Source organism: Solea solea, chromosome 11, assembly GCF_958295425.1.
Source record: "Solea solea chromosome 11, fSolSol10.1, whole genome shotgun sequence".
NCBI lineage: Eukaryota > Metazoa > Chordata > Actinopteri > Pleuronectiformes > Soleidae > Solea > Solea solea.
Genome location: NC_081144.1, coordinates 20,439,018 through 20,555,370, shown reverse-complemented (window position 1 = coordinate 20,555,370; position 116,353 = coordinate 20,439,018). Strand labels below are relative to the sequence as shown.

Sequence of the window (116,353 nt, the reverse complement as noted above, 5' to 3'; positions counted from 1 at the left end):
TTATTATTGGCTGCCCTGCCATGTTAAAGGCATCAGCTATGATCAACATTAGTGGGATAGTTACAGTGGCTTGTTTGGGAAGAAATGATTTTTGAAGATTCTTTAGACTTAGATCTACAGAAAATAATGTGTTTGTAAGAATTAACCTCCAGTTATCAAAAATAGGGAATGCAGCAATAGGTGTCAAAAGCCAATCTTTAAGTTTCAACAAATAATTACTTAATTTGAACTTCTTGATTGATAGAACCATTGCTAGTGCTGCTAGTGCTTCAATAATGCCACTGCAAAAATATGAAACCAGGCGAATGAGACAACATTTAATCTGATTGATAGAAAACTCTCGAAAGCCAAACCCAGAGTGAATCCAATAGCAGTGACACTGCTCAGACACACTGTCCCAGCCAAAGTTAGGGCCTTTCCCATCGCTGCTTCACCGTTTACTTTAATCACCAGAGCATATGTTGAAAAACCAATGAAGATTCCTATAGGTAATGAAATGATTGAGGAAAACAAGCCAAACAATAGTGCGAACAGGGATATGTGAATGTAGGTTTTTGACTGCAAATGTTCATTTTCTTGCTTTGACAAAAAGTTTATAGAGTTTAGATCATGCATGTAGTTTTCTAACTGGTCCATGAGCAGCCAGAAGATCCAGGGACTGAAGCTCCAGGGACTGAACCACAACAACTGCTGTTGTTCCCAGCAGCAGACCTCCTGCTGCTCCATAAAACAGCCCGATGAAAAAGGTGGCAACAGCTGATGCAAACGCTGAGGATGAACGAAAGTATACAAGGTTAAAATATGTAACATGTCAGTGCCTCCATATGCGCATTGTTGCATATTGTCTATTCCATTCAAACACCCATAATGCCACATGAGTCAGCACAGCACTGATTTAGCCTCTCAGCTCCACTAGACTCATACAGTGACATTCCCATGCTGCACACAGGAAGTGATTTAGTTTAGGCAACAGCAACAGCAACAGTGCACTTGTAAAACGAGGCAAATGCAAACAGTTTGGAGTATGGCTGGACACCCACCCGCCTGCCTCTGCTCTGTTGCTGCATACCCACAAACGCTCCCTCAGTCAAATCGAATATGTTTTTCAGATTAAGTATGCAGTATACACATAATGTCACAATGTTATGGTCAAAAAGACCAAATAGAGGCAGACAAATTACATAAACAACAATAGAAATCATCAAAAGCACTACATATTTTATAATAATCTCTCACCAAATACAATGTCACACAATCAAAAATGATTCTAACCCGAGTCCACTCTTCATGACGTCCACGTGCAGGGACTGTCTGGTTTTTGATGTGCTAAAACAGTGACGGACATTCTATGTTTTTTAAAGCACAAAAACTATGACGTTGTTGTTCTATTACTGCTTTAGATCGCAGGACGAGTCAATATTGTTTGTTAAGGACATAAAAGACATTGTTCAGGACTTGACTTTTACCTAGTTTGTGTTAACAAAGCCCAAACAGTGTGTATTATAATGTTATGTAGGTATGTACACTTTACTTACTTGAGGAGGCACAGGAGGGCAGTGAGACATTTCTGCAATAAAACATTGTGTTCAGTTATTAATATTAAATGTTAAACACATTTTTAACCCTTATTGCTCACACTGTGTGGACCTGTGCCGCAGGTGCACCCTTGGTGAAATGTCGTGGGGATAACACACAACTCCTCATACGGACATCCTGGGGGTGTGTGTTCATAGGTCACATATTCAGGCTTTAAAAAATTAGTTTCACACCTGGAAATGATGATGTTGTCAAATGTCTTGTTTTGTCCACACACCAAAATGATTAACTTTTAATGATTTCTTTGTTATCCACAACAAAGAAATTTAGAAAATACTCACATTTAAGAAGCTTATACAATCGGAAATCTTGTTTTAATCATGAAAAAATCTTCGAACCGATTAATCGATTATCAAAATAGTTGTCGATTAATATAGTAATCGATTAATAATCCATTCATTGTTTCAGCTCTAACCGTTAGGATTCATTTTGTATCCCATTCTTAGTGGTGATCTAAAGTAGCAATTATTGTGCAGAAGTCACTAAATTGACTACATTTTTATTTTATTATTGCTCATAAAAACGAGCCATGCCAACTTTGAACTGTGACATGTTTCCAAATTTCACAAATTCCATCCAATCTGAAAAAAAATGGTACTTTTTGCTCAGGTGTTCTTATAAAGTTGGTGAAAATGAAAATAACAATTTTAATTTCCTCAGATTGTCTAGGTTGTGCTGAAAAAAGGATCTAAGGCACTCTATCTCACACATTCTTATCACCTCTGTATTTACATTTTAACATTGAAATGGGAAAAAAAAGCTTTAATGCTCTGTGTTCTCCGGGTTAAAAAAGGGACACATACTAAAGTGTGTAAGATTTACTTTTATACTATGTCCTGAGAATCACTTGGTCACTATTCCTCACCTGTTATCCTCACCATGGTCCTCTTCAACAGGTGGTGTATTTTGGATCAGTGCAAGTGAAGAAGAGAAATTGACAAATCAAAATATGCCATAATCCATGATCTATACAAAACCCCGGTTAGATACAAAATGTCCAAGTTAAAAGTGAATGTTCTGGTACATTTCCAGTTAAAGTGAATCTGCTCAAACTTACACAGATTTACACAGATACATGCAGCAGTTTATATTATTTACTGTACACCCTATACACACAAGGACAAGATTTTTAAAGGGTTAATACATCCCAAGAAATAACTACTACTCATATACTACCAGAGGAAAAAGGAAAATAAACTTTATAGTAAGTTATAACTCACCTGCTTCAGATGGGTTCATTTTTTTTTTTTCACACAGAGGACAGACTCTGGCTTATCAGTTGGTCCGTGGACAACACAGTCGACACACAATGCTCCTTTTCCCTTGTGCCTGCCAGATAATCTGATTGGAACAAGCCTGGTGCCCAAACGGTTCCTCAACAGTGATCAACTGGAAGAAATGTTAACGATGGACAAAAACAACCATAGCAATTTAGATTATCAAAACATTTCGCATAACGCATAATTACTTGTTTGTTGGTGACGCTGATATTAAATGTCAATTGTGCACAAAGGCTGCACAAGTACTGGACCATTACAGCAACAGTGGTTAAGCAGATGTTGACTTGAATAAGTAGTGTCATGTGGAATAGGGGTGACTCATGTTGTAGTATTTTACCATAGTAAGTTTTCTATGATCAGGACAATTTTGTGCAAGTAATAGTCGTAGTTTATTGCAAACACACATTTACATACATATATATATATATATATACATATATATATACACACATATATATACACATATATGTATATATATACACATTTATATATAAATATGTATATGTATATATTTGTATATGTAATACATAAATGAAATAAGCAACAACAAAAACAATAATGCTAAAGTGGTTATCTTTCTATATATTTATTTTATTTTCCAGCAGTGAACACCTGCTGATAGTCAAAAATCCTCATCCCTACATCTTCCTTGATCGAATATTCAAATGATCAAGTAAATATTTTTGAACACGTTTATTTTGTCAGTATCACTATTATATCATATTGAACATTATGCCAGTAACTTCCACCGGCCTTCCACTCGCCTTGGCACAGCATGACATGGCACGATTTCGGTTGCATCTTTACTACAAAAAAAGTCAGCAGTATCCATCTGCATCCCCGGAGAACACCACCCTGGCGTGACGGAAGTTACCTCAGAATTCTACTACTAATTTTTTAAACTTTATTTTGACAAAGAAACTTACAGCAGTGATAACCGTTCAAACAATAATAATAATAAAAAACCATCTTAATTGTAAAGTTATGACATGTCAGTAACCATTGTTTAAGATGTTGAAGGTTCTGTATAGCTTAAAGTTATAATAAAATGATCTTTATTGTAATTAAACTCTTTCAAAGGTCGCAGGCTGGGCGTCATGAGTGTTGTACGCTATGGCTATATGGCTAATATCTACTATTGTATATGAACTGGTTGATGTTATGCTTCAAACTGATCTACAGTTCGGCACTGTTCGGCTTGATTTATGTGTCGTACGTCTCTTCCTGTGATGGCAGTCTGACCAAACATGCATAGTACCTACTTAGCGCGCTTGGGCGAGTAGAGCCGGTGCAAACACGCCATAAAAGGCAGCTGAGGTGACAGCAGATCGGCACAAGTGATATTCCCACTTACTGTCTACTGAAGAAGAAAGGAATGCTGGTCTTCCGGGTCTGCTAGATGTTCAATATCTTCATTACTGCGGCCGCACCAAACACGCGAGAGACATTTGAGCATTTTAGGCGGAGACAACTTAAATTAGTTATCCACAACTTCAGAACGCGCTCAACTTTGAGATCTGAAGTCAGTCACGATTGGTCGAAATTGTTGTCAATCTTGAAGCAGTGGAACAAGCCATCCTGTGCAACGTCTTTGCGCAGACGCGCAGGACCAGACAACATCCCTGGCCGTGCACTCAGAGCATGTGCTAACGAGCTGGCTGATGTCTTCACATCCATATTCAACCTCTCCCTAAACCAGAGCACCGTTCCCTCCTGCTTCAAAACAACAACCATCGTCCCCCTCCCCAAGAAGAGCCCACCCACTTGCCTGAATGACTACAGACCAGTAGCACTCACTCCTATCATAATGAAGTGTTTCGAGAGAGTGGTGCTGGCGCACATTCAGAGCAGCATCCCGGATTCACTGGACCCCCTGCAGTACGCCTACCGACCCAACAGGTCCACCACCGACGCCATCACAGCTGTCCTCCACCACTCCCTGTCCCACCTGGAAAACAAGGAGTCCTACATCAGGATACTCTTTGTAGACTACAGCTCCGCCTTCAACACGGTCATCCCCTACAAACTCACCCACAAGCTGTCCACCCTTGGCATTCACCCCACCCTCTGCGACTGGCTCCTTGACTTCCTGACTGGCAGACCCCAGACTGTCAGGATTGGCAATAAAACATCAGCCAGCATTATCACAAACATTGGCACTCCACAAGGATGTCTCCTCAGCCCCATCCTCTACACCCTGTTCACACATGACTGTGTCGCCTCCCATAAAGACAACATCATCCTGAAGTTTGCTGACGACACTGCAGTGATAGGATGCATCACTGCGGCGGACGAAGCGGCCTACAGGACGGAGGTGGACAGTCTGGTTTCTTGGTGCGAGGACAACAACCTCACCCTAAACACAGACAAGACGAAGGAGATGATAGTGGACATGAGGAAGGAGAGGAGACCTCACCAACCACTGTTTATCCGGGATCTTGAAGTGGAACGGGTGAGCAGCTTTAAGTACCTCGGGGTCCACATCACTGAGGACTTCACATGGACCACCAACACAACACAGCTGCTCAAGAAAGCACAGCAACGGTTGTATTTTCTGAGGAGGCTGAGGAAGTTTGGCATGTCGACAAAGATCCTCAGCAACTTCTACAGCTGTGTCGTGGAGAGCAGTCTGACCAACTGCATCAGCGCGTGGTACGGCAGCACTACAGCCATGGACCGCAAACGCCTGCAGAGAGTGGTAAAGACAGCTGAGAGGATCACCAGGTCCCCACTGCCCTCACTGCACAGCATCTACCACCGCAGAGTCCACAGGAGAGCTGCCACCATCATCAAAGACAGCACCCACCCACAACATGGACTGTTTACACTCCTGCCCTCAGGACGGAGGTACAGGAGTGCCAAATGCAGGACAACCCGTCTAAAGAACTCTTTTTACCCCACTGCCATCAGAATCCTCAACAGCTGAACGGGACTACAATAATCCTGTCACCTGGTTACACTGTCACTTTAATCTGTTACCGTCACTTTAAAACCTGAAACATTGTCACTTTAAATCTGTGTGTCACTTTAAATCTGTGTTCACTTTATGTACAGTTCATATTTTTACACTTATTTTATGCATATATGTTATTTTAGTCTCTTGTAATATTTATATTTTTCTTATGTATATTTATACTTTTTTTACAAAAGCATCTCTTTTTTACTTTTTTTACTTTTTACTTTATGCTGGTGTTTTTTGAGTGGACAGCAAAGTAAGAATTTCATTGTACAGGGAAACGTGTTTCTTTACTGTGCATATGACAATAAACACTTTGAATCTTGAATCTTGAATCTACACACATGTAGGCTTCATATGAACGCAGGCGCGCGCGCTCAGGAAGGCACTGAAATGAAACAGAAATGATGATAGGCCGTGGAATTAAGCATGAAATTGTTTTGGGGTGTGTGTGCGCATCTTCCCTAAATAGTGTCTGGGGAAATTGTAGGCTTAAAGTGTGCAGATGCTCAACATAGGAAAGGAAAATTACAGGACTCATTTTATTCAAATAATTTATAAACAAGCATAATAATAGTAACCTATAGAGTTATGTACACAACAAATGCCTTTACAGCCTTTGTTTTCAAATAATGCTATGAGTAGACTTGGTGTCCAACTTACAGTGTTATTTTAGCTATAAAATATATAAAGTTATAGTTTACTCGCTCTCTCTTTTTCATACTTTAAGGTTCCACTTTGAGAAGTTCTTTATTTGACATGGATGTATGGACTTACTGTAGGCCCAACTGTCTTATTTGTATTTGTATAAACAGTATCTTTCATTAAAAAGACATCTCTAGCAGTGTTTCTTTGACAACCACTTTCACTTCAAGATGGGAATTGTGGCGCTGTGGCCATCTCTCCCAAGATGAACGTCTCTGTGAGTAGTGAAAGAGCCTCTTCCATGTAGGCTACTGTGCTTTATTTAAATTTATTTAAACAACACAATGTGTGGATTTATCCTCTGGTTTTGTCGTGTGCCTCCACATAACATGTAAACAATCATGGTCCAGCCCTGGTCTCAGGTCTTTTGGAAGTGATGTTCCCATTTAGTGAGAAATTGATGATGAAATGCAGCACATATGAGTGCAGACCACTTTGAGTGACGCCCCTCACTGTTGTCAAATTATGTTTTTATATATATATACATATAAATATTTTTATTTTATTTTTTTCATTTATGCCCTACATTAATCAGGTCAACTCAAAGTATGTAATTTCTGCCACTAGGGGTCTCTCTACCAACAACAATAACATAAGATCCAGTTCAATGACATAGTGCTGTGAGGGATCATCGGAATTGTCGTGCCATTTGCTTCAAGGCAGTTTACTGTAAAGATTATTGTAGGTTTAAATTGAGTGCCTCACAATGGGCTTGCGTTAATAATGGTTTTCTTTTGCAGACAGGTGCTGTGGGCTCGCCATGTGGGAGCTTTATTACACCGGTGGTGGTGTTTCTTCACAGTGCTCCGTTTTCATTAAGGTGGTGTTTGAGTTTGTAACAATGACCACTTTGGTTATTTTCTACACTGCATCTGCTAAGACCTGCAGTCATTTTAAAATGTTTTTCTATTTTTCAACAAATGTACTGAGTGTGTTTCAGACTGGTGTGCTCTTTTCATCCTTTCATCAACATTTGGCTGAAGCGAAGGCTGGAGTAAACTTCTCCCTTTTCCGCTGAAACGTGTTGCTCTATGTGTGCGACTGAAGCAGAAATGTGCACCATGAGGAGTTAACATTGGTTATCCTTATTCCTCACGGTTGAGGGATGTCCCTCTTTCAGAATAAGGAAGTTCCTGTTTTTGATAAAAACAGCTCTGTGGTATCCAAAAACCGCTTCAATGGATGGACTTTCATGGTTGTTGCATACGTTTTTATGACCTTTACTGTTACTTATGTGGGCTGCATTAGAAACCATGGGCAGTTCAGACACTGGTGCGCTTCCTTTAAGTCTTATATATTATACAGATCTAAAGTTCAGTCAGTAATGCATGTGACTCAGTGTTTTTTCCTGACTTTGCACTAACTGCCATAGTAGCACATTTTCTACATAATAATTTCATTTTCTTTCCTCTCTTTTTTTGAGCTGGTGAGATGAGGCGGGAGAGTCCAACTGTCACTGAAGACAGCAACGAGATCAGCAGGTGAACTGAAAACATAGCTTTATTGCATTACACACGCTTATATATGCTGCATATTTATTTTATATGTTGTTTTATTGAAATTGCAGTGCTCATTTTAGGTCATTTTGACAGATTTGATCATTATTTTTGACTACATATCTGTCATTTCATGAATGTGTTGATTTTTTGTTTTTCAGTTTCCAAAATCTGTGTATTACTCGTTTTTATGTCACGATAGCATCACCTGGAAAGACTTTGCTGTTGATTTGTTTGGAAAGTGCCATGAAATTAAAGGTTGGTTGATTTGTGTGTGTGTGTGTGTGTGTGTGTGTGTATGTATTTGACAGATGTCTGCGACTACACCCCTGTTTCTCCTCCTGTAAGTCTACACACACACGCATATATATATATATATATATATATATATATATATATATATATATATATATATATAAATATATAAAAAATCCACAATTAAGTGCTTTGAAAAGCATAACTTAAATAACTGTAATAATATAACGGTAAGGCCTTCTTGGCCGATCAGAGGAGACACAGGCAAAGCGTCACTTTCTGTTGCAGTGGTCAGACAACAATGTCACCCTGCGGGAAATGAGATTAGTTGGTTTGGACAGATAAAGAGATTGAACTATTCCTGCTCCACATCACACTGGAATACAAATGATGACGTCGCACACAGACCTCAAATAGAAGAGATGCTGCTGCGCAGTGTGAAGTTACAAGCGAAAAACACCTCTGTCTCGTCGCCGTTTACATGTATACACTCAGTACATTTACTGTATGTGCGTGGATTAGCCGAGCAACAGTTAAAGCACTAGTGCGTGGATTTGCCTCCGCCTAGCATGTCAATCATCACTGTGAATCTTCCCACTGTCCACGCACTTGAAAATATTCAATACTTGAAGACGACAGAGAACGAAGTACAGCCTAGATTTTGCATCTTTGTCTGCGTCTACTATTATTTCCAGGTCAAAGCAAAAGGGGGTGGAGCTTTGACACATACACAGTCAGTTGGCGTCCAACTGAATGTATTCATGCCGAGGAATTCGACTCCTAATCGCATTATCTGAGTGTGTTAGTCCAACATGACCATGTGTAGTTTGAAAGTCCAGTTTTAGTTGAACTACTGCTGTAATTCTGTAAGACTTGTCCTTCTATCCTCAGGGTCACTGTCAGCTGTTGCCGTCTTTTGCATGGGGCTGATGTCTGGGGCTGGAGGAGGTCTGCTGCTGGGAGTGACAGCAGTCGTTGCGGTTCAGGCCCTGGAGCTCCTGGCTGACAACACGCTGCTCATGGACCGGTTGGAGAACTACATGATGGGTTTCCATACGTCAGAGGCAAATGAAGGCAAATTGATAAAGAGCAGTGACGGCAATGTCTTTAACACTTACTTATCTATATTAGTGAAGGATTTTGGTGTGTTTTCCTTTATCGTGTCATTACCTGTGGAAATATACATTGGTTTATCGACATATGCTTTGGTGATTTCAAAATGCGGTGATGCGGCGGTAGGAAAGGCCCTTGCGTTGGCTGGACCAGTGTGTCTAATGAGTGTCACTGCTATTGGATTAATTCTGGGTTTCGCTCTAAAAGCTTTTCTGTCTGTTATGTCCAGTGTTAACGCACCCATGTGGTTTTCTATTTCACTTTCATTAATGTTACTACTACTATTATTATTTTTGTCCTTTGTGGTTTTGCTTTCGCCCACCTTTTCTCGCATTATCAGGTACACTAATTATATAACCCCATTTATAGTTTCTCTTTTATCACCAATGGCAGTGGACAGTACTATGGCATTGAATTTACATTTCAAAACAAAGTTGTATATAATGGTTTCTTTGATTCCATTGATTTTCGGGGGAAGTCTAAGCAAAATCCCGTGTGAGCTAAATGCTGCATCTGTTCCACTGATGTTAATTATAACAGATATATTTAACATGGCAGGGCAGCCAATAATAACCTTACAGTCACCAGCATCCACAAATTCAAGCAGTGCTGTACCTGAGGCCATCTTTATTGGCATTCTAACTTCTCAGCTGTTGACCGTGACTGTAGGAATGTCATTATTTTTGTCGTGGCACAGGAGTGGAGCGGGTAGAATCTGTGCTACTGCAGCTGGTTCTGGTGCTGCAGTTTTAAGTATTATAAAGTGGGCTCTACCTGCTCTGGGTCCAGGTCCCTCTATAGGAGCAGTGATGGGGGTGACAGGAGCAGTAGGGGTGTCACTTTCTGCAGCAGCAACAGCAACAGATCGCTATGGTAAATTAATAGATAGATATGGATTGGTAGGAAAGCTGGGAGTGGCAGTGGGAGCAGGTGTAGGAGCTTTTCTAACCTCATGTGCCCACAGTGGGCTGTCGGGAGTGTTCATGGGACTGTGTGCCACTATGATTCCTGTTGGACTCTATCTTAAACAGGGCCTTTTGTTGCTTCTGCGGAATGTTCGGCATTATAGCTGCTTATTTGTAATAGCTCTTGTTTCGCTGTTATACTTTGGTGGCAGCTTTCTCTGCATTGCTCTCTACAGCCATAATCAACTAAAGTCCAGTCCCACTCGAACTACAATTAATTTAAATGATATCAAATAATGAATAGCTCACACATAGGTCCTCTGTGCAGGCAGATTTTTATAACAATTGTATGTTATCTATCCGTCTGTCTGTGCTATGGCTGTGGGTGGAAATATTTGGTGGACCGGTGTTTGTTGTTACTATGGCAACATACAGTATGTCCAGGACGCCTTCTGTTGGTATACTTTTTGAGATCATGATTTAAGGGTTTTTCAGTGTTAATGTTTGGTTCTGAAAGCTTGGAAAAGCTAGCAATAACAGGCTTCACTTAGGAAAAAAAAAAAAAAATGCAACCGATATGTTCTTCTCTCTTCTCCCACCGGCCCTGTTGTCAAAGCTCCACCCACAAAACACTGCCTCTAAGTGGTGTCTTCCTCTCTGTGTTAAAATCTCACACATAGAGCTGTGTCTCAATAGTCAAGGCTGCAGGTGTGCAAGCGCAGAGCTCCCTATACGCAGAGTATGCAGAGTATGTAGGGCCCCAAGTACCTGGTGGGGGCCCCAAAAATTAAGGTTGATAAAAAATGTCATGATAATCATTACATTATTACATGAAAAAATATATATAAATTGGTTATGAACAGGCCCACCGTTGTTTTTTTAAATGTACCATACCCTATCCCTCAGTTTGGGCAAATTAGATGTAGTAATAATGCCAAGTAAGAGATTCAAAAAGTAAGAAGAGAAAACTGCGAGATGACGGCCGTGCACGGCTGACCGAAGCTCAGCGCGCAGGTCATGCAGCAGCCGCAGCCCGGCTCGCGGACTCTCTCGGCGCAATCTTTGGGCAAAGGTTTGCACAAAACGCGGCGTCTTGGAGCATATGGTGTCAAAGAGAGGAAAGCACTGTGGTGACTTTTCTCTGGGCAGCTTCTCTCTCATTTACTTAAAGCCACTGGCCAAAACATCTCAATATTCTGTTACTTAATATGTACATTTTCAGACCAACTATGCTTAGGGCCACCAAAAGCTTAGCAGCGGCCCTGTGCAAGTGTGCAGTGGCCCTTTCGGCCACACACTTGAAGGAGACTGAAGTCAAACGCTGTAAGAAATGAGATGGTCTAGTCCAGTGCTGTAAGAAGGGAAACATCTAAAACATGCAGGGCAGGTGTTCCCAAGGACCAGGATTGGGAAAAACTGAGTCCACATAACTCATGGGGTTTCCCTTCTTCCCTTAACAGAATCCAGCAGACTGAGCAGCAAGAGGTTAAATGTCGCCCTCCATAGTTCAAAGGGGTGAATTACAGTTCTTCTTGCCCCTTGAAACTGAATTGTTGGTTTTACCTTTAATCAGCAAAAACATGCTGAATAAGATACATTTAAATACGTCTGATATAAATGAACTATATCTAAAATACAGAATGTAGAACTATTTATTTATTATCCACAAATGTAAATTCTTCAGAACTAAACTTAATGTGAAATACACTTAACTTGAAATAATATAAAGTTGAAATGACTTAGTCCCCGGCAATATTAAATGATTAAATTATTATTATATAATTATTTTATATAATAATTAAAGGTAGGCTGGAAGATCTCTTTGTGGAGCATTTTTTTTACTGAGTAGCTTAAAATCCTCTTCCTATTGTAACCAATAAATGAATGCATTGTCACAAAAATGAAAATGTAAGTCACCTGTGGAACAGGCAGGCCTTTAAAATAAACATCTAAATCATATTAAATGGCCCAAATGAATTAATTGGCTCGTGATGCATGAATCAAACTGCCATCATTGAAAGTTCTCGCAAAGGGAAGTCTGAAGGAAGGGGCTTTTTGAATCCAAACGTAGCCTACATGAGCTGTTTTTCAAGGACCTCCCACCCTACCTTTAAATCAATAAATACATCCCCAAAAGAATTCATCAAAATCTGCTGCTAGGCATTTTCAGTGATGCTGCTCACAGGCTCAACAGACTTGAGGGACAACAACCTTAATGGTCAGTCGCTTTGGAGAACTACAGGACCTGGATTATACCATGATGCAGTCAAATCCAGTTCATGCCCTGCAACAAATACTCACACAATCACTGTTCATAACAGATCGACTGAAATTGTTAACAAAGAGGTTACAAAAGAAAATGACTGTAGTCTCATCTGACAGCCCTGACTCACGTGTTTATATCGCAAATCCATTTTATTTGTGCATCTGTACATGCCACATTGTAAATCCAGAAATGTCCGTGTGTGTGTGTGTGTGTGTGTGTGTGTGTGTGTGTGTATATAAGCTCCACATGTGATAACATTCTCCCATTTCTCATGGTGGAAATATTTATGCTTAGTCCTCATTTGAGCGTGCAGTTCAAACAGACAGGGTCCAGTGTTCTTTCCTCCTTTTCCAGACGCACTCAGCCTCCGGGGGGCCTTCTCGTACAAAACGAATCATTGTGAGCGAGACCCTCGCCTCGCTTCCCCCTCTGCCCCCAATATATGTGTGTGTGTTTATATCAAAACCTGATATCCATTTTCCATCACTCCTCCAGCTTGGAGGTGTTTATTTTTAGCAAGCAAGGGAAAGTTTCAAGGGAGCCGTGATATGTAAATACTTCTGATCCATCACAGGTTTCCCCATCGCCTGATGATGTTTAAAGAGAAGATGATGGCAGCAGGGTGTGCGCCGAGTATTTTTGGACACTGATTTTTCACAACAATTCATAGCATTGTACAGCGGGATTGTTCCAGTAAATCTGGCTCTTTTTTTGTGTAAATATCATTCAATAGGAGACTGATTGTGTATATAAGAATTAGATCACTGCATGACCACTTGCCATACGCTTTTGTCATACAATGTTTGAGAATATGTTACTCATACTCCCTGCTGCCGCACCTTCTAAGATTTCCCAAATAATTTCAGCCGCAATAAATGGTATGCTTTGTTTTAATAATAAACGTGGAGCTCCTCTCAAAGAGGTTGGTTTACATCACTTTGACCCACCTTTAGTTACGGATATCTGCCCTATACGTCAACCACTTTCTTCTGATAAACCAATTGCACTCGTGTCCAATGTTTGCCATCAACACAGTGGAGCTTAAATAAAAGGAAAAAAATACATCATTTTACAATGTTGCTTTTCTTCACCTATTCGTTGATTATAAGACATTATGGAGACTAAGACTTGGCAGATTTATTCTACTTTTGCTTTTCGTTTTATCATAAAAATCCTAGTATAAGTGAAGCTTATACTGTCAAGCTATTCCATTGCAGTGACCCAGCAAGCAAACACCTTGCAGTGGAGGAGATTAAACCCAGGTAACCATGAGGTAGAACACCACATGTGGATACATCATACGTGGATTAATTCAGTGCAAACTACATCAATATTCTGACAGCTTAACTAACACTTTCCTCTCGCGCCGTGTCATGGACATTGTCATATTTTGTCTCGCCTTATGCGATTAGTAACCACTGTCTGTATGTAGATGCTTACATTTCGGGGCCAAAACAACTTCTCTCTGTTGTTTTCTTGCTATAGTTTCTATATCTACACTCTGACCCCCTAAATTGCTCCCAATAAAAGTAAACTCACGGTTGACCAGTGGCATACCACTGTGAGAGACTGCACTGCACATCCAGCTACACCTGCCACATGCCACACAATGTCCACGCCGCAATACATGTCCAGACGGCACAGTTATTTACAATATGTGTATTGAAAAAGACGTGCATCAAAGATGTGTCACTTTCATATAATCCTCTTTTTGCAACCACTGGCCCCTGATGGTGATTCACGGGAATACAGCTTTCAATCACTTCCATCGTTGGCTTCGCTTTTGGACCCAAAGACTTGAAAGCTCATCTGCTTTCAATTCCCATACAATTCAAACACTGTGATAAATACAGGTGTAATTGTTTAAATGAATGCATATCTCTCCTCAGGATGTTGTCCTCTCTTTAAAGGAATACTTCAACGATTAGCATTTAGCTTTGTATTACTAGAATAGGGGAAGTATTTTTGAAAATTGTGCTTCCCAACCTCAGTTTCCCCTGAGTTGAGAAATATCTTCATTCTATTCTTTGTTATGTGCCCACCAGTGACACTTGGTCCGGTTAGAGTAACTATTAACAAAGATGGCGGACACTGTTTACATTCTGGGAATGAGGTCTCGCCCCCCTTTGCGTTGCAGTTTCAAGCCTTGGACCGAGGCTCGGACCAAGTGGGCACGTAACAAAAAAAGAATGAAGATATTTCTAGGATATTTCAAGGGAAACTGAGTTTGGGAAGCAACATTTTTCAAAAAGACTAGCCCTATTCTAGTAATACAAAGCTAAATGCAAATCGGTGAAGTATTCTTTTAACTGACTACAATGAAAATGTCACAGAGGCCACATTCAGTGTTGCTTTGGAGCTCTTGTGTGTTTGAATCAAGCCAAGAGGCAATACAGTAATGTAACACAAGCCCATGATACGAGGATGCAGCAGGTTGATTCTGGAGGAAAAGCTCGAACTCCAGTGTATTACAGGCATAACAAAGAATAAGAGGCCACTCTCTCACTCAATGTCTACCGCATTATCCTCCTCATGAGGGGGTCGCGGTGGCCTGGGTGAACCCAACCAAGTCTGCCAGTGATCTGAACCAATCCCAAACACCTGTGGGACCTTTTGCACTAAAGGCAGGATTAAAGCAATGATGACAGAGAAGCACTGTAGAGCAGCTAGGTCTCGATTTGGCTGTTGTTTCCATTTCAACTGACTTGCTCCACGGAGCAACCTCGGCAAAAGACACCATTACTAGATAGCCATCGCTACTGGGAAACTCCAACAAGCACTGCTGTTGATATGTTTGTCATCACTCTGCATACATCATCCCGATCATTGGTCTGATTGGTTGTAGGTCAGTCCAATTGCATACAAAGGTATTAGCCAGGCTAGGGTCACAGGGGGGGGTGGAGCCAATCCCAGTCAACAGGGTGACAAAGTGTCCAATGAACCACTGCAAGTTTTGGATTGTGGGAGGAAACCCACACACTGGTGACCTACTTGCTGTGAGGCAACAGTGCTGGCCACCATGCCACCGTGGATTTTCAGGGGGAAAATGCCAATACATTTAATGTCCAACAAAAGAAAAGTGAAGGATAACTGTGATGTCAGAGACGTAGAGGTTTCTCACGTCTTGTAATGAAGCCATAATCATGTGGACGCGGTGAAGAGAACGGAGTTCACCAGATCAACAGTTCAAAAACGTTTACTTTTCCATCCTCTTCATCACAGGGACCCGTCTTGTCTCTGAAAAGCAGAGCACTAACAATAGACTCCTCTCTTGTGGAGGAGTGGCGGCCGGCCATGTGACGGACTCGCCCAGAAGTTTGTAGAGTGAGGTTCACGTTTGGACCTGGACCGGAGCTTGTTCTAGAAGTAGCTCAGAGGATGAAAGTAACAAAATGTCCCGCAGGCCTCGGTCTGATTCACAGAGCTCATTCTTGCCTTAATGCTGTGATTAGAGCTCAGTGCTGCAGTGCTGTCTGAACGCCAGCTCTTTCCTCCCTCCAGGTCTATGCTTGGAAACTGCAGCCAAGTCACTGCCAGGAGAATGCAGTGCACCGTTCTTTGTTGTTTCACAAACAACAAGACAACTCCCCGCGTTAGGCCTAATGTCTTCAATATGGCTCGAGTTATTGTGCCACATTATGTATTCTGTGTAAGCGTTTTGCTTTGTACATCCATACAACACAAAATTATTTGTGGTTTGTTTACAAGAGCATTTTAGATTGTGTTATGATACAAGGAGTAAATACTGTCTTTTCCCTCCAAGTATTGTGGATGGAAGACCTGACTCTAAACACTCAACGATATGTCACCAATGTCCTCAACCGTCATTACGCCGTCTGCCTGGAATGTTACATCTTAAAAATGTTATCACATTTCACTATTTCCAAAGCAGAAAGAAGCATCACACGGCAGAAAACTGAGGCTGGACTGTGTCCAACTCCCAAACCAGAAACAAAAACATTTATGGGGCTTCTTTTACAGATTTCCCCCCCCCCTCTTTTCTCTGAAGTATATAGAAAGAGTCGTGGAGCAGGGAGACAGGAAAGAACTGAGAACCAGGCAGTGAGAGGGGGGATGGTAGTGGCTCGGTTTGGAGGAAATCTGGAACCTATAAACTTGGGCAACTTCTATGACGAGAAGCAAACGTCACGGCGGTTCAATTTGGTTGGCTGTGCGATGCACCTTTGTCTCCGCCTCGTCCCTTTGATCAGACCAATTGCTCAAGATTCATTCTTCCTGTTGTCTTAAGCTCAGCTGTCCTAAAAAAAAACCGTCCTGGTGACCAATCAGTGAATGGGATGGGAGGGAGGCTGGAAGTTTCATGGTCCCCTCCTTTTAAAAAGTCAGATTCGTAGTTGCTGCTGTCTCACATGCAGCTACAGGAGCGCGGTGTGAGAACAGTCCAGGCTGCTGTGGTGTAGTGTACACTGACAGAGAGTGGGAAGTGATGACTGGAAGGTGTGGACGAAGAAGCAAAGTTATCAGCCATCCTGGCTTGTCATGCCTGAGTTGTAACAAAGTGTGAAGCTGACGACAGAAGAAACACGATACGTCAGAAGAACACGGAGGGGAACAGGAGGAGTTCCTGAGGACGAACTGTGTGAAAGGAGCAGAGGAGGAGCGGAGCGTAACACTCCCTGAGATACTCAGAGAAGTGACAGATAGAGGATCGAGGAGAGAAGACACAACGTGGCCAAAGCATGAGAGAGGTGGAGCAGTGTAATGACGACCACCCTGAGGGCGGGGTGGTCTCCAGCAAGGAGAACACGGGAAGACCACCTTCTAATGCATGTGCTGTTGTTGTAGCAACGCCGGGGGTCACCATGCGAAAGCGGCAGACTGGCTCAAATTCAGAGGATCACATTTCCACAGCTACACCCGTCACATCAGGAGACGAGGACAAGGTCAAGCCGGGGGACGACGTCCAGCTCTACACCCCGGCTGGAACCAAAAGACTCAAGAAGAGTCCTCAGCACCGGCCACCGTCCTCGGGACCTTCCCTTTCTCCTGTCCCTGGTCCCAGTCCTGGAAGTCTCTCAGCCCTCGAGGACCCACACGCCCAGCGTGTGATTGCCAACATCCGGGAGCGACAACGGACACAATCGCTGAATGACGCCTTTGCGTCATTGCGTAAGATAATCCCCACACTCCCCTCTGACAAACTGAGCAAGATCCAGACCCTTAAGTTGGCATCGCGCTACATCGACTTCCTGTACCAGGTGCTGCAGAGCGACGAGATGGACGCGAAACTGGCTGGATGTAACTACCTCGCACATGAGAGACTGAGCTATGCCTTCTCCGTCTGGAGGATGGAGGGAGCCTGGTCCACCATGTCAGCTGGTCACTAACTCGGCCTGAAAGCAATAAGATTGGTCTGTTGACAGAAACTTAAAAACCTAAAAACATATGACGGACAATTAGTCTCGACGCAGTGCATCTGTTCCCTCCATGGAAAGACCACCTGACACAAGATGAGAATACAGTTTGATATCTTTAATATTGAACTAGATATCAGCTGTAAATACGAAGGCTTGTGATGTCATTGTTTTTGCTTATTATTGCTCGTGTGTGCCAAAGACACATTTCCTTTTAATTTTCTTTAAGATACTTGTATCAGGACAGGCGACAGACACAAACGAGCCTGACTCCACACAACATTCTTTCAGTTCAACAAGCTGATGTTCAGGATGCTCTCTCCTAATGTTGCCTCCACACAGCAGCACAGTGACCCCTCTGACCCCTCTGACCCCTCTGCTCACCCCAGAAAGCAGAAGCTACACCTTCATCCTCATCTCTTCAACCTTGATTTTACCGCCTATAACTGCTGTCAGTCACCATCATCATCATCGTCATCACGATCATCATCATAGGTATGCATACTTTGAGCCATATTTGATGCTTATGTCATATTTTTCTTTATGTCTGACTTGTTATGTTATAAAAAGAGATCAGAGCTAGAGGACAAAATTGGATGTTTCAAGACAGATCCGACCTTTGCCTTTTCCATAGTCTTTCAACGCCAACTTTTCCGAGACTCTGACACATACTCGGGATCCCTGACCACCCCTGAACCCGAGCGACAGTGGAAAAGAAGCTGTGGGCAGCTGTCCTCCTGACTTCACTTTCTCCTCTTCATAACCAAAACCAAGCTCCTTTGTTTTTTCAAGAGCCAAAATAAAAACCTCTCCTCTCGAAATTCCTTCCTCTCATTTTGGCCCAAATTTGCTTGCGTTGCACGAAAGCCCCGATACAGTGAGCTGACGAGGAGGCGTAATGAAAACAAACGGCCTCTAAAAGCCATGAATCACGTGTGTCACCATCAAAGAGGAGGCTGATGTGGCTCCCCCGCTGGGCTTCCATACATAAACCTCTGGGAGTGATAGAGGAGGTGAGAGCTGATTTATACACACACAAATGAGCGTACATGTACTGGCGTAGTCATGCACCCACACCCAAGCGCACAAACCCACTCGTGTTGACTTTAAAAAAAAAAAGAAAAAAGAAAAAGAACCCAAGCGCTGTTCGTTTTCTTTAAAAGTTGACGTCTATAATTACCAAATTATACACATGCACCAAGCATTTTGTATTATTGTAGCTCTGATTTAAGAAGAAGAAGAAAAAAACACACACCACCTGCAAAACGTGGCCTTCCTCTCATATTAAGCCACACTACAAGGTAACAGGAGTTGACACGCTGTGTGTATTCAACACATATGAGAAGCCACTTGGTTCCTTCGTTGCCAGTATGCAGTAGCCTAACATTAGAATGTCCCAGGGAGGCGGCGGCTAATGTTTCCAGCTCTCCTATAGAGACTCATGAGACCTACAATCAGCCGAGGACCAACCTTCACTGACACGTTAGAAGGCACACGACATTCAAAAACAAGTCAGCTGGAAGATACAGAGACAGCTAAACTTTTTTAAAAGCAACTTTTCCTTCAAACCTCATCTACGATGACCTTTCTGCTCCGTGCCACGTTCAGAAGATTCGACCTCTGAATCCAACACAGCTCGCATGATTTTCCTGTCATTTGTGGTAGTGCAGTGGGAGATGAGGTACAATGAGATGTACTTTTATTGACCCTGCATCGTGGAAGCTCAGAAATCGAAGCTGTATGAGCATCTGTGGGCGAGAATGACTCGCTCCTCCATTGTTGTTCGTTTTTGCAGGTCGCTGATGTTGTGGAACATATTGGTGAGAAAAGGGTTAAAGGGTCTTTTAGTCAGAAGAAGTCCAGAAAGATTGTTTACAAATAATTACTCTGGGAGGAGGAAACATAGGCTTTAACAAAAACAAGAAGGTGGCCTCACTCTTGACCTCTCCCTTGAAACCGCCGCCTCAGACGAACTCTGACAGAAAACACGCGTTGAGCAAAACACGGTGCAGCAGCCGATTCATGATGCATCTCAGCCGGCATCAACACTCAGAGGTTGAGTCCGACACGGCCGTCCCTCACATGCGTCACATCTGATCTGATCGGCAATCAGATTTCTTTGTCCACACGGCCCAAGAATCTGATCTAATCTGAGTCACATTAGCGGGAAACATTGGATACGAGTCACTTCCGTCTGGTCTACTGAACAGCCACAGTTCAAGCATGTAAACTGAGGTCAGTTGAAAAATAAATAAGAACAAGGCTGCTTTCTTTCTCCTGATAGAAGTAACTGTGCCTAACACGTGGTTACCACGGTAACATGTCTGCGTTTCTGTCTTTCCAGCTGCCGATGAAAGTGACTGCGATCCTCCTTGTACATCTCAACGTCAGGCAACCTTTTTCCTGCTACTCAATGCAAATGGAAATGATGCAAATGGGAACCTTTAGGTACACCGAAAAAAAAAAAAAAAGAGCGAGAGACAATTTATTAAAATAATTTTTTTTTTGTTGATGAAAATGCAGAATGACTTTGACAATATGTGTCTCTCCTGTTCACACTTAATATGTACATAGGAGCATTTCACTGGAGTAAGACGATAAGACGTCACCCTCAGACGGGGATCAGTGTCTTCATCTCTTCTACATTCGTTTACAGAATGAGGGAGGGGCTTTTTGTTTTCCTTTCTTTGGTTTTTTGAGGAGCATTTACTTGAAGTATATACAGAGCTGGAAAAAAGCCCGACACTCAGCACAGAGTGATGGATTATGAACAGTACGAGCAGAAACAGTGCGTGTGCGATTGTTTGTCTGAAAAATTAAAGTGTCTTCAAACTTCTTCCTGAGGCTCCTGTTGTTTTTGCTTAAATAATGAAGATGGAGAATGGAGATTTACTACTAATGTCACCACACCCGCTTCGTCTCCTGTCTCACTTGTTAAACTGTCTCTCCTGTTTCCTCCTCCTCCTCCTCCTCCTCCTTCTGTCTCTGTCTCTCTTTCCTTCTTTTTTTAATGAGCTCTCTCTGTGCCTTTGCCCGGTCACTCACAAACAGTTAATCCCACCAAAAAGAACACGTTAATGTGCATTTAAGGACTCAGGGATTATTTATAGCTCCGTCTGGACTTAAATTGTAAGTTGTTGTTTTTGTTTTTTCCCCCCCCTCAGTCCATCTTAATGGTTTAAATGTTCCCTTCAGTGAAGGTTAAAGTCTATATATAGAAGTATGGCTGAACTAAAAAAAAATGCTGGCAAGATGAAACGATGGAAAACAATGACATTTTTTTTTGATAATGGACGTCATACAAACTACTGATTTGCACGACTGACCATAGCATAATGAAGTAGTCAGAGCATTAATCTGAGGACACATTTGACACAAACGCCTCAGAACCACGCACGGCTCAAGGGTGGGGAAAGAAGACCGGTGCAGCTTGTTACACTCAGGTGCTTCCACTTTTCCTGTTCTGAACGCTGCAGTTTTTTGTGTGCAAAACACATATTTTTACTTCACTGACCTCCTGTGCTATTTCACACCCAGCCCCAAACACAAAACCTGCGCAGACAGGGCTTTGGAACACAGCTTAGAACATTCTATTTTCCTCTTTTTTTTTTAATGTGTTTCTTATTTCCAAAGCTACATAAATAGATTATACAATTATTTTTCTCTTCTGTTATCATAACTGAAGAGTCTAGTTGTCAATCAAATGGTTTTGCATAGTAGCCCCACTGTTACACTGGGAAAACTAAACAGAGTTTAATTGAGTTTAAAATCCTTCTCCTGATGCGTTCAGTGTGATTACAGCACAATCTACAATTGTCTCTTGCCAAAAACATGCTGCCAAAGCCTCAGTTTTATCTTGTTTGAGTTGGACACAATCACGTGTGCTCATGGGTGAAGTAAAAGTGGGAGTTTTGACAGACCTGAGCGCTTTGCTTGCTTGTTTCTGTGGATCCTGGAGAGGTGATCGCGGGGAGGCTTTCGCAGCTGTGATCAATGCCAAATCATTGATCACATCGGGGGGGGGGGGGAAGATGGGAAGCAGGTTTTTTTCTTCATTCTGAGATAGACTGACAAGTAATTATGGGCCTTTTTCATCACAGACTAGTGTAAATCATCAAAAAAAAAAAAGTTCCATTTATTTTCTTCAGTGTTTAACTAAGCACAGCCATCTTTGTTGTTGTCAGTAGCACTTTTCCACTCAAAGCTGCTTTGCCATCGCATTTTCTGCGCGAGATGTCAGGAGGCAGATTTATTCCCAGTCTGATCATTTGCTCTCTCATCATCCTCCACTGGTATAGAGAAATTAGAACAAGATGGAGATAAGCGAGAGATGAGTTGACTTTAATTATTATTATTTCATTTATTATATATATATTTTTTGTTATTTGTTTCATTTTCTATACACACAGTATTTCTGATTTTCCTCCAAGTACCACCAGAGGAAGCCCGTGTGTACCACAGTTTGACAACGAAGGATGTAGGCTCCACGTGAAGTTCTTTTCTATACAGTATGGAAATGATAACTTGTCACCATCATTAATTGGTTTCCATCATAGACTAATATTCTCCTATTTTTTTTATATAGGACAAGCTTTTCATGCTAAAAGAATCAAATGAGTGTTTAGATCTCCGCCGTTGCAAATGCTTCCATATTTCATATTATAACATGGAAAAGGAATATGTGGAAACTTGGTTCATACTGGAAGTTATTTTTTTTAATCAAGAGGAAAAGACAAAAAATAACAGTAAAAAATAGAGAATCTTTCTATACATACACATGGTAGGAAACTGAAGGGGGAAAACATAACACACAGGTAAATATTAAAAGGATGAAAGCATGAAATAAAGTTTTCAATGTCACGTTTATAGATACACAGAGTTACTGTAAGTCCAGTTAGTTAAGAGTTACCAATACACATGCTGCCGAATGCATCAAGGCACATGTGTGACATGTGTATTTTGGTCTTGGGAGTTTCTATTTACAATTAAGAGCTGAGGCAGCACTGGCCTCTACATAAGTCAACAAAAGAAACAGCTACTTGGGATATAATACAGGAAGGAGAGGTCACTTACAGTATCAGACACACACACTAACATACTCGCAGGTGCATACACAAAACATGGAAGTTTACATATGTACTCATTCTCTCTCTCTCTCACACACACACACACAGGGAGACAGTGACTTCATTGACACCGCATGCACCTGCTGTGTAAGACTGAATGAACACTATGAACAAAAAAACGAAAAGAGTGGCGCACTCTTGGGTCACACTCAGTTATAGAATACCTGTCGGAGCGGTGGTGAAAGAGCAGAGGTTCCACGGAGGGACCTGCTGTTCCTGTGTCTAACGTAAAAAAGCTCTGAGGCTGTCTGTTGGGCAGACTCTGTCGAGGGTCTGACGGTGAGAAAAGTCAAAACTCATCACTACCCCAAACCTGAACACTACTGATGTTCAGGTCCTTGCAGCATGCAGGTGGAATGAACTTGCTGTGCAGACTGCACTGATTTCAGTCCTTGTGTTACACAAGCTGCACTAACTTAAGTCTCTCTCTCTTTATCCAAACTGTCAACAAGAGGTAAAAATTCAACTGTGCTGCTTGGATTAAAAAGTCAAAAGGAAAACTCTAAGCTGTGAAAGCAGTACGAGTAAAATATGAAATTCATGAGTCTTGGTTTCATTAGAATGAACCTTTAGTGTCTAAATGCAGCTTTAGAACTGAAGTATAACAAAGGGATAGAAAATTCTAATTTAATTGATCTATTTAGATGCAGCTATCTGCAGCCATAATTCACAGAGAAACTAAATTGGTCCAACCTAGTGTGCATGAAACTTTGTTTTCCCTACATAATAAACTAAGAGCAGAGCCCTTACATGCCCTCGCGGCAGGGTGCTCACAAAAGTCTTTCAATGTACTGCAAAGACGACCAACACAGCTACTGTAGCCTGATTTGTCGAGCCTGAACGCGACGAGAGGAACGGCTGCATACGAGAGTCACGCATGGGGGAAAAAAAAACAAAAACACTCACAAACAAAATGAATGGACTGTGATTCAACCTGGAACTATTTTTTTTTTAAGACAATGAAGAAAACATTAAACCCAGACAAGGCCACGGTACTCATCATCAAAAAGTCTGCATATACTGTAGGAAATCCACAGGTTCAAAAATAAGCAGAGTCACTGTAAGAGCACTGTTCAGACTGGTCCCTCGTGCTGCTTTGCATATACAGTCCCGTTGCCAAGGTCGGGGGCTGTTTCAAGGCAGTTTTCTTTGGGTGATGTCCATTAAGTGCGTTAACATCATCGCCACCATAGAACAATACAATGGTCCTCAGTGGTGTCCCGGTGGAAGGAATGCTCCTTTAGTCTCAAACATAAACAGTGACGTACAGTATTCATTACGCGCGGTACTTCCATAGTTTGCCCTTGCTTTGTACATGTATGTAAAGGTTTGTGTAAAGTGTGTGTCTGTGTGTGTGTGTGTGTGTGAGTGCAGTAAGACACTTAGGAGGAGTGAAAAAAATATACTTCATAGGAAATACCACTGCACAGTATTTACGTCTCCTTAGAGGCGTCATAAGACATGGGAAATTAGCAAACACCATTTCATCCAGATCTTCAAAAACTATTAAATAACCTAGAGAGAGGAGGTGTGTGTGTGTGTGTGTGTGTGTGTGTGTGTGATGTTTTTTTCCCAGAGATTTGGAATTTCATACGGTTCACATTATGGAATGAACAGTGCAATTAAACAACGAGGACATGAGCCCTTTTCTTTGTGTCTACAAAACCACAGTGGTCCACATTGTGTCTTCATCTTCTCTCCGTCCCTCGCATTCTCTGTCGTCTTCTTTTAGTGGTTAAACTATATGTCGTGACGTCATTTAAAAAAAAAAAAAAAACACCTTTCCATACTCGTTTTGATGTGGCTGCTTCTTCTCAGCTTACTTTTTTTTTTTGCATTTTATCCATTAGTATTGCGAGTACATGGAATATGATTTTCACTCCACATCATACAGTAGGTTCATTCTGTGTCCCACTTGGTGACAGCTGCTTCAACTGAGACATGGGAGGCAATGTGGCACAAGAGAAAATAACTCGTAATCCAACGTCTCATCATCTCCTTCTGGACCCCGACTCTTGGTCCTCATCTTCAGGCAGAGATTAAGGCAACGAAACAGCTGCTGGTATATAGTGCTTCAAGAAAGAACCACAGCTCCGCTTGAATTCAGTTTCTTCCTATAGGTTTTTTATGGTCACAGAGCTGTGGATCTGCACCTCTGAACATACACACACACAATCCAATGTAAGTCAGCACACGTGAATGTTCTTCTTCTTTTTTTTGTTTTTTGTATTGCTCTTTGGTGAGGTTTCAGAAGGTTTCCCAGCTGCAGGTAGTGCTGCTGCTGCTGCTGCTGCTGCTGCTGCTGCTGCTGGCTCCATCTGAGAGGTTACCAGCATTGAGGTGGAATCACATGTCAGGTCTGTAGAGGTTCAGCATTGTGTGTCGGTGAATGTTCTTGCTTGCGTGTGTGTGTGTGTGTGTGTGTGTGTGTGGTGAATAAGGCAGATGGGTGGGGCTCAGGTATTACAAAAGCGTCCCCCGTCGTGGCGATGTGACGATGTGACTGCACAAGGGAGCTGAGGCTACAGGTTTGGACCCCTGTTCCTAAACTCTGTGAGGTGATTGGTCGTCTTCGTCTACATGGAGTCACTGTCGTGCTCCATCGGCTCGTCGGGAAGGCTGAGGAGAAAAAGGGGAAAAAGAGGAGTGAGCAGAGATGGGGACATTGTACACTATGAAAGTGTGGTATGTTGTTTTGTTTCTCTCTTATGTCACAGTTACAAAACTGCTTCAGGGTGTGTGCAGGAATCCTGAAGTTCATTTCAATATCTTTTTTAAGTAATCATGCTCATGGTTGGTTTTAACAAACGCGGGGAGGAAAATAAATACATTCATGCATAATTTTTACAGTCAAACTCCATGGACTAAAATGTAATACCTCAAGAAATGGTGACTTATCAACTTTTAATACTTTTTAAGACCCCGCGAACGCCCTGTGTAAAGTCTGTATGGATCATTTAAATAATAGCATCGGTTGATATTATTCTGAACGTTTTGGAGATAAAGTAAGAGAGTGGAGGTTGAGATGGTTTGGTCACGTGCAGAGGAGCGATAGTGATTATCTTAGACAACAGGATGTTGAAGATGAAGCTGCCGGGCAGGAGGAAAAGAGGAAGACCACAGAGAAGGTTGACGGATGTTGTGAAAAAGTACATGAGGACACAAGGGAGAGGACAAGATGATCCGCTGTGGCGAGGCCAGAAGAAGAAGCAGAAGAAGAGGAGAATGAAAAAGAGGAAGAATCCCATATCGGCCCATGTCTAGTGTGTCTGTGTGTGTGTGTGTGTGTGTTCTACCTCTTGTTGGAGAGAACTCCCACAGAGAGCGAGGCCAGAGCATTGACCGCATCCGTTTCCTCACAGTCTCTCCTCTGAGCGGCCAGGTAGGACAGACCCACTGATCCACTCTGAGCCTTCACACTCTGCCAGTACTGACCTACAACACACACACATACAGGTCACTGGGGTTATCACACAAATGCTGCACTCCTGTGGATCGTGACCTCATATCAGAGAAGCCAGAGGGGGGGAGAATAAAGATGGAAGACAAAGTAACTCACTTTGTCTCTGTATGACAGTCTGCAGTGACTGGACTGCGTTAGCATTGGGCTTCTGAAGTAGCACGTCCTCTGACAGCGGCTCCTGCAGGACAGAGAAGCAGCAGTGATGACACAGTGAAATCAGAAATCACCTGATATTTACATAATTAAGAGTTATACATGATGAGAGCAACAATCCACCAGGACTCAAAGGCTGCAGTGTGCAGTTGGCGATTTTTGTTGTTGACATTATTATTCTGCCTCTGTTTATCTCCATGAACAGCAACAATATCATGTAATTTAATTTGGATGCTGCGTCGTTCACATGAAAACAGACTCCGTCAAGCATTCCTATCAAATTTCACTGAACTGCTTGAGGACTGGGTTTTCTGAGCAGTAGAATTCACGAGTGAAAGCGCTTGTGTTTACGGTCATACTCCAGTCTGTTTGCAGCCGTGTTGCTTTGCTAGTGCGAGCGCCGTCATCTGTCGTGACTTAAAACCAATCACTTACTCTGTGTGTGTGTGTGTGTGTGTGTGTGTGTGTGTGTGTGTGTGAGTGTGTATCTTACCATCGCTATACCAAGAAAACCAGTCATGTGTAGCTGGTTTAAAAAGAATTGTTTGAACTCATCTGATAATAGTTTGAACGTAACAGACATTTGTTTATATTTAAAAGTTGTGCGCTCCACTTTCAAGTCATTTCTGGACGACAAACAAGCATACGGATCCGCAGATCGATGTTCTACACGTGCACACTATTGTTTCTTAATAGCTTTATTCAAAACAACAACAATAAATATTTCAGGGGCTACGTAAAGACAACCCCATTACCCAGCATGCCTCACCTGTATACCCAGAAGAGCACTGACACAGGCTTCAGATGCGTCACAGATAGCCGTCAGGTCGTGACCTCCCTCAAGGGACAAAACCACACGACCGCCTGCCAGAGACATCAGCTGACGGGTCAGGAAGCTGAAACCTGTGGTAAACGAACACACAGAGACAGGTTAATATAAAGTATAACAGTGTCAACCATTTGAAATTTAAGCTCCAGTGTATAACATTTGTGTGACATAACTGCTTCAAAATAAAATAAAAATCATTCATAGCCTTATAGACCCTTTCGAGAGCTACGTCACAGAAATACGCGCGCACAGTTTGGGGTCAGAAAACACACTCGTACCTTTTAACTTGCGTTTGTAGAGCTCACTTCATTTCATGTAAGTTATCATTTACCAGCTCTTTCTGTTAGATTACCATGAAAAGCCAGCAGACAATTGCCGTCGGCTAGTGCTAATTTATTTAGGAATTGTTCGCGGTCCTTAATCAACAGCGAAAGAACATATTCAGAATTATTCGGTGGAGGACCGTGGACATACACGCTCTTCGCTTACCTGTTGTTGACGTTTTCTGACCCTAAAGTAAGCGCGCATTCTCGCTAGGCTTGGAATGTTTGTATACGATGAAAGGGTCTATAGGAAGCTTTTTATCTATTGCTGCCATTTTGTGCCACCAATTTTCTACGGCAGCCTGAATGGACAGCGCAGACAGAGCAATAGGATGAATATGAAATAAGATGGAAATGGAAAAACAACGTTTTCTGGCATGGTAGGGCCACCGTAGTTTCTTGATATGTGTGGAAAAGGAAGTGTTGTTGCAGTCTGCAGTCTCACCATTCGATGTCACTCGTTCTTAGACACTGGGGCTTTAATATAAAGCTTGGTAGTTGAGCTGTAAGACTAACGCACCTTCACTTACTTTAACATCTTTACTCTATTAATGCCTCTGAAGTAACGCTCATCCTTTTGCTGAAAAATGAGACCCTAATGGTGAGGACTTGAGGACGGACAACTACGCTTGCTTACATTTGGCGGAGACCTTGTACCCTCCCAGAGGAGCGGGGTTTCCCTCAGCAGCATCAAATCCGGCCGACACCAGCACGACATCGGGGGAGAACTCCTGGGCGATGGGCATCACTACAGACCTGCGAATACACACACACGGGCTATTGTAATAAAGAGGTTGTGTTTTTATTAGTCCTTTTCTAATCACTCAGCCTGTTTTGCCATATTCAATGCATTAAATGTTACAAAACATTTCTGCAGAGACCAAAATCCAAGTATCTTATTATTCTTATTTGCCTTATTTGTTGTGTGTACATAGGGGCCTTAATTATATTATAATATAACATGTAAATTAGAACAAATGTGTCTTGACAACACAGAGGTAACAGGAGAGGAGAGTTCAGACGCACACCTTAGTAATAAATTAAAAAAGTTTTTTTAAAGTCACTGCTGTAGTGATCTCACCTATGAGACACAAGGTGCTAAAACAACATAGTTCACACGCACACACTCACTCAGAGGTCACAAAGAGCCATGTGAGAACAAGGCATATGAATGGAATTCTCAGTTGTTCATGAAAATTGCTCCTAATATTTAGCAATAAGGAGTCGTTTAACTGGACAATTCCCAAAACTGGACAATCTGTTCCCGAGACGACAAATATTTATGAAAAAAGTCATAAACATGACGAGTGAGACGGACTAATCCCAGACTCAGCAGCTCACACCGAGCTGACAGAGAACTTTTGTTTGCTGAAGAGGCTGCAGAGCCTGTTTGACAGAGTCATATTGTCTTGTCAGGTCTTGAATGCGGCGTTACAAGCAGATGAATATTTCCCTTAATGCTATTATTGTTGCCGCCGTCCCGAGGTGGACCGAGGCTCGACTCCGTGGCTCGACGCTGTCGGCAGAGTTCAAAGTCGCAGTGTGGGAGTCTGTTTCCCATTAGAGGCTTGTCACTCGCCTCACGTCATTGACAACACAGAGAAAAAGAGGAAAAGCAGTCCATCTGGGATCCATTTCACTTCATTATTCTGCCGGGGGGGGGAGACTTTAGACCCCCCCACTCCCTCCCCCTTCACATACATAACCAAACACATACTGCTGTCATGACTGCATGCAGATGGACGACATGAGCTCATGGACAACAAAAATGAACATAAAAGATACGTAAAACACAAACACACACACACACACACACACATAAGTCAAACACGCGAGTGAAAACACTTTTTACAGAGATGTACAGTATGCTACTTAATTAAACAAATAATTACAATCTATAATAATGAAGGCCATAACATTTTACTGTCGTCATGTGGAAATGAAGCAGAGCATGCACACACTCATCCCCGCTGTGCACACACACACACACACATCTAACCACAGAAACCAGCCCCACCTCTCCTGCAGACCCATTAAAGCTGCCGCGCTCCCCCCAGACACTAACTACCGGCAAACTAATGGAAAGACGGAGGGACGTTGGAGGAGGAGAGGAGGGGACGCTTATTAAAGATCAATCAAAAGAGGAGAGGTAATGGTCGTGTATGTGTGTGTATGTATATATACATACATATGTGTGTGTGTGTGTGTATGTAAGGTGGAAAAGCACCGACTCTCCCCCTCTGAAGCTGAAGCAGTCAAACTTAAACCCATAAAACCTATTCCATCAAAAGGCTTATAGGCTTTTTCCACGGACCCTTCAGCACTTACAAACTTTATTAATTACGTGGTGGTGGTGGAGGTGGTCTGGGTGGTGGGGCCTTTTAGATGCCATTATGGCTTAAACTGATTATGTTGTCCTTCAGGCTTTTCATAGTACTTCTTTTTAGAAATTCCCCTGAAGAAATCGTCCTTTTTTTTCCATTTAAAATATCTGTTCTCATTGAGTACAGTGCAGTTGTTTATTTATCCTGCATCTTTGCTCTTTCCAATAAACTGTACTACTTCTCTAGCTTCCTGGTGGCCGCGGTGTCAAAGATACTGACCATGATACTGTAAATTCTTCTCTTCGTGTCCACCTTATGGATTACGTCCCTTTCTCTATCTTTCATGTCAAACTGATTTTAATCTCAATGTGACTTTTTAGTTAGTAGAAAAATGTAGGTTTGGCAGCTTTAAGTTCAAGTGTCACCAGGAATCAATGATTCAACTCACATCACATTAAAACGAGTATTATTCCCTTTCACTCAGAAGCCAGTCGTGCAAGAAGGGCTTGGTTGTGATGACGTCTCATCATGTGGTTCTCCAGTGAAAACTGAAACAAACACGATTAAAACTTCCATCGGGTCCAGATCTGGAGACGAAGCCACACAACTGGTATCGACGTAATACAAATAAAATACATTAAAGCAGGTTTGTCAGCTCTATTGAACTCGCAGAGAACGCATCAATCTCAATTCTGGGAGAGTGGTTCCACTTAATTTAGCTATTTGATTCCTTTGAAAATGTTTTTTCTGGTTTAAATGTGAAAAAGACAATCTCTGTTTTCGCTTCCTCGCATCAAACTGAGGAGCGTAAACACCATCTCTTTGAATATTGTTCTTGGACAATGCGGTTTCTCCCAAACATGCAAAACCCTGAGAAGCTTGTTTCAAATGAAAAGAAAACAATAAAGCCCAGCACAAACATGCTCACTGCACTCAAAGCGTCTTCTGCACAAACAGGAAGAGTAAACCAATACTAGGGCTCTATCAGGACACTTGGGTTTGAATTGTGAGTCTAAAAGTAATGACTTTCATGATTATTGCAATTGACTTTTTCCACCTTAAACCAAATACCCATGATGCATTTCTTGAGATTATAATCCACAGGTCCTATACATCACGTGTGACATTGAGTTTTCTGAGCTCTTTCTTTAAGGAAATGAAACGCAATGCCAAAGAGGCTTTCAGCTGTTTGTGTTCATCAGGAAGATGAAGAAGAAATCTGTGATATTTTTTATTGTGATGTAATCTAAACTAAGATTAGGAATTACTTTGAGTTTCATATCACTGCCGCTGAAGTGACCTGCTCCCCCTGCTCTGTATTACTCAAAGTGGAAGATCAGAGGTCGGGGTCAAGCTGTGACGAGGCAGTCCAGGTGCAGCCTGCTTCGCGTTTAGGAGATTTTTGTTACGTCTTAAACCCTTAAAATATGTCAAATGAGCAATAATTGAATAGATTTTCAGAGCACAGCTCACTATGGAGGCACAATTATTTGCTAAATAATCAAAATCACAAAATGACGAGTTGCAATATTCAAATTGAAAGCAACGGCCACAGATTTGGATGAATGTTTTATTTCTTCTTGAGCACAAATGACACAGACATATCATGCAGCTCGTCAGCCCACCCACCTGATACACATGTGTGTGTGAGAGCTTGTTTAAGCATTTGTGCTTAAGCACTGTATATAAACATGTATACACACACAGGGTCAACCACCCCCCGGTTTTGACTGTGACTTTGCCACCGTTTCCCCTTTTCCAGTAAGCATGTGGTTGGCACAGTTTCCATGGGGCTCGCTGCACCAGACAACCAAAAATCCCACACTATTGAAAATTTTATGTGCCAAACACCCACCGACGACAATTATCCAGCCCACGAGCAGGAAGTAACACGCTGTAGTCTGTCAAACACAAGACCTGGGCGCCATTTGCTGTAAAGCATCTGAGGTTTACTGGAAACAGCCAACGCTAGACACATGCTCTCCAAATGACGAGGATTATTTATTACGCAAGAAAGCACGTCAGAGGCGAAGCGAGGCCGAGCTCCTGAGCCGCTTAGATGTGTTTGTTGTGGCTCAGTGAAGAAGGAAGTGAGAGGAGTTGTTTGATTAAAGCGCACCAAAGTGTCCTCATCCTGATCAATAAAAAGGGGAACACAGCTGGTGGTGGTGGCAAAACTTAACTTAAGCAGGGGTTTTATGGTTTGTTGGATAATCGAGCAGCTTTCACATACGAGATGCAAATTAAAGCCAGAGAAGCAAACTATGTGCATTCCTAACAATGTGGGAAACAATGTCAACAGTAACACTTGTATTCATGCTCATTGTGTCTTCTTTTATCGGGTTCCAGTCTTAATGAAAGTGATACATAAATAAGTGCGTTGTGGGGTACAAACGACAATACAAGCTTTTTTCTTTTCTCACTTGCTGAATTTCGAGAACCGGTATTTTACAAAAGTCTATAAAAGAGTGTTATCTTAAATTCTGTCAGTGATTTCTTCTAAGTAATTAGATTTCTGCTAAATCATAGCAACATATGATATTGTTTAAGGCTGCAGTGCAACAGCCTGTATCAGGAAGCACTGAAGCTCGACTCAAGACACTTGAACAGAAATAATGAACAGAACAGTAAAGGTTCTTCTACCTGAATGCAGCCAGGTACTCAGCATCTCCCATGGGCGGGTCCAGTCCTCCAGTCCACGCCACGTTGACGTTGAAGCCCTCACCTGCTCCAGAACCAACCTAAAAACCAAAAACCACATCGGAACTGATTTTATTCTTGTGGTTCCACAACAGAGCAGCACAGCGGAGTCACGGTCTTCCACGCACCTCAGCAGGCGACCCACTGCCGGGGAAGAAGTTCCCATCGTCGTAGCGATGAAGCGAGATGTAGAGAACGCTGGGGTCGCTGTAGAACACTTCTTGGGTACCGTTACCGTGGTGAACATCCTAACAGCAGGAGGAAGGGAGGACATTTTTTTTATACTGTAAAGTTCAGAGCAAGTATTTCACATGATAAAATAATTGAAATAACAGTAATCATCTTACCCAGTCAACAATGAGGATCTTGCTGACGCTGAGCTTGAGCTGAAGCTGCTTGGCGGCTATTGCCACTGAATTGAAGTAGCAAAAACCCCTGTGGGCACACGCACACAGAGAATAATAAATGTAGAGACATTTCGGACAAAATTGCTTAAAAATTATTACAGTTAGTAATGACAACTTAAAAGGTACAGTGTGTAAAAATGGAGGTGTAATTGTTTTCATTTGTACATTTTAATAACAATAGAGAGATAGATCTAACCTTTTTTTTCTTCTTTCATCTTTTATATTTACAGTATATGAGGAGCCAGGCCAGGCTGGCATTTTGGGCTTTCTAGTTTTACAGTAGCCCACAATGGACAAACTAAATACAGTATCTTTTGATTTCTGATGCTAACTAAAGGCTATTCAGGGATATTCAGCAGCAACATGCGACTTCACTGATTAATGTTAATGTTAATACAAAAGCTCTCCACCTGTTTGGTTATTCTCCATCGTGAGTATTTATTTCAAGATATTTCAAGAAGTTTTATTGTCAATATGAGGACATAATGAAATTTTTGCAGAGACTCCCGGCTTGAGGTACACAATAAAATAAAATAGCAAAAATAACGAAGGACTTAAGACATAACGAAAGGACATTTAAATAAGACACAACAAGAGACTTAACACTTAATGAGACACAACAAAATGTAAGACCCAACAAAATATAAAAATATAAAAGTACAGTGTGTTATAGTATTCATCTTACTTAATTTGTCCCTTTATCTTTATATTTTATAAATATCCTCCCAAGAGAAGCTGCTGAGAGTATAGAACTCACTGTGGTCAGGCTCAGCATGTGACTGGCACTGACACACACACACACACACACTTACATTGGATTGGAGGGGTCTGCGTGATGTCCTGGTGGTCTGACCACAGCAAAGCCGTTCTGTGCAGCAGAAATTAGCAGTCAAATTAGCATTTCACTGGATATGAAGAGCATTACAAAGACTGTCACTAGAAACGTTCCACTTTATTATATAAAAAAAACAAGACCTTTACAGTTTTTACTCTAGATTAAACATACAAATTCCAAGAGCACCGTAAACAGCCTCACACACGGTTTGTTTACACGAGTGCCGCTTGTTTTTACATCCGTTTCATGACCACAGTCTTCAGTTTCACCACTTCACTGTATCCTTTTTGTTACATGAAGTACATTTGAGTCGACTTACTCTTTATTTATTTATCTGAGGGAGTACATTTTAAAGCACACACACACACACACACAAGTTGGTGGGCCTTGTCAAAAGTGTGCACAGTGGCTTTTGTGGCTCATCGTAGGTTGGTGTTTATTGTTTTTCATCCTCCGTCTGTCTGGATCTGTTTTCTTTTAGTGCAAGAAATGTGTGGAATGACGACGCCAGCTAAAAATATGTTGAGCCAGTGGTATTTTTACATGTGATTTCATGTTTCTCGCAGACTTTAAATCATTGTGATGATGAGGACGAGTAGGAGGATTTACGCCTTTATGTGACAGAGAAAAAGTGGCTTCTGAAGGCACAGTGATCTAGGCAAAACGTTTACCCCTCAATAACTTGTACGGAACACAATTGTTTTGTCTCTGTCAAAAATAAACATATCAAATTCTGACAAAATAAATGTTAATTTAAAGGTCCAGTGTGTGACATTTATGGAGGGTTTATTGCAGAAATAAAGGGACTCAGAGTAAGACTGCAGGCTATACTATTGCTTTTTTGAGGGCTAGGGGTGGAAGATTGGTAGAATTTCAAATAAAATGTTTGTTCTGAAATGTAGGTGCCTTGTTGAAATCAAAGTCATGTTTCACACGACTTTTTAACAAATGAACACAAACACGTCTTAAGAAACTCTGTTAGTGAATCCAGGTTGAGTGGCCATGGCAGACCAGGTGGTGGCAGGAAAAGTAGCAGTGAATTTAGATAACTATGACTCTGAGTCACCGTTTCTCCGTCTTTAGTTTTGAGAAGCATTTACTGCAAGTTATACACATAGTTCTGTCATTTACTGTGTGGCATTCACTTCACCCGTTTCTCTTTTGCTCTGAGTCTTCTCTGAAGGACAGGAAAACTCGAAACACAAATTATTTCATAACATGCTCCATTACAGGAACAGCCTGCCCCCTCAGCCCTGGATGATAGGCATGTAATGCACTTTACTATTACGACACGCTGCTGAATACATTTTGATTGACATATGACATTTCTTGCTCGCAATTCATCCATCATTTTCCGTTGTGGGGGACACTTCATGAAACACTTAAACTTGCAGTACATGTTCTCTTTGTTGCAGTTATTGTATATAAACTGTACATAATGTACATTCTACATTAACAATGTTTACATTCTATTTAACAATTTCTGTTTAACAAAGTGTTAATACCTTTATGTTGTATTTTTTTTGGTAATGCAGGTTTAATTTTTATTATCTTTATCTTTACGGTCTTTGCAATGACTATCTTATCTTATCTTAAACATCATGTTGTGTGTTCTGTTGTGTTCAGTTTAGAATTTTGTACAATACTACAAAGTCACAGTGTGACTGGAATTGGACAATGTTTCCTTTGCATCCTAAAAAGGTGCAATATGTAAGAAATGTATTGTATTAAGACATGACTGGGATATATAAAACAAGCAGAGGGTGGGACACTCATGTATATGTATGTTAAAGAGAGAAAAATGCCAGTAGCTTCTTATTGTAAGTCAGTTTTTTGTTGGGGGGGGGGGGGGGGGGGGGGGGGGGAAACGCACTCCTGCATCATTTTGAATTGGGGTAGCAGTAGCTATTTTAAATGCTAAAGAAACTGCAGGGTTTGCTTTCTCACCTTCAGTTCTCCTTTGGCCACTCTGTGGGCCAGCTCAACGACGCTGCCTGCCGCCATGCGTGAAGCCGTGGAGGTGTGCGACTCGTTCCAGATCGTGTCATTGTCAACCTGTCAATCAACAGACGAAGTGATGGAGCCAATTAATTCACAGCATCTATAAGTGTTCCAACAGTTATTTGTTGTACAGCATTTGTTGATAGAATATCTGAATATCCCTATAGCATGGATGACACATCATAGCTGCAACAGCTGTAACTCATAGTAAAAAAAAGAGTAAAAAATGTTTTTTGTTGAAATCAGACTCATATTTGCTACTAATTCTCCTTTGTACTTAGTTTTTTTTCCCCTGCTGTTCACAAAGCAGCGTTACCGTCCCTCTGGCTTGGACAATGAATTCCGAGGCATTTCTTTTATCCCTGGTCATGGACACACTGTTCTTGTTAGTCTGTCCTGTCATGGTCTGACACGGGCTGTCAGGCAAACTTTAGCAATGAGCCGAGCCAACTCTCTTTTCTTCCCTTTCCCTTTAATATCCTGTCTTCTTTTCTATCTTAATTTTCTTTGAAACGGGATCGCGTTTCATCAACGCACGTGATTGTGGTGTATTGTAAAGGCTTTCAACGAGAGCTGCGGAGAGTTGTGAGAAAATATGGAGACAGAGAAGTGTGTGCGTGTGTCTTTTTCTTACTCCTACTCCCCCACATGGCAACATCACAAACATTCTCTGGGAGAGGATTCCTGAGAAGAAGAGGAACAGTAAACATTACTTATGTCATAAAGATATATATTTTTAATTTCAGTATACTTGCTGTATATCAGAGGTGTACACATACCTGCCAGTTTGCGGTTATCCAGCTTGAGTCTGTTGAGTGGGTTGGTGCCGTAGAGCAACACATGGCGCTCAGTATGGACCGACTGTAGCTCCTCCAGCGTTGCTTTACGACCGCGGATACTCTGGAAACAACACGACATTTAATGTGACGCTGCTCAAAGACAACAAACCTAACGTTTTATATAGATACGCAACACATAATAATGTTAATCTGCAATGAATAAATGTCCCTGTAGATGAAAACCTCACCTCACACTGTCCGCGCAGGCCTCTTTCCTGTAGTCGAGACCAGATGCTCTGTATTCTCCCAGCATGCTCGGGGTGACTGCTGTTGTCTCCACATGTGCACTGATGCTTCAGCATTTGGGAGTCATACACCAGACCTGCATATTGACACACACACACACACACACACATCAGAAAGACATTTACAGTTCATTTGTGACTCATCCGTTTCCTCAGGTCACAGACAGAGAGACTGATGAGGGATAAAGAAGCAGTGAAGAATAAAATATCAACATACAGTACTGTTCTCTGTGTCTGTCTTTATGACACCAACTCACTTGTTCCATTAAAGGAACAGTTAAACATTATGGGAAGTACATTATTAGCTCTGTGAATGTCTGTGTACTTATATACCAGAGGGCAAGCAGCTTACCATAAAGACCGAAAGTACCTCCTACAAAGAGGAGATCAGCTTTGTCTCAGCACTTCCATGTTTTACTACTTTATCTGTTACCTTTTTGTTCATGTGTTTACAATAAGAATATATTAATATATTACTGATATTATTATAATAACTCCGATAACTGATGCTAACTAAAGGCTACGGGGATATATAATAACTGTGATATATGTCAAGTTGTCTGCTGCAATAATTATTTAGTGAGAATGGCAACAGTAAATTACTGGTTGCATTACTTTCAGAGCAAATGACAGTGTCATTGATACTGTATATTATATTAAATTACTATATTTTGAAAGCTGTTTACTCTAACTTTAACGCTATGCTATAATACATACTACTGTGATGTAGCAGTTGTATCCAGTGTAAATACTGTGTTTTACTGTAACATAACAGTAGTGATACAGGATATTACTGTGATTTAGCATAATTAAAACATCCCTTTAGAGGGGTTTACTGAGACAGCCAAACCACTATTTTAATTTCACAATTAAACAAACAAATCATATTTGCATTTGCATTATCACTGTTGAATCCTGTGAAAAGGTAATGATTTGTTATGAATTGTACAGTTAAAGCCTGTGAAGTCCTGGAAATAATTTACAGTCTTACCATCAAACTCTAATTTTCTTTTTTTTTGTTTATTATTATTATTATTATTATTATTATTATTATATCTGGGGACAAGTGTGTGGATCATCTGCTGTGGTGACCCCCAGACAGGGAGTCTGTTTGCATACTTACAAGTCTGTCTGACTTACCAGTGGTAAAGTGTAATTTGCTGCTGGTGTCCTGAGGGGGCAAACTCAGCGTCTTCTCAGGCAGAGTGAGAGAGGTCGAGGCCGGGGATGATTGTGTACGCGACAGGGGGCGATGGACGCCCAAGCTGCTGCCCACCCCGCCGCCACCGCTGCGTAGCATGGGCACCGCCAGGGTCTCCATCTGTCGATGCAGCTGCTGCAGCTGCTTCTGCTGTTCCCATAACAGTGACTACAGAACACAAGGTAATATTATTACCATAAAAAAAGACTAAATGAAGTGATCTGACACATACGATTTCTCTAAAATCCCCTTTCTTAATTGATAATAACATTATTAGCAATAAAATCACCCAGATGACTTATAGTTGAAGCCTTTACTTGATTTTGAATGTTAAGCACTTTGTAACATTAAGAAAAGTCCTATATAAATAAATAAGTACATTATTGTTATTGTAATTGAAGCCTGAAAGTCTGAAAGGCAACACATCATCACGCTAAACTGACCACGTAAATGTGATGAGAATGCAGCGTCTATGGCGATCATGCAAGCACAAATATTAGACTGCCATCTACTGGACAACTGGTGTTACTCCATGTGTTCAGAGGTCAACTATAGTTTTCCTACCTGGTTGAGTATGAGTGCATGTTGCAGGTTAATTTGCTCTTCGTGGTTATTGGATGCCGCAGGCTCCGCCTCCCTCAGTGACTCTGCCCTCACTCTGCTCTGATAGGTCGGCTCTGTGGGCGACATCCCACCACCGTCCTCTGAGTCCATGTCCTCAGAGGGGATCTGATGCAGTCTGGGCTTCTCGCTGGACTTGGACATGAGCTGCACGTGCACATTATGGACACATGTAAGTGTGTTTGCATTTGGGTGAAGACGCGGCTGAAACGTCCTTCCGGAAATTGTTATCTATTTAAACAAAAGCAAACAGCCATCACATTTGTTTCCTATATAACTGTATTTGTTTTCACTGATTTCACTGCAGCCACAGCAGAGTCATATTTGCTGTTTTCAACTCATATTTATCATAAATGTGTTTTCCTACCTTGCCGAGGTGAGTTTGATGTTTGAGCCTCTCCAGTAGTTGTGTGTTGTGCTGTTGTTGGAGGAGATGTGTGTGGAGGGTTCTTGGGCTCTGGGGAAGGGGCTCCGAGCGGGTCCTGCTCAAGGGTTTGTGGGGCTGAGAGCCTCCCGGAGACAGGTGGTCCAACTGAGAGGCGAACTGCAACGGGACGGAGTCTAATCCGGGAACTGGTGAGAAACAGAGGAGCAGAAAAGTAGCAGAAAATGACTCTCTGTCGAATTAACATGTTCTCAAACACAAATAAAGACTCAACTAATTACATTAAATCCATCCACTGTGTATACATTGATTGAATCAGTGTTATTTGTGATATATAAACCACAGGTTTTAATGTTTTTAGCCATGACAGTAAGGACGTTACAGAAAAGGAAAGCACAGATGGATGTATTCTAAATGTAACCACTGGGAGGTGCTCTAACATTACAAAAATAGAATTAAAAGACCTTGTGGAGAACAGTGCTTCAAAAGTGTGTGTCCTAGTTGAGTGTATGGCTGTTTGTACATGTATTTTTTTCACCCAAGTCTGAGATGTGAATCAGTAACAAAGTCTTCACGTAAAATACAGTATTTCCTTCATCTGTATTTCAACACCGTTAAAGACTCACCAGTGAGTAGCGGAGTGTGCACCAGGGCAGAGGGCTCCAGGATGATGACAGGCAGGTGAGGGTGTCCAGCCTGATCTTCTCTGCTCAGGGGGAGGAAGACCTGCGAGCCACCCGCCGTGAGCACAGGCACACGGCCGACCTTCAGAGAGGACAGCTCGCCTTCCACCTGCACACACAACGTTAAGCTGCTGTATGAGAACAGAACACATGCCACCTGTACTTGTATTTTGATATAACTGATAAACTTCCTATTTAAAACAGGGTAGTGGGTGAAAAGTTATTTTCTTTCATTGGGATTTTGAAGTCATGGTAAATCGTACCATTTTGCAAAAGTATCTATGAATACTTTAGCCGTCTGTTTCTTTTAGAGCAAGGTTATACATTTTACTCCTGCCTATCTGACTTGTGGTTCTGCTATGGTGTGTGTGTGTGTCGCCTGATATACAGATATGATGTAGTTATTTACATAATATGCGGCAGGTACATAGATCGCGCCACCGACACAACAGTAGACAAAGGGCAACAATGGAGGACAACTGGCACTTTGTGTCCTTTATTTTTGAGACGTAGCTTTTTTATTACAAGTAGAGGGCAAGATGTGTTTGAGAGAAGGCTGCAGGATGTACAGAAACAAAACAAAAACACCGCAGTTACGCAGACGACACACAGTTATACCTAGCCCTGTCTCCAAACCAGTTGGCTCCCCTTGAATCCCTTTACCACTGCCTTAATGAAGTTCAAGACTGGATGACTAAAAACCTGCTTAAACTAAACACAGACAAAACTGAAGTTATTATTTTTGGGGAAAAAGGATCAGAGACTAAAGACTGCCACACTATTGGGAAAGAAAGGTTTTGAGGTGAATCTGTGAAGAACTTTGTTGTCATTATTGACAGCGACCTAAGTTTCAATAGCCACATGAAGGCAGTTTCAAAATTGGCTTTTTATCACTTCAAAAACATTGCGAAGGTTAAAAACTTCTTATCACCAGTAGACCTGGAAAAACGTATTCACACTTTCATCACCAGCAGGGTGGATTACTGTAATGGTCTCTTCACTGGTCTCCCTGAAAAAACAATAAAACCTTTTCAAATGATACAAAACGCAGCAGCAAGGCCATTGACCAGAACGAAAAGAAAACATCATATCACACCAATTTTAAAATCCCTACACTGGCTACTGGTGACCTACAGAATTGATTTTAAAGTCATTTTACTTGCTTTTAATATAGCCGAGATGTTTAAAACATATAGTTCCTCAAGATCACACAGATCAGCAGAAAAACTTTAACTGGTACAACCCAGCGCCCGCACCAAGCAGGGAGAGGCAGCCTTTAGTTGCTATGCAGTCCGTCTTCCCATAGACATCAAGACCTCTCCCACCATCCCCATTTTTAAATCCAGACTAAAAACCAAACTTACCTTCCACTAACCAACTCTTGCACCCGTGTTCTGTTAGCTTTCATGTTTTTATCTGTGCTGTGTTTTGCTATTATTCTTTTGTAATTTATTTTGCTTTTGTCATTTCTGTGCACTATGTTCCCTGTGAATTCCCATGCTTTCATTTTTATTCAAATCATTTTAACTATTTTAATCGATTTGATCTCTTTATGACATGACATTTCAGATATTTTAATATGTGATTGTTATGATTATGTGAAGCTACCGTTCTGTGTATGAAACGGGCTATATCAATAAAACATGACTTGACTTGCACTTTGTCCCAACTGTTGCATGTACTGTAAGTGATGAATGTCTGTCGACCAATCAGCGGACTGTAGTGTGTCTAGCTCCGCCCCTTTAGGAGCTGTACCGCTACCCTCACAGAAGGGTGCCAAAGACTGGGACAGTTACAGATCAGTTATTTTGGTGGTGGTTATTTAGGTGTGACAATGGAAATGCAAGTGACAGCGATGATGTACCGAAAATGAACCGAACTGCAGCGCTTTGTGGAAACAGAGCATGTATCTGGCCCACACACCCCGGAAACGAGGAAACAAAAGCCAGATCAGGGTGAAACCGTTCCAAACCACATCATGGCGAGCTGAAATGCACTGTACCACTTGATAGAAACAAGGCTTATGCGGATAATTATTGTATGAGAGAGAGAGAGAGAGAGCGAGAGAGAGCGAGAGAGAGCGAGAGCGAGAGCGAGAGCGAGAGAGAGAGAGAGAGAGAGAGAGAGAGAGAGAGGTCCACCTTCACCTGCTGGACTCTGTTGCTTCTAATGAAACCTTATCAACCAGTTTTTTTTCTTTCCCCTGACAACAACTGTGTGCTCACTGTGTGAACTGCTCTCTTTCTCTCTATAAAAAAGGTTGTGTTGGGACCTTGAGATCATTTCTGTTGAGATGAGAATTTGGTGTTTACCCTTGCATTGGCTGGTAGTCCCAGTGTGATGGTGGGGAGAGTGGAGGGGCTGTGGATGGTGAAGTTTGCCAGAGTGCCATCTCTGAGCAGCAGCTTCTGGGCCTGGAAATGAATATAAACACAGTATTTTTAATTCAAAAACAGTACTTTTATACTCACGTCTGAGGAGCTGTCTCTGATCCCCGCTCCAGTTTTATAACGTGCCTTTGCTAAATGCTTTTAATATTTGATACTGCCATGACCAAATGTCACATGAAGAGTAACCTAAACCAGAAACATCTAATTAAACCTCCGCTTGTGTTGTGTCCCGAGCTGTCGGCTGCGGGATCATGAATGAGACATCCAAAGCAGGTGTGACAGAGGCTGCTGTGCTCTGACTCAGTGATTAAATAAATTATGCATAAACAGTCGACACACGCTCATTGTTCCTGCACTCTTGTGTCGTTGCTTTAAACATGTCATTACTCGGGGTACAGGCACAGCTCATGGATATAAAACAACAACTTTGTAAACTTTGAAGCTCAATGTTCTTGCTTGTTTGAACAGCTCACAGGTGTTTGGTGCTTTTTAACTTTTCTCTTTATCGATTACACTTTATCTGTAAAAAAACAACATGATTTTCTGAACATTTCTTTGGAAACTGTTGTTTTAGTTCGTTTCACTTAATTAGCATTCTGATAATTTGTCAGTTAACGTGTGTGCGTGTGTTCCACTGCTTACCTCATGCGAGAGGCCGCCTGCAGAGGGCACCAGCCCATTCTCATTGGGCAGGCTGTCATTTGGTGAACTGCAGCCAGAGACCGGAGTGCTACTGCTGCTGGGGGACGAGTCTAGTGAGAGAGAAGCAGAGTAAACATGTTTATGCGTCTGGATCATATTTTAATGACATCTGTGAATTTGTTTATGAATTCCTTTGTTTGAGGTGATGAAGCGCTGACATTAAAACAACAATGCATTCACACATATGAAGTTACCCAGGGTGTCAGGCACTCGGTGTTTGACAGTGGGCGGGGCACTCTCTTTTCTGGTGAGAGGGCTCTTGCGGGTGTTGAGGTGTTTCTTCAGCTTATGTTTCACCTTCAGATTGGGCTCAGACGCTGAGAAAAAAAAAAAATCAATCAACAGGAGACGTTACTACTCCAAGTGTAATATCCCAACAATGATTCAACTCATTTCCCGTCAACACAAGCTTTTTCATTTACTGGTAACAGGAGATATTTTGACTCACAGATCTAAGAAAAAAAAAAAACCTATGTCAAGTGAACCAGCATGAGCAAAACAATCCAATACAGTGTCTTTGAGTGTCGAGAAAAGCGCTATATAAATGTGACGTATTATTATTATTATTATTATTATTATTTACACACAAATAAGCAGTAGAGCAAAAACAAGCAGTAGAATTATGATACAAAGGGAGATTTAAATGAGCTATTTTGAAAGATGCTGGCAAAGCTAACCCACTAATCGGAGTAGGTTTAAGATGACAAATACAAATTCTCCTCTTGGCTATTTACACTGGGTGTCTGAATAGCAGTTCATTTATGTATACATTCAGAATTTATTCAAGCTAATATAATGAGCAGACATATGAGAGCCTGGAAAATCCAGATGCTCCCTGGCTAGTTTGCAGAACTTTAAACCATGACAGATAAGATGATTGCATCATAAAAAAGGAAAAATCTATTTATTAAAAAGAAACAAAAAAAACCATCTATGCTGACTTAAGTGTCCTTGGTGTACATTTTTATATGCATCTGTTACGTGTGCTTATTTTGCTGCAAATGAAAATGGTGCAAACATACAGACAAACATGGTGCTTGTTCACCCAGTAAAAGTGAATCCTCTATACAGAAGCATTCCGTCTTTCTACTTGACAAATCGACTTTTGTAATAGCAATCCACTATTACAGAGAACAAGAGAGAACAATGATAAATTTATGGCGCATCACGCCCCCAAATCCCACCCATGATTAATTAACAAACAAAGTACGATCCCTTGCAACACATTTTTTCTGCTGTTAAACTGTGGATCCGAACACACCCTACATGCACTTTGATCGTTAAAATAGAGCCTTAAGTATAATTGTGGATGCCAGATGATTGATTTACCGGCTCTGCGTAGCGGCGTCCCTTCTGAACCCTCGGGCGAAGGCTGGGACGGTGATGGGACCAAGGGCTGGGAGGATACACTTGGGTCTGGGCCCAAATTTCTGAGAGAATACAAACAGACATGCAACCGCAGTGGTAAAAAAAAAACAGAGTTGATAAGAATTCAAAGGGTTATTCAGTGAATTATTGATAGGCAGTAGATTCTGGCACAGTGAAGTGTTTCACTTCATGTTTGTGTGCATTTGTGTGTGTCACCTGTATGCCACAGGAGCTGGAGTCAGGGTGTTTGAGCTTGTTCTTTCCTGTGCCGCCTGTTTGCGCTTATTAAGAATCACCTCCTGCAGTTTCTGTTTCACCAGGGAACTGGCTACTGCACCTGCCAGTCAGTAAAACAAACAGACCTATTAAGGAACAAATAACTCAACTCAACTGCTCCATTAGAAAAAAGGCAGGGCTTGTTGAACCTTTGTGTGACACGTAACATGCAAGTCATTCGAAAACATACGACAACTCATCTTTAACCAAACACGCATGCACAGTTCTGAGTATTTTGAGTTAGGCGCAAGGTGGACACCACTTTTGCATGTTTGCATGTGTGTGTGTGTGTGTGCTCATGTGGGTGAGTGTGACTGTGTGTGTGCACACAGATGTGATAGGAAGTCAATATTGGCCCAGTGACTTCATGTGCCCATACCTACAGCTATATTTAACTTCACTTGTTGAGTTATATTTAGCTCTCATGTCAAAGCAAACAGCTTTGAAAGTGTAGTGACACAGTTATAGCATAGAGATTAAAAAACACTTTCTCGCTGGGACTTTCCTCTCTGTTCATGATCGGCACTCTGCACCGTAATTATCTATAAAGATGCAAAAGTAGCTTCAATAATGAAAATTACAACTTTACTTGTGAACTGAGGCATGAAGCAACTTGTAATTGAAGATTAAGTTCAGAGTGTGTGTGTGTGTTTGTGAGGACAAAAAAAAAACCTGTAAACTATAGAAAGCGAGGGCAAGTGAGGAGACTGGTCTTCATTCAACTGTTTGTGGGTTAAAACCTGGTTTTAGAGGAAGGGTTAGAAAAAGGTTTTAACAGAGGTTAAAATCTACTTGTCAGAAATGGGACACACCTTCAAGACGGTGACAGAGACTGAACCTTCTGTCATAAAAATAAATAAAAATAAACTGTGTCAGCTGCTGTTATATTGCTATTACAGTCATGGGCTATGGGAATTATTGTGCATTTGTCTATCGCATAGCAAACTGTGTCTTCCCTAATTAAAAAGCCCATGGTTAATCTGAAAATGTATCTGGAAACTGATGTTTCACTTAGTCTGACTGAAACACCCGGGCATACTGGACTGCAAACTGCAAAAAAAACACACATTTTGCTGTGGTTTACGTAGCTACACAACACGCTAACCAATGTTCATTTTATGATGGTAACATTAATTTCCTTGGATTCGGTTAATCTTGGAAAAATCTCATCACCCTGTGTTTGAAGTGTGCCCCTGAGAAATCTCCATTTTAAGGGCTAGAATGTGTGTCTGGGTGTGTGTGTGAGTGTGTGCGCTCACTTTGTTGGCTCTTGTCTTTGTGTTTCAGCTGCTGTAACTCCTGCTGCTTCTCATGTTGCTCCTGCTCTCTCCTCCTCTGCTCCACGTTAAACTGTAAGCACACACATTTCCAACGTGTTATTAAGGAACTTCACTTCTTGAGGCTTTACTCAAACACTTCATATATTGTCTTTTGTCTCGCCCAAAGAGCATTAGCTTCTCTTCTTTACCCTGATTTGTTGGTGCAGTTGCTGTTGGGAGAAGGTGGTGCAGGGCTGAGAGGGGAACTGGGTGAGGAGTAAAGGTGGGTGCAGTGGGGTGAAGAGCGCCGTGTCCGAACCCGGACGCATCCCCCGCTCTCCCACCCTGAGGTCCATGGGAAACAAGGTGGCTGCACACAACGCCGGCACTGCCACTGGAGAATCTGGAGTAAGAGAGAGGTGAGGGGGAGGTGTTTAATTTGCTTAATCTCCACTAGGAGCAGCGGATTCAGTGTAAACAATATTTATGCTTTTAAAATTCATTACCTTCAAACCAAGTGAACTGTGACACAATTTACTTTACTGCCTGAATAATTATTTACAACACTTTACAATACAGTGGAATAACAACATGACGGTAATACCACCTGCCATTTCAAACTTGGTAAGATGGTAAGATAATAGTGTGGTAATTAGGGTATAATAGCACATTAATACATTTCGTATTAAAATGCTTGGAGATCAGAATTGATAATAACCATAATATAATCCTAAAATCTTCCATTGTGCTTTTTCTATTGTCCCCGAGCTATTAAGTAAAATAAGTACTGGTAACACAAAGAACTGTATTTGTGTTACCATTTTTTTTTCTAAGGGAACCACTTCAGAAACAGTTTACCACAATTATTGTGTAGTATTAAACTTCATGGACAAGTTTTGTTTCTTTTTTCCCCTTTTCAGTTTCAGTATTAAGCTGTCACTTTACCAGATCTTACAAACAGAACTCCAGACTTAAGTATCCTAAATGAAGGAAAATAGCTGGGTAAAGATGAAACGTTAGGCTCTGGAGAAACCCACAACAGGTGCCCCATGCAGGATATACCACAAACTGCTCCAAGGAAACAACAACAGCAATAAAACCCACTGCAGACAAAGATACTTCAACTAAGAGCTAATAATTAATGCAATATATGTTACATTCTATCAGTGTTACACATGAACTTTACACTATTCCTCACTCTCACACTGTCAGCGCGTCTGTATCTCACACAGACAGACCTGCATACACACATTTCCATGCTCTTTGCATGCTTTTGGAGCTATTTGCATTGCATGGCTGAGTCAATGGGAAAGATTGCCTCATCCGGCACTAAAAACAGGATCCAGGAAGGGAACAGCTTGGGAATAGGCTGGAGGTGGTTTCTGTCTGACACACACACACACACACACACACAAACGCAGACGCACACCCTCACACACACACACACACACAGATGCACTTGCATAGTCACACAAAAATGCACACTTACTCACACAGAGACACAGCTGTAAACACATAAAGACATTCTCAAAATAAATGTGGACAATAAACTAGCAAGCAACACACACACAAACACATACGTACAAAACACAGTCACCGGTAGACACACTGTATACTTTTAGTGGTCTCAGAATAGTTTATACATTTATTCATATATTTAACATAACCCACAAAAACAAACTGTATTAGCACACAGACACATTCACATACCGTATATTCAAACACAGCTGCACAGACAACAGCAGGCTTGAGCAGACACCATCCGCATGAGTATGCCTTCAAGCTAATTAAATACTTAAAGGAATACTTCACCAATTTGCATTTAGCTTTGTATTACTAGAATAGGGGAAGTATTTTTGAAAATTGTGCTTCCCAACCTCAGTTTCCCCTGAGTCGAGAAATATCTTCATTCGTTTCTTTGTTACGTGCCCACCAGTGATACTTGGTCCTGTTAGCATAACTGTTAGCAAAGATGGCGGACAATGTTTACATTCTTGGAATGAGGTCCTGTCCCCCTACAAGTGGGTCTAAGGCTCGGACCAAGTGTCACTGGTGGGCACGTACAAAAAACAAGAATAAAGATATTTCTTGACTCAATACAATGTCAAGTGCAAATCGGTGACGTATTCCTTTAAAAAAAGAATTAATGAATTATAGTTTGCCTTCTTGTTACTTAACCAAAGACAGAAGTTTGGAATACTTTTAATAATCAGCTACTCTCTCACTTACTAGTATATTGTTTACTTAATTTTTTCCACTCCATTACATTTAAAAGTTTAAAAAGAGGGAAGTGGTTGCAGACACACACACACACACGCGAGTGCACGCACGCACACACCTGCCATGGTGTGTGACCCACAGGTACATGCTGAATCTGGTTTAAATTTAAATGGCAATGGTTCACTCGGCTGACATTTGTACGTTCACTTCTACTGCCAGTGAGGTTTCTGCCGTTTCTGTTGAGACAGAAGAGCTCCGTCGGCCCAGTGTTTCAAAATCTGGAGCAGCAGTGAGACGTGCGCCGACTCCACAGCTTAAGTTTTCCACTGGAGAATGGGACAAGCAGAGATGATGGATCTAGCGAAGACGGCAGAGGACAGACTGACATCCAGACGTACAAGTATGTGCAACAAATGACAGATCTTTGTAAGACTGCAGAGAGGTAGTGTCAGGTTTTTACGAGGCGATACACTTTTATTGTCCCCGTGGGGAAATTTGTCTTGGAGTCGATTGTACATAATAATAATAATGCCTTTACAGATACAATAAAAACAACACATGACAAAACATACCACTCAAAGTGAACAGTGAATTTACACTTTACATAGATTGCACACACTCCATAGTCATGATCATAAAAACACTATGACTCTATTGCACTGAAATATTCTAGCACTGAAGCGTTCTGCAGGCTGAGTTTAATGCCTCTTTTCTGTTGCTTTGTAAGAAGTGGCAGATGCCTGGTAGCCTCAACACAGTCTTTGATTCCATACAATTTTAAAAATAACCATCTAACATTCGTCCCCCCTCACATGCATCCTTTAACAATTTTACAGTCGACTTTAACTGACTTTTAACTGACCACATTGTACCTTTACCCAAGTAATGTTGAAATGTCTCTTCAGAAATACTAATTTTACTTTAGTGTCACACAGTAGTCCCATTAGCCTCACTGTTTGGGTTAATGTGACAACGCAATGTGTGTGTCTAGTGTCAGTGCTCCTCCATATTAGGCGGTACACATGCAGAGTGTCTGAATGCCGACCATGGCTGGGATATCAGAAATCCCTCGGTAAATACGCACAGATATGCACACATTCTTGGTAATGACAGCAAAGAATAACAAGGCTATTATTCTGAGGAAAAGGAGAGGAGAACATGCTTATACAAGGAAACAAAGGCTGCTACAGTACACACACACACTCTTAGTCAGGAACACCAGTGTCTCTCTTTCCCTTTGCTATAAATAGCAAAACACACAGTGGTCCAGCATTTACCTACACAGGGCCTTTTGTCTCTACAGAGAAACCACACACAGTACAGTACAGTACACCACTGATGTCACCTCCAGTTTACAGTTGTTGGCAAAGTGAAATGAAAACATGTGAAGAAAATGGCTAGAAAAAGAAGAGGCACCAGGATTAAGAGTAACATCTAAGATAGATAGAAGAAGGTGGTAGGACCTGCTAAACTTCAGTGTTGGGCTATTTTCCGTCATTAGTAACCTGGAGAACAACTTGTCCAAGAGCTCTGTTTGGGCTGTGTAGTGTTTGAGTTTAACATGATTTGATGGCTCGTACCGATGGTGGAATACTGCATAACATGATCTGGTTGGCTCACACTCGAGGTGATGCTTGGAAAGTTCAACATCTTCCAACTTCTGCCACACGCAACGCAAGCAAAACAGAACAATGGAACCAACAATGCACTTTGGCAACGCTCAACACTGAGAAAACAATCTAAACCACGGCCGCATACGCAAGTCCAGTGTAACGGTCGCTGTAAAAGGCTGCCGTGTTTTACAAAAGCAATACAGTAATATAACAATTTTCCCCGAGTAACAATTAAAGTCCTTCCTAAGTAACTCTGCCAGCATTGTTAACGTTAATATAATCAGTCTATGATTTGGTTGAAGTGATTCTCTGAGGATCATACAGTGGTACAGTGACTAGCACTGTTGCCTCGCAACAAGAAGGTCACAGATTCAAATCCCAATTTGACCAAGGGCCTTCCTTTGTGGAGTTTGCATGTTGTGTGTGCATGGGTTTTCCAGCTCCCAGGTACTCCGGCTTCCTCCGACACTACTAAAATAAAACATGCAAAGGCTGATTTGACAGTGTGATTTGATGGTTGGTTGACCCCGCCCACGGTGTACCCCGTAACCGTCAAGATGAAGCCGTGGACAATGAGTGAGAGTGAGTGACTCTGTAAAGTGCCGACTTTGTGCTCGTCAGTGTGCAAAACTAGTTGCAAACCAGAGTGAGACCTGAAACAAGTAACTGAGACCAATAAACTCAAGAAAAATGTTTACTGCCCTTATTAAACAAGTGGAAAGTAGGTCATTGTCTTATACCCACCCAGGCCTTGAGACTACATTTATTATTTATATACCATCTATGGTTGTAACATGTGATCGGTAGGCATACATGAACGTAAGATCTTCAGCTGAGGAATAATCTCCGACTCTGCTGTCCAGTAAATGGATGCAAAATTGTATTATAACTTCTAATAATACAGTTCCTATGTAGCCAGTGCAACTTTAAGCCTTGCAATCGTGTCGTGGTTTAGTCCTGAGACCTCTGCGGCCACATTACTCTCTCCTGGGTCTCAGCGAGTAATATGAGCCTCTAATGCTTTAGTTTTCTTTGAAAAAGTGCTATTATGTTACAGTTCATTACATTTGTGTGTAGTACTCAGAGAGGAATAACAAATCTTCATCCTGTGGTTGTGATTCTGTGTTGATTTTACTTAAGTAGTACAGTTTTATTCCCTGTGCAAACAGAGCTGGGAATGCAAGTGCTAGAATAACACAAAGCATGCACACACACACACACACACATACACTCACTGTTCATTTAGGCCAGTTAACAGTGCCATGTAAGAGCATGAGATACTGTTTGCATTGAGAAAGGCTGCAGGAAAATCAAATAACAAATACAAACACATAGGTAATGCTTACACTCCAGAGTGAGAGGGACTGACCTCATCTACCTGGCACAGCTCAGTATTATTTTTAGATTTTTCTCAACTCTATATTAAAGTTGCAAATGGGTAAAAGGCCTGGAAGGAATTGTGAGAAAAGGGGAGTCAGTGCAGTGCAGTTGCCTCACAGCAAGAGGGGTCTGGGTTCAAACCTGCAGGTACACAGGAGCGTGTTCTCCTTGGGACTGAGAGGGTTTTCTCTGGGTACTGCAGCTTTCACAGTCCAGAGACACATCACCTCTTTACGGAGGCTGTGATGGACCTGTGCATACTTTACTTTGCCTAATATTGATAATGGATTAAAGTTTGAATTAAATCAAACATAATTTTTGAAATTTGTGACTGGCAAATTGACGCCAATCAAATTATTTCCATCTTGCAACTGCCTCTCTCATTCTAAGTGGATAAACTTTAACGCAAGAAACTACACAACGTGGCATCTAAAGACAATATGAGCTTCAGTTTTGCACTAAGTAGATGACTTTATTAACTTCTTACGTCTTCTTTACTCATAGTAATTGATGGCCACACCTGTTCCATGTGAAAACAGACCTAATATAATAATAGACATGTCATTTAAGAAATATTAACATTGATAATAACACAATAAAACACTTGACTTGAATGAACGAGCTGAGTTCTGAGAACTGTGTCTTTTCTGGCATAAACACTGACCTTGTCAACCTGGTCCTAAAAGGCAGAATCTCATTTTGGAGGAACTGGTTGATGACGAGGAATAGCTGCAAATGTGTGTGTGTGTGTGTGTGTATGCACGCACTCATGTGTGTGAGAGGGAGAGAGAGAGAGATAGAGTGTCCATCCTACAATCTGAAATTTGGTTGCCCTCCCACTTACTCCTCCCCTTGCTATTCCTTCAATGTGAACATGCGTTATGCAGAGTCAGGACTGGTTTTACAGGTAAAACAAGGATGAACAAAGGTCTCTCTCTCACTCACACACACACACACACACACAGACAGACAGACACACACTCTCCCTATATCCCTCTCTCCCTCAATGCTGTGTCATGAAGTATACAGATGTTGACAGAGTGTAAGATAAGGAGAAAAGTGTAGATGCAAAAAAAAAACAACAAAAAAAACAACAGAACGACGAAAAGGAAACTGAAGCAAACACACACCAAACAAGGAAAATGAAGTGAAGCAAGTAGAGCTGATGAGCAGTGTGCTGTCACTCTCTGCACACTGAGGGTGAGCCGACAGCCAGCGCAGTGCCACTGGTGACAGGCTCAAGCTGTACAAAGTCAACAACCAGCAGAACAGACGCCACCACTTTGTGTCCTGTTACACGTCCCAATATAGCTGCACAGCCTCTGTTTTGACTGGACTGTGTTCATGAGTGCGCCTCAGTCACGCGACACCTTTTCAACGCGGCAGCCACTTTCAGTGAGTAAAGATGTCGTGACCTCGGGGTGATCCGTGTGGCTGGTAATAAAAAGAGTTCCTTCCCGTCTCTGTCTTTGGGCCGTGTAATTAAAAGATCCATGAGTCATATGGGTCCTATAATTAACCATATCACATATTGTCCTTATTCCCCATTACAAAAAATAATTGTACATAATTACCACTCTGTGAATACTTTTTTCATCAAGGCAAGTTGCATAGGCTGTTATTACTAATCTAAATTTGCATCACATCCTTCCAGCTCTGTTCTATTTCATCTGAGGCAAATAAATGCAGGTCAGAGCTTGAGGTTCAACAAGATTTGAGAACCGTAGAGCAGCTAAAGTGCAGACACAACAAAAAAGTGTGGGCATTCTATACAACAAAACTATGAGAGTAAGAAACACACAAAACACAAGGTAAAAAAAAGACTGGAGAAAATTGATATATTAACAAATAACACAATGCAGCAGGTTTGCAACAAGATGCAATAATAGTAATGCATTTGGATTTGCTTGTCATAAACTGATCTCATTTACCAGTTTTATTTTGTATAATATATTTGTCTTAAAACAAAAACTGAAGATCACATGACTGATTGTCCTCTTTCAACATGGCTCAAACTACTTTTATTCATTTGTTTTATTTTGATGAGCACTTGTTACAAGCCATGATTGTCTCAGGAATTGATTCAATTGGTTTTGTCCGTGTCTTACACACTTGACATCATTTAACAAAGAAAAGCAGCAGGTCCTCCCACTGCTGATGATTTGTTGTGACCACTCGACTATTGAATTTAAAGCTTATTGTATAGGTTCCATAATAACCTTTAAGCATTATACGTCTAATTATAAGAAAGAGAACCGCACACACTCAGTTTACAGACTGGCCTCTAAATCTGTAGCACCACGGGAGACTTTAACCAATCACAGAGCGGTTCGGACGGAGCAGACACTCCCATAGGCAGTCACATTATACCTAATTTGCATACAAGGTTCTTCACACCTCCTATGCCGCAAAGCACCCTATAAAAAGACAACGTCTAAATAAAGAGTCAGACAATTAACACAATAGCAGGAGTGGCAATATCAACAGAGAGTTCCACAGATGAAGGGATTGAGTCATGTCATCATGTGTTCTGTTCATGCTCATCTGATGCGGAGCTCAGGAGAGAGAGCTGCAATCACACAAGTTACTTTAACCACCTGTAGCGAAAACTCGCTAAATAGTTGATTGATTTTAAATGAGAATACTACACAGTGGAGTTGGACAATGTCAAAATCTGACTTTTTTTTTGTTTTAAAGCCCTTCTCAGTACAATTAGGAGGCATAAAGAGAATAACAGGTGAATACACAAAGAATTAGTGCACAGGTAAGATGAGTTACAAATAAACATAAAACACTTAGAGACACAGCCTCTCTGGGACAATTCTTACAACAATGTATAGCCATGCTGAAACTAAAACTATCATTTGCCACTAGTGCCTCAAAACACCCAAAAGAACACACGAACCCAAACTATCGGCAAGCTCAAAGCAGACACGGTAACTTGGCAATCGCACAAATAAACAATGTTCTGCAGCCGCTCCCACACTGAATGTTCCCATTCACTCATTATTAAAAAGGTGCATTTCAATTCACTGTCAGTGTGCGGATCATGATGAGCAATAATGTGTGAGATGACAGGTCAGACTAATTGAGATGTTGTCATGGATTTGTGTGGATGTGTATGCATTGTCTGCAAGACAGTGTGGACTTGTCTGTGTGTCTCTGTGTGTGTGTGTGTGTTGGTAACAGAGGAAGGTTGATGTATAATGCAGTGTGGGTCCAGTTTCCTTAGTCCTGACTGAGTTTCCATAAACATCCAGGACTGCTGTCTGTTAGGTCAGAAACCTCACACACACACACACACACACACACACACACACACACACACACTCTCGTGCATTGTGTTGCAGTTGTAATAGCAACACAACAAGTGATATGATTAAACAAGTGTGACAAAGGCGATTAAATGAAAAAGAAAATCTAGGTCCCCCCCACCAACTCTCTCTCTCTCTCACTCTCTCTCTCCCTGTGTCTACCTCCTCTCTCTCTCTTGCTGTGCACAGTTGACTCTTAGCGCTTGAACATTACAGTTTCATGCTGAAAACTGCAGGCTCCCAGTAAGATCTGAGGAGTTTGATACAACACATTAACAAGCTATACTGTATACAAATAGCTCTCTCACACACACACACACACACGCAGACACATGGTGTAAACAATACATTAAATCAAAGACACATACCCGTGTTTGTCTTGTATTTTTCCGGCTATGTGAAAACCCCAGTAGCACTTCTGCATCAGCCAGCTAACAGCACAATCTATAATTAGACAGAGAGCTCCACTCCCCTCCAGTCATCTTTTACTGTGGGCCACATCCTCTTTTCTTTAACTCCTTCTCTTTCTACTCCTCCCTCCCTCTACGTTATCTCTGCCTCTATTTGTTGACAGTGTCTGACGCCTAACTGTTGATTTCATCATTTCATTCACACAGCAGTACCTGGGAGCAGAGGGGCATTTTGCAGGGCATCTGCAGACTCCATACAGAGAGGGCTTCTTTCAAAGTTTTCAAAATAAAAGAGACAATGCGTTCACAAGTGACCTGAAACTATAAATGTGCAGGCTACGAAACAGGTTATTGAAGGAAACAAATGCAGTGAGGAGCTTATTAACGCCACAAGAAACACTTTACAACTTCACAAGCCGCTGCACTTTTAAGGAGCCTGTTGCTCAACAACATGTTAACCCCTGTGACACTGTCATTTCACAAAGTGTCACACTTTACGACTGTCAGCTCTTGCCACAGTGGGATCTTTGCAATCCATCCCATAAACAGCAGGAATCGTAACCATGGCAACGGGGACAGGAAGTCGAGTCTATAAAAACACAACAATGAGAGAACCGGGGTGGTTTCCTGTGAAAGAGCTCAGTTTAGACTCTCATTTCCTCCCCTCTCCTCCCCCCGCTGTTGCTGTGGCACTGCTGCCGCAGTGCCCTTGAGCCCTACGGCAATAAGACTTCCCCACTGGACGTTACCACGGCTTCTTGCACCCTCAGTCTGTCCCACACACACACACACGCACACACACACAGTCCAACAATCACTGTTCCCGTTTCTCTCAATGTGAGAGGCTTCGCAGAACAGACGAGTGCTTTGACATCCATTAACAGCTCAGATTAATAGCTAACAGTGGCCCTGAAGGCAACGCACTAATGTGCAGAACACACACATGCTCACAATAACACCATCACAGGGACACGGAAAATGTCTTTTTGCATAATTTGTGTTTCATTTATTTCAGATGTTTGTGGCACTTAATGGGCTTGAACAAAACTTTAAAGTGTAATCTTTATAATCTTGTAGAAGCTTAAGCTTTGTTGTTTGTTGTTGTTGTTGTTGTTGTTGTTAATAAAACCTCTAAGGCTTATTAACCAGTACAAAAAAGTCGATTTCACAAGTGGAGACAAAAGTTTCCTGGAGTGTTGTCGTCACCAGGTATCCAGCACCTGGCTCATGTTTCTCCAACAGTCCATCACGTTAAGCAGCCACATAAAAAACACAGAGCGTGTAGCAGGTAGAAGCAGGCTTGATATTCCCCCCCCTGCTCACAGTCTCCTGTCTCTCAATACTACATGCTATATAAATGAAATGTTGTTGTTGTGATAACCATGTTCTGGCTTTGGCTTCATAAAAGAACAGATAAACAGAAATCAGTGAGGGGTTTTGATCGTCCCATTAACTAAAAGGATAAGTGTTTTCCCAGACTTAAAAACTTTCCAAATCATGCATCAGGGATGCAGACAATCTACCAATACACATCCAAAGCAGAACCAGATTCAGACAACTTTATTAAGCCGTAGAATTAGCGTTGCAGTAGTTTAGTGCTGCGATATGTCCGCAGACATTACCTGTCAGTCAAGCAGTGTCTGTGTCTGTCAGATCTTCTGTTCTAATTACATTTGACTTTCTGTTGTGTACTTTCTTTGTTCAACCGTGGCAAAGACTGCAGTCCTTCCATCCTGGTGAGAAACAATGATGCATTTGTTCATGTGGAATTGTAAGTCATCACTCCCGACCATCACATCCTACTTGATATAAATAGCTCAGAGCAGCGTTTTTGACAACATATACATTTGTTGTTTGCTGCTGTAACAAACAAAGTTCATTGCAAAGCAAACATGCCATATTTGCTGTCATGAGGTGATGGCCTCGCAGATCGAAAGGTGGAGGGAATTGCGGGTGTAACTACTAAAAGAAATCTACAGAGTTGCTAAATTGGTCTTGTGTAACACAGGATCTCTATGAATAGTCTGCTACAGTTAGGATCACATGTTCCTTACCATGCAACAGCTCTCTCTCCTTCTCTCTCTGGACCTCGATAACCTAAAACCAGCTGAAACCTGTGTGTGTTTTTGAGGGTGTATGTCAATGTAAGCGACACACACACACTCTTCTGATAACCGCTTTCCCTTCAGTTTAATAGTGTTTGTTTGCAGCTGTCGCTATAAGAATAAAGCTAAATCTTAATCTGCTGGTAGAGAAAAAAAAAAAGAAATCACATAAATAAATCTGACATGCCACACCTCTTTTCATTGCTCTTCACACACACACACACACACACACACACATTCCCTCTCCAACTTATCGCCCTCTTTTGCTCATTTCTATCTCTTTCTCTCTTTCCCTCCTTCATCCTAAGGAATCCACAGCTGTCACTCCCATTCACAACCTCTCGTCTTCCAAAAGCAGCTGGCCAGACTGTGGTTCGTGTGTGTGTGTGTGTGTGTGTGTGTGTGTGTGTGTGTGTGTGTGTGTGCGTAAACCCGCCTGCCTACAACTGTCGCTAAACTATTTCTATATTTATGGTGTTGTTCTGCTTGTGCTCACTTGAGTGAGTTCAAGTGTAAATGGTAATGTGCCTGGCTGTCGACAACTTTAAGAACTACCCTTGGTCGTGTGTGTGTGTGTGTGTGTGTATATTAACGTATACGTGTGCGTGCTTAAAAGACAGCGCGGCGAGAACGACCCTCTGGAGTGAGCATGCTTAGATGATGCTCACATCTACAGAGGGTTAAGGGAGGACACAAGCAGCACCTAAATCATCCACGACTTGTAATTCTTTGGCTCAAGTTGAGTTCACGAAGAGCCTTCGTTGAAGGAGGGCGGATTTTCTTAGCTCTCATCATGTCCAGAAAAAAAAAAAAAAAACATGCTTACAGATATTCATACACATATACACATATACACACACATATATATATATATATATACATATTAGAGTGTCTGAAAAAAAAACAGTGAATCAGCAGCTGCCAACACAAAAACCTAATCTGCAAATCCAGAAATGGCACACTGCTAAAAACATCACTATGACAACATGTACACAAAAAAAAACAGTATCAAAATGTTGACGTTAAGGTCTAATATTTACCCCCCCGAACTTCTATGCATAATATTATCTGTGAATGTGTAAAGAAAACTACAAAAGGATGAGGCTGAACAAACTACTGAGAAATGAACAATGTCCCTGAAAATAATTATGGTGATAAAAAGAAAATAGTATAAATATTTACTTCATTCACCCACTAGCTGCTGGTATACAAACTACAAAGCTCAACCTTTGTATTCATGCTTCGGGCACCATGGATATATGTAACAAACATCATAGTGTCCACCTTACTTTGTTTAGTTATTTCAGTTTGTACAAATATAATCGAGTTTACTGCCAACACTGCTAAAGAGAGTTTTTCATGTGGTATGTCTCGTGAATGCAAAGCACTCTGCCTGGTTCACCGTGACTACAGTGAGTGAAAAAGCTGCTGGAAAAGAAAAAGATGGGAACAATACAACTGACATCAATAAACATGAAATACACCCAGAAATCAAACGTAATGCAGAACACCTGCAGAAGTGTTGCAGCCATAAATATTACAGGGTCGACATTTGGCTGCTTTTCCTTCTTTGCAAACCGTGTTTTGCATGTTCATAAAAGAGGAATCCGTGGAAGCTATCACATCCTCATCTGCTTCGACTGCACAGGTGCTTTAAGATTCACCAGGTCTGCATGCCAACACTACGTCCATGAACAACACACACACTTTTTAGAAACATTCCATGCGTCCCCTGTCATCTTGTGCTTAACGTGGTGTTGCAATGTGCCTGAAGCTGGAAACTTTAGAACAACTCATTTACTCCATATGAGCGCCTCTGTCTGTCAGTGAGTGGACACCAGGTGTGCTGTCTTGTTTGACAAATGACAATGAGCCATCTTTCTGCAGCACAAAGTGAAGAGGCTCAACGGAGAGTCAAACTCTCCTCACCTCCTCTCTGAAGTAAAGATGAGTATAATTAGATTTAGACTCTGCACTGCTTCTTGATAGCGGTACTTCTCGGTATTGATGATATTACCATAGTTTGGTGCCGAGGACGTCTGAATGCAAAGCGCTGAGGGACAGCTGTGAGGAAGTGTGTACTTATTACCTCACCATCAGAGGCCAGGGACTTCTGTTTTAACCAATGGACTCAACTGTAGTAAAGGTCTTTAACTTCTTTTGCAATGCTCTCAGGGAAAAGTGAACATTTGGAGTAACTACACACTTAACCATAGCTCATCAGGTTTATTTTTGTTAAATTACACTCCTTCCTTCGATAGCAGTTTCATTTGTCGATGTGCTTATTGACAATAAGAAACCAATATTAATTCAATACCAGTTCTACACATTCACCCTACTCATTAGTGCTGTTTTCTGATGTTTACAATACACTGCCTCTGTAATAGATACGGTCAAATCTATCCATACAGTGTACTGTGAAGATCAGTAGTACATGTAGCCTCTGGTTTGTTTTGGAATAAAAAAGGTGGAGTGGAGTAAATGTGGGTACCACGTGCAGCAACACCTGTTGACTGGAAAAGACTGCAAAGTCGTCACTTTGGATCATAAGTGACACTGAATCGTCTTAATCATGTGAGGACAAAGTGATTCTTTCTATTTGTCAGTGTAAGCGACGGCTTTCAGAGGCTTGACACAAACATGTCGGACAAACACATTCTTTTCTCAGGGCAGGCATGCAATGAATCAGCCGCTGATCTAAGCAAACATCTGATATTTTATTGCTCCCTGTGGATAAATAATTTTTTTCCCTCTTCCCCCAGAAGGTGAGAGGTCATGATCAGTAAAAAAAAAAGACACTTCCTGAGACTGGAGAGCATTTACAGCGTTTCACTTCAGTGTTTAACACACAACGCTTCACACCCGGCGACAGACAGTCTAAAAATATTTCTCTTGCATGTGAGGTAATGACCAAGCGTTGCCTTATTGTTTCACAGAATATTTCCTCTCATCAGGAATGTGAAGGGTTCTGGAGCACCTGGCAGGAACAAGCACTGCAGAGATGCCCTTTGGCAAAGTTGTGTTTTCTACAGCAGACAACAGCAGCACTGCTCATTCAGCAACTACCAGCACAAATATCCAAACCTGACACACTGTTGCTTTCACGTGTGCACTCTTTAGGTTCGCCTTTCTGGGTATCTTCAGTTAAAATTGTGCATTTCACTGTCATACATACATTCATTCATCCATTCATTCTCTACCATTTTATCCTTTAAACCTGTTTCTGACAGCTGAGAAGTTGCACGTCAAAGCCAGAATGTGGTTATTATGGTCATTTCACTCGCACTGTTGCAGGAAGCTGGCGAATCAGCGTCTTTGCCTGTGTCACCAGAGAGGGGAGAGTTGGGAAAACGCCTGTATATAACATATAATTATTTTTTTTGGACATAAAGACAAAAAAACATTCAAACTCGTTCAGATTTCAAATTTAACATTCAAAATCTGGTGTTCATGTACAACTAAATGCCAGATATTGAAAGTTAGTCTTGAAAAAATTTCATAAAAAGGACATTTTCTGGTCCTTTAATGGTTAAGATAAGTAAAAAAAGGTCCAGACGGACATTTTGAGGCTCACAAGTAAAATCAGATGGATAAGAGGCATTGAACACTCTGGACAGGTCACCAGCATATTACACAACCAATATACAGTCAATTTAGAGTCTCAATTTAACCCAAACCCAACCTACAAGTCTTTGGACTGAGTGAGGAAGCTGGAATATATGAGGACAAGCAGCACAGACACAGAGAGAACAAGCAAACTCCACACAGGAAGTCTCAAACCAGAGAGGCAATGCAATGTTGACAAGCAACTAAAGCAACTAAAAGTAAAAGGTGTCAAGGTGAGTCTGCATCAGTCCACGCATGTTTTCCTTCTGTCCGTCTCTGTCACTCTCATGCACACAGACTCCTGCACTCCTTAAGATCAAAAGCATTCTCCACATTTCCCAACACAGATAAAGCCACTCAACACTGCAGCTCACTCAAAGGGATCTCCCCCCTTTATCTTTCTAACACAGTCCCACATCACACTCAGCCACACAAGTATCCGTCCATCTTTATCATCATCACACACCAAACTCACACATTATCGTCAAGCTTCTGCCACGGAAACACAAGGCATCTAAACACAGAACTCTTACTTAATCATTTGCAGTGTTCTGATCTCTTTTTACACACACCTTTCAAAAGCCAAACTCAGAATGTTTACGAGTGGCCTGCATGATCTCGCTGGTTATCAGTGGTGAAAACAGTAGGTCATGATGGTGGTGGTGACTGACACTCTGAAAGGCTGAGAATGGTAGCTACAAAGAAACTTAGAATCTGTAACAAAGGCTTTTCCTGTCTGATAAGAATAACTGTAGATATCTGCTTATCCTGCTGAGGCTTCGCTTAAGTCTGCAGCAAACGCAGCAAGATTAAACACCAACTTATCTGGGGGGACGAGCTGTCAGTATTGCTCTGATTCTGGCCAGAATCACTGAATGGCATATTGGAATGTATATATATATATATATATATATATATATATATATATATATATATATATATGTATATATATACATACCAGACGATGTCAGACAACTTGTCTCTTAGCCAGCTGTTTTCATAAAAAGTGTAGAAGGTGGATGGCTGTTGTGCATCAGCATGCCAAAACATCCAAGCAAAGGGGAGAGTATTTGAACGGCTCCCCCCAAAGATCTTGAGAGACAGCAGAGTGGGATCAATGAAACCATGAAACACACTCAAAGTGATCATGGAGGATGTTTGTCTACACTGCTGCCACCGCCGCGGTGTAAACAAACCGAGCCACATGGAGCTATACAGTTCCATGTTCCATTTCTCCACCTATAATTATACACTATGATAATTCTGTGTCCTCCTTTTGGCTTCTTCCTATAATTGCCATCATACTTTTTTGTTGCATTTACACTCCTCCCTTGGTAAAAGTTAACATGTTCCAGGAAAGATGCCTCATGAATATGCATAGTCACACTCGCGCTTGTCTGCACGGACAACAAAGGAAGAAGACATTAACATTCCTGCACATGCTCTGCAGTCTGGTCATTGATGAGCACACATGCACTCACAGAAAACCCAGTCAAACACATTGCACACAGCAAATACTTTATTTACACTTTTAAACTTTTCTAGTCTTAATAACCACTAATAACAGTTTTACATAGTCAACCACACAGCCTTTCATATAGCACATGGATGTGCAGATCAAACAATTCAAGATCCTGATTGTTTTTTAACCCTTGGATGCATGACCTACCAATAGCTACACTCTTCCATGATGGAATCGATGCGTTTTTGCAATAAACTTAAGAAATGTCTTTAATTTTGGTTAAAGATGATGATTTTCATTGTATTTTAGTCAACAAAAGAGTGATTTATACTTAGGATAACCCTTTATACTGACAGTTAGAGTTAAGATAAGAATCAAAAGGTTCCTAGGAGATTTCATAGGAAATGCTTTGGAATACTTTGAAGAATAACAACCCAGGGGGTCATTTTTGACCCCACTTATGCATCTATGGGTTAAACAAGTTGTCTTTGTTTGCTTATTTGAATCATTTCAATGTCACATTGTCAACAAAATGCATCCTGACTGGTAAGATGTGTACCTCTTGCCTTCAACGGCATTTGTTATAAGTCCCGTCAGAGAAGCCCGTCTATGTGCACACACAGACACAACAGCGACTTCACACTAAATAAACACGTTGTGTCTCTCGCATCCAAAACTACACAAAATGGTTGAAATTAGCCTTGACCCATTATACACACACGTGTGCAGTCAGATGTTAAGTCTGGAGCCAAACCAAATGAAAGAAGGTCCTTTTACATCAGCGATCACAGCCGGCCACCTGATCCGAGTTCTGCGACGGTGATCTGAAGTGAATGTGAGCCAATCATTACTCTCTGCTGCTCTCTGGGTCAGACAATATCGAAATACAACAAGGAGTCTTGTTCGGACACCTTAAGACAGGTAGACTGATATATAGTGCAGAAAACTGCCTTTTATCAGACGTGACACATTAGACCGTCATCTCAAAACACACACACTGACTCCACGATTATCAGCTCGATTTTCTTTTCACCAACAGGTTTTTCAACTCGCAAACAAAAGCCTCCCAATTGGTACACAATCAAATAGACGGGCTCGCCGCCAACGCGTCCTTGTGGCATCGCAGACACGGGTCAGATTTCAAACCCCGCTGCTGGAGAGAGTCAGCGTGACATCCAGGCCGCCAGCGACCAGGACAGGATGACGGATTAAAACACAAAAAGGAAAGCATCGCTGGTTCACTAGAGAACAAGTGAGAAACAGATTGAGCCTGTAGTTGCACATGTTACTTTTTGCCTAGGTTTTAATGACTATAAGGGGTTTAAAGACATTTAGAAAGACTTCAGAGTGTGAACTGCACAGTGCCTGAAACAATCATTACAGTAATTCAGGATTCAAACTTTCCGGTTGATTATTGCTCATAAAATCCAGAACAATTTGGACAAAATATCGAAATAATCCAGCTTTGTATAAGAAGAATATGAAAGATAACAGAGACTAATCTTACTTGCAGGGCAAGGTGAAGGCAGATGATCTGCTTTGGGGACCCATAAAAAGGGAGAAGCCGAAAGTAGAAGACCCTTTGTAAATGCGTATTTGTGCATGTATGATAAAAAAGAGGAGGGGGCTGCAGTGACCGGGGTCCCTATGGGAATACAAACTGTGACTGGAGAGCAATCACGGAGCAGCTACCCAGCTGACCACAGCAAAGAGACCTTTAGCTCAAAAGGTTAATACAAGTCAAACTGATTTGACACACTAATAAAACATTAAGGACAATGTTACCTCAGGCCTCACCACATTCACTTACTCACTCTGGCTCCTTCACACCAAAATACTATAAACTAAGTGTGCAGGCTGTTGTGAAGAACAAAGAAACACACACACACACACACACAGGGGCCCCCTTGGAGAGTATTATATAACATTAGCCCCGACATATCAAGTGATTTCACGCACCTAGAAGCAGGACAATCGAGTCATTTGTTCAGCAGGTCAAAAAATAGCCACCACCCCCCCCCCCCCAGTGCCGTCTACTATTACTACCATTACTACCACAGCGTGTGTGTGCGCTGCAGTTTTGGTTTAAGGGTCCCCATAGTTGTAAATGACCCTTATATACCAGCACAGGTTAATAACACGGTTGCCGATCAGAACAAATAATTCAATCAATGTTTTTTTGAGGGGGGGGGGGGGGCAGCTGCTGGGATTTCATGACTTTGTGCTGTTGTGGAACAAAAACACTTCACATTCTTGACCTTCAGCTGGGAGCACAATTTAGTGTCGAATAAACGCTCGTCGTGGCTGCGCAAGTATGAGCGCTCCAGTGTGTTTTTCGGTGAAATATTACCTCTGCACTCAATGAAAACTAAACCTATTGATTAAATGTTAAAGTGAGGTTAGGTTACTCCAGGTTAAACAATTGCACGAAGAAACGAGGAAGACTGTTACTCATTAAATACTGTTTTTTATGACACACAAGGAAATTACGGAATAAAAAAAATAAAACAAAAGTTTCCACAGGTTAATATCCATCGAGAGAGACAGAGAGAGTTTGTTCCTCTGCAACTAAGAAAAGACTTCTATAATTCCTCGACAACGATTAACCGACTAACATTTATTAAATGATTCAATGAAAGGAAAATGCAAGACGAGCACTACAATCGCGGCTGTCATCCGTCTCCGTAGTTTATCCAGACTCTGCTTTGTGAACCAACGAGAAGAACGATCTGAGTGGAAGAAAAAGAAAGACACAACTGGCAAACAAACTTAGTTTTCTGTGCTCAAGAAGCAAGTTAGGGTTTATAAATTCAATTTTATGACGTCATGGAAACGTGAAGGTGGCTCGACTTGTTTCGGTGTAAAATTTGCTTAGTCCATTTAAATACATTGACAACGAAAAGGGTATTCATGGAGTGCAAACCTTTGCCAAGCTAAATAAAGAGAAAATACATTTTTCCCTCATCTGCATGTTTATCTCGATCTTCTCCAAACGTTTATGGATCCTTCCTGGTGTCATGCTCCACCCCTCCACAAAGTGCCATGGAAACTGGTTCAGTAGTTTTAGTTATCCTGCTGCTCTGACAGAACAATACCAACACAGCCGATTTGGTAGAAGTTATTGACATAAAAGTATTTATTTAGACTCAAAAATGCAAAACCCAGTGCATTAAAAAAAAAATAATTAAATAATATTGCGATATTTTACGTGGTGATATATCGCTTTGGAGACAGGTATCGGTTTGTTTTAGCATATCATTTTGAAACTGACGTTACAAATTAATATTAAACTTTCGGTGGATTAGCATAAAATAAATCAAAATGAAAGTTTTCAATCCACTAGATGGTGCCAAGTGCTCACTCTCACTAGAGGTGTTTTGCAAATACTCAGTATTTTGCAATATCGTGATAATATCATATTGTTCATCGTCTCCTCAGGTATTTCTAAAAAAAAAAAAAAATATATACACATACACACACACACAAACACACACATACCTGTAGCTAGGGCTACAAAATTAATAATAACTTTAAGTGAAATTGCATTTAAAACAATATCATCTAGCTTTCAGAGAAGTTCATGTTTTGACGGCTGTTTTGTGATAAGAAAAGCATTTTAAATCTACAACACAGCAAGTAATGTAACTGAATTTTGACTCGTATTAAAATCCCTGAATGGTTCAGCCCTACCCATAGACAACAGTGTGTCCAAGTGTTCCCACGTTTACGGGTTGCTAGAACAACATACAACAGCATCAATTTGTCTGGACGGCCGTTGAAGCAACCCAGCGTAGTTTAAAGATTTAAAGGCTCTGGAGGCTTTTAAAATGGTGGTTCTGGTTTCACATGATACACTGTTCACATCAGCCCTAACTGCTGCCAACCAGTCTGGAGCTTCAAAACCTGGCATCAGGTCACTCCGCTCCACAGTGTAAATGCTTTAATGGGAGTTTTATATGTGGGAGCGAGAGACACGGAGAGAGATTAGAGAGGAGGACACAATCGAGAGAGAAGCAGTGTTCGTTGCCCTGTGTGGACGACACACATGTAACCAGACCCTGTGGCCACAGCCATGACCTCACTGGGTTTTTACACACACACACACACAAGGCACACCACTGTGGGTTAACGCACAGCCTGTGCAGCCTGGCACAGTGAGAGTCGGCTTCCATTCAAAGAATCGTGCATTGTAATCCAACACAGCGTGATCACACAGGCATGATTCACAGTGGAGAATGCTAATCTAAACTCAAAGGCAGGACACAAAGCAACAGCTCGGTGGCTTGTTTCTCTTGGGTGGAGCAGTGTATCAAATACATCTTGACCTCAGGTTGAAGAGAAAATGAGAGTCTAAGCGAGCCGAGCTGTGGCAAGGCTTCTAAAGTTCACTAAATACTGAGGAGCGCAATTCTGAGATAGGTGCTTGAGGGTGAACTCGAGTTCACATCCTGCACCATAGTGGCTGTGAAATTAAAAAGAAGAGGCAGACAACTTACGTCATACTAAAATGAAAGGTCATTATGAGAGGGAAGTTTAATATAGAATGTAATACCCTTGTATGACTTGGTCATTTTAGGCATTTACTTAACAACCGTCCGTCTTAACAATCACATTTTTATCTGTTTGTCTTTGTTCATGCTCTTCATCATCGAAAACAAGGGTCTCACTCCACTGATTCCCACGTTTTACACAAAGGTTGAATCAAATAATGCATATTCTGCCAGGTCCTTCCAGAAGCCAATGCTTTATAATAACCAAACTGTTGCACTGCGACAGTGTCAGGTGATTTACGACCAATGGACGGATTTCATCAGTGGTGTCATATCTGTGGACTGATCTGTACAGACTCAATTCTTTTTACTTAGACTTAACTGTCGGTTCATTAAACTGTATCCGAGAGTAACCATTAAAAGTGAGCTTATGGCTCTTTCCCCGTTTATTTAGACAGGTGAAAGTTAATTTGTGCACACTTGTCTCAGACTATTTTGACACACACACACACATACACACACAAACTAAACCATGACCTGAAGCAAAAACCCACTCACACATACACACCAAAAAAAAAAATGGACAATGGACCTAGTTCTTCTTTCCAACTAGGCCAACACCTGTTCTGCACCTCACTGCAGCTCTGACAGCCACGCAGCTTAAATCATACTGGAAAAACTGCTATCATGTCATGTGTGTATTGTATGCTGTAACACATGTTGTATAAGGGACGTAAAGACAGGGGTTCACCGTTGACTTGCAGCATTTTTCCACAGCGTTAATAACCAACTTGTCTCACACGCTTGAGTGAAGGGTTAACGACCCCAACACAACTACTTATTAAGTTGGTATTTAGCTCATTACTTCAGGGGGATTAAAAGTCCTACCTGCCACAGTAGGAGATATGATGTCCTGTTGATCTGTCTTTATGATTTTCCCAGAGGAGCTGATTCCATCTGCGGAAACAAAATGTTAAATTATTAAAAAAAAAGCAGCTTGATAATAAATGACTAATTCATATTTAATTAGCAGCAGCTAAAAAGTGGATGAAAATGTTGTCTCAACAGCCTCCCTCGAAACCCCCCCCCCCCCCCCCACATGTTCCTTTGATGCACGAGCCCCTTGTCAGCTCTTGTGATCTAGGTCTTAATATAAAGATCACAAAATGTGTACAGCAGCTGTGTAAGACTGAGCCAGCAGAAATAACACACACACACACACACACACACACACACACACACACACACACACACACAAAGCACTTAGACTGTACAAATTCACACAAAAGGTTGCCAACGACAAAGTATAATCATTTCTTCCTCGGGTCATTACCTGCATCCCCAGGAAATGTTCGTCAAAATCTATTGTTTACTTTTCGAGTTCTGCTGCTTACAGATGGACAAACAGACAAAAACATAACCTCCCTGGCGGAGGTAATAAAACAAAGCACATGTTTTTAAACATTCTAAAATAACCTGTTTGTGTTTATGAGTGTGTGTGTGTCACCCAGATATTAGGCTACTCCTTGTTTTTGGACATAAATGCGTCACTTTATGGGACTTGTCCTCCTTAAAGCAGTTGTCCACAACAACTTTAAACAGAGGACATTTTTTCAAGTAGTAGTTATGGTGTGTGTCTGTGTGTATACAGTACATACTTTTGTGACCTCTTTTAGGACCTTTGCTGGTATAAACACTGGCTTTTTCAGCAACAATAGCTCTCATGGAGCCTAAAGCCAAATTCTAATGAGGCAAACCCCCTAATTTTCGAGGATTCTGGTCAAATTAGGTTTCATATGTGAATCGTGGTTATGGTTAGGGTTAGGGTTATGGACACTAACTGGTTATGGCTGTGGAAACGAATAAGGCTTTCATTAGGCTGTCCAAGTAAATACAGTGTGTCCTTATAAGAGTAGCAGATGCACGTGTGCACCCCAAAATTACCAATAACAACAAACAAACAAACAAACAATAAGAAATTGCCTCAGGACCACTAAAATAGCTACAATCTGGCACAGTGAAACGTGATTCTTCATAAATGTGCACTGTCCCTATTGACAACAGATACATGATCATAATAACAATAATAATAACAACAATAATAATAAGAAGAAGACTTCTGAGAGGAATTCAAAGGTGACTTCAACAATTTGTTTAAATAAAAATAATTACCCATCATATGCACACAGGAACCTTGTATCTTTGATAAATAAAGAGTATGGCATACTAACAATTGTGCTTAAATAACCCCAGAGAATAAAACATTTAGACAAAACGTGCGGCTAAATTCATACAAGTGTGGAATTGTAAAATGAGACATTGCGACACTCGTCACTGTTGACCTCGTGAATAAAAAGTAATTAAAACAGAGGAAACACCTGCGCAGGTAGCATTCAAGCACCACAGCTGTTCCCGACTGTGCTAACGTCCGAGCTAAAGACACACATTGAAGAAATGGAGGACACTTTTCTAACTTCCCTAACTTCCAGCGACTCTAACAGAAGACTTTGTCACTCCCAGTGTTTCCTACCTTGTCCGATAACACCCGTTAACACCCAACAGCAGCGTCTTGACGCGGTTAAATCCAGCAAACACCGAGCGGATGCTTAATTTTTTTTCTTTTTTTTTAAAGTAAACAAGTCCGTGTGCATCCAAGAGAGTAAAGACCTGCCGAGGAGGTGATGGAGGCAACGGAGCCGCTGCTGTTTGCCTGCAGACGGTGCAGTGAGTCACAAGAGGAGGAAAAGAAGTGAGACTTAACAGAGGCAAGTTGCAGAAAAGAAAAGTCCGTCCCCTTGAGTCAAGTCCTGCCTCCCCTTCTTCTGCCCTCCGTCCTCCTGCTGACAGAAATAGCAAGTAAGGCGGGCCTCACCAAAAATAGCCTTGACTTCTTCACACGGACCTTCAGGACCATTGTTTCCCAGCGCCGCCTGACTCCCACTGCGCACACTGTGGCACCACCTGCTGTCAAAAGCCCTTCAAACCAGCACTAAACACACTGGGACCAGGACCTTCCACCTTGGACTGATGCCTGATAAATTACCTTTAAGTATTTTTGTCGGTAAATGTTTTCACAACTGCAAACAGCCTCGATATTCAGTGTTTAACCGAGCATTCAGGGACGTTTCAAAGAAGTTTGTAGGGCCCAGGCATTGAGAACCTACAGGGGCCCCGACATCAAACCAGAAAACTCCTTCACTAAGCAGACTTGAACCAAGACCTTCCACCTTGGACTATGCCTCATAAATTACGTATTTTTGTAGGTAAATGTTTCTGCAGTTGTAAACAGCCTTTATATCTAGTGTTCCACTCAGTATTTAGGAGGTATTTCTTTTGTTTTGTTTATTTTTAAAACTCCAAGGCAGCATTTAATTATGAAAGAGACCTATAAAAGCGATGACGTAATTACCCGCATTCACTTGATAACTGAATGCTGATGATTTCTGTATAATAAAAAATTGACATGTAGTCGTCAAGTTGAAAAACAAACTACTTCTATAAAACTTTTTGCCCAAACTGAGCAACAGTGAACAATATTTTATATTATTATTATTAATAATAATAATAATAATAATAATAATATATACATTATAAGTTATATTTACCACATTCTGAAATTCAACATTTATTTATATATATGTAATATATATCTATATATATATTTATAAACATGTTATTTTGACTTAACGTATTGATTCCATTTGATTTCTGTTCTGTTTCATTTTCATATTCATTTTGCATCATAAATGTTTTTGTTTTTTTGTTAGTTATGTATCAAAACAAACACTTTTACTTTGAAATGGTGTGGTATATCATCCGAAAGTTTTTTCAATTAAACAGTTAACTTTTCCTAAACTGTAGGACATTTTTCACTGGACCGGCCCCCGGCCCCCTCCTGACCAGACTAGTGGTCAGAAGTGCACTGGCCCTCAGGTCATTTTGAATTACAGGCCCCTGCTCTAAATGGACCGGTGTTTTTTGTAACCATTACTCATAGAAAATACATAGTATCTATGTACAGCCCATTCTTATTTTTTGATATGTTTATCATGCGTAATAGTTTATAAAAAGCTATTCAGGTGTACTGATTGATGATATCATTTAACTGAGGACCAACTGATTTATCTACTGTGAAATTAAACCTTTGACAAAACTAATTTACATTATCTACCTTTAAAATGAACTCCTTTTTTTGTGGCTACAGTTTCCTATTTCTATAGAAGCTACAAACGTTCTCTTGAACTTAATTTGGTTTCATTTTTAATGTTTATTTCCTGCCTGTGAGCATATTTTGGTTCCTAGTTATTTCAAATAACAGCAAATTTTAAATTATCATGACATACTGAATATTGGCCTATATCTTATTTACTTTCTTTAAAAAAAAAAAGAAGAGTTGAATACTTCACCATCAAATCTTTAAAAAAAGATTTATAGGAGGGTGGTCCTTGGCTGAGAAAAAAACAGAAAACCTAAATTAAACAAATTTTCTAAATTATTGTCTGGACATAATTACATGTAGATGAGAAACACACTGCAAGATATTTGCCTGGAACACACCCCGCTGATTGAAAACATCTGTCGGGCTTTGTTAAGTGCTGTGCAGCAGTCATTTCACAAGGGCTTTGAAAGGCGATCTCATATTGGAATCACTTCCTTGAAATACTTTTCGGCACCACAACAGAGTTGAGTTTCATAACACAAAAAGCTCGCAGGTTCACACGTCACTGGTGTCCATTCTAAATTAGCCTGTGAGGAATCTGCAGAGAAGAAGCGACCACGTAAACGTCGAGAAACAACTGACGAATGACTGTCGTTTTCACATCCTCAAAAGCAAAAGAAGAAAAGACCGTTTAAAGGCTCGTCATTACAGGAATTAAATGACTACTGTGGGTACTAATAACAATACTGTACCAGCTGACTGTATAAGTCAAGTAATGAATGGCCTGAACAATAATGCAGACATAATCTCAATGAGATTAAAGCTGTCACTAGTTTTCACATGAACTGTAGGATTATCGCTGTAACATTTACGCTCATACATAGTGTGTTATAAAACACAACACACCCATGCTGTTCGGTAACGTTGTAAGAGACTTTCCTTTTTTGCAGTTTTAAAGGTACAGTGTGTAAAATGTAAGTTGCATGTTGCAGCTGAATCTCTTCCAAGTGTGTTGCTGAACCCATGTTGCCTAAAAGATGCTTAGTTTGTCCATTGTGAGCTACTGTAAAAACACTGTGGTCCAAAAAGGCTGCCTCCATAGAGTTGACTCTGCTCTACAACAATTCATACAATTAAAAAAAATGTATTTAATTATTTTATCTTCAATTCCAGCCAATTTGAAAATAATCTCAAAAGCAGAGCTATAGAATGTGTTGATCGTGTGTTAATATTGATGCACTGGCTACAAACAAATCTACGTACAGTACAGTGAAACTGCAGTGGGTCTGTGGACGTCAGCTGATGAGGATGTTTCATTCATGCATGCAAAACATTGAGCAGCATTCATCCCCAAACTCACTGTGGTGGCGAGGTTTCAAGTGCAGCTGAGCTGATACTAACTGCCGGTCAGAGAGTGTCGTCAATGGAAGAGTCATGAGCACAAGAATCAAACCGGACCCAACACCCAACTTTAGATTGGTTAAAAAGACTTAGCAAAGGGAAATGTCTAAAATCTCAATATTTAACAGAGGAGTCTGATGTGTTTAGCAACAGCACTGTCGTCAATGATGTCGTCTATGTACAGAGCCTTGAGATAATGTGTGTTGTGGAGTGGAAACATTGATTGGTGTCTCCTAAACCTGGAAACGATGACGTTCTCATATGTCTTGTTTCAGTTTTGTGATGATTCCTTTGTCAAATGGAGCAATGCAATCAGAAAATATTCACATTTAAGATGCTTGCTTTTAATAATTAGAAAAACTCTAAAACTGAATGATCAATTATCAAAATAGTAAACGATTCATTTAGTAACCAATGATTGAATAATCCTTGCAGCCTTGAAGTTATATCATAATTAGGGATGCACAAAATTAGGCTTTTTGCTGATATCAGACATGGGGAGTTATTTGGTCTCTTGTGCAGTGAAACCAGTTCCTTTGTATCATCAATTAAGCCATTACTTTTCTACAAAAAAAAACCTCTCTCATTGAGCAATTGCTTTTAATGAAATGGCAAATTTGAGTCACAAAAAAAGGTTAGATTGTGGAAAAGTATGAGGTTGATCACAACTTCAACCTGAAGAACTTTCCTACAATAACAAAGAGCCAGTGAAGATTATGTTCCTGTGTGTACAAACAATCTGAGCATATGACAGCGCGTTCGTCACTCTACAAAAAACGATTTATAAATGATCATGGATTTCGCAGTGGCTTTATTATCCCCGCAGCAGTGACTGCAGAAAACCGTCTGTAAATGCTTTTACAGGAAATTAACTGGTAATTACTGCCGGTTACTTACTGTGGAAATCACATTCGATTCATCACAGTATCCACACAGGGAATCAATGTATTCTTTATAACGCTACACACTTGAAGTGTAAAACTGTGAAGACACCACACACAGAACAGTTGATTAGAAGGAAACTCTGAAGCTAATGTTTGAGACATTTCTGTAACAACGACAGACGCGTTACACCGCGATCCGTGTGACTCAAATAGAAGGCTGTTTATTTTCGACACGCTTCCGTCTTTGCAGGAAGTTGTCAGACCACCTAGCGCATGACATCCTGACCCTCATGTCATAACTGAAGCTCCCTGTGTGTACGTGCTTGTGTGTGTGTCTGCGTGTGCGAGCCACAGTGTTTCACCTACAAACATAACACCATGCGTGCATGTGTGTCTGTGTCGATGGCCCTGCTCATAATGATTCAGGGCCACTGTTTTGTCAGTCTCTAAGCTCCAAAGTTTTCATAGCATCAAGTTTTTGTTTGCAGCCACTCGCACCGAGTCACGTACATCTTTACGGCGTTGCATCATCTTTCCAACGACATTTTACTGAGAAGATTTATATACCGAATTAATTTATATAATCGACATAGATATGGGAAAAGTTTGAATTATGAGAGGTATCTTTTAGTAATTTTCCACCGCAACCTCTCCCTCAATCCCTCAAACTTGATCTGCATACAATGTCTTTTTTTTTTAAAAAATTGAGATAGAAACTGACGTTTATTCTGAGTTTCACTAACACTTCTCAATGTTTTTCCCCACATTTAACGTCCGTTTGTTTCCACAGAGCAGAGAAGAGAAAAAAAAAGCGTGTGCGTCTGTTTATCCTTTTTTCCGATCTCATTGTCAAGCGGGGTCAGCAACTGAAGTTTCAGAGCAATACTGAAACCAAGAGAAGCGTGTGTTTGTCTACTGCTGGTGGTTCTCCACCGTCCGCTCGCTCACCCTCTCAGGTGCCTCTGTGAATGGAGGTAACCCAGTACCGTTCCCAGAAACCCTCAGTGTGTGGGTGTAGAGAACTACCTGCATGTGTCTCTGTGTGTATTTGTGAGAGAGAGAGAGAGAGACCGTGTCTGTGTGTGTGTCTGTGTGTGTGTGTGTGTGTGTGTGTGTGGTGTGTCCATTCAATTACACAATCTACCATGCAGTCTGAATCACATCCGGTTTCAAGCTGAAAATAACAAAACCACAGGGTGACAGAAAAGCAGTGCAGCAGGCAACCGCCCACAAGGAAAGAGGAATACACTCACAACACACACACACACACACACACACACACACACACTCCGGCCACTGGTCAGTTTATATTTTCCACAAACAACACCTATCAAAGAAAAGGTGTTTTATCTAGTAGCATTTGCTGAAATGACCGAGTTAAAAACAGTCTGAGGTACGTGTAGCTTTTTTTGTCAGTACTATATGGGGCAGGATGTGGTCGTGTGCTACATCGTCGACTCCCACCTGCAGAGATGATCTCCTGCGGCGACATGCAGCTCACACGTTAAGGGATTTTTCACACAAAACAGAATACATTTATAATTTACCGCAATGAAGCCGAACACAAACGGTGTCCAGTGAACAGAGCTCAACAGTTCACTGGCAGAGCCTAATGTTGACTATTACTGGTGCGTTTAAGACATTCTCAAGAGATATACTGTATGCCACTTAATGAGAAGCCCGGTTTATGTGTGTGTGTGTGTGTGTGTGTGTGTGCGCAGTCCCTGCATGTGCACATAACCGAGTTCTTTCTGAGAAGGTTTGTGTGTCTGATACTTTATCTCCCATGTGCGGACAGTGTGGCGTTGTTCAAAAACACAGCCCATGTGCTTGTATAAACATGAATGAGCCTCTTTTACGTAACAGAGCAGGGCATGACCCTTATTTCCACTAATCATGAAACACACTGGTCTCAGTAAGCTTGTTTTAACACAGTTTAAATACAAGCATAAGGGCCAGTATCTGTAAAATGGAATTAGCTGGGATAGAAGGAACGGAGCAGTGGAAGGAGAAGCGAAGGGATTATATATAGATACAGAGTAGAAAAACATCAGGAAGAGAATAAGAGGAGTTAAACAGAGAGGTAGAAAGAGGAGAAGAAAAGAACAGATGAGAGAAACAGAGGGGGGGATGGAGAGAGAGAGAGAGAGAGAGAGAGGGAGGGAGAGAGGCTGAGAGCACTGTAATAATGTTTAGCCTTGGTCTGCCAGTGGGGTCCTTCCCCTTAAGAAGCCAACAGGAATGCAAGGAATGCTGCATGAGAAGAAAAAAGAATGAGTGGAGGAGAGGGGGAGAAACAGAGGAGGATGGGAAAGAAAGGAAAGCTCAAGAAGGAAAGACGAAGCAGGAGGAGGAGGAGGAGGAGTAGGAGAAGTGGGGAATCCAGAGTGGGAAGAAGATAGAAAGAGGGAGACAGGAAGATAAAGGCAGAGTAATATGAGGAGGGGTTGGGAGGATAGACACAGAGGAAAAGGCTTATTATCTTTAGCCTGCTGAGTAAACATAAGAACAAAGAGGATAAAAATAATAAGGCTGGAAAATATTTAGGAGGAAAAACCTGAGCTCTATTTGTGTGTTTTTATTTTTGCACATGCGGATATTCATGTATGCAGTGGGTCTGTGTGTGTTTATGTGCTTCATGCATTCATGTGTGCAATGTGAGAGTGTCAGGGTGTGGTACCCAACTCTGACTTTTCTTTTCCTGTCAGAGTTTCAGAATCAGAACATTTCACATGCAGCTGCGTTATCCCGCAGAACCTTCCCCCCGAGTCTGGCAGCGTTTTCAGTAAAAATCTGCTCCGGTCTTGTGGCAGTCAGTTGATAATCATGAGACACAGACAGATTTGAAACGGAGTCTGACCGGTGTGCGATTCTCCTGCTGCTTCATGCAAGATAACGTGGAGGCTACAGGGTTATTTAAAGAGCTAAATATGCAGAATGCTGTGATTGTAGAAAATTACACATTCAGTCTCCAGAGAAAGAACTCACTGAAACTGTAGCTACAGCACGGACAAACACGGTGACTCCCAGCACAGAGTCTGTTGTTTTGGCATCCGCTAAACATACTATGCAGACAAAAGTTGGGATTTTTGTGAAAACAATGAAATCGGACATTTCTGGGGTTTTCCTTTCATAAAAAGACGGAAATGAAAGTATAGTGATTCCATCTTTCCAGACATAAACTGGACTCTGGATTGTCTGTCATGGTTTTAAGGCATCATCTGATTCAGTGTAACTATAACACAACAAATACAACTTTTGATGTACAATGTAAAGATATGAATTGCAATTCAACAGATAACTTAGTGGCAACTCATGACACTATAAACTGGAAAGCCAGACAAGACACAGTCATACATTCCCTTACGGAACGTACGCTTAAGCATGTTCACGCGGTCTCCGTGGTGCGTCTGTATGTGTGTGTGTGTGTAGGTGTGAAAAAGTGAGCGTCAGAACACACTTAGCCACAGCGAAAGCCTCAGTGACATGTGCAGTCCACAGGAACACAATGGATCGCTGACAGACGTTTTCCACAACAGAGCAACAAGTGTCATGTGTGCAGTCAGCACTCGGCAGCGTTGAGAGGTGAAGCAGAGAGAGGCGATATGACTGGAAGAGAGATCGCTCATACACTGCACTTAATATATCACAGCCCGAGTGTCTTGCTCGTGTAATAAAACGATGAAACATCGTTCATCTTCAATGTCTTTAGTTCACCCTACAGACAAAATGTCCAAGGAGCCACGACCGTGTCACAGAACTGTGGAGACGACGGTCGCGTCTGAATGACTCGCAGCCTCGGTTTGGACATTTGATCTGGTTCAGTTGAAAGTGAACTGAGGTCAACTCCAGCAACAACACATGCAGAGTGTATAAGAAAGAGCTGAGGATCCTTAACACCCCAAGGATGTTTGGAGTTAATGGCAAGTTGTGCAAAACACAAGCAAGAAACCATAGCAACCACAGGAAAAACCCCAGGGATATCAAAAGCGTGCACACACATAGAGACTCTCAAAATGAGTAGCGTCAAATCAGAACTCAACATTTAAACACCCACCTTTCTTAACAACAACAAGCCTCAGAAGCGGGTGTGTGTGTGTGTGAGTATAGGAAACACTCAGACAGGCCAAAAATAGCTCTACACACTCGTTCCCCATCTCTCGCTTTCAATCCCTCTCTCTCTTTCTGTCTCTCACTTGTGTCACTATAAACCATTGGTAGGAAAAAAAAAACATGTTAATGTTCCCATACGGAAAATATCACCCACTTAAGCTTGCACTTGAACGTGAGAATATGAGACTGAGCATATGAGTGCGTGTATGGAGGGGATAATGACTATTTTGGCATAAGTGTGGCACAGGGGAAATATAAAGCTTCTCAGAAGAGGGAAACATCCGTGGGCTGATGTCTGTTTGTTGGACACAGCGAGCTGCACAGAGAAATCACACATTCGTTAGGAATAGTGTGCTTTTTTGCATTCTGTATGGTCGTCTGCAGTCGTTTTCAGGATGCTGTCACGCCTACAGATCTCTCGCTCCGGTCCAAAACACGGTGGCAACTTGAGTCATTTCATGTGCTTTGAGGATGCCCAATAAGAAGTTAACTGTGGGTTGTAAACAAAAAAAGCACCCGGACTCACAAGCAGAGCGTTTACAGGACTGTTAAAGTAACCTGTCATCTCACAGTCGTAGAGATTGCGTTAAACAAATCTGTAATTGCAGTCTCGGTTAAATAAGCAAAAGACTGTTGTCGTGGACTTCAGTGTGTCGCTGCTTAAAGGACAGTTCTGATTCATTACAAACAAAGGCCTTGTTTTCTTCACTACAGCAACACGACAGTCACCAAAGGGAATGTTGAGATCTGGGAAGGAATTACAAAGTGTGATGAGGTGAGAAATGTGCACAACATGGTGGGTCAGAGTTGAACCAGGACCGCAGGCAGAAATCTGTGTTCGCGTACAATAATCTCACTCTTCACCTCTGTTTTCTCTTCTAAATACGTTTGACAAACCTGGATATTTAACAATGTCAACCTGCTCATGTTTCTCATTCTTTCTCACTCCCTTTCAGCTGTTTGAATGAAAGGATATACTGTACAAGACTGTATGAGATTAAACAGAGAAAATACACTGAAGCAACGGGATTTACTGTGAGTGGCTGCTGAGTTTTCCCCTCAAAGACGTAGATTAACTCCACGGCACAACTCTAGTGTGGCCAGGCAAATGGCGACGAATCATCATCATAAATCCTTACTTGTACTACAAATCTAATTATCCTCCAAAGATTGACCCATCGGTGTCCAGCATATGAGAAAAATCAAATGATGTTTGTTTATTTTTCTGCTCATAATATATAATTATGGTCTAATAAGATTGTTCCTTATGTAAAGGGATTAGGTTGTTTTTTACAAATACTGAACAAGCTAATCCAATGAGGAGTGTGGGAGCGTTGGACAAAGACACTTAGTGTTTACACCAGCATGTGACTAAAGACATTGGCAGACAGATGAAGCAACAAAACCAAAATCTCGTGTTTCAGGTTTTTTGTTATGTGTATTGCAGTCTCTGGCATCTTTGTGTCTTTTTTTTGTTGACATTTCTTCTCCAAGGTTCTCACTGGGACAAATGAACTTAACATTTTATATTTACTTTTTTTTATTATTATATACTCTTCAGAGTTTATTTTTAGCATTTTATCTGTATTGTATTACTGTATTATCTATCTTTAGCAGAGATGTATAGTAATGAAGTAGAACTACTTCACTATTGTACTTGAGTACTAAAATGCTGTATCTGTTCTTTACTGGAGTATTTTTTTTTCTCCTACTTCCACTTGTACTTCACTACATATTTTCGATGAGTTTGATACTTTTTACTGATACATTTTCCATGTACTGCATCGTTACTCGTTACAATTACAATATTGTTACGAATCATTCCTATCGTTAAGCGCTAGCTAAGTAGCTAGCTACCCACAGTTCCTGACATGCTGCGGTGTTCACTTAGCGGCTAGCTAACGTTAACTAGCTGGCTATAACACAATACTTCTACTTTTACTTTCAGTACGTGAGTAGTACATTTTAAAATAAACTACTTGCAACACTTAAGTACAAAAAATTTCAAATACTTTAGTACTTCCACTTAAGTGTGGTGCTTAAAGAACACTTTTTAAACACTTTTTGATTTGAGTACTTGTACTTTTACTTACTCGTAGTACTTTATACATTTTTGATCTTAAGTGTATTTTTTTCTATTTAACTACTTCTTTTACTTTGTAGATTTTAATCGATAGATAGATAGATAGACAGATAGATAGATAGATAGACAGATAGATGATAGATAGATAGATAGATAGATAGATAGATAGATAGATAGATAGATAGATAGACAGATAGACAGATAGACAGATAGATAGATAGATAGATGATAGATAGATAGATAGATAGATAGATAGATATTTGGTGATGAAATAAATGAACTTACAAACTGACTTCTTTCTGACTGAAGCCGCCCCCTATTGGCCATTCAAGAGATGACAGCTCTCGGGCACTTGTGCATTGGCTTCACTTTTCATACTGCTGAGAAATGTGTTTCGTATCTTCTGACTGAAAAAACGGACTGTGAAACATTTTCACACTCTGACTTTGTCAGGCAAGGACACATTAGATTGATGGAAGTGAAGAAGAACTTTGTTTCCACGGGTGTTTTCAGTGAAAGGTTACACCTCTCCTCAGTGGGAATTAAAGAGATGGAACAAGGGAGTGAGAAAAGGAGAGAGAGGAGAGAGACAGATGGCTTTTCCTTGCAGGATATCCTGTTCTAAGTAGAGCTGCTGGGCTCACACTGACCTTCTCACCCCTCTTGACTCCTGACCTGCTCAGAATTTAGGCTCACATCTTTGGCCCAAATCTCTTCATATTGTCTTAGTTTAAGTCTGGCCTCCTCACTTTTCCCCCCTTTCCTAACTCCTCCATCACACTCACAGGTGTCACTTAAATTCTCCCTCTTCCCCTTATTCTCTTCACACTTCAGTCTGCTCCCACTCAACACTTCTTGCCATCTTCATAAACATTTGCAAACACACTTAACCTGTACAATTCATTAAAATGGGACTTCGGGGGTTTCCTTCCAGTGGAAACCCCCGAGCAAAAAAAAGAAGTGATGTACGATGAACAAAATACTTTATATACACATAAATATGAAGAATTCATGTTTTTTTTCCTCTTTAAAAAAGCCCATGTTAAAAAATGAATAATTTACCAACATTTCTAGTCCTCTTCATAAACATTTGTAAACATACTTATCCCATAATACAACTGATTACACTCAGACTTTAATCAATGGAAACCCACAGTTAAGACTATTTGATGGCAATAAATGGAGTAATCTACAGTTTTGAACATAACTGACTGATTGGTAAGAGTGAGTTAACGTACAGCAAACAAGAGTTAGGGATCACTTTTTATCCCTATGTACATGCTCAAGCCACATGTGTGATGTTCAACTCTTTTCTTGAACAAATTCAACAAAACAGACAAAACAACCCACGTTCTTCTACGTAAACTAAAATAGAATATCTGGAAACACCTGAAAGAAACTAAACAAAGGTTGAGATTATAACATTTACCTGAATATAATGCACTTTCCTCAGCTTTAACACTGCAATACTTTGTCTCCTTTGTCATGATATTACTCATTTGAAAACTGCACACATATAAACCACCACATTATAAATTTGACCAGAAGGAGAAAGGCTTCATCATAGGACACACACACACACACACACACACACACACACACACACACACACACACAACTCCTCTTTATGTCAGCATCTCGCTCACACCCAGTCCTCCCATTCCACAATAAAACTGGAATCCATTAGCTGATGAATGGTTGTTTGTGTTTTCTTAAGCTCAACAGCACCACCTCTGGACTGAGCGGTCAAAGTGGGTGATAAGAAAACATTTGCCATGATTAGAGGAGTAATTAACCAATCGTCCTCTGACCTGTGAGCCAACCCTGAGGTCAAAGAGACAGCGGGTGCACGACTTCCCAGGTGGTTTCCCATGAAAACCACCAGGTTGCAAATATACGGTGGGATCGCTGTATGCACACTCTCTCACACTCGCACTCAAACACTCTCTCACACACCCGTACACATATCTGCTTGAAATGTATGCGGGCTCCCTGCAACGCCGTGTGCAGAGTTTTCCCAGATTGCCTGCAGTGGAAATCAACACTTCCTGCTTCCTGTGGCAAAGGGAAGTGCTACCGTCGCTGTCCCCTTATCGCTGAATACACAGGCAGCATGGAGAGAGGAAGGCAGGGAGCAAGAGAATAGGAAGAGGAGGAGGAGGAGGAGGAGGAGGGTGGCCAAGCATGCTAGACAACATAAGGGAGGTCTAAAGACACGGAGGGTGCTGTGCGTCAATTTTTTATTATATAATATATAGTAATAAACATAAGATGCAACGGAAACAGTCAATGATGAATGGATTAAGTAATATCTTCAGGCTTCAGTCGCATGTGCGTACATGGGCTTAGGATTTGCGACATCTGTGAGACAAATATTTAAATAAAAGAAAAGACCTGCACAGAACATAAAGAGGTCTGCCTACTTTTTTAAATAAAAACTGTTGTGACCTTCCGAGTTTGGCCGAGTGGGCGTGGGCCTCTCCACAGCGTGTCCACCAACGGTGCAACCAGGCACCCAGTGGACTAGAACTTGCTTTTGGTTGTGCAGTGTCTATTTTTGGAACCAGTGGTTTCACCCCCTCACGGAGATAGAAGAGAATAACAAGTGTCAGACACTTCTGTCTTTGCTTGACTTTCCATACCTGGTGACTATGTTAATTTTATTTATTTATTATTATTTAGTCTAAAACTCAGGCGCAGGGAATCTATTGTCAGGAAAACAAGACACTGGCTTGAACAGAAGAAGAAGAATCTGTGAAAAGAACAAATGCAAGTTGCTGCATTTGGCAATTAATATCTATCAGCTTGCACCTTATTGAAAAGGAACATGAGTGAGACAACAAGAGCGACAGAGTGAGAGGGAGAGAGAAAGAGGGGAAGGGGAGAGATGTTTGGGATCAGGGTGGAGAAGCTTTCAGCACTTGGTTTTGTCCCAGATGGACACAAGCCGCTCCCTCCCTTTATAAACAGCCCCTGGCTTCCTCCTCTCCTCATCCTCTCCTCTCCATAACTCTCCTCTTCTTTCCTTTGACGTCTGTGTCAGAGCTCCTCTCCCACTTTGCAGCCATTCTTGGACGCTCAGCAGAAAATACGAACAAATTGACACATTCAGTTTTTTCCTCTCCTTTGCTTTTGACAATTTCATCTGTCCCCACCACCACTCCCCAGTCCCTGCCATTTCCAAAATCAACACACCACTAAATGCTGGGCTGACTCACTTCCACTGTGGGTGGCTCTGTTTCCAATTTTCTCACCAACTCGGCCACCCCACCACCTTGAAATAAGAGGGAACGACCTTTGTCCAGAAAACAGAGGAGTAGGCAATCAGACATGCAAAAGGGGAGACACATTTTTCCAAGCAGCCCAGTGTTAAAGGGACAAAAGCATACAAATATGCCGAGAGAAGACGTGGGGTAAAACCCAAGCATGCTTCTCTCCACTTCTTTTGTGGCTCTGAAACAGTTATCGCTGTTTTCCTTCCTTTCTTTCTCTTTGGGAGAGCGTGGGAGCGCCCTCAGAGAGCTGCAGAGAAACCACGGGGCTCATAACAACAGGAGGAAGCCGGTAACTTGAGAAACTCAGGCCAGGCGGAGAGAGAGGGATAAGGGGGAGAGGTGGGAACGGGGTGCACAGGAACAGGAGCAAGGCAGCAATGGACAGAGAGTCCCTTCACCAAGTGTGTCATGTCTTTACATGTCTCTCTCCACATCCTGAAAAAATGACACGTGAGCTCACAGGAGGCGGATAAACAAAAGCCACATTTTTACAAATAACCTGTTGCTTTGCAGACATTGTTTCCCACAGGCTCTCACACACACACACACACACACACACACACACACACACACAGTCATCCCTCACTACCCAAACACATTTCCCATGAACTGAGACTGAGTTTTCCCATCCAGAGAGCCGCCTTACCAGTCTGTGGTGTCAACATCCAGCATGAGGAGAGTTGTGTCAGTCATGTTCACGTACAGTTTAGTCCAGAGAGACCAAGAGCGAAGAGGAGAGGACACCCAGACGACACACACATATACACACACAGACACACACTCACACTCAAGCACAGTATCAGTTCCCTCTGTCCAACTGTTGAGAAAGTGAGGGGCCGCAACAAAAGGCAACAGAGGGAGGGAGGGAGGGAGAGACCAAGGTAGAGAAACAGAGAGAGAGAGGGAGAGAGAGAGATTAACCCCTCTGAGCTGACTGGTGGACTCTCCCTCCCTCTCATACACATGTACACACACACATACACACACAGTTGTTTTGCCGTATCACTGACTTCTGGTGTTTTTTTTCTCAAGTGCCACAGAGGAGGGGGGGGGGGGGGGGGGAGAGCAGGGAGAGTGTGTGTGTACGTGCACATGTGTGCGTGTGTGTGTGTGTGTGTGTGTGTGTGTGTGTGTGTTGTAAGGTAGGCGGGACCGGCTGGCTTGAGTCCAGCCGCAGTCAGCCTGGTAGAAAAAGACAATAGCAGGAAACACTATATCAGGAGGAGGCAAAATACCAGCACAAAAATAATTAACAGACAGTGAAAAACAATGACATCCACCATGAAAAACACAGCCGGCGCTAAACAATCATTATGGAAGTAAAAAAGGGCTTTCTTTTCCTTATTTGTTAGTGCAGGATATAAAAGACCATGAACACAAATGATCAGAGCAGTCGGTGTCAGAAATATTGCTGCTTTTTTTCCTTTCTCTTTTTTTTTTAAACGTTCTATTTTGCAGAGAAACAAATGTCCTTGCGGCTTTTTTGCATTTAAAGCTTTTACTTTTTTTTTTTTTTTACGTATAGACACACATTCTCCATGCAATCATTCCGCCATGACTCCCACATGAATCTCTCCACCACCAAGCCACACACACACACACACACATACATACATTCCCTTGGCTGTAATCATATCTGGTGATAAGAGCAGCTTCCCCCTGTGGTTGCTGGCTCTCTGGGCTTCAGCCACAGTGACTTACAATGGCCCTGTATTTGGAGCCTGCTCTGATTACACACACAAGGAGCTGCATTACACCCCGCTAATTCAATTTCCTCCCCTCCGGGTCAACCTTTGTGTGTGCCCACAAGTGTGTGTGTACGACAGAGTGAATAAGGAAGACGTGATTAAGTAGTAGTTGAAGAGAACAAGCTGCTCGAACAAAGGAACGGGTGTAATAATCCACGGGGAGACGATAAGGACGCTGATCAATAACATAGTTGATGTTCGCTTCTTGAAATGTATGGTTTAGGAGCGATTAAGTGGCGTAAGAACATCATTTCAGCCATGACAGCTAAGCTGCAGCATGTAGCAGTTTTTTTTTCTCTTTATCTTGAAGTAAACAGCACGGTGGTACGGTGGCCCTGAAGTGCAAATCACCGCCACAAATAGGCAAACACAACAACATTAACTTAAAACGCATTAACAACATTAAACGGAAAAGGTAAATTGATCTGTCCCGATTACATGAGGCATGTGCAGCGTGTTTGTAATAACAATATTGTATTTTAGCGAGCAGCGTTTGAGTTTCATATATTATGTATGCAACGTGACGTCAGGTTTGAAAAGCAGGGGTCCAGGTCACTGGAAACAAAATAGACAAAGCTGCCCTGCATTTTCCAAGTAGATAGAAATGAGGAACTTTTTTTTACAAACTGCTTTATATGTACAAGTAGTTTTCCGAGGCTCATGGACATTATTAATGGACATTTAATTTATTGACTGTCAGAAAACAGTAAGAAATGTTGTTAGTTACTGTTGTTAGTTACTTCCTCTCTTCTGAGAGTTTCTCCAATCTCCACACAGGGTCTCTGGAGATCAGCCAGTGTCGCCATCTGGTTCTTGGTCACTACTGTTACCAAAGGCCTTCTCCCCTGATTGCTCAGTTTAGCCAGGCAGACAGCTGTAGGAAAAGTCCCGGTTGTATCAAACTTTAGTTTTTAGTGATGTCGACCACTCTGGCTCTTTGGAGTCTTAAATGCATGTAAGCGCAGCCCTTTCCACCTTACGCCTTGGTTTTTGCGGATATACATCGTCAGCTGTGAGTCCTTACACAGTAAATTGGTGTGTGGCTTTCGACAGCATGTCCAATCAGTGACTTCACCACAGATGGACTCCGGTCAAAGTGAACTCACATGTCAAAGAGTGTCGAGAGAGAAACGACAGCCGTCTGGGTCAACATTACAAACCTCCACAGAAGCCCTGTGTGCAGCCACAGAGGTGTTTGCACATGTCATGATGCTCCAAACCATAAGGTGGCGTTCAACGACACAAGCGTGAAGAAACTGTTTCTCACACATCTAATAATCCACAGCAGTAGAAAGAGATGTGTGATAGATAGATAGATAGATAGAAAGATAGGAACTCTGTGTGTTTCACACAGAGTTCTGTTAATGACTCCATAAATACTCCAGAGGCAAGCGATTGTCTCTCTGATCTGAAGAGCTGCTTATGAAGACAAATCTACTCAGCCAGCGTTCTCACGGACACATCCATTGCACATGAGTCTGCATGCACGTAGCTGCAGAGATTCAGAGATTCAGAGATGCGTGACGTCGCGTCGCAACAACCTCTGGAGCCCTCGCACTGGACGAGCCGCTGCGAGGATAAACTAAAGTTAAAGGGATCGGAAAAAACTTGACAATGTGATGTGATGTTTTTCTCTTTAGAATAAGTTAACGAATGTTTCTTAAAGTTTGTTTTTGTTTAGATCGATGAGAGCTAAATAACAGACTGGCATGCTTCAGTGACATCTGTGCCATTCTAGGTGAAATAATCAGCCAAAGTGTTGATGACAGACCCGCAGTTTAAGAGTTGAACAGTTGAAGAAACAAGATGGAAGAGAACATATAGGGAGAAGGAGCAAATGATGACTGATGATGCTGCAGTGATGCTTTGACTTTTTTGATATCCACAGCTGCAGAGCTCTTGCACGTATAAGGATACAGTCCAGTTCAATGTTGCTCAATTACTGTGGATGTGCCAGATACTAGAATGTGAACAGATGGAAATGGAGATGGAGAAGGAGAGAAGCTCAGTGTATCATGAGAAGTCCCCCCCCGACCCCCGACCCCCCACCCCGCAGCAGTTTCAGCCTATAGTAGTAGAAGCAGTGTCCTGATTACAAACTTCATCAAAAAGCTAAATATTAAGGCACATTTTAAATTAATTTTTTCACATTTGTGGAAAAACATTCAGCTAAATTTCTTCCACAGACAACAACTTCCAGTGTGTTTGAACGTGAGGGACAATGCGTCGGAGTGAGCTATATTGGTTTCTTTTTTTCTTTTTTCTTGTCAGGATAGCTTTTCCAAAAGTGCACACCCTGGCTTTAAACATGGCGTGCGTGTAGATCAGTCTATTCTCATACAAAGCTTAGCGTCTTGTCTGTTGTGTCACATTCCATGTCAAGGTCGCTGTCCACTGTCATTGCACTGGTGTGATGTCATGCCGCGTAGATCGCAGCCTGATCCAGGGCTTTACCATTCCAAACCGTACTATACTGTACCAAAGAGAAACGTGCCATGATGGAAACACAGCATGAGATGGCTCAATGGAAGAGGAGCCTGATAGTTACAAACTAAAATACTGGTCTCACACATAATGTGATGGAGGCATCGACTGAAACACAACTAAACAGTTAAAAGTTATGTATAAGGAGCTCAAATTAAACATATCAATGCTCTACATTTATAGCTTTACAGTCCAGTTGTGAAATGACCTAACACTTATTAAAGATAAACTTTATTTCAGAGGTTTCTCTCTGGACACTTCTTTTACAGCCTGTGAAGAAAAAAAAAAAAATGATGTGTGATGAGTCAAACTCATGAAACCAAGGGTGGAGATGCAGAACACGGAGCTACATCAGTTTTCAATGAGGAGAGTCCGTTGTTTGTCCGAACATGTTGTGAAACACTTCAATGCTCTTTGGCCTTTTCCTGTTCCCCTCCCAGGTTTCTTAAACTATGGGTACAGACCTCAAATAGGTTGCAGGCCTGCTTCTGGCAGGATGTATAAGAGCACAAACTAGCAATATGTAATCCTGGGGTCCCATGGTAAGACACTTAATTCTCATTTGGATCCCGGGGATGAAATATTCTCATAAAACTTCCTCCTTCATTTTGAAGCAAGAGGTCAAATCTGCAGACTTTTCCACTGCTTTGGTGAAACGCAGCCTGACGGAGCGGCTGGCTCGCTGCAGGTTGTTTATCAGAGTCATTCCACACATCTGAGTCTCATTTTAGCCAAATAAAACAATGCTGTGCGTCAATGTTGAATGCATGGTAAACATATGGGGTGTGTGTGCATGTGTGTGCGCGCGTTAAAAAGCAGAGAATGTGTTTGTCATTAAAATGACTGAATACAAGGGCGAGGTCCCACTGGATCTACATCCACATTACACACACACACACTAACACAATGATGTTTTGTGTGCCCTCATCCACCTTTGGCGGCAGCACTACTGGGAATCAAACCAGCAACCTCTGACCTCTGTGCCACCTCAACATCCTTTTTTCCTGAACCACACACACACACACACACACAAACCGTCACATACCTTTTCTGTCATTGTCTCTGAGTCAACTCCAGCTCACACCCGCCGTCTCTCCCTCACACATACGCAGAGACGTCTCCAGATGTGGGTGCGATGCTTGTACACAATGATAAGTGAGAGACTGTGCTGTGTTTTGTGTTTCCATCTCCCCTCCTCTGTTTTGGTTACCGGCCTCGTCTGCAAAGCCTCACTAATCAGTCCTGCTGTTGGGAGAAGAAACACAAGATGGACGCCTTAAACATTGGGAATATTTCACAAACAATGAAGGGGTTTGTCAGGCGTCGACTTACTCACACACCAGGGCGTTATAAACTTGACCTACAGCGTTTTAGATTATTTCCTCCCTCTTTATTGTCACAGACAGGAGACCAGACAGCAGAGCAAACTCAGATGCACTAAGAAGCGAATGTTGACATTTGCAGATATTTGAGAAAAAGCTTCCTAATGAGTTCCGTCTGCAGGAGAAAGAAAGCTTAAGGCCTGTACACACTGATGTGTCTAATAATTTTCTCATTTTGCACAGTAGGGACCTGAGGTAAGGACAGATATTCATGAGTGTATTAAAGATACATTACGCAATTGTTCTGTATTAGAGACTTACTATCTCTGGACATCACATGACTCGGATTGTTTACACTGTCATGGTGGCAGGAAAACCTGGCACCAAGTTCACTGCGCACATTAAATCCACAGAGACAAGTTATCCACCTCCATGTTCTCCGGTTTGCTTGTCCATCATCTTCACTTTATATGAATACATGCCAGTCCAGTGTTACTGGACCTCTATTGCAGCATATTTTTTAAAGACTTTAAATCTATAGGAATCCATATTTGTACTCAAGATAACGGACTGTTTCATTTTGGTCACATCATAACCATGTCAACCGCTTGGATTGTGAGACCCCAAAGAGTAGAAATTCATTCATTTTCTACCCCTTTATCGAGGGTCGCAGGTGGCTGCGGCCAATCCCAGCGGGCATAGGGTTACAACAACAATTCACTCTCACATTCACACCTACCAAATGTCAGTGGTCTGATATGAGCTGTCGTACAGCTTGTCTCGCCCTAATCTGGAATTTTCTAACCCTAACCCAATGTCAAGAATTACTCACTTCCATCGAAGACGGTCTGTCATGTATAAACAGGCAGTTATTTGTTATTGTCTGATCACGACAGAGTGTTTTATCTCAAAGCTCCGGTTTAACTTGGCTGTTTGACTTCCATGACATTTCTCTCATCAGTCCCGCTTCCAGCTGCAGCTGTTTTCATTGAAATGGGATTGATGAACTCCAAACAGCACCAAACAACAGACAAAGATAGCAACTCGCTGGTGAACAGCTGTGGTCAAAGAGACAAGAGTTAGCTACTCCACACTTTAAGTGGGTGGTGACCAAAACAGAACTGAAAGGAGAGCGTTTTACAGTCATCGCACTGGCAGAAACACAACATGAAGGTTAATGTTGATCATTCTTGCGTGTATTAGCAATTGAGATCATTGTTTTTACAATAATGCTGTGCTTGCAGTTTGTTCTACCTCCCAAGTGGACAGAAACATTGTTACTGCCTGGGCAATTGTCAGGGTACAACGGCAAAGTCCAGTCCAACAATCAAGAGAGCAACAGGGAGAATATTTTGATGGAGGTCCGACAGCAGAATATGAAACAATTCCACAATGACTGCCATTATCAATCAAACATTGTGCAAGAACATATGTTGGTGTTCCTGACATATGACAATTCTAGTTGAGTGAGACTTTTGTTCTGTCCATTTATGTCACTCAACACATACAAAAGTGTCTAAATCAGACTTTTTACTAAGCGAGTCTTAGGTTGTTGATCAAATACAAGGATGGAAAACACTGACTCACGGCCCGGTCTGTGATCTCTATTAATGGCAGTAACATCACAACACCACTCAACACAATCCGACGGAGTCTAATAATGCGGAAATCAAACTAAACTAACTTTCATTCTGCTATGATGGTGACAATGTCACATTAGGCGACCACAGAGCCATTAAGTCGTGCCGTGACATGAGCTACAGACATGACTACAGACTACATGCTGCTGCCCGACCTCACCAATCATCATGACTGGCATGATGACATGAAGAAGAAGACGAAGAGGAAGAGGGGCTGAAGTGGTAAATAGCTGCTGTGATGTTAAAAGTTACAATAAGACAATTATAATTGTTTGGTTAAGGGTCGGCATGAAGACGGCAAAGAATGCTGTAATGATGTGGTTGACTTTATGCTCCATGAAAGTGAGACATACAGAGAGAATGCATAGGGAAAAAGGAAAGGAAAGAAACAGGAGGAGTGAGGGAGGAAGGAGAGGATAAGATGGGGTCCAGACCCCTGATCCCAGCAGCTGTTGTTGTTTGTAGGTCAGCATTACATCAGTAGGTTTATGGAAAAGGCTGGGAATCACTTCTCTACTTGACCTACTTAAAGAATGTTAGTGTTAGGTGACGTGCAAAACTTCCCCGACTTCCCAGCACTCACTCATTCACCTCCTACCCGACTCGCGGCACCGCACACTGTTTTTGTCATCTTATTTTATGAGCAGTTGCTGAAAGACCACATCATTTAGGAAGCAGGACCTCAAAATGGGAAACTGGAGTTCTGCCTGCAAATCGTTGGCCTCATCAGTTTATGAGCAACATTTATTGTACTAATATTACTTTAATGCCGTCCTAAAAAGCACTCGCGCAGGCCATTGTTGTCATTATTAGTTAAGGATAAAAATGCAATGTCAACAACACAGTCGTTAATTTAAAATGTCATTTTGCGTTTATTATCGTCTTCGACCCCGTGTTAGTAAGAAAACTCTCCTTTCCTGATTCTCATCCAATGTGCAACAGAGTTGTTGTGATCTCTGGTGTCAGTGTGCAGACCATTCATATCACGGTCAGTTTAACATGCTCGCTGTCCCTTTGGAAAGAGTTATGGCTTCAACTTCTATTGACTGTTAAGAAAAAAAAAAAAAGAAAAAAAAAAGAGTTGTCTAACCCAGAGGGGTTGGAACAGTTCTGCTGAAAAACCGAAGCATGTTGTGCAAGAATTCATACATCGTTGGGAATTTATAGCATCCATATGTTGGTGGATTTCACAGTGTATGGAAGACTTCTGCCTGAGAGGCCAGAACCTGATCACTTAAAACTAAAGCTTTGCAGCACACACACACACACACAGGTTTGTGCAGCTATGTCTCTTAGGACGCTGCATTGATTTCCATTCCAGAATCCATTCCTTTCCAAAAGCTTTATCCCTATAACCTTAACCATAACCATCCATCCATTGTCTACCGCTATATCCTCTACATGAGGGTCGTGGGGCTGCTGGTGCCATTCCCCAGCTGATAAAGAACAAAAGGGGGTCAAACCCTGGTCAGGTCGCCAGTCCACCGCAGGGTCAACACACAGAGACCGACAACCATTCACTCACACTTACTGTCGATTTAGTGTCCAATAAACCTCTGCATGTTTTGGACTACACACAGAAAAGGCCCGGACCAGGACGTGATTCAACTTTAAGCCTTAGTCCTAGCAATAAATTCAAGCCATAGCCTGAATGTGCCTCATTAAGACCAGGTTTTGGTCTCCATGAGGGCTACTGGTCCTGACAAAGTCAGTGTTTGTGCCAGAAAAGGACTTAAAGAGGTAGAGAGAAAAAGAGAAGCAGAGAGCGGAAGGCACCATATGTTTGACTGACTGTGAAATATGAAGCACCCATGGCTGATCTGTGGGAACAAAGCCACCATACACTCTTTCATGGAGCATATACAGGATATACTTCATGATGACATCACAAAGACAGAGCCGTGTCTCAGGTGCGATGCTTGATATCTGTAAATCCAGAGCTGATAATCTGATTAAGCCGATAGCACTTGTTGTGTAACAGCATGACGATCTCAGAGTCCATCTGAAACAGAAATGAATCAGGCTCCAACAACAGCACGTCATTAGAAGTGTTCAGCCTGCCTCACGCTGCCATATTTCAGTGTGTTTAACAGCTTGTTGTTACGGCCTAACTTGAATGTAAATAAACCCTGGTTCCATCTAAACATCGGTGTGTACGCGATGTTGCCAGCGATGTATACAAGCCCCGCGGACGCAGCGCAGACAGCTCACCCCGTCCAGCGCGTTAACACTGTTTATATCAGCCACAGTCATGAGTCGGAAATCACCGAAAGAACTTAAAAAACAAAATCTGTGCCTGCAAAAGTTCTCAAAGAACAAAAAAAAAGATTAGGTTGTATAAACGGAAACTGAAAGCTATTTTCCAGCGCTGTTTACCACCAGTGATTTGAGGTAAAACAGTAGTAGTGTGGTCAAACGAGACGTGAGGTGCTGAAGTATTTTAAAACACTGGGGAGATGAAAGCCCGGAGGCCTGAATGTGATGATCGTCTCGGTGTTTGTAACACTCAACACCAACTGAAGCCCACTTCTCGCTGCACAGCCTTTAAAGTCATACCATCAATGTGCAATTTCACAATACGCGACTTGTTGTCGTTGTGATCAGGAGTCTTGCACAAGGTCACATGACACAGCTGACTAACCACGAGGGTCACACCCCACACAGTCTTTCACCTGGAGGAGTTTGACGAATTGATCTACTCCTTTTGGGAGAACCTGCTAAAAAAATGCACCATGAAGAACAACATGGAGCTCAACAATGTTTCAGTTGTTGATCCGGATTTCCATCGATAATAATGAAATGGAAACAACTTTCAGCACTGCCCCAAGTTAAAACATTAGCCATTCATGTTTATGGTGAAGCTAAAGGAATACTTCACCAATTTGCAGGTATTCCATGTGGTGCATGTGTATTGTTGCGACACAGGGATTTGCATCACCGCCAAAAATTAACAAAGAAGAAACAAACGTGTTCACTAGGTCTTGCATTCCAACCAATGTGAGCCAAAGTTCATTACAGAGTAATTTGACCCCGGAGTAAATGCTGATTAAACTGGTCAAAAACCTGTTTCGACGTGGCTTTGATGGGCTACAAATCGCACTTGCTCACAAAAGATATTGGGCAAACTGACACAGGAAACACCCATGAACTCTCCTTCTTCTTCTTCTTCATCTCTCTGGTGGAAGAGACAGGGAGGTTTCAGCCAGTGCCACAGACAACTAGATTTCCAGTCTAGTGGAAATCTGATCAGCGTCCGCGATGCATCAGTGATGTGTGGGCACAACCCCTGTAATCGCGCCTTTGCAGAGTTGCACATTGTGATTGGCCATCGGAGATCAAGTGCTGATCAAGAGGTTTCGTTGGCGAGTTGCATAAGTCGCTCTCGGTGGTAAATTCGGGGGCTGAAAACGGTGCAGTATTTACATTTAAGAGAGGAGTCGTGTATGGTGTAGTGAGTGGCCTGAGCGTATGTGTTAAGAGGGCACTTCACTCGTTTAGTAGTGTATTCCATAAAGTATAAAATAAGAGTAAAAAAGTGAAACAGGGGGCTGATGTTCTGTGACTTCTAGACCACATTTACATCTGCTCCTTATTGTCTGGATAATGACATCAGACCATGAGAGTTTGTAAGCTACATCTGCTATTATTCACCATTCCCCTTATCTCAATTACATCCACATTCTGAATTAGGTGGTGCTGTAGCAAACCTGTCAGCAAATATGGTGCATCTCAGGTCAAAGGAAGGATCACAGCAGCAGATAAAAAAAAAAAAAATCATGTAATTTGGAAACAAAAATATTCACTCGCAGCAGAACTGAAATGAACTCTGTCCAAACCACGGACACCTTTTCACGGATCTGACTTAAATTTAGCCAGCATTTGCACACTGCCAACTCTTGACGTTCATGACAGGGCCAGATGTGGTTGAGAGATTTGTGATATCCGAACGCAGAAACCCTGAGGATGTGGAGATGTGGAGATGGATGGACGGAGGAAGGAGGTGAAGAGGGAACACAATGGGTCTGGGAGAAAGGGAAGACGGAGCATCTCTCTGGGGGGGGGAAACTGGAGGGGAAATTTTGGTCCAAGTCTCCATCTTCCCCATCCTCTCATTCACATCTCAGCCTCGCTCTTTCTGTGCCTCCTCCTTCATTCTCAGTATAGCTTTTCCTATCACTAACACACACACACACACACACACACACACAGAGGAGAGAAAATGAGAGAGAGAGAGAGAACGATAACTGTGGTGTCTGGCAGCAGCAGTGAGTAAGAGCAACAGCTGCAGGGATTACAGACAAGGGAGGGAAAGGAAGGAGGGAATGTGTGTGTGTGTGTGTGTGTGCGTGTGTGCGTGTGTGTGTGTGTGCGGAGGGCTGTTTGTGTATGAGCTGGGGGAGTGAAAATGTTGTGAAGTGAGAGTGTATTTATGTGTCTGACAAAAAAGAAAAGACAAAACGACATGTTGTGGGTGAGAAAGACAAATGTGCAATGGAAAGAGAGCAAACAAACATGCCTCTTCATTCAAGCGTGTTTTCCTGCATGTGCACACGCGTGTGCAGCTCAACGTACTCTGTTTTTGAAAGAGATGTAATCAGCGTTTCATTTCTCCATGCAGGAGTTTATGTTTTCTTTGGTTTGTCATCAGAGTGTGAAGATTTGTGAGCGATGTGGACAGAAACAAATTTTGCCAAAGAGCCTGTGATTAGACATCTGGTTCTGAGAACGTCAGCCATTAGATGATTATCTGGTTTTAATCAGGAAGTAATGGAGATAATGGCTCGATGACAAATCATATAAAAAAGGAAGTTTCCATTGTTTATGTATCTGACGGTGGTGTATGTTACGTTCCATTGGTGCCATTTTGTTGGATTCTCGAATAAAACATTATTGCAAGGTACGTTTAACCCGGTTAACCCACATGTTTTTAATCAGCCGATGGAATATTCAAATGGAAATATACTATGACCGAAAGTTCAAAGAAACCTTGCCTCTCTAGAATTCTATATAGACAAATAGTACTTTTCCTATAATAAAAATCTGACAGGAAGTCCCTCTTAGGATGACGACTGAGGTCGTGGCTTCCTGACAGCTTAATAATTAATAATTAATTAATTTCTCCATCATATTGTACAGCAATATATGAGAAATTTTGGAGGCAGCCCCAGGCAAAAAGGACCTGGGTGTCATTTCATGTACATACAATAGCTGATTTAAGAAACTGAGAAACTAACATATTAAGCTACTGCAACAACAGCGAGAAACCGGCCCGAGTCATTCTGCTGCTCTATCAGAGCAAGTCACCCTGACTGCTGTCACCTCCAACAGCTTCAGTGGCTCCTTGGCATTGGACTCTGGGAAGGATCTCGTATTGTATTCAGGGAAATGTCGGATGTAGCATTGTTGGCGTTTTAAAGGTCAGGTTCCAACAGGCTTCTGCCGCCACAGTTCCTATCGTTTATTTTTAAATCGGACTCTGGTGAGTTTCCCAATTTAAGGAAGTGCAAGTACATGTGATTTGTGATATAGGATGAGCTATGCAGTAATGTCACTGTGGACACTCACCAGCCACTTTGTTAGGTACACAAGGTTCATCCTATTTGGATCTCACTATTGCAGATATATTTTTATTTTTATTTTTTTATTGTCTATATATCAAGATGGAATATTGTGTTAGTGACCAGCTGCTTTTTTATCACTATTATGAGTTGCTGCCTAATTGACACTTAATGACATTTGCCCTGCAGATGAGCACATTACAACTACAGAAGAATGGCTTTGTGAACACTGTGTGCACTCTCAAGTTTACATGTCTTTTGTCCTGCAGAAGCTCCTCCAGGTCCAGGCTCATTTTGAAGCACCTCGACTCAGATCACTACCTAATTGTTACTGTATTGACTTAAGCGATGACTCAACCTTGACTCAAGGGTCTTGAGCTGCGGTTTGAGGAAACACTGTATAACAAAGTTATTTTAAGAGCCTCTGCTGAACGTAAAAGTAACAGTCTCGTTACTTTTACGTAAGACTGTTGGTGGGTAAAAGTGCAATAAAACATACAGTACATGAAGAGGATAACCATGAGTGAATGTACACAGTGTATTTGGACACATTTCCCCATGTGACAGACTGTCATTACGTGCTGTGGGATTTTTTTTTTGAGCTGAGCGAACGACCTGCTGAGGGAGTCATCAAAACAGGAAGTCTTTTATGTCGCTGAAACATTCCATTTTTAACTCTCACACAGGCAAGCTAAAATAAATAACACACTCAGCACCTAACATGAGAGGTGACGGGCCAGAGTGTGCAAGTATTTTAGGAAACTAAATATGTGCTCCTGCAGTATGTGTGTGTGTGTGTGTGTGTGTGTGTACCAGCTTTCTCCGCAGCACTGCAGAGGCATCCGAGTCCCGTGAAGTCATTTCCTCCATGAGTCGCGTTCGTTTCAGTCTGTGTCTTCAACCCTGTAAAGATGGACACGCTGCAGTAAGTCCAGCAGCAAACCGACGGCAGAGATTTATGACACTTCACTGCCCGCGTGACAGGTTTGAACCTCAGATGAGCAAGAAAAACAGCTCGACTCGAACTTGTACAAGCGCCCTCCTCAAAAAGTGCAATGCCTAAATCTGTGGACCCCGAGGTATCATTTTAAAACAACAATTAGTATCAGCGTGGGTGACGACAAAGCACTTTCAAAAAACACATTCATCTTTTGAGCAGGTCAGAGGTCAGAGACCTTGTCTTGACCTAAAGAAGGAAAAGGAACTCCACTCTGTAGCAAGGATGAAAAGGTATTGTCCCTCACAGATAGCAACAGTAATAATATTGATAAAGAGTCTGTGGAAATAGTTTTCTCAATGTTCCTCTCATTGCGTTGATAAAACCCCTGAGATATTTTATTCTCATGGATTAGATTAGATGTTATTTGTTATTTTACAACTCTGCCTCGTTTAGTATTTGCAGATCTTTGAATATGCAAATCATTGTTGGCGTCTCTCACCCCCTCGGCCATTTACTTTTGCTCTGATCAAACACGAGAACCTCTACCTGTTTTCTGTTGCACTAGCTGGAGGGAGCTTAGGTTATTGGTAATAAAAATAAGTAGGTCAGTGAAGCCTCATGTTCTCAAGGAAACTGGTTCTGAAGACGAAGTAGAAAAGTTAGTCTATGTTTCAGAATAGTTAAGAGCTAATAATGTGCTGATTATGTTAAATAATCTTTGCTACATTAGCGGGAGTTTCACGTGATCACCCTCTGGTTCTCCGCGATGTCGCGGCACTTTCATAAGACTGTTGTACTGACAAAAATCTGGAATCTATATAACTCAAGAATTAAGAGTAAAATGGTCAATTATAGTTCAATATTGATACAGTGCCTCAAAGAATTGATACAGTATCTAGCCATGAAATATTGTGATATTTCTTAAACACACCTATGTTATCTTATTTGTTTAAATCGTCAACACGATAGCCCGTGAGGAGGATTTCATTTGGTACATCTTCAGGAGGTTAACAACAAAAAGTAACGGGTGACAAATAATTGTATTTATTAAACCAGATTAAACCATACTAAACCTAATGAAAAACATTAGGTTAGTACTACAAACATTACATTTGTCATAAATCAGTTGAATGAGTGATGAGTGAGTGGTATTAATATAAATATATATATAAATCCTTCATGTGAGCCAGTAAAAGCCTAAAACGTCTCTTTTTCAAGAGTGACCTGCATGGCCAAGAAGGCAATATGAACATGGTCACAAATGACAACAATACAAACTGTCACACACAATAAGTTTGCAAAACCACAGCATGCATTCAATAAAGAACACAGAATCATGACACAGGTGCAGTCTGTAATATGAACTTGCACTCGATCCTTCAAAATGGACTTAATCTCCACCACAAAAAGTGAAGTTCTGTTCTCTCTCTAAGTGATTTAAGGGGTAAAAGACGTCATAGAATGTAGCCTACGAAACCAAACCAAACATAATGTGTACCTGTGGAGGAGAGCAGAGAGGGAACGATCACAGTGCTCCTGGAGGAGACTCAGACTGTGCACAGGTGATCTGAGTCACTGCAATCAGGACATTCACTCTCACACTCACACCTACGCTCAAGTTACGGTCATCTGCACCAACTGTGGGGCCCCAAATATAATTCAGCCATCATTAATAACTTATATCCTCACTGAGACCATATGACTTCTGTAACAAAACATCTTCTGTTGTGTCTCCTGGGGCGAAAAAAACTTACCTACCTAACATCATGGCCTCTTCGTTGTAGCAGCTGGGAGAGCTGAATCATGTGTGAAAGCTTTTTATATTGTATGTTGCATCATATACTGTGTGCTGGTCGCGACACACTTGGCGTCACAATTACCTTTGTCGGAGTCGTTGAAAACATTCAGGCTGGTTCCAATTTTTGTTGAATGCTTCCTGCAATTCTAGTTAAAACGCTTGACATTTTGGGAAACATGTAATGCTCTTTGTTGGAGAGTAAGAGCAGATGTGAAACAGCGATCGCTCTTTGCCTGGGTGGAAACAATACGATGTAAATTCAGTCTATAAAAACTGAACACATAGTTGAGAACATTTGTTAAAATGCAAAATGATTCAGATTAGTTTCAACGAAGTATGCGAAGTCTGGCCTTTTCCTGTCCATACAGGCTACTTCCTGTCAAGGTAATTTGTCGGCAATTTCGGGGATTACAAATAAAATATGGTTATATTTCTTTTAATAGTTATGCTCTTTTTCGTGCAAATGAAATTGCACGTTTAAAGTATTCTCTGGTCTACGCAGCATTCACGTCGGCTGCGTAATTTCACTGTGCAAAATTGTGACAGTTTTCCCGCCAGTTTTGTCCGATCACTTGATTGTGTTTGTTTCCCAAAAACCCCGTTCTTTTTAATAAACAAGAAAAAAACTAGAAAACTATTCCAAGACGTGTGGAGGGGTGTGGTAACGGAGCCTCAGAGGGATGACGTGTGTTTCAGGCTTCAAAATAGTTTTCACAGATGTTCACTCTGAGCTGCTGTCTCTGCAGCAGCAGCATCTGTGTGTGTGTGTGTGTGTGTCTTTGCATCACACATGATGTGCATGATTATGCGTCATAATTCACGTCCGAATGATTTGCTCTTTCCTTCCGTTTATTCGCAAAGCGTCCGGTGTGCAAAGACCTTCAGGATAAGGGTTTCTTCTCAACTGTTGCATAACATTAGTGCTAACAGGAAGTAGCTGCACAAATATGTTCTCGTACAGATCATGCAGTGACATGGCTTCTCAGACGGAAGCAACAGCAACAGCGGATCGGGGGAGGGGGGGAGCACAGAGCCGGGTGGGAGAGATCTTAATCACTTCCTGTTGTGCACTTCAAATTACCTGAAAATTCAAGGTATTAGCCTATGTTTGGTTTTCTTTAAATGTCTTTGAGAAGGAATGTTGATTGTTTGTTTTTTTTGAAAGTGCAGGTCACTATACATACTGACTGTTACAGAGATCTTTAACAAAAGTTGCTCACTGTGGTACAGCCGTGTTCCTTTATTGACGAGAAGTCATTAATGCCCTGATACACACAAACACTCCTTTTTGGAGAGGAACGATGCAGCGTACATTGTTTCTGTTCAGATGCAGAATAGTCCGAATCATCGAGAATGAAAAAAAGAACCAAATATTACACACTGCAGCTTTAACTTTGCATTGTACCTAAAGTCCTGCCTGAACAATTGCCCTTTCACATCTACAGGGAAGTCATGAATGTCATTAAACAATACAGTTGCCCCTCAAATTAGCAGTGATTTGTTTGCGTGTGAATAAAAGCTGTTGTGATGCTGCACAGAGCGTCTGAGTGTTTCAGTTCTGCTCTCCAGGTTTCTGGTTTCAATCCCTGCTGCAGTATTCACACAACCACTTTCTATACCACACAGAATTCAAACTATGTTTTCAGTATGAATTTCTCCTCAGACGTTGCACACAAGCATGAATGCAATGCAGTCCAGGAACAGTCTATATGTGCTCGTGTGCACATGTTTCCAGTTAGCGACCGTGAGCGCCGAGGCTCGACCGCGCCCGGATTGACCGGCTGAGCGGTCAGCGCTGACACGAACGTGAAGCTGCGCACATGTAGCAAAAATGTTTAAGTTCCTGAGGTTTAGGCATTCAATGTACTTTTTTTTTTTTCTTCTTTTTTTGCATCACACTTCTCCATTATTTCACCACATATCTGCGCTCCGGATTATAGGATGGAAGGAAATGTGCTGATGCCAACAGGACAACAGCCGCCGACTGCACACATCCCCTTTTTGTTTCCAGCTAGAGTCCAGTACTTTATGCGTCTGCCCACACGAGTATGAACAGAAATTCCGAGGCATGGCGGAACAAGAGAGGAAGTCATCACTTTGATATTTGTGACAGGTTGTCATCAAGTCTGCCCTCTGCCCTGTTATTTACAAACTGTCTTGTCGTTACAGGTCATCTCTTCTCTATTTACCTCACCATCTCACCTCGAACACAAAATCAATCCCCTGTCTGTTTCTGTTTTCTTTTTATTACTTGTACTTTGTGCAATGACAATAAAAGGATTATGATTCTGATAACACCCCCCGCCCCGCCTTTCCTCCCTGCCTTATTCAGCATTAACTTTAATAAAGGTGAACTCTTTGAACTTCCTTTTCGAGACATCGCAAATACTATTTTTGCTGTTTCACCATCACACTTATGATTCTATATGACTTAAGAGTCTGAAGGGAAGTGGACAATAAATGCAATAAATACAACCCACTACAGTGTAAATACTGCTGTTTTAAGGATGTAGAAAAACACTGGATGAGATCATTGATTTAACTTGTTTCAAATGAACGTGTTTGAATTTTTTTTTTTGGTTCAGGGACAAAACCTGTCAAACTCAAAGCAGTCAATAATTTACCTCCAGTCATGACTTTGAAGCGACATTCATACCACCTTGACGGGCTTGCGACTGTAAAAACATAAATCTTATCTTATCTTATATATAAATTTATAAATGCTGCTGTCTTCCACACTACCCCACAGTTTTCGAGAGCCCAAACATAGAGAATAACAGAGAAGTGTAATCAACAATACTGGTTTGGAAACTCCGGGGCTGAGGAAAACTGGGAGTTTTGGGGAACCCTTATTCTCTTACTGATCAGATCTTACACGAACACAGACTTTCAGTTTCACTTTCACCTTCTCATCAGTGTGATAATAAAAATCCCTGTGTTGTTTTGCATGAATAATCGTTTCTGCAGAACTTCCTGTCTGCAGCAGCATGCATGTGCATGCCCGGTAATAAAGACGTATTAGTATGGATTCTGATAGGGAGCTAAAGAGCTTGTCTATGTGCGGATAAGTGATGTCGCCTTAGGTTCAAACTTCCAAAAACAGATGGAATCAAAGAGAATGAGGAAGAAGAGAAGGACTTGTACAGACTGGCTCAGCAGAAATGGACGGACAGCGAGTGAACATCATTTTAGAGTGATGAAAGATGTCAATGGAACAGTGCTGACGAACAAGAAACGTCTATCGAGAAGGTGGAGTTGAAGGAGGGAGAGTTGGAGAAAGAGAGAGAGGGAGGGAAGGCTGGGTGATGTGTCCACAGTGAATCAGGAGGAAGATACTGTAAGTCTGAAGTATGAAGAAGAATGGGAGGGCAGTCGAGCTGGATGTTGTCGTGACCAGAGGTTTTATTGAGTCTATTGAAAAATGATAGAATGAGTGGATAAAAAGTGTGATAGTAATCAAGTAAACAAGGAAAGATGCACAGTTAGCTGCAGTAATCGGAGCAGGATAAAGTTGAAGAACCACAGCAGTGAAGTAAAGAGAAAGAGAGAGCGGTAAAGGCCACACAGTCAGACTGTACTTACAGTCTGTGAGCTGCATTAAGGCCAGAGTTCATCGTGCAGGCACTTTTTACATTTCTGTAATCATACAGTAAGAGGAGAACCTAAGCACAAAGGACATAGTGTTTCATTTCCTGTCAGTATAAAGCAAAGTAAGGATACAGATGTAATTTGAGGATTTCCATGCTGAAAACTATTCAGTGTTTAAGCTGCAGGATTTTGACAGACACTAAAATTCTCCACTCAAAGTCGGAGTCATAAAAAAAAAGAACTCTTTTTTTTTTCTGTGTGTTGACAGTTTCATGGCAGCTTCCCTTTTCCCTGGTTGGAAAACTCTCATCACTGCCTTTAAATGAAGAATGAATTATCAAAGGTGTAATGATGACAGTTGCTGAGTGAGGGTGATGTGTGAAGAGTAGGATATTAAAGATGCTTCTGCAGGTCAGCTGCACTAAAACACCACTATTTACTTGTCCTTCTTCTCCCTTGATGTAATTTGAGCAGGTCGCCCACCCTGTGAATGAACACTTTCCATGTCTGCAGAAGCAGTGATGGCAGTAGTAGTAGTCGTAGTAGTAGATTACCAAAGCAGACAGCATGTTAAACACAGGTCAAACCAAAAAGTCAGAGCGGAGGAGTTTCTTTTCCAATCCCAGAATTCCTCCCAACCCACACACACATCCTACAATGACAGCCATCGAGTTCAGCTGGAGGAAAAAAAGGAGAGAAAGGTCAGTGGAGTTTTTCAAAGAGTTGACATTGATTGATTTTCACCTCAGAGAGGAGTTGCATGCGGATGCAGAGGAGATACGCAGCGATTTCACCAATCTATGAAGCCATTTGATGCTAATTGCTCCAGGAAATTACAGTGATATGAAACATGCCTGCTGCGGTGCTCCTCTATTGTGTCCAAAACAAATACAAAAATTGTGTTCACATGCAGAATGGGAAAAATAAATAAAAAAATAAATATATATATATATATATATATATATATATATAAAAACATACAGACAAATAAACAAAGGAAAACATGAGTGATAATATCTCCCGTCCTGTCCCAGCTTTACGATAGTGGGACCCTCGGGAGGTGCTCACCAATCTTTAATTCCATTTCCCAAAAAAGACGCTCCTATTTTTACCCTTAGCCGAGATGATCCCCAGAGGGAAAGCACCCGCTCTGGGCTGTTTGGTTTTCCCGCAGATATATCGTCCCTCAAGAAAACCCAAAATAAACATGCGGAAAACCACAAGGATAAATTTGGCTGCTTGTGCGGAAAAGCTTGGAGTCGCCATGATTGTGCTCTCACATACTTCTCAAAAAACAGGAGAAAGATCGCTGGGAGGCAGCGAGTCGGAAATGAGGGGAACAAACAGAGGAACGGGGGAAAGTTGGTAACAGATGGAATTGGGTGACATGAAAAGGAAAACAGGGGCTGATGGGGGAATGTGAGGACTCTTGTCAAACATTTGAAACATGTCTGTAAACACACACTGGAAAAGTATGTGTGAGTCACTCAACAATATTGGCTGAAACTTATCCGGAGCGTCACATGAAACATGCTTTAAATGTCATGATACTGACAAGTTACAAACACGCGAGGAGAAATAAACTTTTGGACGAAACAGTGATAAGATTAACTGTGCCAGAACGAGAAATAATAAAAAAAAAAAAGATATTGTATTTCCTCCATCTGCAAAAGAGGAAAAACATTTTTTAAATGTAAGTCACATTAAACTTAAAAATAGCCTCTCCTGCAGTATATTTGTGATTTCCTGTTTATATGACCTGGTCTGCTGTACATCATATCTGCCCTGCAGAAAAATAAACCACGTTCATGGACTGAGTTTGGGATTCAAACCGTAGACACCACCACAGAGACGGGAAAACGTTGGAAACTTAGATGGTGTGAGAGTCCCAGGATGGAAGGAAAAGAGAAATAACAAGTTCTGCATTTAGTCAAAAAAAAAAAAAAGAAGAAGAAGAAGAAGAAGAAAAGAAGAAAAGGGAAAGAAAAGATGTTTACTGTATGGTATGAATCCCTCCATTTGTCAGCTCCACCCAAAACTTGAACTTCTCTTCCGTGACAACAGAGCGTATATTCCATGCCAGACGAGTCCAAACTGCAGTCGAAGGAATGAAGTGCTATACTGAGACGGCAGGCAGAAAAAAGACTGTGGTTTACACAAAGGTCCTTCCACTGTTTCAGTCTCCGCAGCTCGGAAATGTTTGAATAAGCCAGAGTTGATAAGATGTTGAATCTGAATATTTCTAGAATATTAAATTTGACAACCTGTCCTCAGAGCAACGTTGAAGTTGAGGTGCTCAACCTTGAGTCCACTTTACCCAAGTCTGAGTCGCCAAGATTAAGTCCGAGTCCTGTTTCACGAACAGTGCTGCACTTTTTCATTTAACCTTTGTTTAACAAGGAAAAGTCCCATTGAGATGAAAAAAAAGGTTGATTTTTTTAAACAACACCACCATAAACACTCATCCATGCATCCATTGTCCGTCGTCTTATCCCTGACGGTCGTAAAAACTCACCGCTGGTGCTCCCCATCTCTCTTCCCATCTCCTGGCCATGTACATTTGTTTTCAGCGGAGCGTTGGAGCCATGTCCGTGCCAGTTGGCATCCATCGTGCATGCTTCTGTGTTTATCGCTTCTCCGTTCCATTCCGTTGTCTTCCCGCTTATCCGGGTCCTGGTCGTGGTGGCAGCAGCCTTAGCAAGGCCAAGTCTGCCAGCTCCTCCGTGGGGGATCCCAAAGCGTTCCCAGGCCAGCCGAGAGAAATAATCCCTCCATCATACTCCAAATCAATATCAATAAATGCAACGCTTTAAAGAATCAATAAAGTTTTTGTTTTTTTAAATGTCTATTTACTGTGAAATTTGTGTTCAGTGTAAAATGTGTGCATGGAAACACACATATCTACAGGGGGGGGAAATGTCATAGCATTAATATAGCAATGTTTCAAAACTGTACGTTAAATATACTCTATATGGCCTACTTTACATAAAACAAACAAATAATCAAAAAGCCAGAGTCTATATTTTGCATGTAATCTCAAAACAGCCGTTGTCATGTTCTGGCAAACAACACCTCTTACTCTATCTCTAACATTTTAAATAATCCTCCAGGAAATGACTCTGGACCTCTGAAGCTGCGAGCTCATGTTGGGACAGATAAGTAGATGTGGACAAAAGCAGGAAGACGACAATCATCTCGGTGCAATTTCACTAATTATTTTCGGGCAGAGATGAACGGTGAAGATGAGGACGGATCAGATTCTCAGTAACTCTGTCTGTTTTTATGAACACAAGTGAACTAACGCACACTCAGCTTTCTTACTCCCACTGTGATTCATGGGACCAGAGGTACTGGACCATCATGTGATTCAGTTTCAAAACAATTTGAAAGCAGGCTGTTTTATAAGCAGTGCACCTTATTTTATGGTGGATTTATTGTATGTGGTTAAAATAAATGTTTGTGTGTGGACATATTTGTGGCCCTAAGAGACTCGTTACACTCCACAAAAATAAATCTGCTGGATGGTTAAAAATAATAATAATAATAATGAGAGGAAATGTTATTTTTGGAGGTGACTTTATTCTTCTTCAGCAGTGTTGCATATATATATATATATATATATATATATACATATATATATATATATATATATATATATATATATATATATATATATACATATATATATATTGTTTGGGGGGCGGGGGGATGTAGGACATGCATGTATAAGCACTTTGTGCTTCTGTCTGTGCCCATTCAGTCACTGCTGTGTGTTATTGTTTGACTTTGGCTTTGCTGTTTGCTTCTCTGTGACTGAATAATAACAATTACTACTGCTACTAATACTACTACTGCTGCTACTAATACTGCTACTACTACTACTACTATTGCTACTAATACTGCTACTAATACTACTACTACTGCTGCTAATACTACTGCTACTACTGCTACTAATACTGCTACTACTACTACTGCTACTACTGCTACTAATACTGCTACTACTGCTGCTAATACTACTACTGCTACTACTGCTACTAATACTGCTACTACTACTACTGCTACCACTACTGCTACTACTACTACTGCTACCACTACTGCTACTAATACTGCTACTACTACTACTACTACTACTACTGCTACTACTACTGCTACTACTACTACTACTGCTACTACTAATACTACTACTGCTGCTACTAATACTGCTGCTACTACTACTGCTAATACTGCTACTACTACTGCTACCACTACTGCTACTAATACTGCTACTACAACTACTGCTGCTGCTGCTGCTACAACTACTGCTGCTGCTGCTGCTACTACTACTACTACTACTACTACCACTACCATTACTACCACCACCACTACTACTACTACTACTACTACTGCTACTACTACTGCTAATGCTGCTACTACTACTGCTGCTACTACCACTACCACTACGACTACTACTAATGCTGCTTCTACTACTACTACTACTAGTATACTTATCAGAGAACTACAAACATACCAGTATTTAAAATGATGAGTTGTGTTTTAAGGGGAAATGAAAATACTTTGTAGACTTGCATTATGCATAATTCCAGACAATGTGATCGCTGAATTGTCAAATCCAAATAATGTTAATATCAAAATGTTAATAATGCATCAGAAATAAAGGCCAAACCCCCAATCACATGCATATAAAAGCTAGATAATTGTTTGATTTTGTCTTTGATTAACTGTAATCAACTGTATTCTAACATTCTAATAATAGGTTTAAAGTCCAAAAGTTGACAATATGCTGTGGATCAATGTGTGATAATAAGCAACTCACTCCCATGAGATGCTACATGCATTCCTGTACTAATAACGTGTCATGTGGCCCGTGTGGTAAATACTTCACACAGTGTGATGGGCTTCTAGGCTGTATATCTGAATTTGAGCCAGAGTTGAAAGGATTCGCTTCAAGAGGTTCTGGAGATATCGTGTTCGCAGGAGTGGGATAGATGGACAGACATTAGACGATAGACATTTAAGCCATATCACAGACATCATCCCTGCAGCGCTCTATGTAAACATACAGTATTTGTTCTGTGAAGGCTCCCAAAATTGCCTGGAGAGTTGTTCTTTCATATTTTAAGCCATGTTTGTTTGTTTTTTACTTATTTACACATGAACAGGAATCATATCATATATTCATCATTCTTCTGTCAACATCTCCACCTGCTGCTGCTCTTTGTCTCACTCTGCTTCTTTTTTGTGTTTGTTTGTTTTTTTAACTTCCATCATGGTTCACATTCTTATGTTGAGCTGGTTATTTTAACTGTCTTTTTTTCTTCTTTTTTTTTTTAGCCCTGTCAGTGTTTGCCTCTGACTTAGTGTGTTTGGCCTGTTTCTTAAGTGTCAGATTTATTTAAACCAACTGGAGAGTCCTTTTGGTTTCATTGTTATTTGAGGAGGAGGAGGGTTGGAGCAAGAGAGAGAGAGAGTGAGAGAGACAGAGCAAAAGATGAGGAAGAGCAGAAGAGGAGTGTCTGGGGTTTGGTCGTGGTCCCTTGTGGTAATATTTAATAACAAACATTAAAAATACCACAGAAATCCTTAACCACATTCCCACGCTCCCACGACTGGCCAGTACACACATGCTCACATATGTATGTAACCACACACACACACGCACGCACACGCACGCACGCACACACACACGCACACACACACACACATACTTTGTTTACATATGAGAGAGTCTCTGTCTCCCTTGCATGCACACTGTATGCAGACATACACTGATACAGGCATTTATTCACATATGTGTGCGACAATAAAAACACATCCCGTGTTTATCTTTGTGTGCTTGTGTGTGTGTGTGTGTGTGTGTGTGTGTGCACAGAGACACACTCAGCATAACTGTGTCACTCGACGGCCAAAAACAGAAACCATTCAACACACTGGTAAATGTCACGAAGCAGGTTTTCATAAACACACACACACACTGACTCTTTCTCCTTAAAATGCGTTATTTAAAGAAGTCAAGTGCTTTTCTTTTTCTTCTGTCCCTCCGTTACATTCCTCTACTGTGTGTGTGTGTGTGTGTGTGTGTGTGTGTGTGTGTGAGAGAGAGAGAGGGGTCCATCCTCTCTGTTCCCTCACTCCTTGTGGTTTTCACAAGCATTACCCCAAAGATGATTATCACCTATTAAACTACTATTACTCCTGTTATCATTGGTGTCCCAACTCTAATGTGTGTGTGTGTGTTCATGTCGCCAGTGGCTTTCTGACCTCGTCTCGAGGTTTGCTCATCCCTGCCAGAGATTCCTTTCCATCCCTCCCTCCGCTCCGTGTTTCACATGTGCGTCAGCAGTGTTACCGCAGCCTCTCTCTCTCTCTCTCTCCCTCTCTCTTTGTAACCCCATTATCCTCCTTGTTTCATGCGCCCCACCCTCTTGTTTTTGCCCGACACCCCCCCCCCCCCCCCTTTTTCCTCAGTGAGTTTCTATTTTCCTCCCTCTGTGATCCCCACCTTTGTCTCTGTCCGTCCGTCCGTCCGTCCGTCCGTCCCTTCCCTTTAAATCTCTCACTCCTCTCTCTTCAGTTCAAACAAATCAGCAGGGTCTGAAACAAAAACCCTGCCCAACCCTAAACTTTCACTTTCAAAGAACAGTCACATGTTATTCGATTCAGAGTTGCCAGGGCCTGGGTCGGACCGGGATTTGAACCATTGACCTTCTTGCTGCGATTCAATCGTGCAGTATTTGCATACTTAATTAAACTGTGCATTGGATGCGCCCACGTAGGCAAGTTCACAATGGAAGGTTAAGTGTAAGGAAGCTGTTGATTGGACAGAGGGGAGACAGAGGGTCATGTGATCATGACCCTGAGTTTTACTGCGAGTGTAGATGATCCCAGGTAATCATCATTCCCCTGAGGCACACCTGGCTTTTTAAAGGGACAGACAATTAAAACTCCAAAATCTAAAAGCCACCAAGATGAACCCGTTTGTGACGGATGATTTGGCCTAAAAATGAGCGTAATGACGTTCACGCGTTTGCGTCATGGCGCGGCTGCGTGTAACTGCCGTGACATCGTTTCATACGCGACACAAACAAACTAGTGACGAGCAAAGCAGTTATTTTGGGTGCACTGAATCATTAGTTCAGCATTTCCTGCAACACCAGAGCACAGACTGTCTGTCTGACACAGTCACTGAGCTGAAACACAGCCTCCAGCAGTGCTGTCGCTAAATACGCCACACTCCTCTGCTAAATATTGACATTTTACACATTCCCTTTGCTAAATGTTGGAGATTAACGCATGTTTTTCAGGACTTTTAAGTCTTGAGTTTTGACTGTAGATCAGTCAAAACTCAAGACTTAAAAAAACAAAACAGAGCAGAGTTGAGCCGAGCCAAGGCGTGCCAGAACTGCATCGTGGCAGCTCTTGGGTTGGCAATTTCTTTTGAAATTTTCCTTCCCCTCCCGATCAGCCATCAATAAATGATTGTCTGGAAAAACAGACAAGCGCAACAGCGTGCTTTCCCGGCGCAGGAGAGGAGTTTTCACAAGAAGTTGGAGCATCGTACGCAGCTAAAGCAGACACGATAGACAGGAAGTAACAATCGAGTCATGGAAAAGTGTCAGCAAATGTGCAGTTCTGCTGCAGATGACTTTTCAGTGCGGAGACGTGATGGGATGTAACTTTCCAGACGTACAGACCTGACCTTTAAGTTTAAATTTGACTTTACTGTGTGTGTGTCATGTGACTCTGTTTCATTTACTGTGTAAAGATGGCAGGTTATTTGAGCATGTGCCTGATTAACTGTGACAAACAGGAGGCATAAATATAAATGTGCTGTGTCCCGAGGCCTCGACTCCTTCTCCATTTGTCTGTCGCAACAGCTGCGGATGTCGGACACTTGGCTGAGGAAACAAGAATCTTATCCACTGAAACATTCCTCCTCCTCTTCACTGGGAGAGAGAGAGAGAGAAAAAACAGTGATGTGAAAATGAGACAAGTGAGATGTACTGGAGGAGACTCCCTTATGGGAAGAGGAGCGATTGATGGGGCCAATATTGTCTTTTTACTTGATTTATTTCCCTGCTTTGTAAAGTGTAATATAGGAAACATAATCTACTTTTCTTTCAAAGGAAACGCAGCTCCATGACAGCGCCAAAGTCGATTTTTTTGTGAGTCCCAAATCTTTGTTCCGTAGAGATGAAGTGACGTTCAGAGAAGACTGACACATTCCCTAGAACTCACTTCTACACCCAAGTGTCGAGGAACCACAAGCTCTGCAGCAAGCACCAAATGTGTTTTTTGCTGTGTGTGTGTGTGTGTGTGATGCTTAGATGGATTCCAGTAAATGATTAATGTTGGCTAAAAAATGACAATGTCATCATTGTTGTAGGAAATTACTGAGCAAACATTTGGGACCAGCTTGTAAAGATTCCTAAGTGGGATTGGGGCTGAATGCCACATAAGAGGAGAGTAATGCAGTTGTTGGCGTTGGTCCTTTAGTGATTTGTTCACTTAGAAAACTCCAGCCTTACAGTATTTTTTTTCTTTCACTGAAGGTTGTTGTAAAATGACGGACTCCAGGATCAATCCTTCCATCAGTCCTGACATGTATACATGGTACGGAAGGGTTAAAATTAGATTCTGAATAATGTAAGTCAATGATTTCTTTCCATTACTGGTTTCCAGAAACCAACACGTGTCCCTGCTTTGCCTACGAATACAGTACATGACACACTGTCTCACTTTAGCGGCGATGTTTTGAAGCTCCGAGTGGGGTATGACTAAGGAAGTGGTCGGGTTGCATGAACACACTTTATGACATTTTAGAATGTTTTTTTGCTCAAGAAAGAAAGAAAGAAAGGAAGAAAGAAAGAAAGAAAGAAAGATTGGCGTTTGCCGACACAGTAATTGCACACACGCAGGCATGTGAGAGTGCAGAAGCTGTCTCTCTCGTCTCCTCCACAACTGTGACACTCTTCAAATGAGGCGTGAAAGCCACTGATATATCAATCAGTCAACACAGTGCGGCAGCCCGAGCCATTAACGTCGCTGGCTGGCAGTCAGAGAACTGAACATGGGAGCTGCCGTTATTATTGAAAACCATAATGAGTGCAACAAAGTGGAAGTTTTGATGGCGGTTTCCACTGGAGTTTAATTTAAACCCGAGAATGCAACCCGTCCAACCACAACATCATCAGCACAAACAAAGAAAACACTCACCGAGCGGCTTTTGTCTTTTTCTTTGGGGGGGGGGGGGGGGGGGGTCATGTGAGGGGTGTAATTAGAAGCTGTTCCGTCAGTAATCACAGACATGTCAGCTTTCAAAATCCCTGCTGTTGCTCTGTGTCTATTCTTCCTTGTTTGTCCCTGGATCTGCATGTGAGACGTCTCCTGCGGGGTCACATGGAGCACGTTGACATAATCATGTGTGGATGACTCCCATCACAGACAGGCCCAGCTCTCCGTCGTCCTCCTGCCTCACAGACCTGGGTCATGTCGACGTTTGCTGATAACTCTGGGGCGTTTGTTTCATCCGTGCAGACAGTGCCTGTCGGGTGGGGTTTGTCATAACACAGCAAATTGGGAAAGTGTCAGGATTGTCTGTGACCACAGAGAGGTTTGACGTTATTAGGACGGAGGTCTAAAGCTCTGTGGCTGTTCTCTTTGTGATTATGAGTGATTATGTCGCCCGGATTAATCTCTTTTCTCTCATCGTGCGCCAACATCATCAGTCATGGACGCTCATCTGGAGGAAAGTGTGTGTGACAGCCCTTATGAACAAATAATATCTGTGATTTGGAGTGTTTGATCCGGGAGGTGTTGTGTCTCAGGCCTTTCACACTAAAATGAGCAGGTATACACTTCACCTGTTCCTTGTTTGATTTTCAACCTGCTGAACTTGTTAAACAAAGGTGATTAACATTGCCAGCGGTGGTTCGCTCGTGTGGTGTTCTCTCTCTTTTCTCGCAGCGTTGCACTGGAAATGAAGCAACATACATCTCTGCCAAAAATGGAAGGAAAGTCATTTTAGCAGGATTTAAACCATTATTGTTTTGTTTTTTTGAACAGTAGGAATGGGGGTATCAGTCTCAGGGGTCTAAAGGCCATTTTCATCCAGATCCTGTCCCTCCGTCCCACAAAACTTCCTCTAGAGGGCAGTGCTGAGTACCAACTTGGAATGTAAGATCACAAAAGTAAGTTGTCCCATCAATGGAGAATATTACAAATGTGGACAACTTGCTTCGCCGGACAGATCCTCGATTAAAACCCCAGAGCTCCAATGCCTGACAGTCACACTCTGCTTTCTAGCTGCATGTTTTACAGTTGTTTCACTGCAACTGGACATTGCCTCTTTGTTGTTTTCCTCACTGATTGGACTGTTGACTCTATACTGCCCCTACGACTTCCAGTTTCGTTTGGTCATCGTAAGCTCCATTGGCGCACAATGATGGACGTCTCCGTCTTTTAGGTAAAGTATAAAATGGAGCAAAACAAATCTAGGAGAAACTTTTCCTGTATACAAAAAAATAGAATAGAATTATCCAATCAGGATTCAGAACAGCCTGAAAGAGAGCGGACAGGAAGTTCACAAAAGAGAACATCACTGACAGCAGCTTTAACCTAAAGAAATGTAAAAGATAATGTAATTGCAGATTTGGCAGAGAGCGATCGTTAACTCTGCTGGACAGCGTGCAAATACCACACGGTCATCGTAGATACTGGTGCTTTCACCAAAAAGTAATGTCAATGAAAGAATTAAGAAAATAAACAAATAAATAATAATAAATGAATATATGTAGTATATACACATGCTTTAAATCTGACAGAATTCTCTTCTTCAAGTCTATCAGCTGTGGATGAATACAACATGTGACTAGTGCCCTCTACTGACCACAGCATGCACTTGCACCATGTTTGACCACTAAAAACTGCACTTGTAATTAATATAGAAACGAAGACTAAACTGATTCTACACAGGTGGACAGATCGATAGGCAGACAAACACAGAGGAGGTGAGGGATGTTTTGCATCATTATGTACAGCTGTTTTATTTGTGATTTCCCCAAAAACATCAGTATTTTACTACATACAATGCATGTAATCAAAGTACAATGGGTCAACTTCAGAGAGAAGAAGAGCAAAAAAGAAAAGAGCAACACAAAATACAGACGGTGATTTTTTTCTTCTTTTTTTTTTTTTACCACAAAAGAGAGACACATGGGTTAAGGTACTGTATAAATAACACTATTTCATTTTCGTATTGATGATACCATCAACAGTTAGGCAATGGCAACTTGTAAATGTTGAAAAGACGAGTTTCAGCAAGAAGCACTAAGGTCTGGTGAGTTTTACTGCGAGGCGGTGTGCACGTGTAAAAGTAAAGGTGCTTATCTTGGGACTCTACTGAGAAAAAATATCATTTTAGACGTTTGTTTGCTTTAGTTCTGCTCATGACGAATAGGTCGTAAACAGTCCGCTGGATGTTTTGCATCATCGCGATGACTGGGACTATTGACTCATTTTTTATAAGAACCAAGATCATTTTTGGAATTACTGGAGAAAAAAAAAAGGGAGGGACAGCAGAAAAACACTGATGTGACATGTTTAAGTCACACTCACCTCCCATGAGCAAGCAACTGTTGACTCATAAAACTGACACTAACACATGGGTGGATGTGAAGAAGAGAGGAAATAACAGCTACTAAAACTCTAATGAAACTGTCTTAACGTCAGTAATAAATACAAAGACAGAACGTCCTGTATTCCGGTTTTAAACCCCTGATATTGTCCCAAAATAAGGCTGTGGGTTCTAGGCACACCAAGGTACAACTGAGCTGATCAATATGTGCGTTTATGTTTTTGTATTTGTTGTCATTTTTTTTAAAGACATGATAATTTCTTTATGTACTGAACAGATTTTATGTCTACCCACCTGGCTAATCCAGGCGTCAATATACAGATTAAAGTTTCAATAAAAAAAAAAAGAAAGAAAAACAGAAAGAGAGAATATGACAACAAATAGCTTTTTGACATCACATGTTTTGCAGAGCATTTTGAGACAAAAAACACAAGTGCATCATTGGCAATAACTGCTGGTGAGGGAGAAAGAAGTGCACAGGCGTGTGTGTGTGTGTGTGTGTGGATCAGAGCGTGTTTGTGTGAGCGGCGTTCAGTGTCTGCCTGTTTTCATTTAGTCAAGCCGTGTGTGTTCATGTGTCAGTGTTGCTGTTTAAGTGCATGTGTGTGTGAGCAAGCGCATATTAAAGAGGTAGCAGAGAAATGCAACCAAAGCGACAGATGACGGGGCCGCCTGCGACGACAACCACTCATCTGTTGTTATTTTTTTTATTTTTTTAAAAAGACTTCCTGTCCACCTGCTTTACTCAGGTTCAATCACTCAGCTCGAGCCACAGACTTCAAAGTGCCCATGTTTATCTTTCCAGGTTCGTCATTTTAATTTGGGGTTGTGAGAAGCTTGGGCTGCAACAAGTCATCAACTCCTAAATTACTCGCCAACTCTGTTGATAATTGATTAATCAGTGTTTTTGTAATAATCTCTGATCTCTGAACATTTTTCAACATTTTCTGGACCAACACTATGAATTCATCGAGAAAATAAATAAATACAATTGTTAGTTGCAGCCCTAAAGTGACCATCACTGATGTAGTGGCTTAAATGCTGGATATTTAGTGTTTGCTCCGCCTTCCAACAAATCTACTCTGCTCTGATTGGTCAGCATGTCCACTCTAATGCTAATGGTCAACCACTTAGTGTTTCGGTCTGAAAAAAACATCTGTAGCTGTGGTACACACCTGATACAAGACCAAAGCAGGAAGTTGGGTACATTACATATTATTCTGTGACGTAGGTGCTTTATATACATATATATATATATATATATATATATATAAAGCAAGCCACGAATAAATATGAGGCGTGTGAAGCTCCTCAATTTGTAGGAAAGGGCAAAAGTCCTTAAAGCATAATATGGGCACTTCAACTGAAGCCAATTAGAACCGAGATCAGTCAAAAAAACCTGTTAGAATTAAGTATTTATCACTATTACTTCATTTTTTCAGCTGATTTCACTGTCAACAAATAATCATCCTTTCATATTCTTTCTACACGGGCAAATTTAATGCCACATTTCAGGTTCCAAGTGAAAGTTAGACAGTCTTTCAATGAACAACTCAACGATTAACTGAGTAATCTCAAATGTCCGTACCTAAGCTGTTTATGAAAAGCAGCTATTGTTAAAAAACCTTAAAAGAGCCTTAACATCTGCATGCTGAAATATGATCTCATCATACATCTTAATACAAAAAGTGACCACTAAAGGCTTGGTGAGTCATTCACAGCATGTAATGTGAAGGCCTGATTATCGAGAAGCTGAGTGACAGTGAGGGGTTCAGAGGTTAAAAGAAGGCAGAGTGTCGTGACGGGACTAAAGTGTATTTGTATCTGGAACATCTAAAAAAAAAACAAAAAAAACAGGATCCCAATGTTACCAACCCTTTACGAGACGTCCGAGGAAAGGGAAACTGCAACAGACAAACACACAGGAAACCTGTGACACACAAGTGAAGCCAAAGGAGGGACAACACCGCTGCTGCATGGGGGGGTCACGTTCAGAGCACTTCTCGAAGTCTAACTACCACTCCCTTTAATCGCGTAAGTACGAATCAAAACCCTCAAAACCTGACATCTCTTTCAGGAAGCCAGGGAGTCTTTGCACATAGAGATGGCTCTTTTTACTACAACATCTGTTAGATTCATTGCATCAAAGTATGTTTGGAAGTGTCATTTATCTTAAAGGAATACTTCACCGATTAGGATTTAGCTTTGTTTTACTAGAATAGGGGTAGTATTTCTGAAAAATTGTGCTTCCTGGTGGGCACGTAACAAAGAAAAGAATGAAGATATCTCAACTCAGGGGAAACTGAGGTTGGGAAGCACAATTTTTCAAAAATACTACCTCTAATCTAGTAAAACAAAGCTAAATGCTAATTGGTTAAGCATTCCTTGAAGTAGGACGTCTGCTTCCTTTTCCCCCAAACGTCTGCTTTGATACAGATTGAGATTTTCTTTCTTTCTTTCTTTCTTAATGTGTGTAACTTTTAAATAAAGCTGAGGTGCGAGCTGATCTATGTATAGATATAGATATATATCTCTTGGAAAATGTGTGTCTAACCTATTGAACGTCATTACAGAAACGTTACAGAAATGTTATTAAAAAAGTATAAAGACATTTGCTTTCGTCACGAGGGTTTTGTTAAAAAGTGAATCTCCACATTTCAAAGTTCGGGAAACGCGGATAGGTGTCACATGAAAAAAGGAATAAAACGAAACTGAAAACATAGAAAGTTTTAGCATTCATTTCATACTTTAGTTTACTTTACAGAGTGTTGATAAAGAGCCTCTGATTTACCGACGTATAGATTTGTAGGCGTGTGGTGAGATCTGAGGTAAAAAAAAATAAAAATCATCCAGCATTTGAAAAGAGATAAAAAAAGAATCTACACATTGACACAAAATAAACTTTCTAAATTAGTGTTCAAATTAGAACAGATGCTTTATCATAAACAAAATCGTGCTTCAACGACAACCAAAATAAAATAAAACATGTACTGTATGTGCAGAAGGGAGAGGTAGTATGTTTGGTTAAACGCAGCGCCAACGCTTAGCGGC

The 116,353-nt window shown here is 41.5% G+C and overlaps 2 protein-coding genes across 7 annotated transcripts; one reads left to right on the top strand and one right to left on the bottom strand.

Moving 5' to 3' along the window:
• Nucleotides 1-16,884: 16,884 nt before the first annotated feature.
• Nucleotides 16,885-20,382, top strand: LOC131467985 (twist-related protein 2-like). 2 transcript variants are annotated; one of them, XM_058641804.1, is made up of 2 exons: nt 16,885-18,442; nt 20,292-20,382. In XM_058641804.1, the coding sequence occupies exon 1, from the start codon at nt 17,273-17,275 to the stop codon at nt 17,918-17,920; it is 648 nt and encodes a 215-aa protein (XP_058497787.1). In that variant the 5' UTR covers nt 16,885-17,272; the 3' UTR covers nt 17,921-18,442; nt 20,292-20,382. The 2 variants fall into 2 exon arrangements, with proteins under 2 accessions (XP_058497787.1, XP_058497788.1); XM_058641805.1 differs by lacking the exon at nt 20,292-20,382 and adding an exon at nt 18,582-18,881.
• Nucleotides 20,383-22,636: 2,254 nt separating this feature from the next.
• hdac7a (histone deacetylase 7a) lies at nt 22,637-83,414 on the bottom strand. Of its 5 annotated transcripts, none has more exons than XM_058642995.1 (26): nt 83,239-83,414; nt 67,566-67,634; nt 46,287-46,480; nt 46,078-46,168; nt 44,759-44,879; nt 44,504-44,604; nt 43,369-43,491; nt 43,115-43,224; nt 42,395-42,496; nt 40,026-40,191; nt 39,382-39,587; nt 38,958-39,161; nt 38,333-38,561; nt 37,136-37,269; nt 36,888-37,008; nt 36,743-36,792; nt 36,055-36,162; nt 34,085-34,140; nt 33,213-33,300; nt 32,994-33,113; nt 32,809-32,906; nt 28,479-28,597; nt 27,459-27,592; nt 26,633-26,714; nt 26,370-26,508; nt 22,637-26,259 (listed from the first exon to the last, which is right to left on the bottom strand). In XM_058642995.1, the coding sequence occupies exons 1-26, from the start codon at nt 83,255-83,257 to the stop codon at nt 26,031-26,033; spliced, it is 3,213 nt and encodes a 1,070-aa protein (XP_058498978.1). In that variant the 5' UTR covers nt 83,258-83,414; the 3' UTR covers nt 22,637-26,030. The 5 variants fall into 5 exon arrangements, with proteins under 5 accessions (XP_058498978.1, XP_058498982.1, XP_058498980.1 ...); XM_058642999.1 differs by having other exon boundaries at nt 22,637-25,692; XM_058642997.1 differs by lacking the exon at nt 83,239-83,414 and adding an exon at nt 69,208-69,577.
• Between the last annotated feature and the right edge of the window lie 32,939 nt (nt 83,415-116,353).

Bases quoted from the DNA above. Each gene is read 5' to 3' on its own strand.
- LOC131467985 (XM_058641804.1), top strand. From the start codon at position 17,273: ATGAGAGAGGTGGAGCAGTGTAATGACGACCACCCTGAGGGCGGGGTG.
- hdac7a (XM_058642995.1), bottom strand. The intron at 43,225-43,368 runs GTAACTTCATAT...CTCTCTCACTAG, and splicing joins CCGAGTGCCTGACACCCTGG to ACTCGTCCCCCAGCAGCAGT. The intron at 42,497-43,114 runs GTAAGCAGTGGA...ATTCATTTCCAG, and splicing joins CAGGCGGCCTCTCGCATGAG to GCCCAGAAGCTGCTGCTCAG.